Raw genomic sequence first — 144,179 nt, 5'->3', positions numbered from 1 at the left:
TGATAATTAAATTATTGATTTCCAACTAATTTTTTTCTTCAACCTAATTACCAACAAACACGTTTTGCCAACCCTTCTTCTTCCTAACAATCATAGATATAATAATTTAAGGAACCAAAAAACACATATACAATTTGTTCATCCAACAATTATATTATGCCAATATTTTATCTAACCAATATTCATATCTACAATGTATGAAACTAACAAACACTTCCACAAACCACCCTTCTTCTCTACCTAAACTTTACATCTACAATTCTATCCTCTGTCAAACACATTCATTCCACCATGCACAATATCCAGCATTCATATCCATAATTCTTCAAACCAACTTGTAGATGTAGCTAATCGTCCTTCTTTTGCCAAGATTTCTAGATGTAGCTAATAGTCTTGGATTAAGCCCTATAAATATATCCATCCTTTAACTACTTCCCACTCATCAAAAATCAATATTTCTTCTTCCAATTCTTCGCATTTTTTTCTCTTAGTTCCCTATGGATCCCTTTCTAAATACTCTTTATAACTTAGATGAAGATTATTTTGATCATGAGGATCTTATGATAGAAGCAATGGCCCTACATAGACAATGACATGCAGCCAAGGGAGCATCTTCTTCACGTCATCCTAATTCTCAACCTCGTATGTTCATCCGACGCAATCCATTAGTAGGGCTGAGCAGAAATCCGAAAATCCGACTCTGACTCCGGCTCCGCTCCGACTCCAACAAGTCGGAGTCGGAGTCGGAGTCGGAGTTTTTTTCCCCCTGGAAGTCAGAGTCGGGGTCGGAGTCGGAGGTAGAGGTGTCCCGACTCCGATCCGATCTGACTCCGACTCCGACACACCGACTCCGACTTACAATCCGACTCCGACTCCGACTCCGATTCCGACTTCTACTCCGACTCCGACTCCGATATTGTGCATATTTTATAAAAATATTTGTTATCAATATATTAACATCTAATAAATAATAATCTATAAACATTATAATGAATAATATAAGTTAATATAGTTACTATAAGTTAATTTACATTACTAATTTACTATAAGTTAGTAAGTTACTATAAGTTAATATAGTTATTAGTTACACTATAAGTTACTAATTACTATACCTTATATAGTTAATTTACATTACTAATTTACTATAAGTTACTATAAGTTAATATAGTTACTATATAAGTTACCATACCTTATATAGTTAATTTACATTACTAATTTACTATAAGTTACTATATAAGTTACTATACCTTATATAGTTAATTTACGTTACTAATTTACTATAAGTTACTATATAAGTTACTATAGCTTATTTTATATTTTACATTACTAGTTTACTATAAGTCAATATATAATATATAGTTATATATATACTATATATATTAAAGGCTTGTATAGTATATAGTTACTATACTATGTATAGTAATTAACTATACTTATATAATATATATAGTTATACTTATATAATATAATATATATAGTTATATATTAACTTACTAATTAACTATATTTATATAATATATATAGTTATAACTGTTGGCAACAAACGGCGCCGTTTAAGGTTAAAATAACCCCAAACGGCGCCGTTTGGGTGCAACAGTTATAAACATTTCACTTCCCCCCCAACAAACGGCGCCGTTTGGGGTTAAAATAACCCCAAAAAGCACCGTTTCTGTGCAACCCATTAGGGTTCCCCCCCCCCCCCTCGCTGTCACTTATCACTTTCCTTCCTCTGCCGTTTCCTCTCATCACTTTCCTTCCTCTGCCGTTTCCTCTCAAGCTCTCATCTGAGTGCCGGAGCTCCTCCGCCGTTTCTGTGCAACCCATTAGGGTTCCCCCCCCCCATTAGGGTTCCCTCCCCCCCGCCCAAACGGCGCCCCCCCCCCCCCCCCCGAGGCCCGAATTCCCTCTGAAGATTCTTTTCTTCCTCAGTGGGTTTTCACTTTCCTCTCATCTGAGTCATCCCAGATTCCCAACCTTCATCGACCCCAGCCCGTACCTCTCATCTGAAGATTCTGAAGCTGTGCCGTGCCGGAGCTCCTCCGTCGTCCCTCCGTGAACCCGTATGCCGTATATCCCAATCCCATTTTGAGTTGTAAGTTGTAACCGAGGTGCCTCTCTCACCTCTCATCTCAGATTCTCTCTCCCCCCCGATTCCCTCTCCTCCCCGGCTCCCCCTGCGCCGGAATCCCATTTTGATTTGTTTTTTTGTTTTTTGGTTTTGATTCCCTCCCCTCCCCCTGCGCCGAATCCGTCGTTTGGGTAAGTTACCCTACTGGTTTTGTTTACTGGGTTTGTTTTTTAACTGGGTAAGTTACCCCCTGCGCCGAATCCGCCAAATCCCTCCCCTCCCCCTGCGCCGAAACCATACCTTACTGGGTTTGTTTTTTTGAAGATTTCTCACCGGCTCCATCCCGACTCCGCTCCGACAAGTCGGAGCCAGAGCCGGAGCAGAGCATATACCCTTCGGAGCCGGAGTCGGAGGTCGCACTCGGCCTCCGACAAAGTCGGAGTCGGAGTCGGACGACCCAGATACCGACTCCGGTTGTGTCGGTGCTCAGCCCTGTCCATTAGAAGGTCATGAACGCCTTTAGAAGGATTACTTTGCTCAACCGCCAATATATCCACCAAATGTATTTAGGAGGTGATTTTGAATGAATCGTGATCTTTTTTTACGCATACATTCTATAGTTGAGACTCATGATGATTATTTTGTCCAAAAGAGAGACGTCAGTGGTAGGCTTGGATTGTCTTCCCTTCAAAAAATGACCGCGGCAATTAGGATACTCGCATGTGGGGTAACAATAGATCTTATGGATGAGTAGGTAAGAATTGGAGAAAGCACTGCACGGTTGAATATGAAGAAATTTGTAAAGGTGATCGTGTCAATCTTTGGGGATGAGTACTTGAGGTCTCCAACCAGTAATGATATAGCGAGGTTACTAGAAGTTGGACAAAGGCGTGGGTTTCCAGAAATGTTGGGTAGCATTGATTGCATGCACTGGAAATAGAAAAATTGTCCTAGTGCACGTGCTTGGAAATGTATGTACTCTAGTCACGTGAATGAACTAACTATTATTTTGGAAGTTGTTGCCTCTTACGATCTTTGGATATGGCATGCTTTTTTTGGTTTGCCTGGGTCTCGTAACGACATCAACGTACTCGATCGATCTTTTGTTTTTGCTGCGTTGGCCAAAGGTCGTGCTCCTCCCTACAACTATACTAGTAATGGTCACGAATACAGAATGAGATATTATCTTGTTGATGGTATATATCCTTCTTGGCAACATTAGTAAAAGCAATTCCTGATCCACATGGAAAAAAGAAAAAACATTTTGTTGCTTGCCAGGAGTCTGCAAGGAAAGATGTGGAACATGCCTTCGGAGTACTCCAAGCTAGATTTACAGTTGTGCGTGGACCTGCAAGGTATTTCCAACCTGAAGTTCTAAAAGATATTATGTACGTATGCATTATCTTGCACAATATGATCGTTGAAGATGAACGTCCTCTATATCTCGAGGCTGACCAATTCAATTATGAAGCCAATGATGATACTCCATCTGAGCCAATTCACGTGATAATATACCTGAATTCATGGAGTTCATTGCCCAACATCATCGTATTGGAGATAGAGGCACTCATTCTCAACTCCAAGCCGACCTTATCGAGCACTTATAGAATATGCATGGCCGATCATAATTTACTTTCTTGAATATGGAAACACCTTGTGGTGTATTGTAGTACTCATTAAAATGTGGTTATATTTATGATTTCCTTTTTATTGTTTTAATGTTGAGAACCTATCACTAGTGGTGATTTAATAGCCAACAGTTTCATTCTAAACACGGTATAACATTGTGGAATATTATATGTTTTAATTGAAGGCAGCTAGAAAACCAAACAAATATATATATTTTTGTCTTTTATTAACTTATATATATATATATATATTTATTTATTTATTTATATTGAGCTCGTTGCTCTAGAATTTGATCTCAAATACTTGATCTGTGAATAAACTAGACAAATGCAAGCTCCTGTATGACAATACAAGGACGTATACATCATAATAAATCCAAGCTCCTGTATGACAATGCAAGTTCCTGGAAGCTAGAATGGAGAAACAACTAAAATAAATCCACAAATTCAGCTTTAATAAACCCAACATTTGGAGTTAAGAAATGAATAACAAATCCAGAATCTTAAGTTAATAAATTCAGCCTCAAGTCATAAATCAATTGAATAACAAAGATACTAATTCAGCCTTAATAAATGATACAAAAAGTTGATTCCATTCAGATTTTCCTTTCCACTAACAGATCCAAAATACAAGTTTAATAAATAGTTCACAAACATTTCCAAAATACAAGCTACTTCACAAATTTTCTAACCACAAACACTTCCAAAATACAAACTACCATTCAGATTTTCCAACCACAAATACTTCCAAAGAGTTCCATTCTATAAACAAAAAAATTTTCCATTCATAGTGGCTGTCCAGCCACATGCTTTATAAGAAAGTCTTGTGGCTAGGCAGCCACTAGAAGCTAGAAATGCATGGTTCATTCAGATGATACATTCAATCCTAAGCATGATACATAGTTTAAGTAAAAATCAAAAACCTATGATACCACTATATTGCATAGGACTGAATGTATTAAGATGAAACACAAAATGTTCACAGGAATTCCAACCACAACCATGGACACTGGGATTGCTTGAAATACAAATAGATGCAAAATAGCAATATACCAACCAAAGAAACGAGTCCATATAACAGTCAACATATAAATTATCTCACACACAGCCACTAAAATCTACAAATATGCCAACAATACATTACGGATCCAAAAAATACAACACCAGAATCAGTGTGGTTGCTTGAGCCGAAGGCAAGACTGAGTGCACCTTAGAAAATCAGCAAAAAAATCACAAAATAAATAAAACCAAAGTCAATCCTATACAAAAAGAGTTCCATAAATTTTTCCCAGCCAAAAATCGAGAGCAAAAGTCGGGGCTAACCATAAATCCAAAACTGAAATGAAACTAGGGTTGCAGGAGAAAAAAAATCCAACGAACCTGAAATCTGACCCAATGCGCAAATCTGATCTGAGCCAACCTAGACAAAAGCCAAGAATGATTCTGTGTAAAGAATCGAAGGAAGGAAGAATCAGTGCAGAGCTTGAAAACGAGAGAAAGAGAGAAAGGGGGAGAGAAAACATACGGGTTGCCTTTGAAGAAGAAGCTCGCGTGAAAATCCGAGGTCCAGACACCAGTGTTCTCTGATGAAATGGGTTTCTACGGGAAGAATCTGATAGTATTGTTTTGGTGGATTGCGAAAAATGAAAAGGAGAGAAAGGGGGAGAGAAAACGCGGGGAGGAAAAATGAGAGAGGGAAAATAAAAGTACAACGATTGGGGATTAAAATGTAGTAAAATAACCGGTATAAATCTGAGGTACGGTAGAGCTCGATTGAGAAAAAAATAAATAAAATATGGGCGGGTCTTTTAACGGTATTTTAGGGAGTGCAACGGTTGGGAAAAAGAAACATTTGGCAACTGTGGAGTGTTCAAAATATTAACGGAAAAAAATAATCTTATTTGAAACTTTTTACACTATACATTATTCAAGTGCATAATTAGACGAGAAATGATAGGTTTACAATCAATTCACAATTTATGTATAATTTAAAATATAATATATTTTTTTAATTAAATTTAAACCTATCAAATAAAAAATAAAAATAAAATTATTTTATTACACACACACACATATATATATATATATATTTTTATAAAGGGATAAACAGTTTCAAACCTAGATTCTTCATTTGGAGAATTGGATCATCATGTGCTATCAAGTTATTAGACTTTTGACTATTACATAATTATAAATAAGTTGTCGTGTAATAGTAATTCTATCATTTTTCAATATTTTAGATTGGGAATAGAATGCATTAAGAAAAAACTTTGCACAAAGTAGGATTTCAATACTTCGTACATGAAATCCGGAGACGTACGTACGTTACTTGTCTCTAACCGAAAAATGATGTTTCGTCTCTTGTGCTACGTACTTTCGTTGGTTAGAGAAAAATGGAAAGTAAATCTTGAAGTGGGGGCAATAATTTTGGTACTATTTGGAGTTTTTTTGTTTTTTTATTTCTTTAAACATAATTAATTATTTTTTTTTTAAGTAGAAATACTTGTAATATATTAGAAAAAATATAGTTGCAAGCATAATTGTGCACTAATCTGTGCACCAATGTGATGTGATTGGTCAAAAAGTAGATTTTATTGAAAACAATGTTAATTTAAATTTTAAGTATGAATAAATCAGTATTAGTACATAAATTAGTGCGCGACTATGCTTGTATGTAGCAAAACTCAATATATTAAGGATAGAGTTTTGCTATATACAAGCAAAGTCACGTACTAATCTGCGTACTAATACTGATTTCTTCATACTCAAAATTTAAATTAATACTGTTCTTAATAAAATCTACTTTTTGACTAATTACATTAAATTGGTGCACAGATTAGTATACAATTGTTCTTGCAATTAGATTTTTCCTTAAGGATAATGTTGGCATTCAGCCATTACAAGATCTAAAATACAAGGAATAACAAGATTCATGTCAATCCTTTCGTCTCGTCATCTAACAACACTTCTTCTCTTGTAAGCCCGTGTGCAACTCGATTTGCATCCCTTTCGACATGTCTTAACCTCTAGTCAATTCCATGCAGTAACTGTTTGATGTCAACAATAATAGGATTATAAAGGTTCACTTTACTTTCCTGAGTATGTATGGCAGTCACAACATGTGAAGAGTCACCTTCAAACATGCAGTTAAGTAGTCCAAGATCTTTGCATAACTTTACAGCTTCAAATAAGCCCATTACTTCAGCCATATCAGCATATGAACAAAAATGCATGGATTTCATCAAACTCATTAATTAACACAACCTCTTCCCAATCTTGAAACACAATGCTAATTCCAATCTTGTTTGCTTGTTTCTGTATGACAATATCTCAATTGATCTTAATGAAACCATTTGGTGGAAACTCCCAATTAACTATAGCATTTGGAACTAAATTCTGTTGATGAGCAATGGCCTCCATAGCTTGCTTATATGAGTTATATTCATTGACAACATGTTGAAATAAAAATAAGGGATGAGTAAACTTATGTTTAGGAATTAAGGAATTCCTTTTGTGCCATAAAAGATCGAGCCAAATAAGCAAAACAAACTAACTCCCTTCTTTGCAACCTATCAACCATTTGTTTAAAAATCTAAACAAAATCAAAATTAGTAATTGCCATTTTTTGCATATTCTTATCTCTATAATCCAAACATCCATGGCAATAGGATATGACCATGGCATATGCCCAGTAGATTTAGGTTCCATCAAACAGATAGGACATAAAGCATCATCAGTCACCTTTCTCTTGTAAAGATTCAATTTAGTTGGGAGTGAATCTGAACATACTCTCCACATAAAATTCTTCACAGAGTTAGCAATAGGTGGAGCCCATAATTCTTTCTAACATGAATCATACTCGGCTCTTGTAGATGTCTCACCATTATGACTCCAAATAGTCTCCATATAGATGTGATAGGCACTCTTAACAAAGAAGATGCCATTGTGAGTTCCTTTCCAGACCAGTTTATCAGAATTTCCCAATACACTAACAATTATCTGTAATATTGTAGCAGAGTTAGCTTCATTGAAAAAAGTTTGAACCAATTGGACATTTCACCAAGTAGTCCGTTTATCAATTAATTCCACAACCAAAGCATTAGGCCCCAAAGTCTGCATTGGAGATTGAATCATACATGAACTCTCTCTTGGGATCCATCTATCTTACCAGATATGAATCTATCTACCATTAGCCACTTTCCAAATAAGTCCAACTTTAAGAAGCCTTACAGCTTGCCATATAGTTCTCCATACATAAGATAATCTTGACCCCAAGTTGGCTTGCATCACAGAGGATGAAGGAAAGTACTTAGCCTTAAAAATCCTGCTAGGTAGGGAATTTGGGGCTATAAGAAATCTCCATGCCTGTTTAGCTAATAAAACCATATTAAAACCAGTCAGGTCCTTGAATCCACACCCTCATTTCTGTTTACCAGTACATAATACATGCCAATATTTCCAATGCATTTTATTCTTATCTTCCATACCACTCCACTAGAAATTTGAAATTAAGGAGTTTAACTTTTGACATAAGGTTTTAGGCAAAAGAAACACACTCATGCAGTATGTTGGGACTAATTGGAGCACTGCCTTAATAAGAACTTCCCTTCTAGTTTGAGATAGAAATCTGTTTTTCAAATTTCCAATCTTGCCTTGCACTTTGCTCACAATATTTTGAATACCTATGTTGAGCCAGTCCCCATGACGAGGTTAGCAAGTGGGAAAGGTCAGGGACCACTCAACCTCCCAAGCACCCAAGGAATGAGCATCTTGGCCACATCCTCACACATTCAAAGTGCTAAGTTAGCCAATAGTGGGGGTACTTCACCAGTCTGGGGACAAGAAAGGAGGGATTGGCTCAAGGCATTCTAGTCTCTCTCCCCATGAAGATGAAGGCCCAATCACCATTGAGCACCTAGGGTACGTGTGTGTGGAGCACGAGCAAAGGAAAAGGAAGAAAACAAGCTTGTAAAGGAGCTATGTCCTGCCAGGCCGGCCAGTGAGGAAGCAAAGGAAAACAACAAAAGCAAAAATAAAGCGAATGCGGGACAAAATAGCAAAACAGAGTGTTTGTGAATTAATAATCGAGGTCTTTACAAAAGAGAAGAAAATTGCTGCATATAAACTTTATACAAGACTTTACAAAGGAGGAAGGAAAAACAATTAGTTGGTGGGTTCATCCAAGAGCACCCTTGGAATCAAGTCCTTCCCTATGAGGGTGCCTTTCTTTAGGGCTGCCGGGTAAGGAGCAAGAGCTGAGAGGTCCAACAATCGCAAGCTACCCCCAAGGTCTAAAAGCACGTGGTCCTCCCTATGATGAACGTGTGACAACTCCTGACGCAACTTGAAGAGGGTTGCGTTGGCATTGTCGAGATGAGAGCACAAGTCCCAGTTGGTCTCCTCATGGGTAGCGATTGCTTGGCGGGCCTTAGCCTTCTCAAGCTCTAAGGCCTTTATGCTCTTGGCCCCCTCCTTTAGAGACTCCCTCTTCCTATTGTTGGACTTCACGTCTTCCTCGAATTTCTTTGTGAGCCACTTATAAGATTGAGCAGAGGAGTCGTTATGCTTGTTTAAGTCCACCTTCTCAGCCCGTAACTTTTCCAATTCCTTCTACGAATGATTAAAGGAGTTCTGAAGATTGTCTCTCACCTCTATCGAGAGTGCAACCTTGAGGCAATGTGAGCTGGCCTCCTCACGGGACCTCTCCAGGGTGGCCTTGAGTTAGGCCTTGCATTGGTGAAGGCAGAGAATCTTCTTTTGCCTTCTTCGCCTACTGAATTGCACTATGACGAGGGTGTTCTCTAGTTTCTCCTTCCACTCCCTCTTTGATTTGGGTCATATTTCGTGTATGATTTTCCCCATGTACACCGTAATTAGCTTATTTCAAATTAGTTGAAGAAGTTTTTTCTTTTGATAAGTGAGTCACAGTTCAATTGATCGGTGGTAGTTGACATTATTCTTTGAGTCAATGCCATTATAGTTGGGTGCTTTGTGCGTTCAATTGAGCTGAACACTTTCTGGTTGCTTTTGAAAGTAAGCACTCTAGGGAGAAACCAAAGTCTAAAATGATATTGAAAGCATTTCAAGGTCATTTAAAAACATGTTGGGTTATGATTTTCCAATTAACCCCAAGGGGTCGGCCGAAGTGGTGAAAGCCTTGGTATTGGGGTATCACTTCTCTCAAGGTCCAAGGTTCGACACCTCATGGGTGCAAACAATCATTTAGGGTCACACCCGCTGGTGAAAAGCAAGCAATTTACCTAGTTTGTTTTCAGAGATGAGATAAAATATTTTGATATATGTTGAGATGAGATGAGATGAGATAAAATAAAATTAGATGAAATATATGTTTGTTTTCAGAGATGAGATGAGATTAGTTTGACTTTGTTATAGTTAGTTATATGATGGGACCCATAAGTACTTGTAGTACTTTTTATATATTTTATTTATTTATTTATTTACCAATGCTGCAATTTTTTTTTATTTTTCTGCTCTTTTTTTTTTTTTTTTTTTTTTTTTTTTTTTGTTTTTTGCTGCTTCCTTTGTTTATTTATTTACCAATGGTGATTTTTTTTTCCTGATTCTTTTTTTTTTTTTAACCATTTGGTCTTTTTTTTTTTTGGCTACTTCCTTTATTTATTTATTTACTAATGGTGTAATTTTTTTTAGATGAAAACTTGAGAAGAAACTTGAGATCTTTTGAGATGAAAACTTGAGAAGAAACTTGAAATCTTTTGAGATGAAAACCTGATAAGAAACTTGAGATCTTTTGAGATGAAAAATGGTAGATCAAAATGTATGTTTGTTTTTGTAAAACGTCTGACAGTACGAAAACTTTGAGAAGTTTTCAAAGTTTTGATTTTTAGTCGCGAAAACAAACGAAACTAATTCCATGTAGGAAAACTTTCGAGGGTGCGGTGCATGGGACGGGAGTTTATTGTACAAGGATGGGTATGAAGGGCCCTGTTTTGAAAAGGTTCCCTGACATAAAAAAGAAAATAAAATGATTTTCCAATTTCTTAGGAAGCATTTCACCAATTACTTTTCTCAAGGTCCTCAACATATTTCTCTCATCTAGCCTTTTATAAATTTCTCTCATCTAGCCTTTTATGCCTTCTTTTAAAATACACGATGATACATGGGTTAATATCAAGGGATATTAATTGAACCAAAATTCTAACTAAACCATGGTTAGACTATTATTAGAACGCATTATCTACCTAACAAAAACTGAACTGTTATTTAATGTTTTTCCCAGCATAAATAAGTTAAAATCACATGTGCAATTAATGACCAATTCCACGGTTGAATTTTGGCTTTTCCATTTTAAGTTCTTTTTTATTTTAGATTTATATTTGCCTCGTTTTAACAATTGATAGATTTCAATGATTTTGCTCACCTTTTATTTGTAAGAGTATTAGCAAGTACAATGGAGAACATGAGTTCGAACCACCCCTCTCCCATTGTATATGAAAAAAATATATATATATTAGCAAGTACTTTCTGTGTCGGTGAGAGAGAGTGGTTACCGGTTTTTGGTTATTTGTGTCTCCTTTAATAATATTTCAATTATATTTACCTTTCTTTGTTGTGAGTTGAGACTCATGTTACTGGTTATTTCTCTTTCTATATTCAACCCATAATGGTGAAAATCAATTGGTTAAAGCTGCAAAAACAAAATGTCCGTTTCCATGAGACTTAAACTAATACCTAGTATTGTTGAGGTATGAAATGCCCAAATCTGTATGGTTTATATCACTTTTTCCCTTGATGGCATTGAGCAGCTAATAGTTTGTCAAAGGGTATAGGGATATTGGATGGTCAAGCGTGCAGCTGGAACAAAAGCTTGCTTACTGGGGAAACCTGTAACCTGCAAATTACATTTCAAATATGAATCTTGATGTTTCCATATCTTTCTTGTGATGATGAGTGATGCTTGGGATTTTCAAGATTGATGAACTACCTAACTTTCCTCTGTTCTGGTGCTCCGAATGTGGTTGTATCACTGGAATATGCTGATTTATTTATTTTGCCTATGTGGGCTATGGAGTTCTTTAAATAAAATGGTCTAGATGTTGTCATCTCAGTATGAATGACCTGGAGGATTCTAAACGTTTTCTAACTTATTTGTGTGTTGAGGCTGTAGAACATAAACTATTTAATTGAAAACAATGATTAGGACTTGGTGGGCTATGGAGTTCTTGAATTGATTTAGATCTCCTCTTCCTTTCATGTAGATTTTGCACCGTTGCCTACGTCCAGCAAACTTGGTGGCTTGAAAACATATGTTCTGTTTTGATTATGTACAGCCTTATGTTTTGGTTTCATGTTAACTTGCACAAGTAATATTTTTAGCAGAGAGCTTGAAATAAGGACTTTATAATTGTGCTCAACTTGCATCTGGTTTGAAGGCTTGCATGTGCTATTGTCTGATGATGAGAAACATCAATGTGAGTCTTTGTGTCTTTGTATGTACATTCTCTTTGTCAAGTGCTTTGTTTGACATTTCTGATGTTATGTTCTTTTGATTCTTTTAAAATTGCAGCCCTTTGAGTGAAAGTGCTAGAGCATTTGGGGCTGGTTTTGTTGTTCCGACAATTCAAGCTGGGTGTATGCCAATGACTGAGGTCTTCAAATCTGTATTGCCCTATTTTGCATGAATGGGTTATACACTTCGCAGTTTATGCACTTTATGCTTTTAGTTTTTGTTTAATATTTTCCACATATATGAAGCCAACATCTGCCTGCTATGAGATATGTTTAATATACTTCTTGAAATGATGTCTCCTTGATTCTGATCATGGCTTCCTTGTGTAATATTTTTCTTATCAGTAAATAAGATTTTATCATACTTGATTATGATCAGGAATCTCCTAAGGTACTGGTATACTTTTTAGAGCTTATTTTCTCTGAGAAATTGGTTCAAGAAAATGTCGGAGATCTCCTGAAGGTGAGTTTTCTTCCATGCTCCACATCATTGAGAGCATTTTCAAAAGCCAAATGCCGCTACACAAAAGAATGTAAGAGTTTTGTACATACTATCTTTTGTCATTTTTGTCACTTTATTCTAGATTTTATTTTATAGCATTTATTTTGTTTAAGTAGAATTTTAAAAAAAAAAATTGTAGAAGACGATATCTATTATCTTCTAGGTCAAATGCATGGATATGGACCCCAAATCCTTGTTGGAAATTTATGAATGATCTCGTGAACTACATAGGAGGCCTATAATATGAATGGATAATGTATTTTTCATGTATCCTGTTTAATGATATTTAAAAAATAAATAAATTGTAAGGGACCTTTTTCGGCAATACTATTTCCCTCTAAAGATATCACCGGAAAAGTAATCGTGGCGACATTTAACATGGTTATGATCTACTTTTTTTTGGTGAGGTTTCTAACTTTTTTTGGAGAAGAAAAAGTTCAAAAAAAAAACAAAAAACATTAGCTCCAAGTTGATTCATTCTAAAGTAACGTAATAATAATACAAAGTTAAATTGAAGGAGTGAAAAGCATTGAGGTAATTAGTAGGGCTCTTGTTTACTAATTTATAACTGAATTTGAAAGACAGAGAGAAAGAACAAAATTAATTAAAGGAAAATCTCGTATGAAAATCCCGTACATTGAAAGTGCACCCACTACATGAAAAATGACTTTTTCCAGCTTTTTAATTTAGTAAATTTCGAATAAAGGCAGCAAGTGTTGTAACAGCCCGCTAGAAATTCAATTGTGGAATTTCTTTTGACCTTAAGAACCTCGTGAAAATTCCGTAAGTTTACACAAATCGACTAATCGCATAGGTTTTAGCCTGTCAACATAGTTAGTGTTATCACTCACTATGGTGCCAGAAATGCGATTTTAATTATTTGAGATAGTTAGAAGTGTCAAAATGTATTATGGTTTGTGTCATTAGACTCGGAGGGTTATTTAAAGTCTTATGGCGCAATAACATTTTTTCATATTTTCGGACAAAACGTCTGTTCAAAACTGTAGATATTATTAGATAAAAAGAAATATCTTGAGGTAATTTTCGTGAATATTATTGGGTAAAAATATTTTGAGTTGATAGATATTATTATTTAAAAATATCTTAAGTTGATTTTTTTTAGATATTATTGGATAGAATATTATAAGATAATCATTTATAGATTTTTTTTGGGTAGGAGAAAACTACACTTAACTCTCACTCCAGCCTCATCTCTTCCATATCTTATCCACAAGTATCTCCAGCCACCCCTCCCCACGAAATTATCTTCATTTATGCTTTCCATTGAAAGAATATCAAACACTCTCTCTCGGACAGCTTTTAGGAGTTCTTTTGCACACCCATTTCGAAGCTTTTGTAAGTGTTTTATCATAAAGTCTTCTTCATATAAGTTGTTCCTCTTTGAGTCTAGTTTCCGTAGATGTATTTTTCGTATCATTCCATGGTCATTTGGTCGGTCAAAAGTATTTTTAACCATGGAAAGGTCATTCTGGGCGTGAATCTGGAGAGTATGTTATAGTTTGGAGTTTTTGACCAAGCTAATGGATAGATATTGGTCCGAAATTTTTATGGAGTATTGTTAACATGTATATATGACTATTTGTTGAGGATTTTTGCATGATTAAAGGTTTTGATGAAAGATTTTCTTAGATTTAGAAACTTAGAAACTGGAAGAGGAAAAACAGTTTCTGTTTTGAGAAAGTTTAACTCTTTGGTGGTCTAAACCTATTCTAATGACTTTAATAATTTTATTGGAGGATACTAAGTATCTTATATACATGTTATATTATTATTTTGAAGATATTTGATGTTAGTTTCAAAGATATGAAATTTTATGCAAAGAGATATTCAAATAAGCCAAAGTGTGGATATTCTTGGCTAAATTTATGTTTTGGTTAATTTCTAACCATGTGATCTTGAATTAGAAGCTTATATATATTTTAGGACATCTTTTTAAACCATGTGATGGTTTGGTTTGAAGATCATATAATTATAAGTCATAGATCAAGAGATTTATCAAAACTAGTTGAGGAAAAAGTTTATGTTTTTGGACTAAGTGTAAAACCAAAAACTCCAAATGTTATTTTGTGATTTTGGTGACTTTATTTCGATGATTTAAAGCATGGTTGATGTTAGGATGATATTATTAATATGTTAGAAGTAAGATTTGATTTTTGAAATTCTTGGAGATGTTTTGATTTAAGGTCAAAACTTGTGATTCAAGTGCTTGGATCTTTTTACAAAAAGTTTGGTGTTAATTATTAGCTTTTTCTAAATGGATGTTTTAAGTATGGTTTTGAACTTAGGATTGGAAGATGTTTGTTGCAAAATTTTGGTTTAAGCATGAATTTTGAAGTTGGAAGGAATTGCAACAAAAATAAAGGGAAATGGCCTATGGATGTTTCGACCATAGTGTGTTCTTCATAGTTGTGTTTTGTTTTAAATTTTTCTGAGTTGATATTTAAGTTTAGGACAAGATTTACATGAGGAATGTAAATTTTGGAAACTTTTGGAGTTAGTATGCAAAATCCTTAAGTGATGGGTAAAACGGTCATTTTCCCACATGTAGAGAGTAGAAAATTTTACTCTTTAAGTTAGTATTTTCCATATTTCAAATTATTAGTGATTTAGTTCTAACTTTTAGAATCACTAATTACAGTTCCTCGTGATCGCACTTGAAGTTTTATAAGAAACGCGGAGATCGAGGTAAGTTAGCTTTTAACTTACTAGCAGTCTACTGTGTATGTGTGCTAAGTAAAGGAACTACAGTATATGTATATGTGTTATTATATATGTCATGCCATGCTAAGTTATCACGTAATTGTCTGTTATACAGAATTTATTCAGTCATCAGTTTTTATCTGTTACATAATATATTCTGTCATATATTATTGTACGTTACAAGTACGTCATGCTAAGTATGCCATCTATTACATGTATGTCAAGTCATGTAATATTCATTGTTGCAAGTATGTCATGTTAAATATGTTGTTTATTATATGTTATGCCATGTTACGAAATGTTTCTCTCTCAAGTTGGTCATGTATTTCAAGTTATGTTCAAGTCAACTTTATGTAGAATACATGGGGCCACAACAACTGTGGAGTATGTATTTAACTGCATTGAGTTTGTGTAGAATACATGGGGCCACAACAACTGTGGAGTATGTATTTACACGTAGAATACATGGGGCCACAACAACTGTGGAGTATGTATTTTTCATGTTAAGTCAAGTTTATGTAGAATACATGGGGCCACAACAACTGTGGAGTATGTATTTAACTGCATAGTGATGTGTAGAATACATGGGGCCACAACAACTGTGGAGTATGTATTTTTAATGTTAAGTCAAGTTTGTGTAGAATACATGGGACCACAACAACTGTGGAGTATGTATTTACACGTATAATACATGGGGCCACAACAACTGTGGAGTATGTATTTTTTTTATGTTAATTCAAGTTTCAGAGCAAGTTCATGCTAAGTCAAGTTCAGTTCATGATTCAATTTAAGCTATGTCAATTATGCTATGTTGTACGCTAAGTTATGCTTTAATTACTTATAAATTTGATTATGCATTTATGCTTTTACTGTCATACATGCATCATTAGTCTGTATGGAAGTTTTTTGTTAACTTGCTGAGATTTGTAATCAAATCTCACTGTGTAGTCCCAACTACCATTCCCCCCGAATGGTAGATCTTGTTACAGGACCTGAAGGAAGATCAGGAGCTGACCAACTAGACACAGTCGACTGAAGGACGGTGCGTCGTTAATGTTAATATAGTAGTTAAATTACTACTTGTACGATGGAGTTGCATCTCCAGTACTTTGGGATATTTTCAGTTTGGTGCATAGTATTGCTAAAGAAAAAAAATTATCCGCTGCGAATATTGCATAATGTTAGATGCATGTTAGGATTATTGCATCTTATATGTCATGAACGGGAGCAGGTAACCTTGTGTTGCATGTCTCGACGCTTCAAATGTCCGTCCAATCCCAAACGGAATTTGGGGGTGTCACAAGTGTGCCTTATAATATTGTACTGTTAATATTTAGTTTTTTTGGTGTTAACAGATTGGCAGCTCTATGTTGTTTCCCACATAGAATTGTGCTCTAGTTTTGTTTTTTTGTGTTTCATGTTTAATTTTCACCGGGTATTGTCATTGCAAAATAAGCCCAACAGAGAACTACTACGAACTAACCATACGGCTGGGAGGAAATCTCTTGCAAGACTATTAGAAGAAAATGTAATAAATGGCCTTGATGTTTCCATGCTAGTGTATATGACATCACCCATATACACGGTTTTAAGCTTTTGAAGTATGTGCATATGACATCACCCATGAAATCATCCATGCCTTAGGTTAATTATATTTTCCATGTGAACTTTAGAGGCTGGGGTTCTTTTGGATTCTTCTCTCAAGTCTCCATTGAAAAGCACAATCAAACATGGCGAGTAAATCACGGAGGATGGATTGGTTAAAGAAGAGAGTATATTAACTTAAATGAAGCTGCATGAGAAGTTTCCAAGTAAGTCTACTTGCATCCGTTGCATGTGGGATTAAACAGAAATAAATTAAAAACACATTTTGGTGGGAGAACGGTAACACACCAAATATGAAGAGACGGTGGGTTTTACTTTCGCTCAAAATTTCTCACTTATCCCTTTGGTTAGTCCAATACAACTGTGTTAGGAAGAAATTAGTATCTAATGAAACTAATTTCATTATAGCTAAATGTAATATATATTGTTGCCCAGATGACTAACACAAGAGGGGGGGTGAATTGAGTTGTATTAAAAAAAATAACAATTATAAATCAAATATATAATATAAAATATAAACAAAATATGAAATAACAATAAATATAAAGAGTAAGGGTAAGAGAGAAGCAAACTCAGTATGTTAACGAGGTTCGACCCCACTGCCTACGTGCTCGCCTCAAGCTACCCCTTGAGGATTCCCAAATTCACTATTCAACCTCCTTCAGGTGGAGATAGAAACCTATTACACCTTTGAACAACACCGCTACAAAGGATCCGTGTAGAACACCCTCTACACTTGCAATCACCTTACACGTGGTGATTCAACTATTCCCCGTGTAGAATACTTTCTACACACAAGGGTTATACACACCCTTTTTCTGATACAAGAGCTGATAGTGGATAGGTTATCAGAAAACACTCCTCAATGAGTGAAATAAGAACAATACAGCGCAAACTATATCTCTCAAAATGAACAAGGATGAAGGCTCAATGCTTAGAGAAGAGAGAATGAAAGTTTTGAATGAATGTTATATGCTCTTGGTGTTGTGAATATGAAACTCTCAAATGATCTGTTTAGAGGCATATGAGACTTCATATTCAAATTTAAAAAAATTCACATGTCAAAGACAACATCATTCACTTTTTCAAAAAATTCAAATAAAAGGTTCTTCTTTTTCAATTGTCAAAGACAACATCATTCACTTTTTAAAAAAATTAAACTTAATCTTTTACTTTTGGCATATGACAAAATGAGCACACTTTCCTTTTCAAAAAATTCAAATCTAATCTTTTACTTTTTGCATATGACAAAATGAGCACACTTTACTTTTCAAAATTTTCAAACAAAATCATCTACCTTTTGTATAAGTCCAAAAAAGTATCAATCACTTTTGAAAATATTCAAATAAAACATGCACATGTGAAAGATGACAATCAATCATCTTTAATATTTTCAAAGTTCAACCCTTTAATCAAGGCATGCACATGTAAAAGATGACAATCAATCATCTTTCAAAATTTTCAAATTTAATTTTCAAAAAATATTCATGCACATGTGGAAAATGTATTTTAATACTTTATGATAAAATATTAATTTTGAGCATTAATCCTAATTTCGAATTTTGAAGAGATTTACAACATTACTCTATAATTTTAATGTGAACTTGTTCCCTTCTTGCTCATGCTTGTTTTCTTGATGTGCTTGACTCCATTATGTAGACAACTTGAACTTGAGACTTCTTTATTCTTTGAATTCATTTGTTATCATTAAAATCCATGTGTAAATATATAATTACACAAAATTTAAAATCTTGAGTTCAACATATATATATATGATCCATAATGATTCAAATAAAGACAATCAATCACGCGCTGAAAGCTAGCCATTAAAAGTGTCTAATTAGCTAATTATTTAGCAAATTAAAAAAAAAATACAAAAAATTAAAAAAGAAGGTCTATCGGTTTCGAGGAGGTAGCTCCTTAGAATACAAAATGGAAAAAAATACACGTGGACTTCCACTTCAGCACGCCGTTCCATTAAAATACATGCAGTTCCAGTCAAAAGTAATAAAAAGAAAGAGAATTGCTTATCTCACACACTACAACAAAAAACATTTTTTGGGACGAAAATTTTCATCCCAAAATATATAGATTTCGTTCCGAAAGATTTTTTGGGACGAAAAAATTTTGTCCCAAGGTCGTCCCAACATCACTGTCCCAGAAGATATATTGGGACGAAAATCAGAATTTCGTCCCAAAATATATCTTTTGGAACGATTTTGAAATTGATCGTTCGATACCGTTCGAACGGTGGATGTTTTTGTCACGGTTTAAATTCGTTCCAGAATAGCGTTCGAATGCTTCTCATATAACGTTCGAACGTTAACGTCTCTTTTGAACGGTTATCAAGATATGTTCAAACGCTCAGTAGAAATACGTTCGAACGTTAAATGAGACGATCGAACGGTATAAGAGTTCGAACGGTGTTGATCAACGTTCGAACGATATTGTAATGTCATGCGTTTGAACGGTTTTTTGAGCATCTGGTATCGTTTGAACGGTTTGCGCATTGTTGTTTGAACGGTACATTATCGTTTGAACGGCATGCCCATTAATGTTCGAACGTGACTCGGTCGTTCGAACGGATATTATTTTTATTAAAACCAATAATTATAAAAAAACTAAATACACATCCATATTATTTGAAAAACATAAATTAGGAACTGTTTAATTACTCACAAAAGTTTTATAATAAGTGCGAAGAAATAAATAACCATAAAACTAGCATTGTTCATACATAATTAGATAATGTCATAAGCTAGACGTAAAAAACCATCAGTTGGTTGGAGGCCTGTACTGTTGCATAAGCTGTTGCATTTGGAGTTGCATATCTCTCCTGAACTGTGCTTGTTCTTCTTCATGTTGTTTGAGGCGCATCTCCATGTCTCCTTGTCTCGCCAATTGAGCCTCTAACTCTTGTTGTTTTGCAACCAATTCTTCAATTCTACGATTCGCATTCTCTTGAGCTATAGAGGCAGACCCGGAAGAAGAGGAAGAGGGAGAAGGTTTTACACAGTGACCCAAACCCCTCAAATATCCTGAACGTTCACCCAGAACTTGTGTAAAAATCTCAACATCTGTATTTGAGGAATTTTGATCTGACGCAGATTCAGCACGCAGGGCAACCATTTTATCCTACACATAAGATAAAGAGTTAATATCATCATAAATATTCAAATATATTTATTTAAAACAAATTATAATACTTACATAATTTTCACGGGCATCAGGATGACTCCACTCTCCATTACGATTAGTATGTGATGCAGCATATAATTTTGTCAGATCATAATTGGCATCTGAATCTTGCTATAATAAAGATTTGTTAAGATATAAAGTCATTATGATTGATATATTCAGTTAACTATATACAAATGAAAGAATAGCAATACCAAATTTTTAGAGAGGCGGTGGAAAGATCTTGAGCCTGCATGATGAGTAATCTTCAATTTTGATCTATTTGTTTTGTTTATAGAACTTCGCTACTACATAAGAATTCAAAATATTAGAAAGCGAAATTAAAAATAGGACTAAAATAATTAAATTAATTATACCTTATATGATGGATCCTCAAACATGTCACAAAGTTTTTCCCAATCAGAAGGTTGCACATCTTGAAAAGGATGTTGGCGTGCTTCTTCACTATTCTCAAACTTATTATAATGCTCATGACACCTCGCCTTATACTTGCGGAATGCATTACTCATAAGCTCTTCCACAGTTTTACGCTCCTCTCTCCGACCAAAATTTAATTCGAAATCATCCTTACAGAAAAAAGTTTGGACAAAAATATTATCATTTATAATATTCTAACTTTAAAGTAAAATAAAATTATAAGTCCAATTAAATTTCATTTATTAAACATTACCAAACAACGCTTCTTGATAAGGTCCTTAACATCTTGGGGGACTTTCTTCCATGAACTTGTTGCCAAAGGTGCATAAGTTCGTGTAAGAGCACTCACATGCGATGCAAGCCAAGCTGCTGGTTGTCCTTCGCCTCCGGTATGTTCATCAAGAATGTTAACTTTGATCTTACCCACCTTACGATATTTTTCCAACGTCACGCCTCTCGTAGTGCCTCGACCTTGACGAGATTGTACTGTGAAGTCATCATGATATATAACATTATAATCAATTTTCTATTATAATCTTAATTAATAACTTTTATGACTATTAGAATTTTACCTTGTTCTGTAGAGTCAATCTCTAATGGTGAGTCTGAAGGAGAGCTAGGAACAGGTGGAGATGGGTTGCGCACTTCCTTTCTCTTCGGAGGCATAATTTCAAAAGACTGATACAATATTCATTAAGTAAAATAGTGTTCATCATCACGTAATGTGAAAATATAATTCGTCAATCACTATCTGTATCAGTATCATTTGACAATTCAGTCTCATCTTCTGTAGATACTTCAGATGAATCAACACTTTGCTCAAGTGTCGCATCAACAATTTCAGCCTCAATATCTTCTCTATTCAATGGAATCATCTCATACTGGCTCAAATCCACAAACAAATTAAAGACGGGCTGACTCTCTTGGTATGCTTCTTGAGTAGAGGCATCATCTTCTTCTTCATCTCGCCCTTCTGCCTGAGGGATAACATCATATATATTTCTTGGAGCATATTTTTGTACTACTCGCCATTGAGTTCCCAACTTCGGGTCATCTAAGTAGAATACTTGAGATGCTTGAGAAGCTAAAATAAATGGATCATCCTCGTACCATTTTCTTGATGTATTAATACTCAAGAAATATTCATCATCACGGACTCCAGTTCGAGGATTGCTTAAATCCCACCAATCACACTTAAACAGATACACTGCAAGCTCCCCCAAATATTTCATTCCAATTATATCAACAATCACTCCATAGAAATCAATATTTTCTCCATCATGACTTCCCTCAACTAGTACACCACTATTTTGTGTTTTCCTATAATGATCTCGATCTATTGTGTGATACCTACTACCACGAGAAATACATGCAGAATATCTTGTAGCCCGTCTCGATGGGCCACGCGCTAATGCATACAATTCATCTGATATATCGTTTGGATTATTGGCATGCATTTGTACAACCTACATATTAAGTAAAACGTCTATTATATCAATAAAAAAAACAATCAATATTTTCTATTTGTATTAAATGAAGTGTCGCATATGTAATGTCATTACCTGTTGTTCAAACCATCTTGGAAACTCCTCTTCATGTTTCCGGTCTATATCATTTACTCCTAGTTCCTTGAGCATGTTAATATGATCACTGAAATTGATGATTACCACATGTATTTTATATTATTAGAATTTTGCGAAAGTAAATGAGCGAATACTAAATTAAGAAAAGATTAATACTTACTTCAAGTAAATCTCTATTTCAGGGCAATTGTTCAGCACGTACCACTGAGCTTTCTCAAACTCTCTTCCACATAAGTCATAACCACACACTGCACCAAGTGGACGTACTTGTTGGGAAAACACGGAAAACACATTTCGTTGTCTTGCTCTGTCAACGTCAAAGTTTCTTTCTGGCCGATCAAACCTAGTGTCAACTCCGTGGAAATATTTGGAACAGAAGGTATGCCACTCATCATCAATATATGCTTCTGCAATTGATCCTTCTGGGCGAGCTTTATTACCAACTGTTCGTTTCAACTTCCCAAGAAATCGTTCAATGGGATACATCCATCTATACTGAACTGGTCCTGCAAGTCGAGCCTCACGTGGCAAATGGACGGCCAGGTGAACCATGACATCGAAAAATGGCGGTGGGTAAATACTTTCTAGCTTACACAATATGATGGGAATTTCCCGTTCCATTCGATCCAAAGCTTCTACATTTAATGTCCGTGCACATAAGTCTTTGAAAAATAAACCCAACTCAGTCAAAGCCACGCGCACGTCTTTAGTCAAGTACCCACGTATACCAATAGGCAAGATACGCTGCAAAAGGACATGACAATCATGACTTTTTAACCCAGTTATTTTCCAGTCATTTGTTCGCACACACCTTGTCAAATTCGAGGCATAACCATCCGGTAATTTAATTTTCATTATCCACTCACAAAAAGTAGCCCTTTCATTCCTTGACAATGTATACCACCCAATTGGCATGTAAACGGACGAACCATTTTCTTGCAACTGCATTTCCGGTCTTATTCCCAACCGCTTCAAATCCTTCCTTGAGTTTAATGTATCCTTCGTTTTTCCTTCGATTGACATCAATGTTCCCAATACGGATTCGCATATATTTTTTTCAATATGCATAACATCAAGACTGTGCCGTAATTTTAACTTTGACCAGTATGGAAGATCAAAAAATATACTCTTCTTAGTCCAATTCAACTCAGATGTAGCTCGTTTTCTCTTTCGTTGTTTTTTACCAAATTCATTACAACCGACATCTACAAATTGTGCAAGTAAATCTTCACCAGACAAATATGGTGGAGGTTGGCCCCATTCAACAGTACCATCAAACATTTGTGAATTTCCCCGCCATCTATGATCACCAGGTAGAAATCGACGATGACCCATGAAACATAATTTTCTCCCGTAAGTGAGCCATTCAGATTTAGTATGTTTGTTACAAGTTGGACATGCCATTTTCCCCTTAGTACTCCAACCTGACAAGTTTCCATATGCTGGAAAATCATTTATTGTCCATAAAACGGCAGCATGCATCTTGAACGACTTGCCTGTTGATGAATCAAATGTGACAACCCCATTCTCCCACAAATCTTTCAATTCTGCAATCAATGGCTGTAAGTGTATGTCTATATCATTTCCCGGCGATCTCGGACCTGGAATGAGCAAACTCATCATGAAATATGGATCTTTCATACACTTCCACGGTGGTAGATTATACGGCATAAGTACGACTGGCCAAGTACTGTGACTAGTACTCATGTTCCCAAACGGATTAAATCCATCTGTTGCCAACCCAAGTCTCACATTACGTGGTTCTTCTGCAAACCATGTATGCTCCTTATCAAATTCCTTCCACACCTGAGAGTCCGCAGGATGTGATAAAATATCATCGTTTCTAACTCTGGCTGATGAGTGCCATATCATGTCTGCAGCCGTTGCACGTGACATATATAATCGTTGTAATCTAGGTGTCAATGGAAAGTGGCGTACTACCTTTTGCGGCACAGTTTGTTTGTCAGATGTCCATCTTGACTCGTGGCATATGGGACATTCGTTCAACTGCTCATTCTCTTGCCAAAATAATATGCAGTCATTCTTACATGCATGTATTACGTTGTAATCAAATCCAAGTCCTCGTTTCAATTTTTTTGCTTCATAGAAGTTACGAGGAAGTGTATTATCTGATGGCAGTGCCTCCTTAAACAACTCGAGTAACATATTGACAGCCTTAATTGATAATCGGCACATTGATTTTATGTGTAGCAGTCTTACGGTAAATGACAACTTACTGTGTCTTCTGCATCCTGGATATAGCTCACGTTGTGACTCATTCCACAATCGTGCAAAAGTATTATGACCCCCATCATTTGAACTTGATGTGTCCGTGCCACCTTCATTCATAAACATTCCCGCACCAATGTAACCTAACATTTCTTCCATATCCTCATCATACTCATCTCCAACAACATCTGGTTGTACATCTTCATCAATAGCTTCTTCTTCATGTGGAGCATCGAATGAAGTTGGATATGGTTCCCCGTGTAAGACCCAATCAGTATAACCCTTGTCAATACCTTTTACAAACAGATGCTCTCTCACCAAGTCTATCTTATGAGAGCGCAAATTCCTACATTCTTTACATGGGCATCTAATACGTCCATCACTATCACATGTACCCAATGCAAACTCTAAGAATTTCTTAACACCTTCAGCATATACGTTGTAATTCTGACCCAAACGATCGCTAACTCGCATCCAACTCTTATCCATGCTGACTATCTTCATTATAAACAATCACGTGTGCATCAACAAACAAGCAAGCGCAAATTCAATCAAGGAGTATGCCACCTTACACCGGGTAGTTGGTCCTATCCCATTCGGAATTATAAGATCATAGTCGCAAACCTATCCTCTATAATCTGTCACGCCCAACAAAATTTCGGTAGCATCTCCCCATAGTTCTCCAAATATGCTCGTCTGGTTGTGTGCACCGACTTATCCATCGTCGATACAACATCACCGAAACTGCATATCCGGAGAACAAGGGATAAATCTGCCAAAATCTTAATGCTGGACGTATAACAGATATAGATCAATAGTTTACGAGAATGATCTTACAATTCCAAACTGTCCACTCTGGACAATTCAAGAGTTATCAATCTTTCAATTAAGGCGGATTGATAACTCTCGAACGGGTCTAAAGCTAATATTGATGAACAAGCAATATAAGATATACCAATATTTAACATGTATCAAACAAATAATTCAACATCATAAATAATTAAGTTTTGTAACAAATGTTAGATGATTTGTAATTTAATTCATTCTCATTTGATTATTTGAATCTTTTAAGTATTTAAGTATTATTAAATGTAGATTATAATTAATTAATTTTTAATTACACTCCTGCATTTAAAATGATAATTATTTTAACACTGCCCAAGAAATCGTTCAAACGGTGCTCGTCACCGTTCGATCTAATATATTACGTTCGAACAGAACACGAATATCGTTCGAAACATTCGGAATACCGTTCGAACGGAACACGAATACCGTTCGAACGGATTACTTCCAGAAATCACTCGTCTTCAACCTCCGAAAACCCCAAAATTTACAGTCCATATTACATCAAAAGATAGCAAACTATATGACGAACTCATGTAAGCAAACGAAAACATTTATATAAAAACTAAAATGAGGTCAAATTTAAGGAGAATACCTGATTTGGAGAGAAAAAACGGAAAATCCACCAAACGGTAAAAACTCTTCACCAAACGGTAAAAACAACCTCTTAATCCGAAAATATAAGAGATTGATAGGAGTTAGTAATATTTGAGGGCTATATTAAAGAATAATGGCGTTGGTTGGAACAAAATGAGCGTGGGAGTGATGCTCGGTCGACTGGAACGAGTGCGAGATTGTGAGGTTCTGTTGTGTAAATGTAGAACAAAAACGTTCGAACGGTGTTTAATGAATGTTCGAACGTCAAATCGACTAGCGGGAAAAATTCCCCCGCTAATTTAACGTTCGAACGTTTTTGTTAAACGTTGGAACGGTTATATTAGACCGTTCAAACGTCAAATCGACTAGCGGAAAAAATTTTCCCCCCCTAATTTAACGTTCGAACGTTAATATATACGTTCGAACGTATTATTAAACGTTTGAACGCCAATAGTAAACCGTTCAAACGTTTAGGTTATATTGTTGCATAAAGTATTTTTTTTGCACTATACCTTGAAATATAATAATTTCTAAATGTACTATAGTTTAGAGCCATAGTAATATAACTATATAATATATAATCAAACATATATTATATAGTTTAGTAACATATATAGTATAAAATATCATATTACATCTAATATTATAGTCAAGTACTACATATATTAACCTATTATATATAACATATATATGGTATCATAGCATAGGGTTATATGTATCACATGCATATATATATAATGTTTATTTCTATAATATTAATAGTAGATATTTAATAATAGAATATCTACTATTAATATATATAGTGTCATCTATACTAGTATATATATGTGATACTAGTTAATATCACATATAATATATATGTTATATAAATACATGAACATAGCTTCATGTATATAGTAGTCTATATTATATTAATTATATTATATAATATAACTTATACTATATACTATATAATATTCAATAGTATAATATATTTTAGTACTAAATATAATATAATATATACTATATATATAACAAATTATATATATAATACATAGTGTTTAATAATATATAAGTGCATTAAATATATTGCATTTAATATATTTAACAATTAAAATATATTATAATTGAATTAATTATTATATTTAATATAATTAATACCGAATATTGCATTTAAATATTATTTATTATCATGAAAACCGATATTCAGTTAATGCGTTCGAACGGAATAACTTACCGTTCGAACGGCACTGCATATATAAGCCATCCCGACGTCATTTTCACGCATTTCCTCCGTTCTAAGCCTCCAAACCGTCGATCTCCGCCGTTGAACGCCGTCTTCGCCGCCGTCAACAGTGCCCACTCGAAGCCCCTACCTCTAACAACCGGTATTTTTCATTTTTAAAGCATTTTACCGTTTAGATTTAGGTTTTTGATAGATTAATTGTTTAAGTTAGGGTAAACCGATTTATACATCAAAATAATCGGTAGATTTGCATAAATTCATGTTAGGAACGTTTATTTAGGTTTCTATTGCATTTATTTTGGTGTAAAATCCAGGGAATCGAAGGATTCCATGGATTTCAATGGCCGAGTCGACTCGGCCTGGAATCCCGATCGACACGAAGATCGTTCGAACGCTACGCGTAGCGTTCGAACGATCTAACTTAACGGTCGAACGGTTTGTCTGAAACCGTTCGACCGTTACAGTAAACGTTCGAACATTTTAGCTTAACGGTCGAACGGTTTGTCTTTAACCGTTCGACCGTTACAGTAAACGTTTGAACGGTAATTAATATTATATTTATATTATTAATATTGATATTGAGAAATATATTTATTGTTGATAATGTTGTTCAGAATATCAAATATTATTAAATTGCTGTTTGTTTCAAACTACTGTAAATTGTTCTTTATTGTATTTTTCTTGTTAATGTTATATATCTAGTTTGTAATTATAAATTTCAGGTTGATTATAATGTCTACTTCTAGACCGGCACGTAAGCGACGCAATCTTGGTGAGAGTAGTAGTGGTCCAGTTCGGGAGAGGACAGTTTCACTGGAGCGACCAGTGAAGATTTCTGATTTCCAGAGTCTTCTTTGGGAGGGTCATTCATTGCCCTCAATATTCAGTGATCGTGGTTGGGGACCTATCTTGGATGAACGGGAGGAAGCATGGGAGCCAGTCTCCTACATTGACATTGTTGCTGAGTTCTATAGAGAACTCAGCAGTGCCAGCGTAGATGATTCTGGGGCCTACAGTATCACTGTCCGAGGAGTACCCGTTGTATTTTCACGAGATGGACTTGCTGAGCATCTCGGTATTCCTAGGCTGCCAGATGCATATCCGAATGTGGTGCCTAGAGAGACTGATCCTTCAGTTGAGGCGGAGACAGCTGAGGAGGAGGCATCAGTTTATACTGATGAGGTCGATACCCTTGCTGATCACGAGGTGAGGGATTTGGTTGTCGGTCCAGATGCTCCATCGTATGACGGGACGAAGAGCATCAAACAGGCAGATTTATCTTCTTTCTTTAAGATATTAAATTTGATAATTGCCAATAACATTGACCCTCGGCAGCACAAGACAGAAGTTGGCATTGATCGGACGAAATTTATGATACGGGTCGCTCGTGGCATTCCTATCGACTTGGTGGGGTATATATTCGATAGGATCCGATCAGAATCTCGGTACATTTCGATGGATATACTACCATTCGGAGTCCTGATCACCCGATATCTACTATGTGCTGGTGTTGTGCCAGATGTTGCTGAGCGTAAACGGGAGCCGATGGGACCGATAAACAGCACCACCCTCTCACGCAGCACGGGACACTCGAGACTGCGTTTTCGTGCACATGTTCCAGAACCAGTTGATCCTCACGGAGATGCACAGTCGGGAGATCATGGAGTCTCAGCTGCAGCTGCAGAGACATCTACACGGGCCGTGGCATCAGTCCACAGTGTTACTCGTGAGGAGATGGCTGACATAGTGCGTGCAGCGATCAGCGAGCAGACATCAGCAGTGATAACTTTTATTTATTTATTTCCTGTTTTTTGTATGGACAATATTTTGTGTTTTGTAAATTCAGTATTTAAGTTATATGAAATAGTATTGTTTTATATTTTCTAAACTAATTCTTAATTTAGATTATTCATATTATTTAATTAACCAATTTTTTATAATTACTAGTTAATCTAAATATAATTTGGCAAAAAACTTAAAAAATTAAAACTCTGTCACCGTTCGACCGATTAAAATAACGTTTGAACGGTTAATAAGCATCGTTCGAACGGTTAATATTAACCGTTCGAACGGTTTATCTATTTCCCTCCAAAATATTTTTGCCTATCGCGCCAATATTACGTTCAAACGGTAAAAATTAAACGTTCGAAGGGTTAATCATTAACGGTCGAACGGTTAACTTATTTGGGATAAAAATTTTCGTCCCTAAGAATACCGTTCGAACGCGTTCGAACGGTCTGGCATAACCATCGTCATTTTGGAACGAAATTCAAATTTCGTTCCAAAATCCCACTTTTTGGGACGATTTCCAATTCGTCCCAAATTAATTTCGTCCCAAAAAATGTTTTTTGTTGTAGTGACATATGGTGGCCATTTTTTTTTTTTACACTTAATTGTAATATTTTTTAATAAATTTATAATTTTTATTTATTTTTTAATAAATTTAAGAAAATATTTAAAAATTAAAACATAAAAATAAAAAATAAAAAACTGATCATTTACCCATTTGGTGATGTTTTGGTGAGCTCCTTCTATTGGGATTACGGCAGGAGTTTTAAAATTTTTTAATAAAAAAATTATATTGTTGGAGTGTTATTAAAGCACTTTTAATTTTAAATAAACTAAAAAGTATGTTTAATCTCAAAAATTATAATCTTTACGTGATACTATGCTATTAGACTCCGATAAAGAGAGTTTAAAGGAAGCATCGGTCTAAAGTTTTTCTCTTCTTAATATATATACACTCCAAAGAGAGCGTAGTGAAAGGAAAGGGAGGAGGGGCAGAGAGTCTAGTGTACTTTGAGCCATGATGTAACTGTGTTTCCATCCATTATTTCCATCACTCACGTACATATTTTAAATGAATTTATTACCTTTTTTAGAATGAATGATGATATATTTATTACATTTTTTATTATTTTTTAATCTATTTAAATTTTTATTATTTTTTAATTATTTTTTAAAATATTAAAAAAATATTTAATTTCATTAATAGTTATTTTCTTAATCATTAAGTAAATAAAAAAATTTAAAAATAAATTAAAAAAATAATAAAATGATAAGAAGATAATAAATTTATGATTATTCTTTTTCAATTCTTTAAAAAACAATTATGGATAGAAGGAAAAAAAATACCCTCATAGATTAATTAAAACATGTGTAATCATAAATATAAATTATAAAGAAAAATCTAGTTACAAGTACAACTGCGTATTAATATGTGTAATAATTTAATATGATTAGTTAAAAAATAAATTTTATTAAAAAAATACTAATTTAAATTTTAAATATAAATAAATTAATATTAATATAAATTATAAATCCATAATGTGTTGAGTACCTGTCGAAAGCCCGCGTCGTGAAAATGAAGGCTTTTAAAAAAAAAAGAAAAAAAAGAAAAAAAAATCTGAAAACAACCCCACAAGGACTGCTGGCTGTTGCTCTGTCAAAGACCAAGAATAGAGCAAAATGTCACCACCTAGATTTTTTTAGAGAATTTCCTAACCTTCTAGAAGCCTCCTAGTCCTTTGTAATCTTGTGGAATTGTGTAGAGTCATCTAGAATAGGCGTTATATACAATTCTAGAGTAGTGTTCTAGAAAGGGCATTATAGACAATTCTAGAGTAGGAATCTAGAAAGTTCTTTACCCTTGGATTGATGACACTTGTCATCAATCCTAACCATTCTTTGTACCAAGAGCTCCCTATAAATAGAGGGGCTCTCATTTGTGTAAATCACCAAGCAATAAGATAAACAAGTTCTCTAGAGCATCTCTCTCTATCTTCTCTCTCTAATTTGTTCTCTATTGTCTTGAGTCCTTTAGAAGGCTTACTTAGGAGCTTTGTGGGAGAGAAAGCCTCCTAAGGCCGCACGGGTCGAGTGAAGAAATTCTAAGTCCGTGACAAAAAGCTGCTGCTCTTTCAACTGGGCATACGTGCCTCAAGCACGTAACAATGAAATTTTGTCAGACAGCCCCCTAAATTGTTTCTGTAATTTGAAATTTTCCCAGCATTTATAATTAAATTTCATATTATATTGTCACCTATAATTTCCTTCACTTGAAAAAATGCGCTAATTCATTTCTTAACTACCGTTCTTCACGCTTTTTTCTTTTTCTATTTTTAGGACCATAGTTTAGCTTATCAATAATAATAAACTCTGGCTTATGATTACAAAAATAAAAAAATAAAAAATTCACGTGCAATAATTGCAAAAATATGAGCATCTCACAGACACAATAAGCATTTTATCTAATCATTTTACATAATCACTTCTAACATGATAAATATAATATAATAATTGTTAAAATTAGACAATAATAATATTCCCATTAATATTAGCTGTCAAGTTTATCTAAAAGTAGTAGACAATACTAGATATATAGGGGTTGTTGTCTTCAATCTAATAGTAGAATAAATACCGAATCATATAACTGTTGATCTCTTTGAACGGAGACGAGATAAAATGTATTTTCATAAATTTATTTAAAACAATTTAATGTATTATGTCTTTATATTTTCCTATTAGCAAATATCGCAAGTACAGTTTTAGAAAATGAATGGGTTATGTATTTGCGCACAAAAACAAATCAATATTAACAACTGCGCCAGAATATATAAACTCAACGTGTTCTCCGTCCATCCTATAAATCGAGCTACATAAAAAACACTAAAAATCTCCTCTTGTTAAACTTCTCACTGTTATAATTATATACTTAAATAAGACATTGATTTGTATGTAGAGTCTATATTTCTTTCTTCACTCTTTATTATGTTTTCCTAAATTTTTGTTTAAATTTCTTCTCACCTTTTTATTTACTATTTTATACTATTTTTATTTTTCTCGTTATATTTATCAACTGAGCATACGTGCAGCTCTTTTGTATTTTATGTAACAGCATATTATTACAAATAATTTACATTTTATTTTATTTTATTTTTATTGGTAAGCCAACTATAGCTACGATTCATATACACGGTTTTGAGCTTTTGAAGTATGTGCATATGAGATCACCCATGAAATCAGCCATACATTAGGTTAATTATATTTTCCCAATGAACTTTATGGGGGTTCTTTAATTTGGATTCTTCTCGCAAGTCTCCATTGAAAAGCACAATCGACCATGGCGAGTTAATCACGGAGGATGGATTGGTTAAAGAAGAGTATATTAATTTAAATAAAGTTGCATTTGTTTGAACTGATCAAATCCTTTTGCGTAAAACAAGCGTCCAAATCTAACAACCATTAGGATTATTCTAATAAATTTATCGTACGAATTTAAGACTTTAGGGATTTCTTGAAATGGGAGCATTGAAAATTTATCACAGCTGTTTTAACATCTTTCGATCTTTCCACAGACATAAAAATATCGTTTCAAGATATGATCCAGACTTCTTCCTTTAAACAATACTTTTATTTAAAAATAAATAAATAAAAATTTAGGCTTTGTGACCTTTTTTTAGCTAAATATATAGATTAATAATACTAGTGGGCTAGTGGCAGTTTCTTTCTGGCTTTTTAGCAATTGCATGCCACAGCCGACCAAACTCCATCTCTTTTAATTAATTAATCCCCATAATCCCTTTGAATGGAGTACTAGTGGTATGATTGACCTAGCCAGCTAGCATGCAGGACGTTGTTGCATCCAAGAAGTTGCCGAGAAGTTTCTCTTCTTTCTTTAATCCACTTCTGATTATCTAGAATTATTTATTTTGTGTTAATTACTGGCCTATAATTGTACCTCTTGGTGAATGGTAATCACGCATCAGAGAGCTCAGAGGATGACTTCTTCCATGGCCTTTCAAGGACCTTCTTCCTCTTCCTTACACTTTCCTTCTTCTCCTATCCGACCATGGAATCATGATGTGTTCTTGAGTTTTAGAGGTGAAGATGTTCGTCAAAACTTTATATCCCATCTATACCAAGCTTTGTATCAAAAGGGAATCAATACTTACATAGACAACAATCTTAAAAGAGGAGAGGAAATTTGGCCAGAACTTTCTAATGCTATTGAAGGGTCAATGATTTCGATCATTATATTCTCTAAAAACTATGCAGAATCTAAATGGTGCTTAAACGAGCTATTGAAGATTCTTGACTGCAAGGAAAAGATGAAGCAATTTGTTCTCCCAATATTTTATAACGTAGATCCATCAGAAGTGCGGCATCAAAAAGAAGATTTTGGAAAAGCATTCACCGAACTTTCAGAGAAAATCAAGGATAATGTGAAGGTGCTGGAGTGGAAGGTAGCTTTGGAAAAGGTAGCCGATTTTTCTGGGTTCCCATTAGCGAGCTTCCGGTAAGTTTTGTCCATACATATGCATGTATTGTTTGGTATGTGTATATGCGCATATGATGCTATATTGAGATATTTATGGAGAAAATTGAGATAAATCCACGATTTGATATGGGGAACTGGTGAAGATAAAATACGATACAAGAGGAAAACTATTTGATATTTATGATTATTTTTGGCATTGAATTTTATGCAAAACATACTGAAGTTAGAAATCTTTCCTAATTAAGAGATTTATTGGGAAAATAGAAGAGAATCAAAGAAATAAAAATCTGTATCTTTTTTTTTTCTTCGTTTGGGAGATCTTTTGATCATAAATTGCAAGCAAAAACATTGGAATATATAGAGCAATTAATATATGGAATTTCGTCCATAAAATAACTTCCTAATAGTTGGAAAGAAAGAATATTTAAGAAAAAAAATGGAATTGTTCATTTTTTGGGTTATATAAAAAATAATATCATTTGGAATCATACCATGACACAAAAAATAAATAAATATATAAATAAATAAAACCTACTCTGAATAGGTAGTGATTTTTTAGTTTTAATTTGTTTCTAGATATAAAATCTGATAAATACTCTTATAAGGGAGGAATAGATTTGAGCATGGGAAAAAATAAATAAAAATAAAAAGTTCATAATACAATATATATATATATATATATATATGTACAAACAATGAAAATATGCAAATACACAACCTATTGAAACATTCGGATTAAGGAAGGAGAAAGGCAACCTTTGACATCGTAATCTAATGCTGTCATTTCGTAACAGAGAAAAAAAAAGAAAAACAATATTATAAATATATCGTATTCATATGTCATTTAACGTGAAAATTCTAACTTTTTTCATTTCTTTTATATTGATAGGGATGAATCAGAACTTATCCATACAATAATCGAATGGGTGGACTTGAGAATAGTAAACCATACATCTTTACACGTAGCCAAGTATCCAGTTGGACTAGAGTCTCGTGCACAGGATGTTTATCAGCATTTAAGTATTGGAAGGAAAGATATTACATGCATGATAGGGATAGTTGGAATTGGTGGAATCGGTAAGACAACTATTTCAAAAAAGATCTACAACATGATTTCTTCACAATTTGAAGGAAGTTGTTTCTTGAAAGATGTTAGAGAAACTTCACAGCGACCGAGTGGTCTAATTCAGTTGCAAAACAAACTTCTTTATGAAATCTTAAGAATAAATATGGATGTTCGTGATATTGATAGAGGAGTCAATGTGATTTGGCATAGACTTCGCTCTAAAAGGGTTCTCCTCATTCTTGATGATGTGGATGAATTAGTCCAACTAGAAAATTTAGCTGGTGATCGTGATTGGTTTGGTTTAGGAAGTAGGATCATCATCACAACAAGAGATCGACATTTACTAAATAACCTTAAAGCCGATTCAGTATACGAGGTGAAGATATTGGACAACAATGAAGCTCTTCGACTCTTTAGTTGGCATGCTTTCGAGAAAGAAGAACCGATTGAAAATTATGTGGAACTCTCTAAACAAGTATTGCAATATGCTAAAGGCCTTCCACTAGTTTTAACAATTCTAGGTTCGGATCTAAAAGGTCGAAGTTTACGTCAATGGGAAAGTGCATTGGATAAGTATGGAAAAACTCCCAACGGAAATATTCAGAAAGTACTTCAAACAAGTTATGATGGGTTGGATAATAATGAGAAGGATATGTTCCTGGATATTGCATTTTTCTTCAACGGAGGACTCTTGGCTGATGTCATAAAAGTATTTGACAGTTGTAGTTTTTCACCAGATGATGGTATCAACAGGCTTATAGACAAGTGTCTTATTACTGTTGATAGCGATGCATTGTGGATGCATGACGTGCTACAAGATATGGGTCGGGAAATTGTTAGACTACAATCACCCAAAGAACTTGGTAAACGCAGTAGATTGTGGTTTCATGAGGATGTTCGTCATGTGTTAGAAGAATGTACGGTAAGTGTCACAAAAAAATGTAGTTTTACATTTATTTCCCTCTTTTTTAAGTGAAACCTAGTGGAAAATATATATACAAAATCTCCATTATCTCAAGATGAGTTTTTTTGGTTATAAATGGATTTCACTTAATTAATTAAGATGAATCAATAAAAATGTCTTATCTAAATGTCATTTTTCGTCTCAAAAATTCTACTACATATATATTTATATATGTATATTACATTTACTCTAGTAATCACTTGTTTTGTGAAAAGTTAAGAGTGATACATAATTGTTGGAAACCTTTTTAAAATACCAAAACAATAGAGTATGTAAAGATAGTAAAGATAGAACAGAGTACCATTTTTTGAGAACTAATATTACACCGTCAACAAAAAGGTTATGATTTTAGCAAGTTGTAATAAGAGAAACTTTATGCACCAACTTTACTGACACTTTCTTGTGTTCTCTTACTAGGGAATAAACAAAGTTGAAGGCATGGTAATAGATTTGCCTGATAGTGAAGACATGATAAACTTGGGTCCTGATGCATTTGTATCAATGAAAGGACTTAGAGTTTTTATAAATCGTAATGCACGTTTTTCTGAAGGGCCTAATTACCTTTCCAATGAGTTAAGAGTACTCGATTGGTCTGAATATCCTATGCAATCTTTACCACCCAATTTCAATGGAAAGAAACTCATTGTCTTTCGAATGCGTGATAGCTTGATCATGGAGTTAGGCCAGAGATTCAAGGTATGTACAATTATAATCTTCAATTTCTTTCTTTGAGCTATGTAGTAAGGTTGCTAGCTTCAAAATTTTTCTTTTTTTCTTTAACAGAATTTGAGGACTGTGGAACTCATTAATTGTAAATTCTTAACGAAGATTCCAGATCTTTCAAGTGCTTCAAATTTGGTGGAATTGAACGTTAAATATTGTGCAAGTCTAGTTGAGGTGCATGATTATGTTGGATTCCTGGATAATCTTTCTTATTTGTCTTTTGAAGAATGTCCTAACCTCTCGATATTTCCAAGAAGCCTCAAGCTGAGATCTTTGCATCAGCTTAAACTTATTGGTTGCGCAAGCCTTCGTAATTTTCCTGAAATCGAGAGTAAAATGGAAAAACTCCGTAATTTATATGTAGAGGGCATTGGAATTGAAGAATTCCCTTTATCCATAAGGAATCTGGTTGGCCTTCATCTTTTATATATAACGAGTTGCAAAAAACTTGTTTGTTTCCCAACTTGCACTCTTGAGTTGAAGCATCTAAGAAGTCTTTCCATCGATGGTTGTCAAAATATTGTAAATTTTGGAAAGAGGGGTGATAAGAGACAATCCATTCTGGCTATTGAGTCTACAGCAATAGAAGACGAGATATCGTCAAGTGAAGAACAACTCCATGAATTGCCACCTCCAGCAAATTCAAGCCATGGGTGCACTACATTACAAGTGTTGAATCTTCCAAATTGTTCCCAATCAGAATCAAATTTCTTTACCATATTTAATTCCTCGGCCAGTTTGACTTTCTTGGATCTATCAAAAAGTGAAATTGTTAGCCTTCCTCCTAGCATAAAAGGTTTTGTCGGATTGGTTGTACTTAAGATGACCGATTGTAAGAAACTTGTAGAAATACCAGGGCTTCCACCAAATATAGAAGAAGTACATCTTAATAAATGCAAGTCATTAGAAAGATTTCCAGAAGTATCAAAAATATTGCAATCCCATAGAAGCCACATCAGATCGTTAGCATGGATTAACTTGTCCTACTGCGACAAAATTAATGTGAATATATGGAATCGTCACGGGCCAAATCCTTTATTGCAGAAGGTATCTCTCTCTCTCTCTCTCTCTCTCTCTCACTCTCATACATGCTTGTGGGCACCTCTAAATATTATAGTTTGCATGACTAAAAATTGATGGCAATCATTTCACAGGGACATTATCATAAAGTGTCGTCATATAGTGGGCGTTTTGCGAGGCCTAATGATGTCAAACTGAGTGGAACAAAAGCATGGGTTATAGATATTGAGGGGCCACACTATTTGGAGAATATTAGTGGGATAGCTTTATATTGTGTTGTGTTTTTTAAACGACGTGACTGGCTTTGGGATAAGATAAGGGCTGCGATAACCTGCGATGTCTCAAACCATGTATGCTACATTAACAGAGGGGTTGAATTGCATAAATTTGATTTTCATTCAACGTCATATAAAGTATGGGTGGCATACTCATCAATAGAATCTTTTAAGCTTAAGGTTTTGGACAATCTTAGAGTTCATTTCTATGTCGAGAGAGATCATATAACGAAGTTTTATAAAAGTTGCGGAGCCAATGTGGTATACAAGGATGAAAGGAGAGCAAGGGAAGAAAAAGAAACAAGGAATCATTTCGTTAGGGGTTTTGTTTAAGGCATGCAGGCTACAGCCAGACAATTTGTTGGTCACTGCTTTAAAAAATGGATGAATTAATGATATCCCAAGTCGCCTCTATTGGTCACTGATGATTGAGAATTGACTGCCCTTTCATCTGCAACCAACATCGGATGACCTTTGACCTCAGTAAGTTTTTCCATTAATATGGTCCATTCCTTTAGTTCGAGTTCTTACTTGGGTTCAATTTTCAATCAGATAGGAAAAGATATTGAAGTTTTATGTTGCAGTGAGAGAACATACATTGATACAAGCACAAGTGCAACAGTGGGAATTAGAAACAACTCCTTTGGGGCGATCATATTTGCCACAACCTATCAACTCCATTCAATACATCCAAATCAGGGTCAAGAATCACCAACTCTCCTGGCAATCACTGAAGCAGTCAACAGAAAACTGGATAAGGTGATCATTGAAGGAGATTTTATACTGATAACCACAACATTTCAAAATCTGCACATCTCATAGATTTTGTAAATTCATCGTATCACTGACCACATATCATCTGTACCCAAAAATAAAAAATAAAAAATAAAAATACATTGGTTCCCAAACCTATTTGAATTAATGGTAACCCAAGTAAGTCGGTCGCGCCTGTTCGTACTATGTCTTTAGCGAATCGCCTGGCCTTCCATCTCCTACCACCAACGTTGGACGACCTTGGATTCTCAGGAAATTGTTTCCTTTAATATTTGTTATCTCTCTCACGTATTATATTGTTTTCCCCTTTATCTCTAAATACCTGTAACAGATGACGGCGCAGCTATATAAAAGTGAGAGTTTGGGAGGCTGCCGTTGCTAGGAATCGAGATCTGAAGGTGGTTCGAGAGGGAAAGGAAGTACAAGGGTAACACGTGAAGAAGGGACTTCTGTTGAGAAAGTACTTTGTTGCCGTGTACTTGTTCCGAGGTGGACCTCAAGAAATCCTGATGGGTTAAGGCTCCAGCGCCCTATGCCCATACTTATCTTTTCTTACTTACATTTATAGTTCACAGAAGTCTAAATGGGCCTTTTTTCCTATTTTAAGAAGACTGGTTATAACAAGGCCGTATCCTTTAAACTATTTCCTTGTTTTTATTTCTCTGTAAGTGTTAGTCGTCAGGCCCATGGCCTCATCCTAGTCTAATTTCCAGAGGCGCTCCTCTCGAAGAGAGTTACTATCTCTTACATTTCACTTTATTTTTTTATGAAAAATGTTAATGTGTCTCATAAATTTATCTTCTCATTTTAATCATTTATATATTTTAATTTATTTTTTACTTAATAATTAAGAAAGTAAATATTAATGTATTGATGTATTTTTATTTTATTTTGAGTAATGCTATATATATACAATCATTTTTACGTATTTTTTGCATACTCTATTAATGTGATTAGTTGTATTAATTTTTTTAATACACAATCAATCACATCAGTAGATTACATAAAATTAATTATACATAAAATTTTTATTTAGACGATATGGCACGCCCACTATTTTTCTGTTGTGCTACAATACCACAGAAAAGAAACAGCCAACCCATTCAGGTGTGGCTCCAGCCACATGTGGTGGCATTGCCAAAATTAAATTTTTGTAGGCATGTTCCAAAATAGCTTGTATCCATCTCTGTGGCTTTTTTTTGGAAGCGGCTACTATGCCGCCTTAAGTATACCGCTAAGTGTACTGTCTAGTTGTTATTGTTTTTTTTTTTTTCATTTCTTTAATCACTAAATAAAAAAAAATGCATCAATACACTTAAAATATACCGCTGGGCATACTGTCCAGTTGTTGTTTTTTTTTCATATTTTTTTAATCACTTTCTTAATCATTAAGTAAAAACAAATATACCAATACACTTAAAATCACTTCCTTAATCACTAAGTTAAAAAAAAAAAAAAAAACCAACTGTACACTGTAGTTGTACAAATGGGGCGGCACAATAGCATTTTCCTTTATGTTTTAGCCACCATCAATTTCTTGTGGTTTGATTTTGGATGTGATGCTATGTTTGAGGTTGTACTAGAAGTCTTAAAAAGTGTTCAAATAGCCTTAAAACTTATTTAATGGAAAAAATTAGGTTCTTTGAGTGTTACATATTAAAGTACTTGTTAATCTCATATAAACTAAAAAATACGTCTGACAAAAAGTATCATTTTTTATGTTTTTCCTCAATAAGCAAAAATAATCATATGATTTTTTGATAATTACAATTTTTAAACTTTCAAATATATGGTCAATTTTTTTCAAAATCAAATAATCATCATTAATATTTATGCCTCATAAAGCACTTTTTTAATTGAGCTGGAAGGCCTTTTTGCTAGCTGGAAGACTCAGATCATGGAACAAAAGATGATTGAGTGCATCTCTTTTGGAAGATCTCGCGGCTGTATGATCCATAAATGAACAAAAGATGTTTTAGTTAGGAAAAATTTTTGTAAAGATAAACTTATAAATTGATATAAGTTGATATGGTACTTTTGATTCTAAAACTAATTTTATTGTAAAACAGATCTAACGTATGTATTATATGAATTTATGTCAGTTTATGACTTTATTTTTGTGGAATCCCTTTATCAATATCTAATATTCTTGTTCTTATCTTGTTCAAGCACAAACATGCATTACAAGTATGTTTGTGAGCCAACTTGCAGTATCCACTAATTAATTCCCGGAATGAGCTTTAAGACTTTTGGGATTTCTATAAACTTAATTACAAATAGATTTTGTTTTCAGTTTATCTATAAACTTCCTTTTGTTTTCAAAGTTAGTACTGAATCTCACTAGTGTCGTCACTTCCTTTCGAAAGCACAATCAAACAAGCGGGTGAATTAATCAAGGAGCATGGATAGGCTAGTTTAAGAAGAGAATATAGTAAATAAAAATCAGCATTAATCTTTTAATTTTTGAAACGCGTTTCTTTTAAATAGAAAAATAAACCTAATAAAATATATAAAGATATAATTAACTTCATTAATAGTCACTTTCTTAACCATTAAATAAAAAAACTAAAAAAATAAAATACATGAGTGGTCAAATCGAGGGTTAAACTTAGACGGCATAATATCATTTTCATTCTTTTATTGTAAAGTAGATTTAACGTATTATATGAAAGTATATTAGTTTGTATGTTTATTTTTGTAAAAATATTTTGTGGCTCTAGCACTAGAGAACACAAAAGTTATTAGTTTTAACATGCTGTAATTAATGAAGAACTTTATGTTAGCTCTAATTTTGCTGACACTCTTATGTATTCACTTACAAGGGAACAAACAAAATCAAAAGCATACTACTAGCAGATATTCCTGAAGGCGAGAACGAGATAAGCTTGCATCCAGAAGCATTCATATAGATGAAAACACTTAGTGTGTTTATAAATCGTAGTGCACGTTTTTCTTGTGGACTTACTTATCTCTTAAACGAGTTAAGAGTATTTGATTGGCCTGAATATCCTCTACAATTTTTTCCATTCAATTTTAATGGAAATAAACTCATTGTCTTTAGAATGCATGGTAGCTTCATCAAGTAGCTAGCATACGCGAGATTCAAACCCAAGGTACAATTATAGTCTGCAATAATTATTTTATTTTATTTATGCAATAAACTTCCCTCATTTTTTTTTTCTTTTGCTTTTACAGAATTTGGCGACTATGGATGTCTCTAATAGCAAATTCTTAGCAAAAATCTCAAATGTTTCAAGCACCCCCAATCTTGATTGTATTGAAGGCCAGCTGGTGTAAAAGTTTAGTTGAGGTGCATGATTCCGTTGGATCCTTGGACAATCTTTCATATTTATGCTTTTTGCATTGTTCTAACCTCCGAAATTTGGGGAATTTTCTAACAAGGACTCAAGTTCTTTTAACCTCTTCTCAAGCTCTGTTTTGGAATTCATAGCTTCTCTTTACAATTTTTGCCATTCAATTTTAATGGAAATAAACTCATTGTCTTTAGAATGCGTGGTAGCTTCATCAAGGAGCTACTAGACGAGAGATTCAAGCCCAATGTCATGGGTGCTTGGGGCCAGGATCGTGAAGAAGAGAAGTGTGACTGTGTGCAGATCAACAACAGAAGGAGTGAAAAGTCCTGTAACAGATTTAACTGTCAAATGGTTGCACGACTTGTAGTTGTACTTTAGTAATACGTTGCATTTTGTTGTGAGAAGTGTGAATGCATCGTTTAGTTCTTTTAAGCTGTGTTAGTGATACGGTGCGTTTCATTTTCAGGGATTATGAGTGCATTTAATGTTTGTAGCCTTGCGTTTTGAATTCTTTCATGTGCTACGTGTATAAAAGCAGTGCATGGTCTGTGTAAATATCATCCTGAATCATTGAGTTTAATATGAGTTGGAGGTTGGGAATTCCTCGAAAATTCCTTGTCAAGATTCACGAAGGGAATCTTGCATTCGAGCCATTCTTGGTTCTTGTTTTCTGCATTCTCGGTTATCTGGAGTTTCTGTGTTTGCATTCTTGGTGTCTCTGGAGTTCTTATATTCAAGGGTTGCAGTAAGTTCTTGGTTATTGCAAGATCAAGAACGTTACAAGTGATATCAGTAAGAGTCGATCCTTACAGTTAGTGTCAATGGCAGAAGGCACACGTGCAGCGTTGAAATTTCAACAAGAAAGACCTCAAAAACAGCAAGAAGTGGTTCAGAAGCAATTGGATCAACATCATCAAGCAATCTCCTGCATGACTGAAAGGTTAGATCATATGTCGAATATGTTGAGTTCTTTAGTTGAATCTCTCAATGTTAATTCTTTTAGAGAAAGTGAAGTGTCTAGTGAACTAAGGATTAATGGTGATAGAACTGTTTTTCAGAGAAGTGTTAGACTCGAATTTTCACATTTTAGTGGAAATGACCTTGCTGGTTGGATCTTTAAGGCCAACCAGTACTTTGATTGTTTCCAAATTCTCTTCCATCAAAAGTTGATGGTGGCATCACACCACATGGAAGGAGAGGCATTGGTGTAGTATCAAAATGCCTTAAAATTCAGGTCTCTTTAATTCTTGGGAGTCGTTAGTAGTGTCTTTACAAGCAAGATTTGGACCATCAGCTTTTGATGACCCAATGGAAGCTTTAACAAGGTTAAAACAGACTACACAGTTTGTATACAACTCAGTTTGAGGCATTGTCAAATAGGTTGAAGGGTTTATCCGAGAGGCACAAGATGAGTTGTTTCATCAGTGGGTTGAGGGATGAAATCAGAAATCCTGTGAAGATGTTCAATCCCTTGAATCTTGGGGCTGCTTTTGGCCTGACAAAATTGCAAGAAGAATATGTTTTGTCCACAAGAAAGTCTTGGAGGCAAAATAGTTACTTTGCTGATAAATGGCCAATTACTAGTGAAAGGCCTATCGAGGGGGTTAATAAAGATCAGAAGGGTTGGGTTCCTTTTAGGAAGGTCAATTCTACCCACATAGATGAAAAAAGAAAGAAAGGGTTGTGCTTTCATTGTGAGGAGAAATGGAATCCCAGTCATGTTTGTAAAAAACCTAAGGTGTACTTTCTACATGGTGAAATTGGTGAGGATCAGGAAATGTTTAAAACTCTAATAATTATAGTCTACAATAATTATTTTATTCTCTCTCTCTCTCTCTCTCTCTCTCTCTCTCTCTCTCTCTCTGTTTTTCTTGATGATATTAGAAGTGCATGTTGTCTACTCAATATTGATGGTAGAGTTTAAAACATTTTATTTTTAAAATCATGACCTGAGGACTCCTCATATGTTTCTATGCATTGCTCAGAACGTCCTGGTTGCAAATTAATATATTTCTGTTTTAAGAATTCTTGGGAACTTGGGGTTTGATCATATCTTATTTCTTAGGTTAGGTTTGAGGGTGGTGTCAATATGTTGGGATCGTCCATTTGCATTTTTCTGATCCCTTCCTAACAAGTGTAAACCCTTAGAACTTTTATTTTTGGAATAACTCACCACACACATGCTAGAACCTTTTAGAGATTGACTAATAACATCCTCAATTATGTTCCTAAAATTGACAAATGACTGAAAGTTCCTAAAATTAACATCATCATATTTTGATGTTTCCATGTCTTTCTTGTGATGATGAGTGATGCTTGGGATTTTCAAGATTGAAGAACTACCTAACTTTCCTCTGTTCTGGTGCTCCAAATGCAGTTGTATCATTGGAATATGCTGCTTTATTTATTTTGCCTATGTGGGCTATGGAGTTCTTTAAATAAAATGGTTTAGATTTTGTCATCTCAGTATGAATGACCTGGAGGATCCTAAACATTTTCTAACTTATTTGTATGTTGAGGCTGTAGAACATAAACTATTTAATTGAAAACAATGATTAGGATTTTAAGATTGTTATCATAGAAATATCCTAAGAAGTAAGTTTTAGATTTGACTACTTATTTATATGAGTAGAAGATTTGACTTTATACATTAATATTAAGCATTAGAAATGAAAGTCTTACCAACCTTGCCTACCAAGTCATTGCTCTACATATAGATATATCGTGTACATGTATGTCATGTTAGAAGTAGTTGGAAATGTGGGAATTAATATATATGAGCAGTATAACATAAAACCTTGGGTGTAAATGTGGGAGATGGAGTTCTTGAATTAATTTAGATCTCCTCTTCCTTTCATGTAGATTTTGCACTATTGCCTACCTCCAACAAACTTGGTGGCTTGAAAACATATGTTCTGTTTTGATTATGTGCAGCCTTATGTTTTGGTTTGATGTTAACTTGCAGAAGTAATATTTTCAGCAAAGAGCTTGAAATAAGGACTTTATACTTGTGCTCAACTTGCATCTGGTTTGAAGGCTTGCATGTGCTATTGTCTGATGCATTCTTAAGATGAGAAACATCAATGTGGGTCTTTAGAAATTTGTATCTTTTTGTGTTAGTTGTATATCACACCTCAAAAGATTTAGCTATTTTTCTTTGATAGAAAACAATTATATCTTTTTGTGTTAGACTTCTAATTAGTCTAAGTCTAACACATTGCGGAGCTTACCAAACAAAATACCAATTTCTTTCTCTTTGTTATGACAAGTTTGGATGAGATGTCTGATCTTGGCACTTGATAATTGAGATTCTGACATGCTTTTGCTTATAAGTACCTTTACTAAATGGTAAATAGAATGTTATCGAATTTGATATAGTTGCTGGTTTTCTCCTTCCAGTTTCATAACATAACTTGTGTCTTTGTATCTATAGACTCTTTGTCAAGTGCTTTGTTTGACATTTCTGATGTTATGTTCTTTTGATTCTTTTAAAATTGCAACCCTTTGAGTAAAAGTGCTAGAGCAGTTGGGGCTGGTTTATTTGTTCTGACAACTAAAACAGGGTGTATGCCAATGACTGAGGTCTTCAAATCTGTTGCCCTGTTTTGCATGAATGGGTTATACACTTAACAGTTTATGCACTTTATGCTTTTAGTTTTTGTTTAATATTTTCCAATATATGAAGCCACCATCTGCCTGCTATGAGATATGTTTAATATACTTCTTGATGTTATATCTCCTTGATTCTGATCACGGCTTCCTTGTGTAATATTTTTCTTATTAGTAAATAAGATTTTATTGTACTTGATTATGATCAGGAATCTCCTAAGGTACTTGTATACTTTTTAGAGCTTATTTTCTCTAAGAAATTGGTTCAAGAAACTGTTGTAGATCTTCTGAAGGTGAGTTTTCTTACATGCTCCGCATCGTTGAGAGCATTTTCAAAAGCTAAATACCGGTGTCTCAAGATTCAATTAAATTGAGAGACAAGACAACAGAGAAGCCACCCTATAATCCTCAATTTACGACACTCCAGTTCATCTCCTTGGAAACGTAACTACCATATTTGGAAAGACAGTGCCCACATGCCATTCTCCTTGATTTACTCTATGCTTCTTTTAGATAACTTGTATAGGATTATTAGCTAGTTTATTTAGTCTTTCTTGACCTATATAAATGATCCTCTTGGGTTCCTTTGTATATTGACTTACACAGAATACTTGAATATACATAAACTCTCAATCTCCATGTTGTCTTGTTTCACGTTATTTTCCTCTCAACAGAATGATGGCAAATCTTCCTCATTCTTCACTCAATTCTAACATGGTATCAGAGCAGGATCTTTGATCTGTTCTTTTGCTCACCTTCCTCGTTCTGATTTTCTTCTGCTACTATCAACTCTCATTCAAGTTTCGTCATGTCTACAGAGGAAACTGTTGTTAATCCTTTTGCCAGAAATCTCTCACCATCCGAAGACCCCAACAACCCATATTTCCTACATCATTCTGATGGCATCAATACTGTTGTCATTACTCCACCTCTATTTGGCCCCAACTACCTATCATGGAGCCGATCCTTTACTCTTACTCTTTCTGTCAAGAATAAATTAGGCTTCCTTGATGGAAGCATCACCACTCTTGCTGGAACTAGCAATCTTTATGGATTGTGGGTCAGATGTAATAATCTCATCCTCTCTTGGATCCATCACTCCATATCCCAGGAGATATCATCAAATGTCTGCTTCATAGGTGATGTTAAGAAAGTATGGGACAAACTCAAAGACAGGTTTGCACAACCTGACAATGCTCATATTTATCAACTTCAGCATCAACTTGGGACCATCATACAAGGAACTTAGTCTGTAAATGAGTATTTTACCCAACTAAACGCAGTATGGGAAGAGATACACAGCTATCGACCATCACCAAACTACTCATGTGGTCTATGCACTTGTGATGAACTTGGTTCTGTTGGAGAAAGGGAACAAACAGACTATGTCCTTAAGCTCCTTATGGGCTTAAATGAGACATATGATGGCATTCAAGGTCAAATCATCATCATGAGCCCCATGCCCCCACTTGACAAGGCCTTCTCGCTGGTGCTTCAAGAGGAAAGACAGATGCAAGCTCGGGTTGCCATTCTTCCTGCTGCAGAATCTTGTGCTTTGGCAGCATTTGACCATCAAACCAAGAAGAGAGATAAGTTTGACCTCACTTGTTACAATTGTGGAAAAATTGGACAAACCAAGGATAAGTGTTACCGGTTGATTAGATTCCCTCCTAATTTCAAGTTTACAAAGAACAAACAAGGAAACAATCACTTTGCAAATTAGACCACCAGTCAACCCTCTTATGGCAATGCAGCAGAACCTACCCAACTAGCTTTGAGTCAGACTCAGATACGGCAACTCATGCTATTGGCCAATTCTCAGACATCACAACTCAGCATAAAAGACTCAGGCAAAGGAAAGAATGCCTCACAGCCTGACCCTACCACTCACATCTCCCACATGGCAGGTATGATGACTTACCATTCACCCTTCATTATTTCCTTTGAACATGATCACCATCTTGCATCCATGACCACCTGCATTTCACACAAACCAAAACACATCATATGGATAGTGGATAATGGAGCCACAGACCACATGGTCTGTTCCACCACCCTTCTCTCCTCCATCACTTCAACTTCTCAAGCTTATGTACAAATGCCAAATGGAGAAAAAGCACAAGTCACTCATATAGGCACTGTTCAGATCAGTAACACCTTAACCCTCCACGGAGTACTATGTATACCATCTTTTTCTTTTAATCTTCTCCTAGTTAGCAAGTTAACTCAAAACTCTTCTCTGTGTCTTATTTTCTCTCAAAAACAATGTCTCATTTGGGACCTAACTACATGGACAATGATTGGAGTTGCTAGAGTACGAGAGGGACTCTACTTCCTTGATTCCAATTCACTAGGAAGTCCTTTTGTCAATCAAAGTCCAGCAACAACCAATTCTGATCTCAACCATTTATCTCGAGTCCAACAAGTCAAGATTTTCATTCATGGCATTTTAGACTAGGGCATGTATCAAATCAGAGGTTAAATTTGATTTCTTCTCATGCCTCAGATGTAAGATGTACTTATTTCAATCAATCTAATGTTTTCCATTTTGCAAAATAGAAAAGAAATCCCTTTCATAGCAGTGTTTCTTTCACCTCTTCTCATTTTAAGTTAATCCATTGTGACATTTGGGGACCATATTTACAAGCCACACCTCAAGGACATCAATATTTCCTTACTATAGTAGATGACTATAGCCGAATGACATGGATTTTTTTTTATGAAGTTTAAATCTGAAACTCAAAGTCTCTTGTAGTCCTTCATCCAAATGATTCAAACTCAATACAATCTTAAGGTAAAATAAATCAGATAATGGAGCAGAGTTTTTAATGCAAGAATTCTATAATAAATATGGAATCCTTCATCAAAAGACATGCTGTTCTATTCCGGGCCTCTCTCCCCACCAAGTTTTGGGGAGATGCTGTCCAAGATGAACACACTTTATCTATGCGTCCACCTTGAAGGGGAGTCTCAAGATTCAATTAAATTGAGAGACAAGATAACAGAGAAGCTACCCTATAATCCTCAATCTACAGCACTCCAGTTCAGCTCCTTGGAAACATAACTACGATATTTGGAAAGATAGTGCCCACATGCCATCCTCTTTGATTTACTCTATGCTTCTTTTAGATAACTTGTATAGGATTATTAGCTAGTTTATTTAGTCTTTCTTGTCCTATATAAATGACCCTTCTCGGGTTCCTCTGTATATTGACTTACATAGAATACTTGAATATACTGAAACTCTCAATCTCCTTGTTGTCTTGTTTCACGTTATTTTCCTCTCAATAGAATGATGGCAAATCTTCCTCATTCTTCACTCAATTCTAACACGGTGCACAAAAGAATGTAAGAGTTTTGTACATACTATCTTTTGTCATTTTTGTCACTTTATTCTAGATTTTATTTTATAGCATTTATTTAGTTTAAGTAGAAAGGATTTTTTTTTTTTTTTTAAGAAGACGATATCTATTATCTTGTAGGTCAAATGCATGCACATGGACCACAAATCCTTCTTGGAAATTTATGAATGATCTCGCGAGCAATATAGGAAGCCTATAATATGAATGGATAATCACTACAAGAAAATAGGCCTAAAGCAGCGATTTTGAAACTGCTGCAAATTAAACCGCTGCAAATAATGGTTATAAGTAGCGATTACAAACACGCCGGTGTTATTTTACATTAAGCTCACGCGTGGCCCTAATGTCAATATTTGCGCCGATTATTAAACTAAAAGCAACGATTTACGTCACTGCAATTAGAAAAATAATGTCCCGGTGTGGGTCCCTACTTCGCAACAAGCCCGCGCGCGAAAATTAGGCAAGTTTTATTTATCCCCCTCTTCTATTTTCCTCCTTCACCGTCCCGACTCCCACAGTACCCAAGCCGATTTTCATTTTCCTTCCTTTGCCATTTTTGGCTACCTGCAAATCCACCCACCCGAACTCAACGCCATTTTCGCCTACCTACGAATCCACCCACCCGAACCATTTAATCCACTCAAAATTTGAGAGTGTGTGGTTTGGCCTTCCGCTATTCGTATGACCCATTATCGTTCCCGAGAGCATACGAAACCCATTTGGTCTGCCTCCATCTTAGGTTAGCTTGTGACTGGGCACGGGCATTCCACCATCGTCATCGGAAAATCTCTGGGTTCAAAGCTTGGGACTCTGTTTCGTGAACCACAGGTATTTCATTGGGAAATATCCCCACTCGTTGGTTTCGAAAAAATGTGCATTTTTGGCTTGTAGAACAAATTTTTGGGATACTGATTGTGAAAGCTTGTCCGGCGTTGACGTATACTGCAGAGTTTTACTGATTTTTGGGGTTAAGGGCGAAAGGGATGCTTCCTGATTGACACCAGTTTTCATTTTCCCCCTCTGAGAGAAATATATATATATATATATAAAAATGGTTGTAGGCGTCGAGTAACTTGCCCTGTATACGTCCTTAGTTGCTCTGGTTGTCTTCCTCAGCTACATTAAATTAATCAACTTCTAGTTACATCACTAATATTGACTACGATTATTTGCTGAAAATAATAAATTGGAAGCTACCCGAGGCAGGTATTGTGGATAGATAGTGGTACTTTTTTTTTAATCCAAACATGTTGATGGATGATTGAATCAATGGATGTTAGTATGATTAGTTTATTTCTTTTCCAATGATTAAGTTGCCTACCATCGAAAGAAACTTGCCCAAAATCTCTGCTTATTGGGAAAATTATTACATTAAAAGAGGATTAACTCCTAAAAAATTATGCTATTAACAATAACATAATAGGCAAGTAAGTTAACTGGTTGGGTTTCTCTCTCTCTCCTCACATGACCATGGAGATTTCTTTAGGCCCTCATAACCATCATTAGTTAATTTAACCTGCTGTTGGGTTGATTTTATGCATAGGACGTGACATGCTGTTGATTTTATGATTTTATTACTTCTGTATGAAACATTGCTATTATTAGTTAATTTAACCTAATATGTTTTTATAATTATATCCTTGTTTAACTAATAATAAATATTATGATGCAGTATTAAGTTAAAAATTTGAACTGAACAAGGATGAAAATTATTAAATGTTTATTTTTATAACATATTAGATCAGCTTCATTATCAACTTACTTCATCAAAAGACAGATTGTATGCTTCTTTTCACTACTACAGTCTTTTGGTGTCTTCGATTGGGTTATGAGTGTAATGGATCAAATTGACAATTTGATTCCAATGTTTCCAGTATATATTAGAGGAGTCATATTTATTTATTGGTCGTTAATGTTGTTTTGATGGAGATTCTATTTAATTGGTGATTCATATCATATTTATTTATTTTAAAGCTTATTGAATTTGATTCATATCATGTTTTTCATTATCTTAATAATTGAAGTTTGAATGATTAATCATTAGGTGATCTCAAAATGCATATCATGGTGTAAATACATTCAGCCAAATGATAGAATAAAAGAACTAATAGTTTTGAATTCCAAAACTGCTTAATGATTAAACATTTAAGTCTCAATTATAATGCCACTAAAAGGTCATAAAACCTATAAATCTCAAACTATTTCACTATTATTTATAAATTATTCACTATTATTCTCGTTACTATTTACAATTAATTGAAGATACTCTGTATCAGAATGAAGCCTATAAATGTAAAGGTATTGAACAAACTGCTGAGTTTTAGGCCGAGTCGAGATGTTTGTATGACGTGGAAAGCCATATGCAAGTGGTTGGATTAAGATAGGAGCATTGCTTTTTCTGGCTTCCCTTTTGATTCTTAGGAGTTGACAAGGCCATGAACCTGAACCCATTCTGGTGCTCAAAACTGCCAAAGGGGTCCCAGAGATGGAAACTAAGCATAGAAATGTTAATCCCCACTTTATACATTTTTAATTCTTGAAGCTTAGGGCACATTTTCTGATAGAAAGTGTTGAAAACTTGGGCTCTTCTTATGTGTCACCTAGGATTTTTATCCAAGTTTTCAGACTCAAAGGGGAAGGGAAATACATACATAATGTGGGAATTACAAGAATAAACCTAAACTAAATGATGAAAAATTTCATCACTAGGGGTGCAGGAAGTTGTTTGACCACTCCCATTCTCCTATCAGTGAATCATTTCTGCTGTGCAAACAGTTTTGGTTCACTAAAGACTGTTAGGCAATCTTATGATTGTGTTTTCTTATATTTAGTTCTGAATATTTTCTCATCCATCCCCCAACAAGGCCTGTTTCTCCAATAAATATTAGAGGCCATATCAACCATTCTCCAACTATGGTTTTTAATTGCCGTATTTTAGCAGAAGTTGAGAAAGAACAGGTGTGGCAATAGGGTTTTTGAACTGTGTGATGATGCATCATATATGACAGAACCTTTGCTCCCAATGGTTACCAAAGAGTCAAAGACAACCATGCGCTGTAATATGGCTTGAATTCTTGACCTTCTACACAAGAATAGACATGTATGACATATACAGATAATCCGGTTGCTCTTTTCACCTAGCCTATTTAGCGCAGTAACTGGCTCTGGAATAAATTGATGGCCTCCGGCTGCGTTCATGCAAAATCTCTACTGATAGGCCGTGTTATGCCCATATGAATGGAGTCATATATGCGCCCTGGATTAGGAAGAAATTAGCTAATTAAGTCTCCAACACTTTCAATTGATAGTGATCATGATAATGATTATGGTATCCATTTTATTCCCCTAAAATAAAGAAAGCAAGGAAAAGTTGCAGCATCTTATCCTTGGGAATATTCTGATCCCATAAAGTACTGTCCCCACTAAAAAATACAAAGGCTGCAGGCCAAATTCTAATCCCATAAGTTTCAAAATAAATCATTAGAGAATAATAATAAATCATACAATTAATTTATTTTGTAATTGGTTGATATATAGTTTCAATATTTCATTAATAATATATATTTTTTATTCACATGATTCCACTGAAAAGTCTGAAGATAACAAAAAACTTTCGGTCAGTACGTACTAGGTATTTATTCTTTCATCTACTTGCATGGGGTGCATGTGGCTCCTTGTGTCACTAATATAAGTCATTGAATCTGTCACGAACTTTTAGACAGATTTGTGGATTCTTATTAATTAATTGAGATCTTCTCTAATTTCTTGACTGAATTAGAAGGTCCAATGCAACGAGAAATAGATACAACATTAAATGCTCATGTGGGATTCACGCTTTTATTCCCACAGCGCTAAACATTGTAAGGTCCACATGTTATGTCTATTTCTCTCCACAATTTAATCATTCAATTTGATCGGACAAGTGAAGAGGATTTTATATGAATCCCTTCGAATGTGAAAAAACTCATAACCCTGCGTATGGAGTGGAAAGGATTGATTTATTGACATCAAGACATTCTTCCTTCATTCTTGATATATAACAACATGTTCTTCTAGTGGTGGAAGTAAGTCTGGTTCATTGAATGAGAGCCCCATAGACAAAGATATCCTACTCGGGGTCCTAGGATAGTATGCTGAGATCCTTTTTCCCTTGCCATCATAAATAACAGCATCTTCCTCGTCTGGTACTTTACATTGTTCCCCTAATATAATTGTCTTCATCCAAACAGAGTCTTCGATCTTCAACTGCTCTTTCCTCTGACGATTTTCCTCCCTTCTTGCCAATGACAAGCTTTCTGTTGATGTTGAGCATGCAAAATCTGAGATTTGCTTAAATATATGGCATGATGTTGTTACTGTTGCTCATTTTTTCATAACTTGTGGTCTGTAACTTACTTTACTTATTATGGCATTTTTGCTTAGCTGCCGTCCTTATGGCTTTTTTTATTTTCTATCTAAAGATTCCTGTTGAAGTTGTTAGTTGTTATTTTCAGCAATGGGTGCTTCTCAGAGTGGTTAAGGAGATCTCAAGAGAAGCATTCAAGTGTACTCTGTCAACAGTGTTCAGCATTTGTACAATTTGATTTGAAGAAACCACTTTCTCACAATATTGGGGAGGTAGGCATAAGAGCTTTGGGTTATATGGATAAGATGTTTTGTCTAGCAAATGTGCATTGGAGTTATTATAAACGTGTTATTTTGGTCGAATAGCATCCTTTTGTTGTTTACTCTCTTTATGCATTTGTCAGTGGAATAGCATCCATTTGTGGAGAGATACAAGAATAGTGACGCTCTACAAGGACTTTAATGGTAATTACAAAACAAAGTTGATCTGGGTTAATTTACTGTTTATAAATTGAAGAACTTCTCACTTCTTAGTAAAAAACATGAAATGTGTGTTTGGTTTGATATATGTTTATATAGTAGCATTTAGGGAAACCTCCCTCACTGATATTTTCCTAGGGTCCAGAGTTCTCACACAGGATGGAGGGAATTGGGAAAGCAAAATATAATATACTTTATTACAGTTTGGTTTAACCAATCACATATAAGTATAGTAGTACCCGTTTATTTGAGGTAGTACTTGTTTATAGAGTATAGTTTAAATTTAGTACACGTGTATGCTGAGCAGTATCTGTTTGGTAAAAGTTGGAAGTCTCATCTTTGGTCTCACTTTCCCTCCAAACAAGTAGCTAGATCAAGTTTAGGGGCTTTTGCCTTTTGGAGCTTTTTGCTAAAAAAGAAAATGAAAGGATAGCCTAACATTTAACTAAATTCACTCCAATGAGTATACAATGCCATTGAGAGCAAGGGGATTACTTCATTGCTTCAGTAGCCCGAGTAGTTGGTCATGGCTGTAAATCCAAGAGTTTTCAAGGCTTTGGAAGCTATGAGTACCGAAGGAATTTCTAAATTAATTGGTCATAACAGATCTAAAGCTACTATAGAAACTGTATGATAAAAATTGAGAAATATTTGAAGAAAGTAATTATCAGACACTTGTAGATTCTGTAATGGAGCCTAACAGAAAAATAGTAAACTGAACTAATATGGGATTGACATGCAGTAATTAATTGCATGTCATGTAAAACTCTGATAATTATGAAAAGAAGGCTCTCAAGATTTCAGGTCATGGAATCTTCATGGAGCAATATAGAACCATGTGGTTCTATGGGCAGAAGTGTGTCTAGTTGCCAAATGACCCAGCACTCATTCCCCACAAAGGGAAGGACCCTGTTTCATATGTAGTCTATAGAAATGTCACTCTCCTCTTGGGCAACCTAATTTATAATTAGGTTGCATGAATAATTATATAAATTAATGGGAATAAGTCTCATTTCCAGTGGATTACATAAGAATGTTTCGTCTGATCCAGAATTAATTGTTATTAGTGTTCTTTGTTTTGCTTTGAATTGATGCAATGAGCTACTTAGACCGTGTCTATGATAGAGGCAGGACATACAGCTTCGGAATGTCGTATGTAAGAGAGGTTGACATGTAGGATGCCACATGTCAACCTCTCCTTCTTGTGCCATTCCATCTCACCATTTTGTATTATATTGTTATCATCTATATTGACCACCTAGCCATCATCAACTTCACCAATATCATTCTAGTTAGCTAGATTGACTATCTAGCTATCAACATCCCTGTTCAACACCACTACCCTTTTCCAATCACACCTTGCACATTCTCATGCAACCAGGGTCAGAATTTAGTTAAATTGGAAAATTTAAGTTAAACCCAGTTTTAGTTGCTGCTGCTAGAGATCAACATTGAGTTACTTGTCAGCGATTGTGATATCTTGCTAATTACTTTTATGGAAAAAACTGAGCCCACCAAGGACCCCCCCAAAACCATTTCTTAATTCTGAAAATAGGGGAAGATTATGCTATTGAAACGGTGTCCAAGTGAATCAAGTGAGGTCTATTAACTTTTTCTGTATCTTTTTGCCCAAATGAAATTAAAAACTTAAAAATATGTTTTGTCTGTCTTAATCTTCCCCTGCCTTTTCGCTCTGCTGCTATATGTGGTTTTAAGCACTTGCAAAGGAAAACTCATAACTAATTATTACCCTTCTATGAATCTCTTACAAGTGTGATAATGAACTGGCTAGAAAACTGATTTGTTGTGCACTTTTTACACCTTAGCGTCTCCCCATTAATCCATCCGAGTTCACCATGATAACTTAAGAAGCGGTTCAGCACTGTGAAGAGTACAATACTTGATCCTAACATCAGAACACTAAATGGCTGAACAGAAATTGTCTAAGTAACTCATTAAAAGTGAACTGGTATCACCCTAACTTCTTCAATGGCTTTGATAAAACTTTGGATTAGTCTTTTTTTGCATTAAGCATGTAATTTTATTAAGTCACCAATCACCAGGGAGCAAATTTCTACATCATTCCTCCAGTGAAGAAGTATAATTTTTTTCCTAAACTGATTCATTTTCAGTGATTGTATGAAGCTGTACAATGATTGTTACATATATATGGCAGATACCATCATTGAAGTTTCAGTTTCTCTAGGCATTAAGCTTTTTTTTTTTTGTGTTACATTCAAGGAATTATGTTGACTGTATTCTATTTCCCCCAGTTATCTCTATTTTTTTACCGACTGGCCTTAGGATCATGTCAATTTAGGCCACATGAGTTACAGTTGATCTGCTTTGAAAATTTTTACCAACCTTGAATGTTTATAGAAGACTTTTGTTACCTGCCATACCTACGTTAGCAAGCATAAACTGGATTATCCTTAACCATCATGTTTGAAATTAATGGCCTTGCTAGAACGACCCATATCTCTTTTATATGAACTTGAGGAAAATTAAGAATAAATTGTGGGTTTCTAGGACTACATCATGGAAGATGGGATCTTCTTTACAAGATTGTAGTGGCCACCGTAATCCCAAGTAGATACCATTCTTGTTTGTTCAGTAACTTTGCATCAATTGACAAACAGTTCTTATTAGATAAAAACTGATGCATTCTATCATTTTTCAGCGAGATACACTCGATTTAACGTGTAATATTTATGATAAAAAGAGGTTATAATTCCTAGATATGTATAGAAAAGAACCTGGCATCCTAACCAAGTCATGGAGGCCAAAGCAGCAATGACTTTTTTTGATTTGCTTTGTACACCATTAATCAGTAGTAACTCTATTGAAACACACACATCAATAAATTTCAGATTATACAAGGTTTCTTACTTTTTACATAATTATACGTAGCAAGATTCAACAACCATGAGAAAACATAGTGCCAGAGAAACCTTCCCATCAACAACCTTCCCATAAAACCTACCTAGCAGAACTTGCTACTGTATCTCGCAGCCATTTGGTACACCAAATGGGCACTTTTGTTCATAAAGGTGCATTCGAAAAATATATATAAAATTCAAATATCTTGCTGCACATTACATCATCATGATTCAGCACCATCATCATGCAATCACAGCCCATGAATAGTCAAAACATTTCACTGGCTGATTCTTTATTAGTTTGGGGAGATGCAAACATGACCTATGCCAAATATTAATTATAAATGGGAAATTACCATTTATAAGTAATTGACATTTGAAAACATACCAAGTTTGAAATATTCTATAAGCATCAGCTATCCAACAAAAGGTATTATGAGTGCTCCAAATGGGTACTACCATCTCAACTGTAATACACCATATTAAGCATTGAAAAATGTGGTATTTTCCCCCTGTGTAATCTTCCTCGTGCTCCACATGCCTGTTACTTCTTCACCCTACCTTGTGTTTATTATAACTTCAATATCAAAACCACTCATGGAGTTTTCTTTTTATTAGATGGACAAAAGTTGGATGAGTTTGGGTGATAGACTTCTATCACCTGCTTACGCTGAAGGGGTTAACAGTTTCCTTACAATGGCACGAACTCATTCCATAGGAAGTGATCGCATTCGATGTCCGTGCCGTATATGCTGTAATAACCTCTTCTTGCCTATATTTGAGGTGGAGTCGCACTTGTTCATTAAAGGGATAGATCCAACTTACACTCGATATTTCATGGGGAGGAGGAAACACTCCCCATCATTGACGATGATGTTGATCCCAGAGTTGAAAGTGGAGACGTGTACATTGATGACATGGACCGTATGTTCGATGACATACGGGCAGCCACATTCGAAGATGCTCCTGAAGACAACACAACGTCACCAACTCACTCAGCAATACCACAGTCCTCCCCATCCACTACTATCGACCAACTATTAGAGGATGCCCAACGTCCTCTTTTTGACGGCTGCACAAAATTCTCAAAGCTCTCGTTCGTAGTGAAGTTGTTACACATTAAAATACTTGGTGGGTGGTCAATCAAGTCTTTTGATATGCTTCTAAGCCTTTTGCGGTCAGCCTTTCCTAATGCTGAATTGCCACAATCATATGAGGAGGCAAGGACATTAGAGCGCGGTTTGGGTTTCACGTACCACAAAATTCATGCATGCCCTAATGACTGCATCTTATTTTGGAAGGAAAATGCTAATCTTAATGAGTGCCCTATCTGTAAGGCTTCACAATGGATGCCAAATACACACGGCTCACGAGTAATCCCTCAAAAAGTGCTTCGGCATTTTCCTTTGAAGCCAAGATTGCAGCGTCTCTTTGTGTCAAGCAAGATAGCAGGTGACATGAGATGGCATAAGGAGCAGTGGGTCACCGATGATACTAGTATGAGACATCCTGCTGACTCTGAAACCTGGAAGACATTTGATCAAGCTAACCCCAGATTTGCTAGGGATGCTCGCAATGTTAGGCTCGGGTTGGCAAGCGACGGATTTAATCCCTTCAACAATCTGGCTAAACCTTATAGCATTTGGCCAGCGATTCTTGTCCCGTATAACTTACCACCGTGGTTATGCATGAAAGACATGTTCTTCATGACATCTCTCATTATCCCTGGCCCAAAATCACCAGGGAATGACATTGATGTTTATTTGCAACCGTTAATTGATGAGTTATTTGAACTTTGGGAACATGGGGTACCTACATTTGATGCATCTACTAAGGAAATGTTCATGTTACATGCTGCCTTATTGTGGACAATCAACGACTTTCCCGCATATGGAAATCTATCTGGGTGGTCAACAAAAGGGAAACTGGCATGTCCGTCTTGCAATGAAAGTACAGATTCCAACTGGCTGAAATATGGCAGAAAACATTGTTATATGGGACATCGACGTCTCTTACCGACAGATCACATGTGGCGAACGAGAAAAGCCTTGTTCAATGGTAAAGAAGATCTTCGTATGCCACCAACTATGGTTGAAGGAGTGGATCTTTTAACTCAATTACAAATGCTTGGAGATATTCACTTTGGAAAATCTCGTAGGAAGAGAAAACGCACTGCGGAAGAGTTGAACTGGACAAAGAAAAGCATCTTTTTCAAACTACCTTATTGGTCAACTTTGCGGCTTAGACATAATCTAGATATTATGCATATTGAGAAGAATATTTCCGAGAACATATTGGGCACTCTTATGAACATTCCCAGCAAGACAAAAGATAATGCTAATTCTCGGCGTGACTTAGAGATCTTGGGCTTCAGAAAGGAATTGCATTTGAAACGTGAAGGTGAACGTGTTACAATGCCACATGCATCATACACATTACATGGAGATGAAAGGAATAAATTCTGTGAGTGGCTTGCTGAGGTTAAATTTCCAGATGGGTTCGCTGCCAATATCACGCATTGTGTATCTATACGTGATTCCAAAATCTCTGGGCTAAAAAGCCATGACCATCATGTTTTTTTGCAAACACTACTTCCTATTGCTGTGGGGGGGGGGGGGGTTCTTAAAGAGGGATATTGCATTGGCTTTGACTGAACTTAGTAGTTTCTTCAAAGAGTTGTGCGCCCGAACATTAGATGTGAATCGCCTATAAAAACTTCAAGTTGATATTGTCACCATTTTATGCAAACTGGAGATGATATTCCCTCCATCTTTTTTCGATGTTATGGTCCACCTAGTTGTACACTTACCCCTTGAGGCCATTCTTGGAGGTCCAGTTCAATATCGATGGATGTACCCGTTTGAAAGGTACCTGGGCAAATTCAAGCGGTATGTTAAGAATAAAGCAAGTCCAGAAGGTTCAATAGTGGAAGCTTGGGTTCACATCGAGTGTTTGACATTTTGCTCCATGTATCTCCAAGATGTTGAGACGAAGTTTAATCGAGCAGATCGCAACATTGATAGTGTAGAAGAGGAGACTATAGATGGGTTCAAAATTTTCAACCAGAAACTTCGTCCCTTGGGTATGGCTAATAATGTGCAATTCGAAGTTGAACTCCATACAACAGCCATTTGGTACGTGCTAAACAACTGTATTGAGATTGGACCGTATTTAGAGTAAGCAATCATTACTTCCTTCGTGCTTTCTCCAAACAACCTACTACCATTCGATTTATAAAATTACGTCACTGACAATTTCTTATTTGCCATCATTTTCTTCCTCAACAAATGCAGGGAACACTACGACAAATGCAGGGTGTCAAACCCAAATTCTGTAGATCGCATGCACCAAACCAAGTTTCCAATTTGGTTCAAGCAACGTGTAAGTTAACTTGCTAGTTATCTACTTTGTGTAATTATACCCGACCCTGATATGACAATATCACTGACACTATAAGTTCATGATAACCATCCTGATATTCATGTAGGTTCTGGACCAGCGTAACAACAATCCACTTGATGTGTCTCAAGATTTGTATGTGTTAGCTTGTGGTCCTGACCGTTGGGTTGCATTATATGCTGCCTGCATTATAAATGGTAAACGGTTCCATACGAAGTCTCGTGAAATTCGCTGGCGTTCACAAAATTCTGGGGTATTGGTAACTGGTGACGAAGCTACTGATAATGTAGACTTCTATGGTGTTATCAATGATGTAGTGGAGCTACACTACATGGGAGGTCGTAGAGTGTACTTGTTCAGCTGTGATTGGTTTGATGTTGGTGATAAGAAACGGGGGGTACGAGTAGACGATCATTTAACTAGTGTCAATATGAATAGGACGTGGTATAAGGACGAACCATATGTGTTGGCATGCCAGGCTTCCCAGTGTTTTTACATTAGGGATATCAGGGCGAAAGGGAACTGGTATGTTGTGCAGAAGTACAATAATAGGAATGTGTATGACATTCCTCCAGTGCAGAGGGTTTTAGATAGTAATGATGGCGAATCAAGTGACGATGATGCCTATCAAGAGAATGAGTCCCCATATGACTATCCACTTTTGCATTGTGATGCATGTCCAGTGTCAACTCCACTTAGTAGGAATGATATAGAACCTACCCATATTGATGCACGAGACTGCGTGGACCCAGGTGGTCCACGCAGAAATTCACCAGATTTTATTGATGATGGCATGGTTCCATCTGGTTTTGGAGATGCTTATGGTGATTGGGAAGACTCAGATGAGGAGGACCCATCCACCGAGGAAGAGTCTGACTCAGAATAATCAACTGCCAACATATTGATATTAGGTGAATTCTCAATGTTTTACCATATGAATACCCTAATATTTTGAATTCTCAAGGTTGTTCCATCGGCCGCCAATTTGTTATAAGCATGCACTTGCATTTGACTTGATTTATTTAAACCCGAGCAACAACAATAAATTTAATGTTAGGGTACTGAATTTTCGATACTCGACAAGTCTTATTAGTTTAATGAGGTTATATTATTGGAGTGTGAGATTATATTTGTTCACTACACTTGACTAGATTGATAATTTTTTTCTATTATTCCATCTCAGGTCGGGCGAATGAGTGACAACTGGGGATAGTGTTCTTAAAAAAACTAACGCAATCCCATCTCAACATTAGGCGTTAACGAGGAGCATGAACGGCCGAGGTACATATTCTGACATGCTTTGGCAATTAAAATATGCTCTAGATATGATCCTAACACAAATGAAATGTTGCTTAAATGCAGGTGAGGTAGTGGGAGCTAGTGGCTGCGGTCGGTCCAAAGGCCGAGCATTCCGTGGTAGAAGATTGGTGCCTTATTCATGCCGAGCCCGGCGGCCTCGGGGTGCTCGGATTAGTTCATACCATACACCAGGAGACGTGTACGAGGCCAGCTCAGATGACTCTACCCAACCCCCAAGCCATCCATGGTTGCCACCGTGTGCGGCCACAACACTGGTGGCCGAGCCTGACAGTGTCACCTCACCCATTATAAGGCCGGAGCCTGATAGAGTTCAAATCGGTATAGAAAAAATAGTGTCTATTTTATATTACCATTTGAAATAAACATATTTTGGTCTTGGCATATATTTGTAAATTCCATCAGAACCTCACTTCCCTAATACTGTTATTATGTCATACAGGTGTGAATGCCTCCACGGAGCCTAACAGAGTGCCGTCACCCAATCTAGAGGCAGAGCCTGCTAGAGTTCAAACTAGTATAGTCCACATTCAAGCATCTTTTTTTCACATATTGAATATACATATCATGGTGGTTACAATAGGAATGCTGCATTAATTTATAAGTAACTAGATTGACATATTGTTATTATGTCATATAGGTGTGGACATCCCCACAGAGCCTAACTTAGTGACCTCACCCAATATAGAGGCAGAGCCTACTAGTTGCCAAATCGGTATGGTTCATATATGTGTGACATAAAAAATATAAAATATATATACGTTACATGGTGTTACAATAAAGTTAATAATAATACATTAGCCTCCTAACCATATATTATTTTTTATTATGTATATACAGGTGAGGACATCCCCACGGAGCCTGTAGTGAATCAGGCGCAAAGGAGAAGTGGACGTGGGCCAGCCAAGTGTATTGAATTTGAGAAATTGCGAAAACATTGAAAGGTGCTGTTGAAGATAAACAATGGAGAAATAGCACCATGTTGTTCAAACGCCAACATGTTTACTACACGATTAACATGGATAGTCAAACATCATTGTGATATGAGTTATCCAAGATGGAGTGATGTTCCCCAAGCACATAAGGATGAGTTAATCGATTGTGTTCGGGTAAGACTTTTCCACTTCCATTTTGGTGGGTTTTCCGTGGTTGTAGTTTAATTGATTTGGTCTATACTTTTGATTACATATGTAGGGTGATTTTGAACTTGATTGGGAATTGGAGAACCATCGATTGACAGTAACGAAACAGCTTCGGAAGCGCTTTAATGCATTCCACCATGAATTGCATAGGATATATTTATCATATGCTAGCCACGATGAAGCATTGGCTAATGGCACTGTTCTAGTCAGCCCCCTTGTTTGGGTGAAGCTATGTGGTAGATGGGGTAGCGAAACATTCAAGGTATGTGTCAAGGGTGGTCAATAACCCATTAAATCCAGTTGGTTAATGTATCACTTAATTTCTTGGATGTTTGTCTTTGTTATATTGTAATGCTTACATTTAATGGGTTTTTCATGGTAGAAAATTTCTACAAAAAATCGGGAGAATAGGAAGAGGCTGGTTATTAACCACACAGCCGGTCGCAAATCTTTTGTGTGGATTCTTGAAGAGAAGGTATGGGATTTAGGCTGTTTAACTTGACATTATCAAATTTCCCACAGTTCTTTTTCATTTAGCGTTATAACATTTAGTACACGTATGGTATAGCATTTACTCGTTACGCTAATAAATACCAGGATTAAGCTACCAATCCCGGTGCTGAAATATGTTGTGCTAGATTTCCTGACTGTGTGTTATATATACACATTCCACACACATGTAGAGGGCTGAATCGGGGAATTTGGTAGACTTTTTCAAGGAAACCCACTGGTCCAAGAAGAATTCAAAATTTTTATCACTTGCCACTGAAGACAAATATGTGAGTAAATTCCTAGATAACCAAAATTTGTTAACTGCAATGCATGCTGAATTTATTTATGTGAATAAATAAATTAACTATAACTTTTGACCTCAAGATATTTAATCGATTTACTATGGTGTATTTTAGAAGGATATGGTAGGAAGGCTGGATAATCTAGAACCAGAGCAACGGACTGACGAAACGGCAGCGGGTGTGTTCAGAGAAGTGCTTGGTCATAGACCAGGTTATTCAAGAGGACTGGGAGAGATGGTAATCCCAGAGTCTACGAGACAACGTTCACTGGCATGAGAGAAAGAGTACTTAGCTTTAATTGAGAAACATAAGAAAGACGATGAATCTTCCAAGAGTGAGATGGAGGCAATGAAGGCGAACATGCAACTCTTGTTGGAGAGACAAGCGGAAACTGACCGCCTATTGAGGGCCTTCTTCGCTGCTAACCCGTCGGCCAGTGAGTCTCATCGAGAGACTCAATGAGCGGGTATTGTGATAAAAAATTGGGAAGGTTTTTTGTGGCATTTTGGATGCATTTTTTTGTTGTCTCAATGGTGGATTGAGAATATATATATATATCCAATGGAAGGCTATATGTATATGTTTTGTGGGAGGAAGCTGGCAGCGGGTAAAGTTTGAGTTTTTTGGGCCCTATGATTTATAACTAAATATATATGTAGTTCGGGCTACCTACATGAGGGGAAGATTATGCTAAGTGGTAATATCACACAGGTAAACATACCCTTTCCACTAACTTTATACTTATGGCTGTATGTAGTGGCATGCTTATGGACCTTACTACTTATTGTATTCATTAAAACATTGGGATAAACTTACGGATTGACAACTTCTTGTTCAGGATACGTAATACGGTGTATGTACGAATCAGCGATTGGAACGGGTCACTTTTTGCAACTGCACTCCAACTTTCCTTGGCATGCTCGTATGTTCGATGAGAGTTGGGACTGTGTGATGATGTACAAACTAGCGTATGTGTCATCATGCAGAAATCCACAGGAGGCTGAACGAACAGGTGATGTCTTCAAACCATTTCTTAAGTTTGATTTTGGAGATTCTACATCCAAGACGTGAACTTGAGAAAATATAATTTTAATAGGAAGATCTATTGATTTAGGGTGATTATTATTGTTAGGAAAGGGTATGGGTGATTATTGTCTATAACATGATATATAAATGGTGGAACAACTCATATTTGTTCATAAAGGTATATTCAGCATCTTAGTACTAACAATTTACTGAAGCTGTACATCTTAGACCGTGTCTCTTTCTCCCAATATTTAGGTATGCAAACTGTCCAAATTTGTGGTTAAACCTAATGCGGGTTTCAGATTTTTGGTAAACGTTTGGGTACAATTCAGGTAATACTTTTTTAACTTTTGCTTATAGGACATTGGAGCAACGGTTCAGATGTTTCAGAAGCGGGTTATTGGGTTTGGGGCGCAGCTGTCAATTACCTCGAGTGATTACGCTGGTAAATACCATTTACGGCATTGTGTTATTTTTAATATGTTCGTTCAGATTTATGCTATGTATCCCCTATTCAATCATAACACTACTAATAGGCTGGAGAACTGTGTGGAGGCAGAAATTATACGTAAACTTTCCCAGATAACTAATCCAGTTATCTGGGAAAGTCCAAGGGAATCATAATGAGAACTTTTATATTGGATACCTATTGCAAAGAATTTTAAAATAAATAAATACCATTAATGACAAGTACTGTAATTATCAGTAGTATTCTTCAGTTTTATACAAACATATGAATGTTTTGTCTGAGCGTGGAAAACATGCACATAAGACAGGACAACCAGATAAAAACCCAGTTTATATGCTCTACCGGCCTAGAACATTCCATTCGATGCCCATTCTAGACATGCAGTAAAGGCCTTATCTTGAATATATTTGCTTATACAAAATCATACATGTCATAGTAAGCACCTCCAAACATGTCTACACTGCATTATCTTCAACTTCTATATTTATACAATTTCTCTAATGTCTAATATGAGGTGGATATTGAGATAAGTACCATTGTATTAATTACATGAGCTTGATCACTTGTTTACTTCACCATTTTAATGTTTGGTGTAATAAGTTATATATAAACTTATAGTTTGGTAAGTAGAAATTGCGTTTGTAGACAACTGCGACAAATTCTCAGGCGCAGTAGAAATCGCACCGAGTAATGATATTTGGATTCATTTTTGGGTTTTTTGCGAATGAAAATTGAGGCAATGGTACCATTCAATGGTTTCATGCACGGGAATTTAAAATGTAGGGAGCTAGAGATGTTGATGGATGGGTGCTTGTGATCTTCATCAAAGAGAGGGGATTGGGACTTAAGAAAATAATATTCATATATAACAGGAGGGTTAGAGACTTCAGAACGTTTCGCAAAGCCCTTAGCTAGTACATGAATATGTGAGAGAGAGAGAGAGAGTAGATGATCTGAAACTGAATTGCCAGACTGATAGAATATCCACAACTACAAGAAAACGATTAATGGATAGAAATAGTACTAGTTATTCATGGATGATGATAATGAGAGATCTATGACGTTGGTCATTGATGAATTATAATGAAATAACATCTACTGTAGTACCTTTAGCGCAGAAAACTGGACTAGAATATATAGGCTTGGAATTGTGGATTCCATTTTTATTCTCTCTTCAATTTATACAAAGGTATATATAGATTAGTTTAAATTATGCAGTACTGTACGTTTAAGTGCTTTAGGAAAAAAAAGAAGAGTGTATATATAAACGGGTCTCAAGTAGGAGAGATATATACACATTAATATACCCAATTCTAAGGTTCCTTATTCCTACAGTAAAGCAAAAGAAGAGAGCAAGTGGCCACAGCCCCACCAGCAGCTCTATAATAGCTTAATGGAAGGCTCAAAGTACATAATATTATGCTAGCATTTGATAGCTTGGTGTAATGTTTATATAAGTAACTTATAGGCAAGTAAGTAGACATAAGTGATCTTCCCACAAGACTTTTGGTTTAATGCTGTATACAATGTAACAATAACATTTTCCAAATGCTGACAGTAAATATGCAGAGGCTGTGTACAAAAAAAAATTATAATATGTATATAATGTGCTTTTTGTGCCATTACAAAGTTTCATGTACTGAAAATTGAATTTTTATGTTCCAAACAGATTTGTCTTTGTTTGCAGGATGCAGAAGATAGTGGAAGGGGTATAGATCTGATTTGGACAGTTTTCAGTGCAGCAAAGTTGTGGATGTTCCAGCCACCAAGGTGTCTTCAATAATGATCTAAGCTTCCATAGCATCTGAACCTGCTGACAATGTTGTTTATTGAGAGTGTGAGAAAGATATATACTATCCATATGTAACCATGCAGTGACATGTCATATTAATTGCTCCTCTTTATAGTTCACTACCTTCCATTAATGTCCTATGGCCAATGTATCTATTTGGTAAAAGATTCAGTACAATGTTGTATTGGATGAGTATGGTTGTTAAATTATAGAACAATGTTGTATTGGATGATTAGTATGGTTGTCAAATGCTAAGTTATATTTGGATGAATGTATGTTTTTAGTTATGATAGATATGCACTATTGTAGTATTTGAGAAAAGTGTGAGTGAGTGGAGCAGCCTATTCAATTAGGTACCCAAAAATACATGTGAAGCAAACGTACGGTGCAGTACTCATCCAAGATTATTTGCAGCGCTTCCATACGCTGGTAACAAAATATGAGGCTGAAAATTATTTCCAGCGCTACATAACCGCTGGTTTTAATCGCAACAGTAGTTAGTATTTTACTTGCAGCGTAACACACACCGCTGGGTTTACTACGGGAAGTTCAGCAATTTTATTCCCAGCGCAACATAGACTGCTGCAAAATCTCTCCTCAAGCTTTTTTGCAGCGCTGTATCACGCTGCGAATAAGATAGTTTTCAGCGTCCTTCCCAAACGCTGTAAGAAATCATACCTATACACAGCGTTATTTAGGATCGCTGTAAATAATTATTATTTATTCTAGCGATTTTTATCTTATTTACGGCAATTTTATGATGCTGTAAATTTTTTTAATCAGCAATTGTTTGGCGTGGACGGAAGGATAATAATGGCGAATTTTTTGGTAATTGCAGCGCTTAAAATCGCTGTAAATAGTAGTTTATTTACAGCGAATTTTCTATATCGCTAAAAAAATTTATAAGTGAGTATACAATTGCGACTACTCTTCGGCGCAGTAGAAATCGTTGGGAATAAATATTTCTAGCGATATATGATAGTTTTTGCGACTATTTTGAGCGTTGTAAATGGCCCTTTTTCTTGTAGTGAATATATTTTTCATGTATCTTGTTTAATGCATTTTTTTTTTTTAATTTTGGAAGGGACCTTTTATGGCAATACTCAATCGCCACTAATAGTTATTTGCGTCACCCAAAATTGAGGCATAAACTTATTTTCGGTGCTTGTTAGAGTGGCAAATATCTATTTCCCTCTAAAGATATCGCCATAAAAGTAATCGTGGCGACACTAAACCATGGATATCCTACTTTTTTTTTTTTGTTTTTTTGGCGAGGTTTCTAACTTTTTCCACTTCGCTGGAAAACTCAATTATTTCTGAATATTCCACAATCTCACCGAAAATAGAAAGTTTGCGCTCAACAATATTTGCAGCTACGATGTGGCGAGCATTTATAGCCACAAATGTTCTTTTGGGCTAATTTTATGCTTTTTCCAGCTACTTATTATCATTGGAAAAAGTTATTTTTCTTGTAGTGAATATACGGGATTTTCAAATGAGATTTTCCTTTAATTAATTTTGTTCTTTCTCTCTATCTTTCAAATTCAGTTATAAATTAGAGTTAGTAAACAAGAGCCCAACTAATTAGCTCAATGCTTTTCACTCATTTAATTAATTTAACTTTGTATTATTATTACGTTATTTTAGACTGAATCAACTTGGGGCTAATTTTGTTACTTTAAAACATGTGCACTGATATTGTAGCATGCATGTCTTTATTTTCTCAAACAGATTTCTTTTGCTTTCTAGTTTTCTTTTCGTAGGAAGATTATTTAGACTTTGATCTAGAAAAATTCGTAACCTGACTCTCAATGATGTCATTATATTAAGTCCCTACATTTAAAAAAGAGAGATCTAGCATAAAAAAACAGATTTTTTTCATATGGATGTCACTTTCATTAAAAGGATTTACATGAAACGTGTTTATACTAAAGAGAAATGTTGTGTGTACGCATGACGTTTTACTTACGAATTGACTTGTGCCCATCTTATTATATAAGTACCTTTTAAAAAAAAAAAGTAAGGCCAAATATAATCTTAGGTCAGTATGTAAATTTCATACATTCATTTTAAAAAAAGTGGGATTTATTATTAAAAATATGATCTTTTAATGTGGATTTCAGACTTAGTCACTTTTTCAAAAGAAATATGTAGGACTTCATGCCTTAGAACGAAAGGAAGAAGAAGGAAGGAAGGAAGGGGGAAAATAAAGGGAGATGGGGAATACAGATACAAATTAAACAAACCATTTAAAGAAGGGAGAAAAAGAAAACAAATGAAATGATCCGTTTCATTTTTCCACATGGATGCCAAATTGCACAGCGCTTCTTTCATTCGACTGCAACAACCATTTTTCAAAGTATTTTGTATGTAAATTTAAAAAAATTGTAATTATTAAATTAAATGAGATGAGATAAGTTAAAATACTTCTTGAAACTATCATTCATTGTAAAGTTACTCCACATCATAACAGTTGGCAGTTAGAGGGTAAAGTCCTTTGACACGCTTATTAAAGTTTGTCTACTTGGATCTGTTTATGTGATTTTGAACTGAAATCTTTTCGCGTAAAAAAAGCGTCCAAATCTAACAACCATTAGGATTATTCTAATAAATTTATCGTACGAATTTATGACTTTTGGGATTTCTTGAAGTGGGGAGCATTGAAAATTTATCACATTTAAATCTTTTGATTTTTCCACAGTAATAATATCGTTACAAGATATGATCCAGACTTCTTCCTTTAAACAATATTTTTATTTAAAAATAAATAAAAGAATTTAGGTTTTGTGACATTTTTTAAGCTAACTATATAGATTAATAACTCTAGTGGGCTAGCGGCAGTTTCTTTCTGGCTTTTGATAGGGTGGCTTCCATTCACCAGCGAATATGAAAAACTGGATCGAATGGGTGAGTTTTATAGCGTATTTTCCTTCCATTTTATAAAAATATAATAAGCGATCAAACTCCATGATAGACGTGCAGCTGGATATATAGCTAGCATCGTGCATAGGAAGTTGCTGAGAAGTTTCTGATCTTCTTTCCTTCACCCACTTCTCACCTATAATTGGACCTCCTGGTGATCAATAGTAATCACGCATGCAGAGAGGATGACTTCATCCATGGCCTTCCAAGGACCTTCTCCCTCTTCCCTACACTTTTCTTCTTCTTCCAACCAAACTTGGAATCATGATGTATTCTTGAGTTTTAGAGGTGAAGATGATCGCCAAAACTTTATTTCCCATCTATACCAAGCTTTTTATCAAAGGGGAATCAACACTTACATAGACAATAATCTTGAAAGAGGAGAGAAAATTTCTCCAGCACTTTTCAAATCTATTGAAGGGTCAATGATTTCTATCATTATTCTATCTAAAAACTATGCAGAATCCAGATGGTGCTTAGATGAGTTATTGAAGATTCTTGACTGCAAGAAAACAATGAAACAAATTGTTCTCCCAGTATTCTATGGCGTAAAGCCATCAGAAGTACGATGTCAAAAAGAAGATTTTGGAAAAGCATTCACCAAACTTTCAAAGAGAATCAAGGATAACATAAAGGTGCTGGAGTAGAAGGCAGCGCTATGAAAAAAATTAGCTGATTTGTCTGGTTCTCATTAGCGAACTTCCGGTAAGCATTGTCTATATGCATGTACTGTGTGGTGTATATGCACATATGATGTTATTGAGATATTTATGGAGAAAATTGAGACAAATCCACATGATCTGACATCATGGGGAACGGCTGAAGATAAAACACCAAACAAAAGGAAAACTATTTGATATATATATGATTATTTTTGGATTGAATTTTATGCGAAACACACTCAAGTTAGAAACCTTTTCTAATTAAGAAATTTATTGGAGAAATAGAAGAGAATCAAAGAAATAAAAATCTGCATCAATAGGAATATATAGAGGAAAAAAACATAGGAATATATAGAGCAATTATATGTGGAATTTTGTCCATAAAATAAATTATTTAAGCAAAAAAAAGGGAATTGTTCATTTTTTGGGTTATATAAAAGATAAGATTTGGAACAACAAGTACCGTGACAAGAAAAAAAAAACTACGCTGAATACGTAGTGATTTTTAGTTTTAATCTGTTTCTAGATATAAAAACTAAGAAATACTCTTATAAGGGAGGGATAGATTTGAGAATGGGAAAAAATAAATAAAAATAAAAAGTTCATAATATATGTGTGTGTGTGTGTGTATACAAACAATGCAAATATACAAATACACAATCTATTGAAACATTCGGATTAAGGAAGGGGAACGGCTAACTTTGACATCGTAATTTAATGCTGTGATTTCATAACAGAGAAAAAAAACGAAAGACAATATTATAGCTATACCATATTCATATGTCTTTTAATGTGAACATTCTAACTTTTTTTCATTTCTTTTATATTGATAGGAATGAATCAGAACTTATCTACACAATAATTCAATGGGTGGACTTAAGAATGGTACACCATACATCTTTACATGTAGCCAAGTATCCAGTTGGAATAGAGTCTCGTGTACGAGATGTTTATCAGCATTTAAGTATTGGAAGGAATGATATTACATGCATGATAGGGATATTTGGAGCTGGTGGAATCAGTAAGACAACTATTTCAAAAGAGATCTATAACATGATTTCTTCTCAATTTGAAGGGAGTTGTTTTTTGAAAGACATTAGAGAAACTTCAAAGCAAGCAAGTGGTCTAATTCAGTTGCAAAACAAACTTCTTTATGCAATCTTAAGAAAAAATATGGATGTTTGTGATATTGATAGAGGAGTCAATGTGATTCGACATAGACTTCGCTCTAAAAGAGTTCTCCTCATTCTTGATGATGTGGATGAGTTAGTCCAACTAGAAAATTTAGCTGGTGATCGTAATTGGTTTGGTTTGGGAAGTAGGATCATCATAACAACAAGAAATCGAAACCCTAAAGCTGATTCAGTATATGAGGTGGAGATATTGGACGACAATGAAGCTCTTCGACTCTTTAGTAGGCATGCTTTTGAGGAAGAAGAACCGATTGAAAATTATGCAGAACTCTCTAAAAAAAGTATTGCAATATGCTCAAGGCCTTCCACTAGTTCTATCAATTTTAGGTTCGGATCTCAAAGGTCGAAGTTTACATGAATGGGAAAGTGCATTGGATAAGTATAGAAAAACTCCCAATGGAAATATTCAGAAAGTACTTGAAACAAGTTATGATGGGTTGGACAATAATGAGAAGGATATGTTCCTTGATATTGCATTTTTCTTCAAAGGAGAACTCTTGGCTAATGTCATAAAAATATTTGATAGTTGTGGTTTTTCACCAGATGATGGTATCAACAGGCTTATAGACAAGTGTCTTATTACTGTTGATAGCAATGCATTGTGGATGCATGACGTGCTACAAGATATGGGTCGGGAAATTGTTAGACTACAATCACCCAAAGAACTTGGTAAACCTAGTAGATTGTGGTTTCATGAGGATGTTCGTCATGTGTTAGAAGAGAGTACGGTAAGAGCCACAAAAAAATGTAGTTTTACATTTATTTCTATTTTTTTAAGTGAAACATAGTAGAAAATATATATACAAAATCTCCTTTATCTCAAAATGAGTTTTTAGTTATAAATATATTTCGTGTAATTAATTAAGATGAATCAATAAAAGTGTCATATCTAAATGTCTTTTTTTCATTTCAAAAATTCTAATATATATATATTTATATATGTATATTATGATCACTCTCTAGCAATCAATTGTTTTGTGAAAAGTTGGAGTGATACATAATTGTTGGAAACCTTTTTGAAATACCTAAAAAATAGAGCATGTGAAGATGGTAAGGATAGAACAGAGTACCATTTTTCAAGAACTAATATTGCAGCATCAACAACAAAATTATGATTTTAGCAAGTTGTAATAAGAGAAACTTTATGCACTAATTTTGCTGACACTTTCTTGTGTTCTCTTACTAGGGAACAAACAAAGTTGAAGGCATAGTAATAGATTTGCCCGATGGCGAAGACATGATAAACTTGGGTTCAGATGCGTTTGTACCAATGAAAGGACTTAGAGTTTTTATAAATCATAATGCACATTTTTTTGAAGGGCCTAATTATCTCTCTAATGAGTTAAGAGTACTTGATTGGTCTAAATATCCTATGCAATCTTTACCACCCAATTTCAATGGAAAGAAACTCGTTGTCTTTCGAATGTGTGATAGCTTGGTCATGGAGTTAGGCCAGAGATTCAAGGTTTGTACAATTATAATCTTCAATTTCTTTCTTTGAACTATTTAGTAAGGTCACTAACTTCAAACTTTCTTTCTTTTCTTTTTCTTTTTTGTGTTTTTACAGAACTTGAGAACTATGGATCTCATTGATTGTAAATTCTTAACGAGGATTCCAGATCTTTCAAGTGCTTCAAATTTGGTGGAATTGAAAGTTGAATATTGTGCAAGTCTAGTTGAAGTGCATGATTCTGTTGGATTCCTGGATAATCTCTCTCTTTTGTCTTTTGTAGATTGCCCTAACCTCTCAATATTTCCAAGAAGTCTCAAGTTGAGATCTCTACATAAGCTTAATTTTAACGGTTGCACAAGCTTTCGCAATTTTCCTGAAATCGAGGGTAACATGGAAAATTTACGTACATTACATGTAGAGGGCACTGCATTTGAAGAACTTCCTTTACGGAATCTAGTTGGGCTTTCTGTTTTAAATCTAACAAGATGCAAAAAACTTGTTGGTCTCCCAACTTGCATTCTTGTTTTACAAAATATTTTAAATTTTGGAAGGATGGGTGATAACAGACAATCTGTCGTGGCTATTGAGCATACAACAATGGAAGATCAGATTATATCATCAAGTGAAGAACAACTCCGGCCATGAATTGCAGCCTCCAGCAAATTCAAGCACTAGGAGCACTTCATTACAAGTGTTGAATCATCCAAATTGTTGCCAATCAGAATCAAATTTGTGTCCATTGTCAAATTTGTTTACAATGTTTAATTCCAAGGCCATTTTGTATCAATTAATTATGTTTAATAGTACAATTGTTAGCCTTCCCACTTGCATTAAAGGATTTGTCAAACTGACTTTTCTTGATTTGAGCCATTGCAAGAAACTTGAAGAAATACCAGAACTTCCACCAAATATAAAGAAAGTTAGTACTTCAGAATGCAAGTCATTGAAAAGATTTCCAGAAGTATCAAAAATATTGCAATTCCATAGAAGCCACATCAGATCGTTAGCATCGATTAACTTGTCCGGTTGCGACAAAATTCATGTGAATGTATGGAATCTTCATGGGCCAAATCCTTTATTGCTGAAGGTATCTCTCTCTCTCTCTCTCTCTCTCTCTCTCTCTCTCTCTCTCTCTCTCTCTCTCATACACGCCTGTGGGTGCCTCTGAATATTATAGTTTGCATGATTAAAATTGATAGCAATCATTTCACAGGGACATTATCATAAAGTGTCATCAGATAGTGGGTGTTTTATGAGGCCTGATGATGTACAACTGAGTGGAACAAAAGCGTGGGTTATAGATATTGAGGGGCCACACTCTTTGGAGAATATTAGTGGGATAGGATTATATTGTGTTGTGTTTTTTAAACCTGATGACATAGAAGTTTGGGATCGGATATGGGCTGAGATAACCTGTGATGTCTCAAATCATGTATGCTACATTGAAAGAGGGGTTCAATTGCTTAAATTTGATTTTCCTTCAATGGCATATAAAGTATGGGTGGCATACTCATCAATAGAATCTTTCCAGCTTAAGGTTTTAAACAATCTTAGAGTTCATTTCTATATCGAGAATGATCATACAAGGAAGTTTTATAAAAGTTGTGGAGCCAACGTGGTATACAAGAATGAAAGAAGAGCAATTGAAGAAAAAGAAACAAGGATGTAACCAATCCTCAACGAAGATGAAAGTTTCAAAGGGAGAGACCTTGACTTGGATGACCGAGGTGATATATTTCTTGAATTTTTGTTGTTTCTCTCTCTGTCTTTTTCTGCTTTGTTTTCCTTTCTTTCTGAATAGCAAAAGAAGAAAAGGCCCCCAGAAAGAGACCGTGGGTGGCATTTTCCCAAATTTGGTGTCTGATGTTCCACTCTATGTATTGATCACTTCTAGATATCAGCTATGACCTTTGCTCAACCAATATTGACTTATTGTTTGAGATGTCTCACACCATGTTGATTACAATTTATATTTTAAAATACTACGACACTGTCTGCATAAACAAATTTCCTTTTGTTTTCAAACTTGCTGATACTGAGTAGCTAAGGATCTTTGCCATTGTGGAAATCTAATAGGCATTGTGGGGTTTTGTTAGGGGTATGCAGGCTACAACCAAACAAATTGTTGGATGAACTAGCTTTGAAACGGATGAATTAAAGATATCCCAAGTCACCCCTATTGGTCACTGATGATTGCGAATTGCCTACCCTTTCATCTGCAACTAACGTTGGATGACCTTTGATCAGGTAAGATTTTCCATTAATATGGTCCGTTCCTTTACTTCGAGTTCTTACCCGGGGTTCAATTTTCAATTAGATAGGAAAAGATATTGAAGTTTTATGTAGCTGTGAGAGAGCAAACAAGCACAAGTGCAGTAGTGGGAATTAGAAACAACTGAACTCTGGGGCGCCATCATATTTGCCACAACCTGCAAACTACATTCAATACATCCAAGTCAGGGGGAAGAATCACCAACTCTCTTGGCAATCACTGAAGTAGTCAACAGAAAACTGGATAAGGTGATCATTGAAGGAGATTTTATACTGATATCCACAGCATTTCAAAATCTGCACATTTCATAGATTTTGCAAATTCATCGTATTAGTGACCACATATCCTCTATGCCAAAAAAAAATTACATTGGTTCCCAAACCGATTTTGAATTAATGGCTTTCAGCCTATGGGGGCACGCACACTATTTTTCTATTGTGCTAAAATACAAAAGAAAAGAAATAGCTAACCCATTCAAGTGTGGCTCCAGCCACATGTGGTGGCATTGCCAAAATTAAATTTTTGTAGGCATAAAATTTGCTTGTATCCATCTCTGTGTCTTTTTTATCCCCCGATTTTGCCATGTTTTGCCACCATCAATTTCTTGTGGTCTGATTTTGGACGTGAGACTTATGCTTGATTTGAGCTTGCGTTAGTATCTGAACACTTTTTAAAACTTCTTTAATGGAAAAAAATTAAGTTGTTTGAGTGTTACATATATTAAAGAACTTGTTAATCTTATAGAAGCTAACAAATACATATGATGAAAAGCATCATTTTTTATGTTTTTCCTCAATAGGAGAAAATAACCATATGATTTTTAGATAATTACAACTTTTAAACTTTCAAATATATAATCAAATTTTTTTAAAATCAAATAATTATCATTTATGCTTCACAAAACACTTTTTTAATTGAGCGATGGTACTCTACCGCTTGAGTAGCATCGCCCTTCCTTACCGCTAGGCCAAAATCAACCTCTCATTTTTTTTTTCAATTTTCTAATTCACAATTTTTTTTTGATCATTTTAAAATTATTTTAAAAATATTAATACACTAATAATCATTTGCTTAACCATTAAGTAAAATATATATATATAAATTAAAATGCATGAGGTGTCAAAATGAGTCGACAAAATAGCATTTCTCTCTTTAATTTTTTTCCAAACAAATTATAACATGTTTGAAAATACTTTAAACATATGGTTACTAAATAGTAAGTAATTTTTAATAATAAAACTTATTAATTAAACAATAAGTTATAAATCCTAAAATTATCACCTATATTTTCTATCGCAATTCTAAACATGTACTTAGCTCCTTGCTCTCCACGTAGTCACTTCTATTGCCTTTGCTTTAAGCATTATTGACTCATAATTTATTGGAAACGTCTGGGACATTGTTGATACCATAGCTTGCATAGTGACTTTATCGTAGAACTGTATGTAAGAGTTTTATTCAAATTAGATGTCCCGCGTGCATGCCATGTCTCAATTGGTTTGTACAAGCTAAAATTAAGTCAGTCAGTTAATGAGTAGGGACACAAATACCTTTGGTTTCCATGATAGTGAAAACTTATTTAAATATAGAGAGGAATAATGATTATCGTTTACAACATAATTGTGTTTCTAGTTATTGGGAGATACTCAGAGATCAAATTGTCAATGTTAGGGTGACCCTTCTTTTGTAATTAGATAAGTTCTTCGTCAAATTACCAAATTACAAGAGATATACATTTTCTATCTCATAAAATTGTTGAAGATCATTTTATAAATTAAAGTTTCATGTTAATATATTTTACATGTGGTATGAGAGCTTATGGTTAAAGACAATCTATGTTCTCCATAAGTCTTGAATGAGAATATGATTTGAGATTGACTTAATTTGAATGTACTAATGTTTTGTTCATCTCGCAGGACTTCTTTAGTTCTACCTTTGTTCTTATATCGTATTTTTTTTCTTTTTTAAAAATTCTATACATCATATTACCATCCCACTTTCATTTCACGCTATAAGGTGTAGTATATTTATTGCCATTATATAATCTTTTATTGGATGATTATTTATTATCCAATGATCCATTTAAATTAGTACATCAATATAGTGAGATGAAAGTGTGATGTGAGAGTAGTTATAGCATTACTCTTAAGCATATTTATTACTCTTGCCCGTGTTTTGATAAATTCGTATAAATGTTGTGGGTTTTGGGCATGGACCATGGCCGATTGAGAGAGCTATAGCTATAGGGACGTTCCTTTTGTCATTATCGGTGTTTGGAGGAAGAAAAACAAATCTGATGATGATCATAGTCCGACTCAAGAATTGACCTGTTTTGGAACCAGGTTGCACAGTGAAATCTGGACACACGGGTTGACCAATTGGATTTGGTTTTTTTCTCAGATCCGACTAGACGATTATAATATTATTTTTATATTTTTTAATATTTATTTTTAGGGGTGTAACCGGACCGGTTCAGTCCGGTTTTGGACAAAATCTAGGACTGAACTGGTAGACAGCGGTTTTGCATTTTTCAAAACCGATTACGCATCGATTTTCCTCCTAAACCAGTATTTCGGTCCGGTTTGGTTCGGTTTTAATAAAAAACAAATTTGTCATAAAAATTCTGTTTTCTTAAAAATCTATTACCATTAACAAAAATCTGTTTTACAAAAAAATTCTGCTATGTAAAAAAATTCTGCTATAAAAATCTGCTTTATAAAAAAAAATTTACTATGTAAAAAAATTCTGATATAAAAAATCTGCTTTATAAAAAAATTTTGGTTATATAAACAAAATTCTGCTATATAAAAAACTGATATAAAACAAAAATTAAAATAAGAAATCTAGTGTAAAAAAAAATCTGCTATAATCCTATATTAGACGATTAGTATTAGTATATATATATTAGTATTAGTTATAGCTATATAATATATTAGACAATATAATTGTATTAATATTAGACTATTAGTATAACTATATTAGTATGAGTATAGTTATAGTCTTTATTAGAATATTAGTATTAGTATTAGTATATATGTGATTATTTTTTATGTGATTAAAAATTATATATAATATAAAACATATTATATGTAATATTAATATATAAACAGTACCAGTCCGGTTTGGTCCAAAACTAACCGGAACCGAAACCGGACCGGATCAAGCCGGTTTTTCATTTATGGAAACAGGTTCCGGACCGAACCAGTCCAAAACCAGCACAACCGGTCTGGTCCGGCTCGGTCGGCCGGTTTTCCGGTTTGCTGGATTTTTTTTACACCCCTATTTATTTTTGAGAAGAAATTAAAAAGATAGAATTTTAATTTCTCTTTCAAAGCAGTTTCTTTATTGTTTAATAAATATATGAATTATTTGGAGTTGACCTATGACTTTTAATTATAAAATTCTTAATTACTATTCGTTATGAATTTTATTCATGTATTTTTTTTTTTTAACGAAGAGATGAAGGTCACATGTCCACGAGTGACCTCCTCCCAAATTTATTAATAGCCTTCACTTATGGCGGAGGAAAACCGTGGTTACAACCTGATGCCTGGGGGTTACAGAAGACCAAAACCCAGGCATCAAAAACAAAGGACACCTAAACAAAAACAAAGGATAAAATGAATCCTAGACCCAAGACCAGACTTAAGAAAAAAACACCTGCAAAAGAAACCACCAACAAAGTAAGGATAAAGCAATCCAAACCAGAACAAAAGCATACCTGGAAAAGCCACTATGAAGTACGAAGATAGGGAATGCCAAGTCTATCCATACGGAGAAGACCCCTAAGGTTACTTGGCAAACCTTGATCCCCTGCCCACTCCGTGTTCAAACCTCCAGCTCCTTGCTTGGCAAGAGAGTCTGCCACAGCGTTACCTTCACGATAAATATGTTTCATCGTATACTCCATGCATGAAAGGTAGCCATGTAATTCATCCCAAAAATCCTCTAAGTACTAAATATTACAAGTTCCTTTAGTGACCCAAATGACAAGGAGTTGAGAATCAGTGTCAATGTGAATCCTAACAAACCCAAGCTAATAACAACGACGAACCCCTTCCACTAAGCTTCTCATTTCAGCAAAATTATTGGACCCCTGTCCCAGAAAAACAAAATAAGCAGCCAGAAGCTTACCACCTGCATCTCGAATCACACCCCCTGCACCTGCCATCCCCGGGTTTCCCAAACTACTTCCATCAATATTAAGCTTCACCCAATCCTAAGGGGGTCGAGTCCACCGCACCACTCGGACCTTCTTCGGGATCATTGGTAAAACTGGGATATCCAGGCGACTAAGAATATTTATATCCTTGTTAGAAATCTTGGAAACTCTCATAGTCAACTGCATAATATTCCTAATCCAATATTTAATAGCCTGCCAGACCTCCTCAGCCGTGTAATACTTCTCTTCATATCTAGCTTTACATCTCCTATCCCAAATCTTCCAAGAAATAATAGAGGGGATGAGCCCAAAAATAATCCCTAGCTGTGAAGACTTGCTAGCGCGTCGGAACCAAAAATTTATTTGCTCTTTCCAAGTTTGGAAAACCCCCATATAAACACCTAAGTGAGTCGCAGCCATACGCCAAATTTTCCTAGCAAAATTACTAGAACAAAGAACATGATTCAGATCCTCTATATGACCCCGAGAACAGCAGTTGCATTTAGAAACTATGGGGACACCAGCCATTCTGATCTTATCGTCCACACTCAAGCAATTTTGAATAGCCTTCCACATCATAATGGAGATTTTCTTAGGGAAATTATTATGCCAAATCCAAGTAGCCCAAGGTAAGGAAGGCGCGTGAACCCTTATACAATCCCAAGCATTTTTTGTAGTAAATTTTCCATCATCTGCTTTCAACCAGATTAAAACATCCTTACCATCCTTTCTTTTAGCCAAAAACTGATACAAATCAATAGCTTTTTGATGACCCACCAACCTTTCTAAAAGAGAGATATCCCACCCATTTTCCAGACGACACTCTTTAATTTTCAACTCAGGATTTGTCAAAACAGGGTGATTGCAATGAAAAGGACCCCCCTCCTCCCAATTATCATACCAGAACGAAATATTTCCTTCTCTCACCATCCATTTAGATCTATTTAAAACCTCCGGAATGCATCTGGCAATCGACTTCCAAAAACGAGTTCCCTTATTGGGCTCCAATAGGGATAAATGGTTACCCCTAGCATACTTTTCTATAAAGAAATGAGCCCATAAAGAGTTATCTTTAATGAGGCGCCAGGCCAATTTCCAATGTAAAGCCTCTTGAATATCGCTAAAATCCCTGATGCCCAAGCCTCCTTCACCAGGAGGTCTACAAATATGAGTCCAAGAAATCCATTTCTTTTTTCCTTTACCATCAGAGTCACCCCAAAAGAAGGAACTCAAAAGTCTATTAAGAGCTTTGATCACAACCTTTGGAACATGTAAAACAGCAAAAAGGTGAATGGCCATACTGGACAAAACATGACGGAGAAGAATAAGACGACCACCTGCAGAAAGCAGTTTCATTTTCCAACCTGCGATTTTCTTTTTTACTTTCCCAAGAAGCTCACCAAAATCAGAAACCCTCAATTTACCCACCACAATAGGCACACCCAGGTACTTAAAAGGAAAAGAACCTTCCGAAAAGTCGGAGAGACGAAGAAGAGAATTCTTTCTGTAGGTCGGGATCTTTTTAGAGAAATAAATAGCACTCTTCTCGATATTGAGAACTTGGCCAATCCAATTCTCATAAAGCTGCAAAACCTTCATCAGATTCCTTAAAGACCTCCGACCACCATTAGCAAAAATGACTATATCATCAGCATACATAAGATGAGAAATAATAGGGGTACCTCTGGCTTGAGTAAATTGACCAATTTTTCCATGCTCAAAAGATTGCTTAAGAAGACGAGATAGCACCTCTTGCATAATGACAAACAAGTATGGAGAGAGAGGGTCTCATTGTCTCAGACCACGACCAGATTTAAAAAAACCCATGGAAGTACCATTCATATTAATGGAAAACCAAGGAGTGGTAATGCACTCCTTAATCAACTCACAGAACTGAGGAGAGAAACCAAAAGAACCCAAGGCATGTAAAAGAAAGTTCCAGTTCACTCTATCATATGCTTTTGACATATCAAGTTTAACCATAATATTACCACCATTTGATTTTTTGTGAATAGAGTGAACCATCTCCTGGGTTAAACTAATGTTCTCAAAGATACTACGTCCGGGAAGAAAAGCCCCTTGCTCCTGGGAAATCATCTTAGAAAGAAGCTTAGTCATGCGACCCACTATAATTTTTGCACAAATCTTGTAAACCACCGTGCAAAGACTGATAGGCCTAAACTTGTCAAAACTAGTGGGTTTATCCATTTTAGGAATAAGAACAATAGAAGAGGACGTATAAAACCTAGGAAGCGACTTATTATGAAAAAAATCCAAAACAGCTTCCAACAGGTCTACATTGACAATATCCCAGCATACTCGAAAGAAACCAGAGCCAAAACCATCCGGGCCAAGACTACTATCATTAGGAATACTAAAAAGCGCAAGCTTAATATCCTCCATAGAAGGAGAACTACACAACTCCATATTCTCCTCCTCAGTAATCACAAGGTGAATCAAATCACTTAAGTTGGGAAGCTCACGAGGGTCACTATGACCTAGAAACAAATTAAAGTAATCCACAGCAGCTTTATGAATATCAAAAGGAGTATTAAAAGAAGTGCCATCAGCTATGCACATGGTACTCACCCTTTGTTGAGTTTTAGCATTCAGATAAGCATGAAAAAATTTAGAATTATTATCACCATTAGATAACCAACTTTTCTTGGCTATATGAGCAAGACGAGTGTTTTCCCTATTCATCCAAATATCTAATTCCAATTTAGAAGTCAAGAGATCATTTTCATCTTCCTCATTAAACCGAGCTTGGAGACGATTATCCAGATTTTCAATACGTTTCTCTAAATCAGAAATATTCTCCTTAGTCCTACCAAAATCCCGTTTATTCCAATCTCTAAGAGCCACCTTGAGCCTTTTTAATTTAATAGAGAGATTATTAAGCCCAGAACCATGCCCCTCTTGATTCCAAACCCCCTTCACCAAACGAAAAAAATCAATATGATCCGTCCACATATACTGAAATTTGAAAGAACTAGGACCATACCTGAAGGGGTCCTCCCCCATTTTAATAATAAGAGGAGAATGATCCGACGTAGTACGAGCCAAAACCTGATAAAACACATTAGGAAAACAATTAAGTAAGTTAGAATCAATAAAACAATGATCTAACCTTGCCCAACTGCGAGCCAAGCCGCTTTGATTGTTGCACCAAGTCATTCTCGGGCCTTTAAAGCACATATCCAACAACCCACAAGTTTGAAGACAAAGATTGAAATCCTCCATCGCTGCAAAAAGACGGGGATGACCACCTCTTCTTTCTGAATCGTCTTTGATGATATTAAAGTCACCACAAAGAATCCACGGAAGATTTCCAGTATTCAAAGCTTCCAAATTCTCCCATAGCATCTTTCTTTCTAGCTAACTACACTTAGCATAAACCACCATAAGGATGAAATGGAACCCGTGCTCCTCAACTCTTACCATCATAAATTGATTTGAAGCTCCCAAAAATTGAACTATAACGTTCGAATTCCACAACAACCAAATTTTACCATTCTGTGCTTTATTAGTAGCAAAGAACTCATACCTCCATTGACCCAAAAAGGAAGGGATTTTTTCCTCACGCATAAACGGTTCAGCCAAAGCAAAAATACTAGGCTTATAAGTTTTGATAATATTCTTAATGCGAGTTTTAGAGGTTCCGACCCCTCTAATATTCCAAAATAAAATAAGACTGATCATAGATTAAGTTTTGAAGGACGAATTACCGTCTTATTGGAGTTCCTTTTTTGAAACTTGCCCATGGACTTTCGCGGTCGTTGTTCTGAGTCAGTGCAATACTCTTTTCTCATATCCTCCTTAAAGCTGTCTTTCTCGATTTCCTGATCTGATTGGACTTCATTATTTAGCTCCTGCACTCTCGTTTTAATAGCTTCCTCCTCATCATTTACATCTTCTATATAAACCGCATGCATGCTATGCCCAACCGTATTTTCAATGATCAAAGGACACGTCCCTTCATACCTCTTCACCTCGGAATGACCCCTAGGCAAATCCACTTCAGTGATAGTCTCATGAACCTCCAAACACTGGTCCATTTCCTCATCAGGTCGCTTCTCACCTTGGTCTATAAGTGGCATCTCTTCATGCAACCTCTGAGTCGCATCTCTATTCAATGATTGTCCCTCATACGGTGCCATATAACATGTAAGACCAATATTTGCATTAGCATCCTCTACTTGAATTTCCCCTGCATCCTTTAAATTCTGCTCCACCATAATCAACTGCATGTCATGTGAAACCTGGATTTCTGAAGGATTTTCCCGAGCCATCATCAAATCACCTGCATTTTTTTCCAAGACCGAATCCACCTGCATAAGCGACTGCACCCGAAACTCTTCCTGAGCCTTCTCGCTTTGAGCCGAAACCCGGACTTGAGAAGAAGACCCCTCTTGGTTAATCACACCCTTCTCTAAATTTTCCGGTTCCTTTAGAGATTCCAAAGTTTGCTTATCCGCTTGTTTTGCCACACCATCCTCATGCTTCCCAACTTGTTTAACCCACTGTTTCTCTCCCTTTATCTTCTTCTGCGGCTCCCCCATCTTACGGCATGTTTTAGAATTGTGTCCCTGACACTTACAGAAATTACAATAAGCCAGCAAGGTCTCAAACACAACCTCCTGCCGCCGACTACGTGGAATCCCAGGTTTGCCAATCCAGGAAAAGGATATTGGTTCCTTAGATGAATCAACCTCAAGGAAAACCCGAGCCCCATCTATTCTCGTCGCACAAAGAGTAGAATTATCGCATCGTATGAATTTGCCAATGGGTGCAGTGAGCATTTTCAATACTGAAGGTTGGTAGAAATTCGGTGGTAAACCCGGTAAAAAGACCCAGACCGGAACACATGTAGGCTCAAAGTTTTCATCGAAATCCAGAGACCAGGCGAATGGTCTATACAAAACTCCATTAATATCGCATGATTCCCTGGACAAAGCCTTGTTATAATCTGTCTCGTTAGTCAGCCGAATGAAAACATGTCTCGGACGTTGCATTACAGAAACCATAGGCATAGAAGACAACCCCCAGCGACTGCATATGAAGGATCGCACCGCATCTAAAGATGGTCTCTGCCTGAGAAACTTTAAGACTATTGAAAATTGAAAAGGCTGGGCCATTCTCTCGATCTCCTCTGCCGAGAAGGTGAAAACCAGTTCACCATCTAAAGTTTTTGGCTGTCGGAAGGGAACCTCCATCTCTGGAAGTGGCTGTGGCACCGCCGAAACCAGGTAGGCGAAAGATCTGGGCTAGGCTACTAGAGGCGGTGAGCCATCAGGGGCTGCCATGCAGTCGGCATAACGTAGCCTTCGTTCGTAACCTTCGAACCCTAGCAGAGCTTTTTTCAGATATGGAAAGTTTTCAGAGAGCATTTTTCATCTATCGATGCAAACCATAGTTCCCTTTTATTCATGTATTGATTTGCTATATATAATCAGATTGGTCGAGAGGCCATGGAATTTGGAGGTGAGAAAGCAATGTAATTAACTGGAAGGATTTTTCGCTAGCTGGAAGACTCAGATCATAGAACAAAAGATGATTGAGTGCATCTCAATTTTTTGGAAGATCGCGCGGCTGTATCCATAAATGAACAATTTTGCCTAGACTTGTAACCTTTGCCAGTATAGGAGCCTTTTTTATATGAGAATTGCTATAGATATAAAGAGATTATATAAAATAAACTCATAAATTGATGTGATTTTATAGTATCCGTTAGATCTATTTTGTAATAAAAGTAACTTTACAATCTGACGTATCATATCAAGGCACATCAATATGTGAGTTTACTTGTGTGTAATCCCTTTATGGTTAAAATATTTTCCTTTTTATATCTTTTTAGAATTTTATTGTAAAATAGATCTAAAGTACGTATTATATGAACTTATGTCAGCTTATAAATTTATTTTTGTGGAATCCCTTTATCAATATCTAATCTTGTTTTTATCTTGTTCGAGCACAAACATGCATTACAAGTATGTTTGTGAACCAACTTGCAGTACCCACTAATTAATTCCCGGAATGAGCTTTAAGACTTTTGGGATTTCTATAAACTTAATTACAAATAGATTTTGTTTTCAATTTATCTATAAAATTCCTTTTGTTTTCAAAGTGAATACTGAATCTCACTAGTGTCATCACTTCCTTTTGAAAGCACAATCAAACAAGCGGGTGAATTAATCAAGGAGCATGGATAGGCTTAAGAAGAGAATACAGTAATGAAAAATCAGCATTAATCTTTTAATTTTTGAAACGTGTTTCTTTTAATGACAAAAAGAAACCTAATAAAATGTATAAAGATATAATTAACTTCATCAATGAACTAATAGTCACTTTCTTAACCATTAAGTAAAAAAATTAAAAAATAATTTACATGAGAGGTCAAATTGAGGGGTAAACTTAGACGGCATAGTATCATTTTTCTTCTTTTATTGTAAAGTAAATCTAAAGTATCATATGGAGGTATATCAATTTGTAGGTTTATTTTTATAAAAATATTTTGTAGCTCTAACACTAGAGAACACAAAAGTTATTACTTTTAACATGATGTAATTAATGAAGAACTTTATGTTAGCTCTAATTTTGCTGACACTCTTACGTATTCTCTTACAAGAGAACAAACAAAATCAAAGGCATACTACTAGCAAATTTGCCTGAAGGCGAGAAAGAGATAAGCTTGCATCCGGAAGCATTTATACAGATGAAAAACACCTAGTGTGTTTATAAATCATAGTGCATGTTTTTCTTGTACGGACCTACTTATCTATCAAACGAGCTAAGAGTACTTGATTGGCCTGAATATTCTCTATAATATTTGCCATCCAATTTTAATGGAAATAAACTCATTGTCTTTAGAATGCATGGTAGCTTCATCAAGGAGCTAGCAGACGAGAGATTCAAGCCCAAGGTACAATTATAGTCTACAATAATTATTTTATTTTATTTATGCAATAAATTTCCTTCAATTTTCTTTTTCTTTTTCTTTCACAGAATTTGACGACTATGGATTTCTCTAATAGCAAATTTTGAACAAAAATCCCAAATGCTTCAAGCACCCCAAACTAGTTGATTGTATTGAAGGCTGACCAGCTGGTGTGAAAGTTTAGTTGAGGTGCATGATTTCTTTGGATTCCTGGATAATCTTTCATATTTATGCTTTTCAAATTGTTCTAACATCCGATTTATTTGGAATTGTCTAACAAGCACTAAAGCTCTTTTAACCTCTTCTCAAGCTCTATTTTGGAATTCGTAGCTTCTCTTTCCACATGCATGCATCGCATTCCACTTGTCTTTTTGGTAATTTCCAGTTCCTGCTTCAATGCTGAAAGTTCAAGATTGTTGTGATCCGTTTCTTTCATCAGTTCAATTATAAAATCATCCTCATCAAATTTCTTCCTTTCCTCCATTTTGGTTTGCTCCGTCTGCAGAAATCTCTTCTATGAAGTTATTCGCAAGATATTCTTTTCTACATGTTTTTGCAAATAAACTACTAAAGCCTCTTATTTGTGGATAAGTTAGAAATTTGTACAACAAAGGATATAGACATTCTTTCTTTCAGTGCTTTCATCCAAAATTCCATTCACAACAATTAATAGGGATTGAGTTGGGGCATTCTGCAATGGAGAGATTGATCATGAAAAGAGATTTAAGACCTGACCAAATGTCAAGGTTTCTGAAGATTTGTCTTCATCATCTCTGAAGATTTAGAGAGGGAAAGGTCTTAGAATCGCCCTGGTTTGAGTTGAAACACTTCATGCTACTTCTGCCCAGCCTGATTCTTTAATGCAACTGATGGCTCTATGCAAGAGTAGAAAACATGCAACATTAACTAAGTGGATAAACAAAAAAGAATGCAGAATGTAGTCAGCTTTAACAAACGAAAGAAAATCAGCCTTATGGCTAATTTTAAACATTGGGAAATAAGGATCATAGCATACAATTCTTAAAAGACCTCATGAACACAAGCACACAGAGCAACAACTATACCTGACATGAAAGGATTGCTCCAACCATGTTGAAAATCAGAGTTAGATACAAGTTTCTACCTCTCTTCTCCAGATAATTGAGATAAATGTCCACTGGAGGATGCATCCCCATGAGGGCTTCCACAATTAGTTATCAGACTGGTAAGAGAAAAATTGTCTACAACAACATTTGGCATAAATTGTGCTATAAGGGTTGCAAGGCATTCAATAACACTATTCATAAATCCCTGCATAAAACTCACTAGTGAGAGAGAGAGAGAGAGAGAGAGAGAGAGAGAGAGAGAGAGAAAGGAACATTTCGAAGCAAAGGCCAACTAGGAGAAGCAGACATGCATAAGAAAAAGAAAATCGCTATATACTATACCTTCATCCCACTATGATGAAATGACATTGTTCATCAACTTTTGAAATTTCTTTTATAAAAGATATAAAGATGACGCAAGAGTGATCAAAAGAGTCACATTTATGTAGTGAGATAAAAGTGGAATAAAAGTGTCGCATATAGCAAATTATCAAAGGCTCACTCCCGCATGTAAATCACATTAACTTGAGCATGTACGTCAGGAGCTGTTAATCCATTACCAAGAACCGTCTTGTGTGTATATATGATATCACAAAGTGGCCATAGGTCACTATTAGATGATTGCATGGGACTTGCAAAAATCATTGAAAAATATATTAGTACCTTCACTATGTCTGACATCTCGAATCTGGGCATCAGCAAATCGTCCATTGCAAACAGAAAGCTTTTAATATTTTCTGCGGAAACTGAAGAACAACTAGAATCACCTTCCTGGAATGGAAAATGAAAGTTAGGATTGAGAATCCAGCATCCATAATAAATCTCAATAAAAAGAGAATAATGAAAAGAAAAATAACATTTCGACAACCTCACTCACAGAGCCAGGTCTGAGCTTATTCAATATCTGGCACAAAATAGTACCATCAATCAAACATATTGAAAATAAAATAAAAAACATAGTAAACAAAATAGTAAAAGATTTGTGAATATATTAAAAAACAGAGTAAGCAAAACCATATTATTTTTAGTTTCTTTTAAACACATTCTCAAGTTTCATCTGATGCATTCGATGGTAAGATAACATCAGGGAGAGTGTTATTCAACCACTCCACCAACATTGCTCGCTGTTTGGCTGGCAAAAGGAAAATCAGTAGGAAAAAAGTCAGCTTACAAAATAAAAAGCATGCAAATGAAGCAATCGGAGAGGGGGAAAATCAGCTCCCTTTAGAGCATCCACATTGGCTTCATCAAAATCATCTTCAAAATTTGATGAAAAGTACATGTTTTCCATAAATCTAAAACCTTCCTATCCATAATCCCACATTAGATTAGCCATTAGATTCATCAAAATAATAATATAATATAATTGTTTTTTTCATATTTTGCAATTAAACTAACTATATGTACATTAATAATTTAATTGGATACTTAAATTATTGATTTCCAACTAATTTTTTTCCTCAACCTAATTACCAACAAACACATACAATTTTTAGATGTAGATGTAGCTAACCGTCCTTCTTTTGCCAAGATTTTTAGATGTAGCTAATAGTCTTGGATTAAGGCCTATAAATATATCCATCCGTTAACTACTTCTCACTCATCAAAAATCAATATTTCTTCTTCCAATTCTTCACATTTTTTTCTCCTAGTTCCCTATGGATCCCTTTCTAAATACTCTTTATAACTTAGATGAAGATTATTTTGATCATGAGGATCTTATGATAGAAGCAATGGCCCTCCATAGACAACGACATTCAGCCGAGGGAGCATCTTCTTCATGTCGTCCTAATTCTCAACCTCGTATGTTCATCCAACGCAATCCATTGGAAGGTCATGAACGCCTTTGGAATGATTACTTTGCTCAACCGCCAATATATCCGCCAAACGTTTTTAGGAGGCGATTTCGAATGAATCGTGTTCTTTTTTTATGCATACATTCTGCAGTTGAGACTCATGGTGATTATTTTGTCCAAAAGAGAGATGCCAATGGTAGGCTTGGATTGTCTTCCCTTCAAAAGATGACCGCGGCAATTAGGATGCTCGCATATGAGGTAACAACAGATCTTATGAATGAGTAGGTAAGAATTGGAGAAAGCACTGCATGGTTGAGTATAAAGAAATTTGTAAAGGCGATCGTGTCAATCTCTGGAGGTGAGTACTTGAGGTCTCCAACCAGCAATGATATAGCAAGGTTACTAGAAGTTGGATAAAGGCGTGGGTTTCCAGGAATGTTGGGTAGCATTGATTGTATGCACTGAAAATGGAAGAATTGTCCTAATGCTTGGAAAGGTATATACTCTGGTCACGTAAATGAACCAACTATTATTTTGAAAGCTGTTGCCTCTTACGATCTTTGGATATGGCATGCTTTTTTTGGTTTGCCTGAGTCTCACAACGACATCAACGTACTCGATCGATTTTCTGTTTTTGCTGCGTTGGCTAAAGGTCGTGCTCCTCCATGCAGCTATACTATTAATGGTCACAAATACACAATGGGATATTATCTTGCTGATGGTATATATCCTTCATGGGTAACATTAGTAAAAACAATTCCTACTCCACATAGAAAAAAGAAACAACATTTTGCTACTTACCATGAGTCTGCCAGGAAAGATGTGGAACATGCCTTCGGAGTACTCCAAGCTAGATTTACAATTGTGCGTAGACCTGCAAGGTATTTCCAACCTGAATTTCTAAAAGATATTATGTACGCATGTATTATCTTGCACAATATGATCGTTGAAGGTGAACGTCATCTATATTTTGGGGCTGACCAATTCAATTATGAAGCCAATGATGATACTCCATCTGAGCCTATTTCTCGCGATAATATACCTGAATTCATAGAGTTCACTGCCCAACATCATCGTATTAGAGATAAAGGCACTCATTCACAACTCCAAGCTGACCTTATCGAGCACTTATGGAATATGCATGGCCAAGCATAATTTACTTTCTTGAATATGGAAACACCTTGTGGTGTATTGTAGTACTCATTAAGATGTGGTTATATTTATAATTTCCTTTTTATTTTTTTAATGTTGAGAACCTATCACTAGTGGTGATTTAATAGCCAACAGTTTCATTCTAAACACGATATAACATTGTGGGATATTATATGTTTTAATTGAAGGCAGCTAGAAAACCAAACAAATATATATATATATATATATATATATTATGTTTGCCTTTTATTAACTTATATAAATATATTTATGTGTATATATATATTTATATTGAGCTCGTTGCTCTAGAATTTTGAATAAACTAGACAAATGCAAGCTCTTGTATGACAATACAAGGACATATACATCATAATAAATCCAAGCTCCTGTATGACAATGCAAGTTCCTGGAAGCTAGAATGGAGAAACAACTAAAATAAATCTATAAATTCAGCTTTAATAAATCCAACATCTGGAGTTAATAAATGAATAACAAATCCAGAATCTTAAGTTAATAAATTCAGCCTCAAGTCATAAATCCAGTGAATAACAAAGACACTAATTCAGCCTTAATAAATGACACAAAAAGTTGATTCCATTCGATTTTCCTTTCCACAAACAGATCCAAAAAACAAGTTTAATAAATAGCCCACAAATACTTCCAAAATACAAGCTACTTCACAAATTTGCTAACCACAAACACTTCCAAAATACAAACTGCCATTCAGATTTTCCAACCACAAATACTTCCAAAGAGTTCCATTCAATAAACAAAAAAAATTTCCATTCATAGTGGTTGCCCAGCCACATGCTTTATAAGGAAGTCTTGTGGCTATGTAGCCACTAGAAGCTGGAAATGCACGGTTCATTTGGATGATACATTCAATCCTAAGCATGATACGTAGTTTAAGCAAAAACCAAAAACCTATGATACCACTACATTGTATAGGACTGAATGTATTGTGGTCACTACATTCAGTCCTATGCAAAAAAAAAGTAACTCTATTCCATGAACACAAAGTCACAGACTATGAAAACTAAAAACCTATGATACCAACCAATAGATGCAAAATAGCATGATACCAACCAATAGACAGCAGACCACAAACAAATTAAGATGAAACACAGAATGTTCACAGGAATTCCAACCACAACCATGAACACTGGGATTGCTTGGAACACAAATAGATGCAAAATAGCAATATACCAACCAAAGAAACGAGTCCATGTAATAGTCAGCATATAAATTATCTCACACACAGCCAATAAAATCTACAAATATGCTAACAATACATTACGGATCCAAAAAATACAATACCAGAATCAATGTGGTTGCTTGAGCCGAAGGCAAGACTGAGTGCACCTTAGAAAATCAGCAAAAATATCACAAAATAAATAAAACCAAAGTCAGTCCTATGCAAAAAGAGTTCCATAAATTTTTTCCAGCCAAAAATCGAGAGCAAAAGCGTTAATCGGGGCTTACCATAAATCCAAAACTGAAATGAAACTAGGGTTGTAGGAGAAAAAAATTCCAACAAACCTGAAATCTGACCCAACGCGTGAATCTGATCTGAGCCAACCTAGACAAAAGCCAAGAATGATTCTGCATGAAGAATCGAAGGAAGGAAGAATCAATGCAGAGCTTGAAAATGAGAGAAAGAGAGAAAGGGGGAGAGAAAACATACGGGTTGCCTTTGGAGAAGAAGCTCGTGTGAAAATCCGAGGTCCAGACACCAGTGTTCTCTGATGAAATGGGTTTCTGCATGAAGAATCTGAGAGTATTGTTTCGGTGGATTGCAAAAAATGAAAAAGAGAGAAAGGGGGAGAGAAAACGCGGGGAGGAAAAATGAGAGAGGGAAAATAAAAGTACAACAGTTGGGAATTAAAATGTAGTAAAATAACTGGTTGATGAGTGTACAGTAGCCCTTCAAGTTTGAAGGAAAACTAAGAAACACTGTAGCTCAAAACTCCCCATTGTTTCATTTGACTAATCCAATGCAGCTCTGATTTACACAGATTCAACATTTTATGCATTTGGCTTGGCTTTTGATGAAGCCAATGCCAATGCTCTTACCTTCCCCCTTGCCATTATTGTTTGTCATTTTTTAAAAAACAATGCTACTAGCAACTACATTTCTACTTGTAAATCCTTCATACTCTTTCGTAGAATGCTCCGATACAGAACTCATCGTCATGAAATGCTTGAAAACACAGCAAAAACTTAGAATTTCCAGTGATTGACTAAAGCAGTATCCCGAAGCATGCAAACATCATGGATTTCTATCTCAAACATCGCAGCCAAATCAAGATTTTCATTTGCCACAACAAGCATAGGGATTTCTCAAATTTCGAAAAACAAATCTTTATTTGGGTTGTGGTGTAATATGGTCATCTTGTTTGGGTTGTGGCAGTGAAATAAGAACCAGTAGCTTTAGCGGATTTTGAGATATAAATCCGAGGTAGACCTCAATTGAGAAAAAAATGAAAAAATATGGGCGGGTCTCTTAACGGTCTTTTAGGGAGTGCAACGGTTGTGAAAAAGAAACATTTGGCAACTGTGGAGTGTTCAAAATATTAACGGAAAAAAAGAATCTTATTTGAAACTTTTTACACTATACATTATTCAAGTGCATGATTAGACGAGAAATGATAGGCTTACTATCAATTCACAATTTATGTATAATTTAAAATATAATATTTTTTTATTAAATTTAAACCCATCAAATAAAAAATAAAAATAAAATTATTTTATTACATATATATATATATATATATATTTATAAAGGGGTAAAGAGTTTCAAACCCAAATTCTTCATTTGGAGAATTGGATCATCATGTGCTTTCAAGCTATTAGATTCTTGACTATTACATAATTGTAAATAAGTTGTCATGTAATAGTAATTCTATCATTTCTCAATATTTTAGATTGGGAATAGAATGCATTAAGAAAAAATTGTGCACAAAGTAGGAGTTCAATACTCTGTACATGAAAGCCGGACACGTACGTACGTTACTTGTCTCTAACCGGAAAATGATGCTTCGTCTCTTGTGCTAATTTCGTTGGTTAGAGAAAAATGGAAAGTAAATCTTGAAGTGGGGGCAATAATTTTGGTACTATTTGGAGTTTTTGTTTTATTTCTTTAAACATAATTAATTTTTTTTTGAAGTAGAAATACTTGTAATATATTAAAGATAATGTTGGCATTCAGCTATTACAACATCTAAAATACAAGGAATAACAAGATTGATGTCAGTCCTCTCATCTCTGAAGAAATTCATGGGCCTAACTCATCTCTTAAAACCAGTTCAAAGAGAGATGTTTGCTCCAATCTTATAAACATGTCCAAGATCTTGTCCACAGGCAATGTGAGATTATTCCTCAACACCCTCCCTCACGTGCAGGCCAGTATTTTTTCTGGTCCTTGTCACGGGGTAAGTAGTGTAGGCCCCATTCATCCTGTGCCAGACTCTGATACCATGAAGAAATTTATGGGTTTAACTCATCTCTTAAAACCAGTTCAAAGAGAGATGTTTGCTCCAATCTTATAAACATGTCCAAGATCTTGTCCACAGGCAATGTGAGATTATTCCTCAACAATCTCATCATCTAACAACACTGCTTCCCTTGCAAGCCTGTGTGCAACTTGATTTGCATCCCTTTTGACATGTCTCAACCTCCAGTCAATTCCATGCATTAACTGTTTGACGTCTACAATAATAGGATTATAAAGGTTCACTTTGCTTCCCTGAGTATGTATGGCAGTCACAACATGTGAAGAGTCACCTTCAAATATGCAGTTAAGTAGGCCAAGATCTTTGCATAACTTTACAGCTTCAAATAAGCCCATTACTTCAGCCATATCAGCATATGAACAAAAATGCATGGGTTTCATCAAACTCATTAACACAACCTCTTCCCAATCTTGAAACACAATGCTAATTCCAATCCTATTTGCTTGTTTATGTACAACAATATCTCAATTGATCTTAATAAAACCATCTGGTGGAAACTCCCAATTAACTGCAGCATTTGAAACTAAATTCTGTTGATGAGCAATGGCCTCCATAGCTTGCTTATATGAGTTATATTCATTGACAACATGTTGAAATAAAAATAAGGGATGAGTAAACTTATGTTTATGAATTAAGGAATTCCTTCTATGCCATAAAAGATCGAGCCAAATAAGCAAAACAAGCTAACTCCCTTCTTTGCAACCTATCAACCATCTGTTTAAAAATCTGAGCAAAATCAAAATTAGTAATTGCCATTTTTTGCATATTCTTATCTCTATCATCCAAACATCCATGGCAACAGGACATGACCATGGCATATGCCCAGTAGATTTAGGTTCCATCAAACAGATAGGACATAAAGCATCATCAGTCACCTTTCTCTTGCAAAGATTCAATTTAGTTAGGAGTGAATCTGAACATACTCTCCACATAAAATTCTTCACAGAGTTAGCAATAGATAGAGCCCATAATTCTTTTCAACAGGTAGTTTTTTTGTCAATTAATTCCTCAACCAAAGCATTAGGCCCCAAAGTCCACATTGGAGATTGAATCATATATGAACTCTCCCTTGGGATCCATCTATCTTACTAGATATGAATCTATCTACCATTCACCACTTTCCAAATAAGTCCATCTTTAAGAAGCCTTACAGCTTGCCATATAGTTCTCCACACATAAGATAATCTTGACCCCAAGTTGGCTTGCATCACAGAGGATGAAGGAAAGTACTTACCCTTAAAAATCCTGCTAGGTAGGGAATTTGGGGGTATAAGAAATCTCCATGCCTATTTAGCTAATAAAGCCATTTTAAAACTAGTCAAGTCCTTGAATCCACACCCTCCTTTTTGTTTACTAGTACATAATACATGCCAAGATGTCCAATGCATTTTATTCCTATCTTCCATACCACTCCATTAGAAATTTGAAATTAAGGAGTTTAACTTTTGACATAAGGTTTTAGGCAAAAGAAACACACTCATGCAATATGTTGGGACTAATTGGAGCACTGCCTTAATAAGAACTTCCCTTCTAGTTTGAGATAGAAATATGTTTTTCCAATTCCCAATCTTGTCTTGCACTTTGCTCACAATATTTTGAATACTTATGTCGAGCCACGCCCCATGAAGAGGTTAGCAAGTGGGAAAGGTCAGGGACCACTCAACCTCTCAAGCACCCAAGGAATGAGCATCTTAGTCACATCCTCACACAATCAAAGTGCTAAGTTAGCCAACAGTGGGGGTACTTCACCAGTTTGGGGACAAGAAAGGAGGGATTGGCTCGAGGCATTCTAGTCTCTCTCCCTGTGAAGATGAAGGCCCAATCACCGTTGAGCACCTAGGGTACGTGTGTGTGGAGCATGAGCAAAGGAAAAGGAAGAAAACAAGCTTGTAAAGGAGCTGTGTCTTACCAGGCTGGCCAGTAAGGAAGCAAAGGAAAACAACAAAAGCAAAAATAAAGCGAATGCGTGACAAAATAGCATAAAAGAGTGTTTATACATTAATAATCGAGGTCCTTACAAAAGAGAAGAAAATTGTTGCGTATAAACTTTATACAAGACTTTACAAAGGAGGAAGGAAAAACAATTAGTTGGTGGGGTCATCCGAGAGCACCCTTGGAATCAAGTCCTTCCCTATGAGGGTGCCTTTCTTCAGGGCTGCCAGGTCAGGAGCAAGAGCTAAGAGGTCCAACGATTGCAAGCTTCCCCCAAGGTCTAAAAGCACATGGTCCTTCATCCTCTCTAGGCCCTCCAAATAGCCGCTGCACCACGCTTCGTCGTGAACCTGATGAACATGTGACAACTCCTGACACAACTGGAAGAGGGCTGTGTTGGCGTTGTCTAGATGAGAGCACAAGTCCTGGTTGGTCTCCTCATGGGTAGCGATTGCCTAGCGGGCCTTAGCCTTCTCAAGCTCTAAAGCCTCTATGCTCTTGGCCCCCTCCTTTAGAGACTCCCTCTTCCTATTGTTGGACTTCACGTCTTCTTCGAACTTCTTCATGAGCCACTTATAAGATTGAGCAGAGAAGTCATTCTGCTTGTTTAACTCCACCTTCTCGGCCCGTAACTTTTCCAGTTCCTTTTACTGGCGATTGAAGGAGTTCTGAAGATTGTCTCTCACCTCTGCCGAGAGTGCAACCTTGAGGCAATGTGAGCTGGCCTCCTCACGGGACCTCTCCAGGGTGGCCTTGAGTTAGGCCTTGCATTGGTGAAGGCAGAGAATCCTCTTTTGCCTTCTCTGCCTACTGAATTGCACTTTGACAAGGGTGTTCTCTAGTTTCTCCTTGCACTCCCTCTTTGATTTGGGTCGTATAGAGGGTTTTCATGTCTGATTTTCCCCATGTACACCGTAGTTAGCTTATTTCAAATTAGCTAAAGAAGTTTTTTCTTTTGATGAGTGAGTCACAGTTCAGTTGATGGGTGGTAGTTGGCATTATTCTTTGAGTCAATGTCGTGATAGTGCTTTTGGATTAGTAAAATCTAAAAGGTGAAATGTAGCTATTATAGTTGGTTGCTTTGTGCGTTCAGCTAAGCTGAACACTTTCTAGTTGCTTTTGAAAGTAAGCACTCTAGGAAGAAACCAAAGTCTGAAATGATATTGAAAGCATTTCAAGGTCATTTAAAAACATGTTGGGTTATGATTTTCCAATTAACCCCAAGGGGTTGGCCCAAGTGGTGAAAGCCTTGGTCTTGGGGTATCACTTCCCTCAAGGTCCAAGGTTCGACACCTCATGGGTGCAAACAGGTCACACCCATTGGTGAAAAGCAAGCGATTTAACTATTTCCATGTAGGGAAACTTCTAAAGGTTCGGTGCATGGAACCAGAGTTTATTCTATAGGGATGGGTCTGAAGGGCCCTGTTTTGGAAAGGTTCCCTGACATAAAAAGTAAAATAAATTGATTTTCCAATTTCTTGGGAAGCATTTCACCAATTACTTTTCTCAAGGTCCTCAACAAATTTCTGTCATCCAGCCTTTTATGCTTTCTTTGAAAATACATGATGATACATGGGTTAATATCAAGGGATATTAATTGAACCAAAATTCTAACTAAACCATGGTTAGACTATTATTAGGACACACTATCTACCTAACAAAAACTGAACTGTTATTTAATTTTTTTCCGAGCATAAATAAGTTAAAATCACATGTGCAATGACCAATTCCGCAGTTGGATTTTGGCTTTTCCATTTTAAGTTCTTTTTTCTTTTAGGTTTATATTTGCCTCGTTTTAACAATTGATAGATTTCAATGATTTTGCTCACCTTGTCTTTGTAAGAGTATTAGCAAGTACAATGGAGAACATGAGTTCGAACCCCCCCCTCTCCCATTGCATGTAAAAAAAAAAATATATTAGCAAGTACTTTCTGTGTTGGTGAGAGTCAGTAGTTACCGGTTTTTGGTTATTTGTGTCTCCTTTAATAATATTTCAATTATATTTACCTTTCTTTATTGTGAGTTGAGATTCATGTTAGTGGTTATTTCTCTTTCCATATTCAACCCATAATGGTGAAAATCAATTGGTTAAAGCTGCAAAAACAGAATGTCCGTTTCCATGAGACTTGAACTAATACCTAGTATTGTTGAGGTATGAAATGCCCAAATCTGTATGGTTTATATCACTTTTTCCCTTGATGGCATTGAGCAGCTAATAGTGTGTCAAAGGGTACACGGATATTGGATGGTCAAGCGTGCAGCTGGAACAAAAGCTTGCTTACTGGGGAAACCTGTAACCTGCAAATTACATGTCAAATAAGACAACTTTCCATAGTGTTTATTCCATTCTTTTGCCTCTGTGTTAGGCATATTGATGTGATGCTACACAGCCTCTCTCTCTCTCTCTCTCTCTCTCTCTCTCTCTCTCTCTCTCTCTCTCTCTCTCTCTCTCTGTTTTTCTTGATAATATCAGAAGCGCATGTTGTCAACTCAGTATTGATGGCAGAGTTTAAAACATTTTATTTTTAAAATCACGACCTGAGGACTCCTCATATGTTTCTATGTATCGCTTAGAACGTCCCGTTTGCAAGTTAATATATTTCTGTTTTAAGAATTCTTGGGAACTTGGGGTTTGGTCATATCTTATTTCTTACTTAGGTTAGGTTTGAGGGTGGGTGTGAATATGTTGGGATCGTCCATCTTCATTTCTCTGACCCCTTCCTAACAAGTGTAAACCCTTAGAACTTTTATTTTATGAATAACTCACCACACATGCTAGAACCTTTTAGAGACTGACTAATAACATCATCAATTATGTTCCTAAAATTGACAAATGACCGAAAGTTCCTAAAATTAACATCATCATATTTTCGCCTAGACTAGGAATGTTTCCATGTCTTTCTTGTGATGATGAGTGATGCTTGGGATTTTCAAGATTGAAGAACTACCTAACTTTCCTGTGTTCTGGTGCTCCGAATGCGGTTGCATCACTGGAATATGCTACTTTATTTATTTTGCCTATGTGGGCTATGGAGTTCTTTAAATAAAATGGTTTAGATGTTGTCATCTCTGTATGAACGACTTGGAGGATCCTAAACGTTTTCTAACTTATTTGTATGTTGAGGCTGTAGAACATAAACTATTTAATTGAAAGCAATGATTAGGATTTTAAGAATGTTATCATAGAAATATCCTGAGAAGTCAGTTTTAGATTAGACTATTTGAGCAGAAGATTTGACTTTATACATTAATATTAAGCATTAGACATGAAACTCTTACCAGCCCTGCCTACCAAGTCATTGCTCTACATATAGATATATCGTGTACATGTATGTCATGTTAGAAGTAGTTGGAAGTAGTTGGGAATTTTTTTTTTTGTGTGGAAGGCATTAATATATATGAGCAGTATAACATAAAACCTTGGGTGTAAATGTGGGCTATGGAGTTCTTGAATTGATTTAGATCTCTTCCTTTCATGTAGATTTTGCACTGTTGGCTACCTCTAGCAAAATTGGTGGCTTGAAAACATATGTTCTGTTTTGATTATGTGCAGCCTTATGTTTTGGTTTGATGTTAACTTGCACAAGTAATATTTTTAGCAGAGAGCTTGAAATAAGGACTTTATAATTGTGCTCACCTTGCATCTGGTTTGAAGGCTTGCATGTGCCATTGTCTGACGCATCCTTAAGATGACAAAATTCAATGTGTCTTTAGAAATTTGTATCTTTTTGTGTTATGACAAGTTTGGATGAGAAGTCTGATCTTGGCACTTGATAATTGAGATTCTGACATGCTTTTGCTTATAGTACCTTTACTAAATGGTAGCAAGAATGTTATCAAACTTGATATAGTTGCTGGTTTTCTCCTTCCAGTTTCATAACATAAGTTGTGTCTTTGTATGTACAGACTCTTTGTCAAGTGCTTTGTTTGACATTTCTGATGTTATGTTCTTTTGATTCTTTTAAAATTGCAGCCCTTTAAGTGAAAGTGCTAGAGCAGTTGGGGCTGGTTTTGTAATTCCGACAACTCAAGCTGGGTGTATGCCAATGACTGTTGCCCTTAATTTGCATGAATGGGTTATACACTTTACAGTTTATGCACTTTATGCTTTTAATTTTTGTTTAATATTTTCCACATATATGAAGCCACCATCTGCATGCCTGCCATGAGATATGTTTAATATACTTCTTGATGTTATGTCTCCTTGATTCTGATCACAGCTACCTTGTGTAATATTTTTCTTATCAGTAAATAAGATTTTATCATACTTGATTATGATTAGGAATCTCCTAAGGTACTTGTATACTTTTTGGAGCTTATTTTCTCTGAGAAATCGGTTTAAGAAAATGTCGGAGATCTTCTGAAGGTGAGCTTTCTTACATGCTCTACATCTTTGAGAGCATTTTCAAAAGTTAAATGCGGGTGCACAAAAGAATGTTAGAGTTTTATACATACTATCTTTTGTCATTTTTGTCATTTTTCTCACTTTATTCTAGATTTTATTTTATAGCATTTATTTTGTTTAAGTAGAAAGGTTTTAAAAAAAAAAACAATTTGTAGAAGACGATATCTATTATCTTCAAGGTCAAATACATGCATATGGACCACAAATCCTTTTTGGAAATTTATGAATGATCTCGTGAACAACATAGGAAGCCTATAATATGAATGGATAATGTATTTTTCATTTAACTTGTTTAATGCAATTTTAAAAAAAAAAAAAATTTGTAAGGGACCTTTTTCAGCAATACTAAATTGCCTCTAGTAGTTATTTGCGTCACCCAAAATCGGGGCAAAAACTTATTTTCGACACTTGCCAGAGTGGCAAATATCTATTTCCCTCTAAAGATACCGCCATAAAAGTAATCGTGGCGATACTAAACCGTGGCTATCTACCTTTTTTATTTTTATTTATATTTATTTATTTATTATTATTTTTTTTTTTTTAATTTTTGGCGAGGTTTCTAACTTTTTCCCGTGATGAACTTCGCTGTAAAACTCAATTATTTCTGAATATTCCACCACCGGTAATAGAAAGTTTGCGCGCAACAATATTTGCAGCTACGATGCAGCGAGCATTTATAGCCCACAAATGTTCTTTTGGGCTAATTTTATGCTTTTTCCAGCTATTTATTATCATTAGAAAAAGTTATTGTTTTTGTAGCGGTGGTTTTGAACTGAAATCTTTTTGCGTAAAAAAAGCGTCCAAATCTAACAACCATTAGGATTATTCTAATAAATTTATCGTACGAATTTATGACTTTTGGGATTTCTTCAAGTGGGAGCATTGAAAATTTAACATCTTTTGATCTTTCTACAGTAATAATATCGTTTCAAGATATGATCCAGACTTCTTCCCTTAAGCAATATTTTTATTTAAAAATAAATAAAAGAATTTAGGTTTTGTGACATTTTTTAAGCTAAATATATAGATTAATAACTCTAGTAGGCTAGCGGCAGTTTCTTTCTGGCTTTTAATAGGGTGGCTTCCATTCACCAGCGAATATGAAAAATTGGATCGAATGGGTGAGTTTTATAGTATTTTCCTTCCATTTTATAAAAATATAATAAGCGATCAAACTCCATGATTGACGTGCAGCTGGATAGCTAGCATCATGCATAGGTAGTTGGAAGTTTCTGATCTTCTTTCCTTCACCCACTTCTCAGTGAGTGAAGGAAAGAATTGTTGGTGATCAATAGTAATCACGCATGTAGAGAGGATGACTTCTTCCATGGCCTTCCTTCTCCCTCTTCCTGGCACTTTTCTTCTTTCTTCCATCCAACCTTGGAATCATGATGTATTCTTGAGTTTTAGAGGTGAAGATGTTCGCCAAAACTTTATTTCCCATCTATACCAAGCTTTTTATCAAAGGGGAATCAACACTTACATATATAGACAATAATCTTGAAAGATAAGAGGAAATTTCCCCAACACTTTTCAAATCTATTGAAGGGTCAATGATTTCTATCATTATTCTCTCTAAAAACTATGCAGAATCCAGATGGTGCTTAGACGAATTATTGAAAATTCTTGACTGTAAGGAAACAATTAAACAAATTATTCTCCCAGTATTCTATGGCGTAAAGCCATCAGTAGTACGACATCAAAAAGAAGATTTTGGAAAAGCATTCACCAAACTTTCAAAGAGAATCAAGGATAACATAAAGGTGCTGGAGTGGAAGGCAGCTATGAAAAAATTAGCCGATTTGTTTGGGTTCTCATTAGCAAACTTCCGGTAAGCATTGTCTATATGCATGTACTGTGTGGTGTATATGCACATATGATGTTATTGAGATATTTATGGAGAAAATTGAGACAAATCCACACGATCTGACATCATGGGGAACGGCTGAAGATAAAATACCAAACCAAAGGAAAACTATTTGATGTATATATGATTATTTTTGGATTGAATTTTATGCGAAACATACTCAAGTTAGAAACCTTTTCTAATTAAGAAATTTATTGGAGAAATAGAAGAGAATCAAAGAAATAAAAATCTGCATCAATAGGAATATATAGAGGAAAAAAGCATAGGAATATATAGAGCAATTATATGTGGAATTTTGTCCATAAAATAAATTATTTAAGAAAAAAAAAGGGAATTGTTCGTTTTTTGGGTTATATAAAAGATAAGATTTGGAACAACACGTACAGTGACAAGAAAAAAAAAACTATGCTGAATACGTAGTGATTTTAAGTTTTAATCTGTTTCTAGATATAAAAACTAAGAAATACTCTTATAAGGGAAGGATAGATTTGAGAATGGGAAAAAATAAATAAAAATAAAAAGTTCATAATATATATATGTGTGTGTGTGTGTACAAACAATGCAAATATACAAATACACAACCTATTGAAACATTCGGATTAAGGAAGGGGAACAGCTAACTTCGACATCGTAATTTAATGCTGTGATTTCATAATAGAGAAAAAAAAAAACGAAAGACAATATTATAGCTATACCATATTCATGTCTTTTAATGTGAACATTCTAACTTTTTTTTCATTTCTTTTATATTGATAGGAATGAATCAGAACTTATCCACACAATAATTCAATGGGTGGACTTAAGAATGGTACACCATACATCTTTACATGTAGTCAAGTATCCAGTTAGAATAGAGTCTCGTATACGGGATGTTTATCAGCATTTAGGTATTGGAAGGAATGATATTACATGCATGATAGGGATATTTGGAGCTGGTGGAATCGGTAAGACAACTATTTCAAAAGAGATCTATAACATGATTTCTTCTCAATTTGAAGGGAGTTGTTTTTTGAAAGACTTTAGAGAAACTTCAAAGCAAGCAAGTGGTCTAATTCAATTGCAAAACAAACTTCTTTATGAAATCTTAAGAATAAATATGGATGTTCGTGATATTGATAGAGGAATCAATGTGATTCGGCATAGATTTCGCTCTAAAAGAGTTCTCCTCGTTCTTGACGATGTGGATGAGTTAGTCCAACTAGAAAATTTAACTAGTGATCGTAATTGGGTTGGGTTGGGAAGTAGGATTATCATAACAACAAGAAATCGACATTTACTAAATAACCCTAAATCTGATTCAGTATATGAGGTGGAGATATTGGACGACAATGAAGCTCTTCGACTCTTTAGTAGGCGTGCTTTTGAGGAAGAAGAACCGATTGAAAATTATGTAGAACTCTCTAAAAAAGTATTGCAATATGCTCAAGGCCTTCCACTAGTTCTATCAATTTTAGGTTCGGATCTAAAAAGTCAAAGTTTACATCAATGGGAAAGTGCATTGGATAAGTATAGAAAAACTTCCAACGGAAATATTCAAAAAGTACTTGAAACAAGTTATGATGGGTTGGACAATAATGAGAAGAATATGTTCCTTGATATTGCATTTTTCTTCAAAGGAGAACTCTTGGCTAATGTCATAAAAATATTTGACAGTTGTGGTTTTTCACAAGATGATGGTATCAACAGGCTTATAGACAAGTGTCTTATTACTGTTGATAGCGATGCATTGTGGATGCATGACGTACTGCAAGATATGGGTCAGGAAATTGTTAGACTACAATCACCCAAAGAACTTGGTAAACGCAGTAGATTGTGGTTTCATGAGGATGTTCATCATGTGTTAGAAGAAAGTACGGTAAGAGTCACAAAAAAATGTAGTTTTACATTTATTTCTATTTTTTTAAGTGAAACATAGTAGAAAATATATATACAAAATCTCCTTTATCTCAAAATGAGTTTTTAGTTATAAATATATTTCGTTTAATTAATTAAGATGAATCAATAAAAGTCTCATGTCTAAATGTCTTTTTTTCATTTCAAAAATTCTAATATATATATAGATATATTTATATATGTATATTATGATCACTCTCTAGCAATCAATTGTTTTGTGAAAAGTTGGAGTGATACATAATTGTTGGAAACCTTTTTGAAATACCTAAAAAATAGAGCATGTGAGGATAGCAAGGATAGAACAGAGTACGATTTTTTGAGAACTAATATTGCAGCATCAACAACAAAATTTTGATTTTAGCAAGTTGTAATAAGAGAAACTTTATGCACTAATTTTGTTGACACTTTCTTGTGTTCTCTTACTAGGGAACAAACAAAGTTGAAGGCATAGTAATAGATTTGCCCGATGGCAAAGACATGATAAACTTGGGTTCAGATGCATTTTTACCAATGAAAGGACTTAGAGTTTTTATAAATCGTAATGCACATTTTTTTGAAGGGCCTAATTATCTCTCTAATGAGTTAAGAGTACTTGATTGGTTTGAATATCCTATGCAATCTTTACCACCCAATTTCAATGGAAAGAAACTAGTCATCTTTCGAATGTGTGATAGCTTGGTCATGGAGTTAGGCCAGAGATTTAAGGTTTGTACAATTATAATCTTCAATTTCTTTCTTTGAACTATTTAGTAAGGTCACTAACTTCAAACTTTCTTTCTTTTCTTTTTCTTTTTTGTGTTTTTACAGAACTTGAGAACTATGGATCTCATTGATTGTAAATTCTTAACGAAGATTCTAGATCTTTCAAGTGCTTCAAATTTGGTGGAATTGAAAGTTGAATATTGTGCAAGTCTAGTTGAGGTGCATGATTCTGTTGGATTCCTGATAATCTCTCTTTTTTGTCTTTTGTAGATTGCTCTAACCTCTCAATATTTCCAAGAAGCCTCAAGTTGAGATCTCTACATAAGCTTAATTTTAACGGTTGCACAAGTTTTCGTAATTTTCCTGAAATCGAGGGTAACATGGAAAATTTACGTACATTACATGTAGAGGGCACTGCAATTGAAGAACTTCCTTTACGAAATCTAGTCGAGCTTTCTGTTTTAAAGCTAACAAGATGCAAAAAACTTGTTGGTCTCCCAGCTTGCATTCTTGTTTTTCAAAATATTTTAAATTTTGGAAGGATGGATAACAGACAATCTGTTGTGGCTATTGAGCATACAACAATGGAAGATGAGATCATATCATCAAGTGAAGAACAGCTCCATGAATTGCAACCTCCAGCAAATTCAAGCAATGGGAGCACTTCATTACAAGTGTTGAATCTTCCAAATTGTTGCCAATCAGAATCAAATTTGTGTCCATTGTCAAATTTGTTTACAATGTTTAATTCCAAGGCCATTTTGTATCAATTAATTGTGTTTAATTGTACAATTGTTAGCCTTCCCACTCGCATCAAAGGATTTGTCAAACTGACTTTTCTTGATTTGCGCCATTGCAAGAAACTTGAAGAAATATTAGAACTTCCACCAAATATAAAGAAAGTTTGTGCTTCGAAATGCAAGTCATTGAAAAGATTTCTAGAAGTATCACAAATATTGCAATTCCATAGAAGCCAGATCGTTAGCATCGATTAACTTGTCTGGTTGCGACAAAATTCATGTGAATGTATGGAATCATCATGGGCCAAATCCTTTATTGCTGAAGGTATCTCTCTCTCTCTCTCTCTCTCTCTCTCTCTCTCTCTCTCTCATACACGCTTGTGGGTGCCTCTGAATATTATAGTTTGCATGATTAAAATTGATAGCAATCATTTCACAGGGACATTATCATAAAGTGTCATCAGATACTGGGCGTTTTATGAGGCCTGATGATGTACAACTAAGTGGAACAAAAGCGTGGGTTATAGATGTCAACAAGGAATATTAGGCACCGTATTAGGCAAGAGAATTACGGAGGAATGTTAGGCACCGTTTGTTGTATATAGTTGACTCTTGTGTATTGTATAGTTTTCGGTGGCATAGTTTATATAATAAAGGAAAATCTCAAGGCCAGGGATCATTCGGACCAAGAAACTGTCATGGTATCAGAGCTTTCTTAAAATTTTTTCTTGTGTTTCGGTCTATCTTAGTAGTGTGATCCTACAGAAATTTTTTTTCTTACAGAAATTTTCGACCACGCTGCTCTGTTCTGTTCCCAGTTCTGTTCTGTGTCTTTCAGCACTCTGTGAGTTGGCTTCGTGGTTCACGGCATATTGATCTGTCCCTCTCGGCATCATCATCTCGGTAGGTTCTGCAGATTCTCGGCACCATCATCTTGTTGGCTTCATTCTCTCGGCGCTGTTAGTGTATTTTTTTTTCCTCTCCTCTCGGTTTCTCTCGGTGTTTTTCAGCATCCCCTATTTGAACTCTGGGTATTTCCTTCTTTCTCCAAATATTTTTTGTTTGGGCGTTTCTTCCTGGAGTGGGTGATTTCGGCACATTTATTTATTTTTTTCTTTGGTCTTCACGTGTTGAGCAATAATTCTTCGTGGGTTGAAAGTTCACGTGTTATGCAGTAATTCTTCACGTGTTGAGAGTTTTGGGCAGCTCAAGGAAAAAAAAAAAATTGAGAGTTTTGGGCAGCTCAAGTAAAAATAAATAAAAAAATAAAAAATAAAAAATTTCCTCCTTCACGTGGGTCTCTTTCTTCATGGGTTGGCTCTAATTTTTTTTCTATGGATTCTACACATATGTGTATCAAGTTTACGGGCAACAATTATTCTACATGGGCATTTCAGTTTGAATTTTTTCTCAAGGGCAAAGACCTTTGGGGTCATATTGATGGCACGGATGTCGCCAAACCCTTCGCTTCTGAAAAATCTCAGGATGTCGGATCTTCTCCGTCATGGGCTGTGCTTGATGCACGCATCATGTCTTGGCTTCTTGGTTCAGTGGAGCCCGATATTGTCACCAACTTGCGACCCCATCGCTCCGCTCAATCCATGTGGGCTTACTTGAAGAGGGTTTATCATCAGGACAATGATGCTCGTCGCTTTCAATTAGAACATGCGATTGCCATGTTTCAACAGGGTAGTCTTTCTATCCAGGACTACTACTCAGCCTTTCTGACTCTTTGGCATGAATATGCTGATTTGGTTACCGCGGATGTTCCTGTTGACGATCTTTCAACTATTCAGACTCTTTATGCGACTAGCCGACGTGATCAGTTTCTTATGAAGCTACGTTTGGAATATGAATCTATTCGCTCCGCTTTACTGAACAGATCTCCTGTTCCCTCTCTTGATATTTGTTTTGGAGAGTTTCTTCGTGAAGAACAACGTCTTAGTACTCAAGCTATTCTGGAGCAATCTTATGGCAGTTCTGGGATGTCAACTGTAGCTTATGTTGCACACAGACGAGGACCTTCTATCAATTCTAAAAACTTGCAATGTTTCTGCTACAAGGAATATGGGCATATTGCTGCCAATTGTTCTAAGAAATTCTGCTCTTATTGCAAGAAGAAGGGTCACATTATCAAAGAGTGTCGTACTCGCCCTCAGCATCATCAGGCCCAAGCATTTCAGACTTCGGTTACTGTTTCGCCCGCAGCAACCTCTAATCCTGCACCTCTTGCATTGAATTACTGCACCCCCGACATGGTGCAACAGATGCTCATTTCGGCATTATCAGCAATGGGGTTCCAAGGTAACAATTCTACTAAACTCTAGTACGTGGACTCGAGGGCCTCCAATCACATGACTAATAATCCCACTGCTTTATGCCATGTCCAGCCCTACGCTGGTCAATCTGCTATTCAGACTGCTAATCGCAGCTCTTTGCCCATAGCTGCTGTCGGAGATGTTTCTTTGAAGCTCACTGATGTGTTTCTTGCTCCTCAGCTTTCTACGAATCTTATTTATGTGGGCCAATTAGTTGATAATAATTGTGCTATTAATTTTTCTAGTGATGGTTGTATTGTGTAGGACTAGGTAACGGGGGAGCCGATCGCGAAGGGACCTAAAGTGGGGCGCTTGTTTCCACTATTTTTGTCTGTTCCCAATTTTTCTCCAGTTTTTCTATTAAGTCTTTTGCTTGTAATAATGTTTCAAATCTTAGTATGGTATGGCATCGTCGTTTAGGTCATCCCCATACTCAAATCTTATCTCATGTATTGAACTCTAGTTTGCTTGGTAATAAAAATCGTTCTCCTTTATCTCTTGAATGTGATTCCTGCAAACTTGGTAAAAGCAAAACTCTTCCATTCCCTTTGCATGCTAGTAGAGCATCTCACTGCTTTGATCTTATCCATAGTGATATTTGGGGACCTTCTCCTGTTTCTTCACATGAAAAGTTTAAATACTATGTGACTTTTATTGATGATCATAGCAGATTTACTTGGGTTTACTTTCTTCGCTCTAAATCTGAGGTCTTTCGTATTTTTACTGAATTTTTAGCGTATGTTGACAATCAATTTTCTGCTTCTATTAAAACATTACGCACAGATTCCGGTGGTAAATATTTGTCAACTGAGTTTCAAACGTTCTTGGATTCTAAGGGTATTATTCATCAACGTTCACGTCCCTCTACTCCTCAAAAAAATGGAGTAGCCGAACGTAAAAATCGTCATCTCCTTGATGTGGTACGTACTCTCTTGTTAGAATCTTCTGTTCCATCCATGTTTTGGGTCGAGGCTCTGAAAACAGCTACTTATTTGATTAATCGTTTGCCTTCTCAAGTCTTAAATATGGAGTCTCCCTATTTCCGCTTATTTTCTACGCAATCTAGTTATGATAACCTTCGTACATTTGGTTGTGTATGTTTTGTGCATTTAACTCCTCATGAGCAACATAAATTATCTGTTCAATCTGTCCGCTGTGCTTTCTTGGGATATAATGTGTGTCAAAAGGGATTTGTGTGTTATGATCATACTTTACATCGTACACGTGCTATTCAGATGCCGACAATACAAGTGCTATTTAGATCACGGCCAATCCTGTCTATCATGAGCGCACGAAGCATATTGAAGTCAATTGTCACTCTATCCGTGAAGCATTTGACGCTCGTGTTATCACTCTTCCACATATTTCTACTGAACTTCAAATCGCTGATATCTTCACCAAGGCTCTCACTCGTCATCGACATTGCTTCCTAAGTAACAAATTGATGCTTGTTGATTTAAGGGCATCAATTCGAGGGGGGCTGTCAACAAGGAATATTAGGCACCGTATTAGGCAAGAGAATTACGGAGGAATGTTAGGCACCATTTGTTGTATATAGTTGACTCTTGTGTATTGTATAGTTTTCGGTGGCATAGTTTATATAATAAAGGAAAATCTCAAGGCCAGGGATCATTCGGACCAAGAAACTGTCAATAGATATTGAGGGGCCACACTATTTGGAGAATATTAGTGGGATAGGATTATATTGTGTTGTGTTTTTTAAACCTGATGACATAGAAGTTTGGAATTGGATATGGGCTGAGATAACATGTGATGTCTCAAATCATGTATGCTACATTGAAAGAGGGGTTCAATTGCTTAAATTTGATTTTCCTTCAATCGCATATAAAGTATGGGTGGCATGCTCATCAATAGAATCTTTCAAGCTTGCATTAGAATATGAACACTTTTTAAAACTTTTTTAATGGAAAAAATTAAGTTGTTTAAGTGTTACATATATTAAAGAACTTGTTAATCTTATAGAAGCTAAAAAATACGTATGACAAAAAGTATCATATTTTATGTCTTTCCTCAATAAGAGAAAATAACCATATGATTTTTAGATAATTACAACTTTTAAATTTTCAAATATATAATCAATTTTTTTAAAAATCAAATAATTATCATTTATGCCTCACAAAACACTTTTTTAATTGAGCGATGGTACTCTACCACTTGAGTAGCATAGCCCTTCCTTACCGTTAGGCCAAAATCAACCTCTCATTTTTTTTTTTCAATTTTCTAATTCACAATTTTTTTTATCATTTTAATTTTTTTAAAAAAAATATAAAAAAACATTAATACACTAATAATCATTTGCTTAACAATTAAGTAAAATTTAAAAAAAAAAATTAAAATGCATGAGGTGTCAAAATGAGTCGACAAAATAGCATCTTTCTCTTTAATTTTTTTTCCAAACAAATTATAACATGTTTGAAAATACTTTAAACATATGGTTACAAAATAGCAAATAATTTTTAATAATAAAACTTATTAATTAAAAAATAAGTTGTAAATCTTAAAATTATCACCTATATTTCCCATCACAATCCCAAATATGCACTTAGCTCCTTGTTCTCCACGTAGTCACTTCTATTGCCTTTGCTTTAAGCATTATTGACTCATAATTTATTGGAAACGTCTTGGACATTGTTGATACCATAACTTGCATAGTGACTTTATCGTAGAACTGTATGTAAGAGTTTTATTCAAACTAGATGTCCCGCGCGCATGCCCATGTCTCAATTGGTTTGTACAAGCTAAAATTAAGTCAGTCAGTTAATGAGTAGGGACACAAATACCTTTAGGGTTTCCATGATAGTGAAAACTTATTTAAATATAGAGAGGAATGATGATTATCATTTACAACATAATTGTGTTTCTAGTCATTGTGAAATACTCAAAGATCAAATTGTCAACGTTAGGGTGACCCTTCTTTTGTAATCAGATAAGTTCTTCATCAAATTACAAGAGATATAAATTTTCTATTTCATAAATTGTCGAAGATCATTTTATAAATTAAAGTTTCATGTTAATATATTTTACATGTGGTATGAGAGCTTATGGTTAAAGACAATCTATGTTCTCCATAAGTCTTGAATGAGAATATGATTTGAGATTGACTTAATTTGAATGTACTAATATTTTGTTCATCTCGCAGGACTTTTTTAGTTTTACCTTTGTTCTTATATCGTATTTTTTTCTATTTTGAAAATTCTATACATCATACTACCATACCACTTTCATTTCACGTTATAAGGTGTACTATATTTATCGCCATTATATAATCCTTTATTGGATGATTATTTATCATCCAATGATCCATTTAAATGAGTCACATCTAATATAGTGATATAAAAGTGTGATGTGAGAGTGGTTATAGCATTACTCTTAAGCAGATTTATCACTCTTGCTCGTGTTTTGATAAATTCGTATAAATGTTGTGGGTTTTGGGCATGGACCATGGCCGATTGAGAGAGCTATAGCTATAGGGACGTTCCTTTTGTCATTATCGGCGTTTGGAGGAAGAAAAACAAATCTGATGATGATCATAGTCCGACTCAAGAATTGACCTGTTTTGGAACCAGGTTGTACAGTGAAATCTGGACACGGGTTGACCAATTGGATCTGGTTTTTTTCTCAGATCCGACTAGACGATTATAACATTATTTTTATATTTTTTAATATTTATTTTTGAGAAGAAATTAAAAAGGTAGAATTTTAATTTCTCTTTGAAAGCAGTTTCTTTATTGTTTAATAAATATATGAATTATTTGGAATTGACCTATGACTTTTAATTATAAAATTCTTAATTACTATTCTTTATGAATTTTATTCATGTATTGATTTATATTGAAGAGCATTTCCTTTCCTCCATATCAAAGCTACACAGCAAATGACATCCACCTCAATTGCTAATAATCCAGAAGAATCGGGTGTTACATAGACTAGGCTATGTGTTGTACCTTCTGTGTGAATATACTGCCTTTGTAAAATGTAGTGCTCTGGCATGTACTGCCTCTGAAAAATGTAGTGCTCTAGCAAGATTCCTTTTGTAACAAACTCTGCCAATTGCCTCTCCACAGCAGCGCATGATAGCTGCTTGTCATATTGTCCATACGACTCTGTTAAGTCTGAAAGTGTATATATATTAGCTTGTATTGCTCTACTATTCAATCAATGAGAATTGGAAATTCTTCCTTCTAAATATTTCTCTTACATAGTACCAGAGCTGGAATACGACTAACGTCCTCCATGGCTGGTGATCACTCCTCACAAAAATATAACCCTTCCCCCACCCTTCAGCTTCCCAGTAATTTTTCTCACATCGTCTCAGTCAAACTAGGTTCCGATAACTATCTTCTTTGGTGTGCGCAGATTATCCCATATCTCCATGGCCAGGAACTCTACCATTTTATTGATGGTTCTACTCCTCCTCCCCCTCCACATCTACCTATCACATCTCCTTCTCCATCTCTTTCTCCCCCACCCAATCTAGCTTATCTCCAATGGTGTCGCACAGATCAATTATTTCTCAGCACTCTTCTCTCCTCACTTATTGAACCTATCCTTGCTCAAGCCTAGGACTGTAATCGACCCGAGTCGAGCCATTTTTTGGCATACTGAGCTTGGCTTGACTCAAAATACTCGAGCTCGAGATTTTTTGTAAATATTTGTTTGAGCTCGAGTTGAGATTTGACTCGATAAGTTAAAATCTCAACTCGAGCTCAAGCTCAAGCTTGAATTGTGTTTTTTAATAAGATTTAATAATTAATAAATTAAATAAGTAAAAAAAGAACTAATATCGAATTTATACACCTAACAAGTAGAACCTCTATTAAATTATAAAATTTTAAAAAATTTATAAATAATTAATATCTAACTAGTTAATATTTATCCAAAATAACAATATATTATATGCATATATATATTATAAATACATACACTTAATATGATATCGTATATCTATTTCATATATGGTTCACGCATACTAGTATATGAAATTATTAAATTTTATCGATTAATTATTATACAAATTATAAAATATACCTATGGAGTATATTCACCATATAGACATAAGTAATTAGAACATATAGATATAAGCATCGTACCTTCTTAATGGCCTCAACTCAGAGTTTGAGACTTTTGTTACTTCAATCAACACACGTTCCACACTTATAACTTCTGCAAAACTCTTTAATCTTCTCCTTACCTTTGAAAGTCGTCTCTCCCTCATCTCCCCTTAGCAAATGTTACCACTACTTCTTCTCCTCATGGTGGTCGAGGTGTTTTTCGAAACAATCGGAATGGCTATCGAGGTGGTCGTACTTGAGGTGGATGCTTCTCCTCTTTTTATCAGCCATCTTCACAAGCTGCTAACAAACCAACTTGTCAGGTTTGCCAAAACATTGGTCATGTTGCCTTGCAATGCTACCACAGATTCGATAAAGCCTATCAATATGATCCTCCTTGAACTCTGTCCACCCACTACACTAGTGCTCAATCTCTCTCTGAAAAACAGTAGTATCCTAACTCAGCTGCTACGAACCACCTTACTTCAATATGAATAACCTCAACCTTTCTGTTGAGCCATACTCAGGACCTGAGCAAATTAAAGTTGGTGATGGCACTGGTCTTCCTGTAACTCATTTTGGTGATTCTTCTTTTTCCACTTCATACTCTAAATTTTTACTGCGTAACCTGCTTTACGATCCTCAAATTACAAAGGATCTTGTCTTAGTCAATCAATTTTGCTGTAATAACTCAGTCTTTTTTGAATTTCATGACTCTCATTTCCTTGTGAGGACAAGCGGACATGAATCCCTTTGCTCAAAGGTCCAACACATAATGGACTATATGTTTTTCCCTCTTCCAACACTCCCAAGACAGATTGGGTTGCTTTAGTTGGAGAATGGACCACTGTTGCTCAATGGCATCATCGCCTTGGCCATCCATCTCTTCGGCTTGTTTACCATATCTTACACAGCAAATGTCTGCCCTTTGTTCATTCTCAATCTAACTTTTTTTGTACTAGTTGTCCTCTTACCAAATGTCAGCAATTATCTTTCAAGAATTCTGTTAATCGCTCTCTTGCATCTTTACATTTGATTTATGTTGATGTTTGGGGTCCATCCCCTCATTTATCAAGAGATGGTTTTCGGTATTATATTTCTTTTGTCGATGACTATAGTCGTTATACATGGTTTTACCCTCTTGCTTCTAAAGGCGATGCTACCTCTACCTTTCTTCTCTTTCAAAAATATGTTGAGAGACTCTTAAATGCTAAAATTAAAATTATTCAAAGTGATTGGGGTGGCGAATTTCTCCCCCTTACCCAAGTTCTTCAATCTCAAGGAATTGTGCACTATCTCTCTTGTCCTCATACTCACTAACAAAATGGTGTAGTAAAGAGAAAACACCAGCATATAGTCTAAACAAGATTGGCACCTTTAGCAACGGCTTCTCTACCTTACAAATTTTGGTTAGATGCTTTTCATACCGCTGCTCATCTCATTAATTTTCTTCCATCTCACTCCCTTAAAAATAAATCTCCCAATCTTCTTTTTAAAAAAGAACCAGATTACTCTTTTTTTAAAATTTTTGGTTCCGAATGTTGGCCAAATTTGCATTCTTACAACAATCAAAAAATGCATTTTCGTTCTCTCTCTTGCATCTTTCTTGGATATAGCCCCATGCACAAAGGATATAAATGCTTTCATGTATCGACCAGTCATATGTATATATCCCGAGATGTATTCTTCAATGAAAATTCCTTTCCATATCCCACACTTTCTTTGTCGGGCTCCAGTTCTTCTCAGCAAATACATACCACTCTTCCCATTTATCCTCCTTCAATTCTCGGGCCCAGGCCTTCTCTCTTATCTCAGAACCGACATTCCACTTCGGGCCCATCCTTTCCTACAAGCCCATCTCTCATTCCCTCATCCCCTTCCACGAATACGACTCCAGAATCTTCTTCAGCAGCTTTACCCTCTCCTCCAAACCCCCCCCCCCCCCACCTCCCCCACCTCCTCAGTCTCCCATTGTCACCCGATCAAAAATAGACTCCTCCCGTCCCAAAAACTTCACCGATGGCTCCATCCCTTACCCTCCACCTCGACAATGTCTCATCACTTCACTTGCCATTCTAGAGGGGCCATCTTCATGCTCTGTTGCTTCCCAATTTCAAGAATGGCGTGACGCCATGACTACTGAGTTTCAGGCCCTCATTCATAATCACACCTGGACTCTAGTTTCCCCTCCCCCCTCCTCTAACATTGTTGGTTGCAGGTGGGTTTTTCGCACAAAGCATAATGCAAATGGGACCATTGAACGCTGTAAAACACGTCTCGTTGCGAAAGGTTTTCATCAACTGAAAGGTATATATTACATTGAAACTTTTAGCCCTGTTGTGAAACCTACAACCATTCAGATTGTGTTATCTTTAGCTATCTCAAATGGTTGGCCTCTTCAGCAATTAGATATTCAGAACGCCTTTCTCCATGGCGATCTTACTGAATCTGTTTACATGACCCAACCCATCGGCTTCACTCATCTTGAACATCTTGAATATGTTTGTTGTTTAAAGAAAGCCATCTATGGCCTAAAGCAAGCTCCAAGAGCTTGGTTCGCACAACTCAGCTCCTGTTTATGCGAATATGGCTTTCTTCCCTCAAAATTTGATCCATCATTATTCGTTTATTCTTCAAAATCCATCACAATTTTTATTTTAGTGTATGTTGATGATATTGTGGTCACCAGTTCTCATCCATCATAGATTGATCATCTTGTTAGTTTCCTTGGTTCTATTCTTCCTATCAAAGACTTGGGCAAGTTGTCATTTTTTCTTGGGCTAGAAATTTCATATATGTCCGATGGTCTCCACATTTCACAACGGAAATATATTCATGATCTCCTATCCAAAACTAACATGCTTTCGGCCAAAGGAGTAACTTCTCCAATGGCTGCCTCTACTAAACTTTCCATTTCAGACACTCCCTCCTTTTCTAACCCAATCCTCTACAGGAGTGTTGTTGGGAGTCTTCAACACCTTTCCTTGACCCGCCCTGACATTGCCTTTGCAGTAAATAAAATTTGCCAATTTATGCACAACCCCAAACATTCTCATCGGCAAGCTGTCAAACGCTTGTTAAGGTATTTGAAGCACACAATCAATTTCGGTCTTCTCATAAAAAAATCCTTCAGTCTCCAACTTCAAGCCTTCTTTGATGCGGATTGGGTAGGTTGCCCCAATGACCGTTGCTCTACCGGTGGATTTTGCATTTTTCTTGGTCAAAATCTTGTCTCTTGGAGCTCTCGCAAGCAACGCACCGTTGCTCGCTTAAGTATTGAGGCTGAATAGAAATCCCTTGCAAATACCACTGCTGAACTCTTGTGGATTCAGTCACTCCTTAAAGAACTTCATGTTTTTCTCCCAAAAACTCCATTGCTTTGGTGTGATAATCTCGATGCAACCTACCTTTCTGTCAATCCCATACTTCATTCCCGCACCAAACATATGGAAATTGACTTTCATTTTGTTCGAGATCGTGTTGTTGCAAAGACACTTCAGGTTGCTTTTCTTCCATCCAAAGACCAAGTGGCGGATGTTCTCACCAAACCTATAGCATCCTCTCGTTTTCATCTGCTCAGATCAAGCCTCACAGTTGTTGATACACCGATCGGCTCGAGGGGGCTTATTGAAGAGCATTCTCTTTCCTCCATATCAGAAGCTACACAGTAAATGGCATCCACCTCAATTGCTAATAATCTAGAAGAATCGGGTGTTACATAGACTAGGTTGTGTGCTGTACCTTCTATGTAAATATACTGCCTCTGTAAAATGTAGTGCTCTGGCATGTACTGCCTCTGTAAAATGTAGTGCTCTGGCAAGATTCCTTTTGTAACAAACTCTGCCAATTACCTCTCCACAGCAGCGCATGACAACTACTCGTCATATTGTCCATACGACTCTGTTAAGTCTAAAAGTGTATATATATTAGCTTGTATTGCTCTACTATTCAATCAATGAGAATTGGAAATTCTTCCTTCTAAATATTTCTCTTACAATTTGCTATATATAATCAAACTGGTGAGGCCATGGAATTTGGAGGTGAGAAAGCAATGTAATCAACTGGAAGGCTTTTTCCCTAGTTGGAAGACTCAGATCATGGAACAAAAGATGATTGAGTGCATCTCAATCTTTCGGAAGATCGCGCGGCTGTATCCATAAATGAAAAATTTTGCCTAGACTTGTAACCTTTGCCAGTATAGGGGCATTTTCTATATGAGAATTGCTATATACTTAAAGAGATTATATAAAATAAACTCATAAATTGATGTGATTTATAGTATCCATTAGATCTGCTTTGTAATAAAAGTAACTTTACAATCTGACGAATCATATCAAGTCACATTAATTTATGAGTTTACTTGTATGTAATCCCTTTATGGTTAAAATATTTTCCTTTTTATATCTTTTTGGAATTTTTATTGTAAAATAGATCTAAAGTACATATTATATGAATTTATGTCAGTTTATAAATTTATTTTTGTGGAATCCCTTTATCAATATCTAATCTTGTTTTTATCTTGTTCAAGCACAAACACGCATTACAAGTATGTTTGTGAGCCAACTTGCAGTACCCACTAATTAATTCCCGGAATGAGCTTTAAGACTTTTGGGATTTCTATAAACTTAATTACAAATAGATTTTGTTTTCAATTTATCTATAAAATTCCTTTTGTTTTTAAAGTGAATACTGAATCTCACTAGTGTCGTCACTTCCTTTTGAAAGCACGATCAAACAAGCGGGTGAATTAATCAAGGAGCATGGATAGGCTTAAGAAGAGAATATAGTAATGAAAAATCAGCATTAATCTTTTAATTTTTGAAATGCGTTTCTTTTAATGACAAAAAGAAACCTAATAAAATGTATAAAGATATAATTAACTTCATCAATGAACTAATAGTCACTTTCTTAACCATTAAATAAAAAAATTAAAAAATAATTTACATGAGAGGTCAAATCGAGGGATAAACTTAGACGGCATAGTATTATTTTTCTTCTTTTATTGTAAAGTAAATCTAACGTATCATATGGAGGTATATCAATTTGTAGGTTTATTTTTATAAAAATATTTTGTGGCTCTAACACTAGAGAACACAAAAGTCATTACTTTTAACATGATGTAATTAATGAAGAACTTTATGTTAGCTCTAATTCTGCTGACACTCTTACGTATTCTCTTACAAGAGAACAAACAAAATCAAAGGCATACTACTAGCAAATTTGCCTGAAGGCGAGAAAGAGATAAGCTTGCATCCGGAAGCATTTATATAGATGAAAAACACCTAGTGTGTTTATAAATCATAATGCATGTTTTTCTTGTACGGACCTTCTTATCTATCAAATGAGTTAAGAGTACTTGATTGGCCTGAATATTCTCTACAATTTTTGCCATCCAATTTTAATGGAAATAAACTCATTGTCTTTAGAATGCATGGTAGCTTCATCAAGGAGCTAGCAGACAAGAGATTCAAGCCCAAGGTACAATTATAGTCTACAATAATTATTTTATTTTATTTATGCAATAAATTTCCTTCAATTTTCTTTTTCTTTTTCTTTCACAGAATTTGACGACTATGGATTTCTCTAATAGCAAATTTTTAACAAAAATCCCAAATGCTTCAAGCACCCCAAACTAGTTAATTGTATTGAAGGCTGACCAGCTGGTGTGAAAGTTTAGTTGAGGTGCATGATTTCGTTGGATTCCTGGATAATCTTTCATATTTATGCTTTTCAAATTGTTCTAACATCCGATTTTTTTGGAATTGTCTAACAAGCGCTAAAGTTCTTTTAACCTCTTCTCAAGCTGTATTTTGGGATTCGTAGCTTCTCTTTCCACATGCATGCATCGCATTCCACATGTCTTTTTGGTAATTTCCAGTTCCTGCTTCAATGCTGAAAGTTCAAGATTGTTGTGATCCGTTTTTTTCGTCAGTTCAATTATAAAATCATCCTCATCAAATTTATTCCTTTCCTCCATTTTGGTTTGCTCCGTTTGCAGAAATCTCTTCTATGAAGTTATTCGCAAGATATTATTTTCTACATGTTTTTGCAAATAAACTACTAAAGCCTCTTATTTGTGGATAAGTTAGAAATTTGTACAACAAAGGATATAGACATTCTTTCTTTCAGTGCTTTCATCCAAAATTCCATTCACAACAATTAATAGGGATTGAGTTGGGGCATTCTGCAATGAGAGAGATTGATCATGAAAAGAGATTTAAGACCTGACCAAATGTTAAGGGTTCTTGGGAAGAAAAGAGGTCTCAAGAAGTTACATCCAAACAGTTTGTCTTCATCATCTCTGAAGATTTAGAGAGGGAAAGGTCTTAGAATCGCCCTGGTTTGAGTTGAAACACTTCATGCTACTTCTGCCCAGCCTGATTCTTTAATGCAACTGATGGCTTTATGCAAGACTAGAAAACATGCAACATTAACTAAGTGGATAAACAAAAAAGAATGCAGAATGTAGTCAGCTTTAACAAACGAAAGAAAATCAGCCTTATGGCTAATTTTAAACATTGAGAAATAAGGATCATAGCATACAACTCCTAAAAGACCTCATGAACACAAGCACACAGAGCAACAACTATACCTGACATGAAAGGATTGCTCCAACCATGTTGAAAATCAGAGTTAGATACAAGTTTCTGCCTCTCTTCTCCAGATAATTGAGATAAATGTCCACTGGAGGATGCATCCCCATGAGGGCTTCCACAATTAGTTATCAGACTGGTAAGAGAAAAATTGTCTACAACAACATTTGGCATAAATTGTGCTATAAGGGTTGCAAGGCATTCAATAACACTCTTCATAGATCCCTGCATAAAACTCACTAATGTGTGAGAGAGAGAAAGGAACATTTAGAAGCAAAGGCCAACTAGGAGAAGCAGACACGCATAAGAAAAAGAAAATTGCTATATACTATACCTTCATCCCACTATGATGAAATGACATTGTTCATCAACTTTTGAACTTTCTTTTACAAAAGATATAAAGATGACGCAAGAGTGATGAAAAGTGTCACATTTACGTAGTGAGATGAAAGGGGAATAGAAGTGTCGTATATAGCAAATTATCAAAGGCTCACTCCCGCATGTAAATCACATTATCTTGAGCATGTACGTTAAGAGTTGTTAATCCATTACCAAGAACCATCTTGTGTGTATATATGATATCGCAAAGTGGCCATAAGTCACTATTAGATGATTGCATGGGACTTGCAAAAATCATTGAAAAATATATTAGTACCTTCACTAAGTCTGACATCTTGAATCTGGTCATCAGCAAATCGTCCATTGAAGATAGAAAGCTTTTAATATTTTCTGCGGAAACTGAAGAACAACTAGAATCACCTTCCTGGAATGGAAAATGAAAGTTAGGATTGAGAATCCAGCATCCATAATAAATCTCAATAAAAAGAGAAGAATGAAAAAAAAAAAAGAACAATTCAACAACCTCACTCACAGAGCCGAGTCTGAGCTTATTCAATATCTGGCACAAAATAGTATTATCAATCAAACATATTGAAAATAAAATAAAAAACATAGTAAACAAAATAATAAAAGATTTGTGAATATATTTAAAAACAAAGCAAGCAAAACCATATTATTTTTAGTTTCTTTTAAACACATTCTCAAGTCTTCATGTCATCTGATGCATTCGATAGTAAGATAACATCAGGGAGAGTGTTATTCAACCACTCCACCAATGTTGCTCGCTATTTGGCTGGCGAAAGGAAAATCAGTAGGAAAAAAGTTAGCTTACGAAATAAAAAGCATGCAAATGAAGCAATCGGAGAGGGGAAAATCAGCTCCCTTTAGAGCATCCACATTGGCTTCATTAAAGCCATCTTCAAAATTTGATGAAAAGTATAAGTTTTCCATAAATCTAAAACCTTTCTATCCATAATCCCACATTGGATTAGCCATTGGATTCATCAAAATAATAATATAATATTATTTTTTTAATAATAATATTTTTTTTTCATATTTTGCTATCAAACTAACTATATGTACATTAATAATTTAATTTGATACTTAAATTATTGATATCCAATTAATTTTTTTCCTCAACCTAATTACTAACAAACACATTTTGTCAACCCTTCTTCTACATAACAATCATACATATAATAATTTAAGGAACCAACAAACACATATACAATCTGTTCATCCAACAATTATATTATGCCAATATTTTATCTAACCAATATTCATATCTACAATGTTTGAAACTAACAAACACTTCCACAAACCACCCTTCTTTTCTACATAAACTTTACATCTACAATTCTATCCTTGGTCAAACACATTCATTCCACCATACACAATACCCAACATTCATATCCATAATTCTTCAAGCCAACTTGTAGATGTAGCTAACCGTCCTTCTTTTGCCAAGATTTTTAGATGTAGCTAATAGTTTTGGATTAAGCCCTATAAATATATCCATCCTTTAACTACTTCCCACTTATCAAAAACCAATATTTCTTCTTCCAATTCTTTGCATTTTTTTTTTCCTCTTAGTTCCCTATGGATCTCTTTCTAAATACTCTTTATAACTTAGATGAAGATTATTTTGATAATGAGGATCTTATGATAGAAGCAACGACCCGACATAGACAACGACATGCAGCCGAGGGAGCATTTTCTTCATGTCTTCCTAATTCTCAACCTCGTATGTTCATCCAACGCAATCCATTGGAAGGTCATGAGCGCCTTTGGAAGGATTACTTTGCTCAACCACCAATATATCTGCCAAACATTTTTAGGAGGCAATTTCAAATGAATTGTGATCTTTTTTTAAGCATACATTCTGCAGTTGAGACTCATAATGATTATTTTGTCTAAAAGAGAGATGCTAGTGGTAGGCTTGGATTGTCTTCCCTTCAAAAGATGACCGCGACAATTAGGATGCTCGCATATAGGGTAACAGCAGATCTTACCGATGAGTATGTAAGAATTGGAGAAAGCACTGCACGGTTGAGTATGAAGAAATTTGTAAAGGCGATTGTGTCAATCTTTGGAGGTGAGTACTTGAGGTATCCAACCAGCAATGATATAGCGAGGTTACTAGAAGTTGAACAAAGGCGTGGGTTTCTAGGAATGTTGGATAGCATTGATTGCATGCATTGGAAATGGAAAAATTGTCCTAGTGCTTGGAAATGTATGTACGCTGGTCACGTAAATAAACCAACTATCATTTTGGAAGTTGTTGCCTCTTATGATCTTTGGATATGGCATGCTTTTTTTGGTTTGCCTGGGTCTCATAATGACATCAACGTACTCGATCGATCTTCTGTTTTTGCTGCGGTGGCCGAAGGTCGTGCTCCTCCGTGCAACTATACTATTAATGGTCACGAATACACAATGAGATATTATCTTGCTGATGGTATATATCCTTCGTGGGCAATATTAGTAAAAACAATTCCTGCTCCACATGGAAAAAGGAAAAAACATTTTGCTGCTTGCCAGGAGTCTGCAAGGAAAGATGTGGAACGTGCCTTCGGAGTACTCCAAGCTAGATTTGTAATTGTGCGTGGACCTGCAAGGTATTTCCAACCTAAAGTTCTAAAAGATATTATATACACATGCATTATCTTGCACAATATGATTATTGAAGATGAACGTCATCTATATCTTGGGGCTGACCAATTCAATTATGAGGTCAATGATGATACTCCATTTGAGCCTATTTCACGAGATAATATACCTGACTTCATGGAGTTCATTGCCCACCATTATCGTATTAGAGATAGAGGCACCCATTCTCAACTCCAAGCCGACCTTATTGAGCACTTATGGAATATGCATGGCCGAGCATAATTTACTTTCTTGAATATGGAAACACCTTGTGGTGTATTGTAGTACTCATTAAAATGTGGTTATATTTATGATTTCCTTTTTATTGTTTTAATGTTGAGAACCTATCAATAGTGGTGATTTAATAGCCAACAGTTTCATTCTAAACACGGTATAACATTGTGGGATATTATATATTTTAATTGAAGGCAACTAGAAAACCAAACAAATTAACTCCAGTTCCTTGACTTAATTGAAGGCAGCTAGAAAACCAAACAAATATATATATCTGCCTTTTATTAACTTATATAAATATATATATTTATTTATATTGAGCTTGTTGCTCTAGAATTTGATCTCAAATACTTGATTTGTGAATAAACAAGACAAATGCAGGCTCATGTATGACAATGCAAGGACGTACACATCATAATAAATCCAAGCTCCTGTATGACAATGCAAGTTCCTGAAAGCTAGAATGGAGAAACAACTAAAATAAATCCATCAATTCAGCTTTAATAAATCCAACATCTGGAGTTAATAAATGAATAACAAATCCAGAATCTTAAGTTAATAAATTCAGCCTCAAGTCATAAATCCAGTGAATAACAAAGATACTAATTCAGCCTTAATAAATGACACAAAAAGTTGATTCCATTTAGATTTTCCTTTCCACAAACTCATCCAAAATACAAGTTTAATAAATAGCCCACAAAAACTTCCAAAATACAAGTTACTTCACAAATTTTCTAACCACAAACACTTCCAAAATACAAACTACCATTCAGATTTTCCAACCACAAATACTTCCAAAGAGTTCCATTCAATAAACAAAAAAATTTTCCATTCGTAGTGGCTGCCTAGCCACATGTTTTATAAGGAAGTCTTGTGGCTAGGCAGCCACTAAAAGTTGGAAATGCACGGTTCATTCAGATGATACATTCAATCCTAAGCATGATATGTAGTTTAAGCAAAAACCAAAAACCTATGATACCACTACATTGCATAGGACTGAATGTATTGTGGTCACTACATTCAGTCCTATGCAAAAAAAAAAAAAGAAAACTTAACACTGCTCCATGATCACAATGTCACAGACTATGAAAACCAAAAACCTATGATACCAACCAATAGATGCAAAATAGCATGATACCAACCAATAGACAGTAGACCACAAACAAATTAAGATGAAACACAGAATGTTCACAGGAATTCCAACCACAACCATGAACACTGGGATTGCTTGGAACACAAATAGATGCAAAATAGCAATATACCAACCTAAGAAACGAGTCCATATAACAGTCACCATATAAATTATCTCACACACAACCACTAAAATCTACAAGTATGCCAACAATACATTACGGATCCAAAAAATACAATACCAAAATTAGTGTGGTTGCTTGAGCCAAAGGCAAGACTGAGTGCACCTTAGAAAATCAACAAAAAAAATTAAAAAATAAATAAAACCAAAGTCAGTCCTACGCAAAAGGAGTTCTATAAATTTTTCCCAGCCAAAAGCCGAGAGGAAAAACCCCAATTGGAGCTGACCATAAATCCAAAACTGAAATGAAACTAGGGTTGCAGGAGAAAAAAATCCAACGAACCTGAAATCTGATCGAACATGCGAATCTGATCTGAGCCAACCTAAACAAAAACCAAGAATGATTCTACATGAAGAATCGAAGGAAGGAAGAATCAGTGCAGAGCTTGAAAACGAGAGAAAGAGAGAAAGGGGGAGAGAACACATACGGGTTGCCTTTGGAGAAGAAGCTCGCTTGAAAATCTGAGGTCCAGACACCAGTGTTCTCTGATGAAATGGGTTTCTGCATGAAGACTTCGAGAGTATTATTCCGGTGGATTGCAAAAAATGAAAAAGAGAGAAATGGGGAGAGAAAACGCAGGGAGGAAAAATGAGAGAGGGAAAATAAAAGTACAGCTATTAGGAATTAAAATGTAGTAAAATAATCGGTTGATGAGTGTATAGTAGTCCTTCAAATTTGAAGGAAAACTGAGAAATACTGTAGCTCAAAACTCCCCATTGTTTTGTTTGACTAATCCAATGCAGCTTTGATATACACATTCATCATTTTATGCATTTGGCTTGGCTTTCGATGAAGCCAATGCCAATGCTCTTACCTTCCCCCTTGCCATTATTATTTGTCATTTTTTAGAAAACAATCCTACTAGCAACTACATTTCTACTTGTAAATCCTTCATACTCTTTCGTAGAATGCTCTGATACGGAACTCATCTTCATGAAATGCTTGAAAACACAGCAAAAACATAGAATTTCCAGTCATTCACTAAAGCAGTATCCCGAAACATGCAAACATCATGGATTTCTATGTCAAACATCGCAGCCAAATCAAGATTTTCATCTGCCACAACAAACATAGGGTTTTCTCAAATTTTGAAAAATCAATCTTTATTTGGGTTGTGGTTTAATATGCTCGTCTTGTTTGGGTTGTGGCAGTGAAATAAGAACCAGCAGCTTTAGCAGATTTTGAGGTATAAATCTGAGGTAGAGCTCAATTGAGAAAAAACGAAAAAAAAATATGGGCGGGTCTCTTAACAGTATTTTAGGGAGTGCAACGGTTGGGAAAAAGAAACATTTGGCAACTGTGGAGTAGGGGTGTGCATATGACCCGCACATCCGAGAGACCCAATTATGATGATCTGAACCGACCCAGATTTTATTGGGTTATCAATTGAATAGGTCTCCAACCGACTAAATAACAGGTTTGTAAATTGGTGTCAACCCATCCGACTAAATAACTCAGCCTCAAGCACTCCGGCGACCAACTTCACGTCCTTCTAGCCAACATGGATGCCAACGGTATGCAGAGAAAAAATTCACAAAAATGAAAAGCAACAAAATAGAAAATAGTGAAAAAAAAGTAACAAAGAGAACCGGTTGTGGCGCACGAAACGTGAAAAATTTGACAAACTGGGGGGAAGGGACATGCTAGGGTGGGTCCAGATACACACGTGTCAGCAGATCTCAAGTCGTGGTCCCACGCTGCGGAAGACGATGAAGCACTCTAGTAGCTCCCCCAGATCGGCGTAGAGCGACTCGTCCTCCTCCCTCATTCGGAAAAACTCAACACGTCAGCGTTGCCTGAACTCCTCTCATCAAAAATGGGGCTCTCGAGCATTGTCGAAGATGTCATCTCCGCCGAACCAACTGAACTCGTATGACGACTCGTCCCCTAGATCCGCGAACTTCTCCTCTGGCTCGGGCTTGGCGCTTGCAATGGTTTCGAGCTTTACGGGTTTGTTCGTCGAGTGGTGGTTTCTGGAAGCCGGCCACAGATGGTTGTGCTCGTAGGAGTAGGTCTCTTCGTCTCCCATGGTTTGTGAATAATTTCTGTTTCTGTGGAAAACACCCTTGTTTTTAAAGTCAGGTCATACGGATTCGACCCGGTTTAGTTTTTTTTAGGTCGAGTTATCTTGGTTTAGCACCTAAAATGAAGTCTTGTGGGTCAGGTCGGGTGCAAAACCGGCTATACAAGGCCAGGTTGTAGGCCTATTGTGGAGTGTTCAAAATATTAACGGAAAAAAATAATCTTATTTGAAACTTTTTACACTATACATTATTCAAGTGCATAATTAGACGAGAAATGATAGGCTTACTATCAATTCACACAATTTATGTATAATTTAAAATATAATATATATTTTTTATTAAATTTAAACCCATCAAATAAAAAATAAAAATAAAATTATTTTATTACATATATTTTTTTTTAATAAATGGGTAAAGAGTTTCGAACCCAGATTCTTCATTTGGAGAATTGGACCATCACATGCTATCAAGCTATTAGATTCTTGACTATTACATAATTGTAAATAAGTTGTCATGTAATAGTAATTCTATCATTTCTCAATATTTTAGATTGGGAATAGAATGCATTAAGAAAAAATTGTGCACAAAGTAGGAGTTCAATACTCTGTACATGAAAGCCGGACACGTACGTACGTTAATTGTCTCTAACCGGAAAATGATGCTTTGTCTCTGGTGCTAATTTCATTGGTTAGAGAAAAATGGAATGGAAATCTTGAAGCGGGGCCAATAATTTTGGTACTATTTGGAGTTTTTGTTTTATTTCTTTAAACATAATTAATTTTTCTTTTGAAGTAGAAATACTTGTAATATATTAAGGATAATGTTGGCATTCAGCCATTATAAGATCTAAAATACAAGGAATACCAAGATTGATGTCAATCCTCTCATCTCATCATCTAACAACACTGCTTCTCTTACAAGCCCATGTGCAACTCGATTTGCATCCCTTTTGACATGTCTCAACCTCCAATCAATTCCATACATCAACTGTTTGATGTCTACAATAATAGGATTATAAAGTTTCACTTTGCTTCCCTGAGTATGTATGGCAGTCATAACATGTGAAGAGTCACCTTCAAACATGTAGTTAAGTAGGCCAAGATCTTTTCATAACTTTACAGCTTCAAATAAGCCCATTACTTCAGCCATATCAGCATATGAACAAAAATGCATGGGTTTCATCAAACTCATTAACACAACCTCTTCCCAATCTTGAAACACAATGCTAATTCCAATCATGTTTGCTTGTTTCTGTACAACAATATCTCAATTGATCTTAATAAAACCATCTGGTGGAAACTCCCAATTAACTGCAGCATTTAGAACTAAATTCTATTGATGAGCAATGGCCTCCATAGCTTGCTTATATGAGTTATATTCATTGACAACATGTTGAAATAAAAATAAGGGAGGAGTAAACTTATGTTTATGAATTAAGGAATTCCTTCTGTGCCATAAAAGATCGAGCCAAATAAGCAAAACAAGCTAACTCCCTTCTTTGCAACCTATCAACCATCTGTTTAAAAATCTAAGCAAAATCAAAATTAGTAATTGCCATTTTTTGCATATTCTTATCTCTATCATCCAAACATCCATGGCAACAGGACATGACCATGGCATATGCCCAGTAGATTTAGGTTCCATCAAACAGATAGGACATAAAGCATCATCAGTCACCTTTCTCTTGTAAAGATTAAATTTAGTTGGGAGTGAATTTGAACATACTCTCAGCATAAAATTCTTCACAGAGTTAGCAATAGGTAGAGCCCATAATTCTTTCCAACAGGAATCATACTCAGCTCTTGTAGATGTCTCACCACTATGACTCCAAATAATCTCCATATACATGTGATAAGCACTCTTAACAGAGAAGATGCCATTGTGAGTTCCTTTCCAGACCAATTTATCAGAATTTCCCAATACACTAAAAGTTATCTGTAATATTGTAGTAGATTTAGCTTCATTAAAAACAGTTTGAACCAACTGGACATTCCACCAAGTAGTTTGTTTATCAATTAATTCCTCAACCAAAGCATTAGGCCCCAAAGTCTGCATGGGAGATTGAATCATACATGAACTCTCCCTTGGGATCCATCTATCTTACCAAATATGAATCTATCTACCATTAGCCACTTTCCAAATAAGTCCATCTTTAAGAAGCCTTATAGCTTGCCATATAGTTGTCCACACATAAGATAATCTTGACCCCAAGTTGGCTTGCATCATAGAGGATGAAGAAAAGTACTTAGCCTTAAAAATCCTACAAGGTAGGGAATTTGGGGCTATAAGAAATCTCCATGCCTGTTTAGCTAATAAAGCCATATTAAAACCAGTTAGGTCCTTGAATCCACACCCTCCTTTCTGTTTACCAGTACATAATACATGCCAAGATTTCCAATGCATTTTATTCCTATCTTCCATACCACTCCACTAGAAATTAGAAATTAAGGAGTTTAACTTTCGACATAAGGTTTTAGGCAAAAGAAACACACTCATGCAGTATGTTGGGACTAATTGGAGCACTGCCTTAATAAGAACTTCCTTTCTAGTTCAAGATAGAAATATGTTTTTCCAATTCCCAATCTTGCCTTGCACTTTGCTCACAATATTTTGAATACCTATGTCGAGCCACGCCCCATGACGAGGTTAGCAAGTGGGAAAGGTCAGGGACCACTCGATCTCCCAAGCACCCGAGGAATGAGCATCTTAGTCACATCCTCACACAATCAAAGTGCTAAGTTAGCCAACAGTGGTGGTACTTCACCAGTCTGGGGACAAGAAAGGAGGGATTTGCTCGAGGCATTCTAGTCTCTCTCCCCGTGAAGATGAAGGCCCAATCACCGTTGAGTGCCTAGGGTACGTGTGTGTGGAGCGCAAGCAAAGGAAAAGGAAGAAAACAAGCTTGTAAAGGAGCTATGTCTTACCAGGCTGGCCAGTGAGGAAGCAAAGGAAAACAACAAAAGCAAAAATAAAGCGAATGCATGACAAAACAACAAAAAAGAGTGTTTGTGCATTTATAATCGAGGTCTTTACAAAAGAGAAGAAAATTGCTACATATAAACTTTATACAAGACTTTACAAAGGAGGAAGGAAAAATAATTAGTTTGTGGGGTCATCCGAGAGCACCCTTGGAATCAAGTCCTTCCCTATGAGGGTGCCTTTCTTCCCCTATGCCAAGTTAGGAGCAAGAGCTGAGAGGTCCAACGATCGCAAGCTACCCCCAAGGTCTAAAAGCACATGGTCCTTCATCCTCTCTAGGCCCTCCAAATAGCCGCTACACCACGCGTCATCGTGAACCTGTTGAACGTGGACAACTCCTGATGCAATTGGAAAAGGGCTGCGTTGGCGTTGTCGAGATGAGAGCACAAGTCCCGGTTGGTCTCCTCATGGGTAGCGATTGCTTGGCGGGCCTTAGCCTTCTGAAGCTCTAAGGCCTCTATGCTCTTGGCCCCCTCCTTTAGAGACTCCCTCTTCCTATTGTTGGACTTCATGTCTTCCTTGAACTTCTTCAGGAGCCACTTATAAGACTAAGCAGAGGAGTTGTTCTGCTTGTTTAACTCCACCTTCTCGGCCCGTAACTTTTCCAGCTCCTTCTACTGGCGATTGAACGAGTTCTGAAGATTGTTTCTCGTCTCTGACGAGAGTGCAACGTTGAGGCAATGTGAGCTGGCCTCCTCACGGGACCTCTCTCGGGTTGCCTTGAGTTAGGCCTTGCGTTGGTGAAGGTAGAGAATCCTCTTTGGTGAAGGTAGAGAATCCTCTTTTGCCTTCTCCACCTACTGAATTGCACTCTGACGAGGGTGTTCTCTAGTTTCTCCTTGCACTCCCTCTTTGATTTGGGTTGTATAGAGGGTTTTCATGTCTGATTTTCTCCATGTACACCGTAGTTAGCTTATTTCAAATTAGCTGAAGAAGTTTTTTCTTTTGATAAGTGAGTCACAGTTCAGTTGATGGGTGGTAGTTGGCATTATTCTTTGAGTCAATGTCATGATAGTGCCTTTGGACTAGTAAAATCTAAAAGGTGAACTGTAGCTATTATAGTTGGTTGCTTTGTGCATGCAGCTAAGCTGACCACTTTATGGTTGCTTTTGAAAGTAAGCACTCTAGGGAGAAACCAAAGTCTGAAATGATATTGAAAGCATTCCAAGGTCATTTAAAAACTGAAATGATATTGAAAGCATTCCAAGGTCATTTAAAAACATGTTGGGTTATGATTTTCCAATTAACCCAAGGGGTTGGCCCAAGTGGTGAAGGCCTTGGTCTTGGGGTATCACTCCTCTCAAAGTCCAAGGTTTGACACCTCATGGGTGCAAACAATCTTTTGGGATCACACCCGCTAATGAAAAGCAAGCGATTTAATTAGTTCCATATAGGGAAACTTCCAAGGGTGCGGTGCATGGGACCAAAGTTTATTCTACATTGATGGGTCTGAAGGGCCCTATTTTGGAAAGGTTCCCTGACATAAAAAAGAAAAGAAAATGATTTTCCAATTTCTTGGGAAGCATTTCACCAATTACTTTTCTCAAGGTCCTCAACAAATTTCTTTCATCTAGCCTTTTATGCTTTCTTTGAAAATACACGATGATACATAGGTTAATATCAAGGGATATTAATTGATCCAAAATTCTAACTAAACCATGGCCAGACTATTATTAGAACGCACTATCTACCTAACAAAAACTAAACTGTTATTTAATTTTTTTTCCCAGCATAAATAAGTTAAAATCACATGTGCAATGACCAATTCCACGGTTGGATTTTGGCTTTTCCATTTTAAGTTCTTTTTTCTTTTAGATTTATATTTGCCTTGTTTTAACAATTGATAGATTTCAATGATTTTGCTCACCTTTTCTTTGTAAGAGTATTTGCAAGTACAATGGAGAACATGAGTTCGAACCACCCCTCTCCCATTGTATGTATAAAAAAATATTAGCAAGTACTTTCTATGTTGGTAAGAGTGAGTAGTTATCGGTTTTTGGTTATTTGTGTCTCCTTTAATAATATTTCAATTATATTTACCTTTCTTTGTTGTGAGTTGAGACTCATGTTACTGGTTATTTCTCTTTCTATATTCAACCCATAATGGTGAAAATCAATTGGTTAAAGCTGCAAAAACAGAATGTCTGTTTCCATGAGACTTAAACTAATACCTAGTATTGTTGAGGTATGAAATGCCCAAATCTGTATGGTTTATATCACTTTTTCCCTTGATGGCATTGAGCAGCTAATAGTTTGTCAAAGGGTACAGGGATATTGGATGGTCAAGCGTGCAGCTGGAACAAAAGCTTGCTTACTGGGGGGAAACCTGTAACCTGCAAATTACATGTCAATAAGACAACTTTCTAGAGGTAAGACTTCCAAAGTGTTTTATTCCAATCTTTTGCCTTTGTGTTAGGCATATTGATGTGATGCTACACTGCCTCTCTCTCTCTCTCCTCTCTCTCTCTCTCTCTCTCTCTCTCTCTCTCTCTCCTCTCTCTCTCTCTCTCTCTATCTCTCTCTCTCTCTCTCTCTCTCTCTCTCTCTCCTCTCTCTCTCTCTCTCTCTCTCTCTCATCTCTCTCTCTCTCTCTCTCTCTCTCTCTCTCTCTCTCTCATCTCTCTCTCTCTCTCTCTCTATTTTTCTTGATGATATCATAAGTGCATGTTGTCAACTCAGTATTGATGGTAGAGTTTAAAACATTTTATTTTTAAAATCATGACCTGAGGACTCCTCATATGTTTCTATGTATCGCTTAGAACGTCCCATTTGCAAGTTAATATATTTCTGTTTTAAGAATTCGTGGGAACTTGGGGTTTGGTCATATCTTATTTCTTACTTAGGTTAGGTTTGAGGGTGGGTGTGAATAAGTTGGGATCGTCCATCTGCATTTCTCTAACCCCTTCCTAACAAGTGTAAACCCTTAGAACTGTTAGTTTATGAATAACTCACCACACACATGCTAGAACCTTTTAGAGATTGACTAATAACATCATCAATTATGTTCCTAAAATTGACAGATGACTGAAAGTTCCTAAAATTAACATCATCACATTTTCGCCTAGACTAGGAATCTTGATGTTTCCATATATTTTTTGTGATGATGAGTGATGCTTGGGATTTTCAAGATTGAAGAACTACCTAACTTTCCTCTGTTCTGGTGCTCCGAATGCGGTTGTATCACTGGAATATGGTGCTTTATTTATTTTCCATATGTGGGATATGGAGTTCTTTAAATAAAATGGTTTAGATGTTGTCATCTTAGTATGAATGACCTGGGAAATTCCAAATGTTTTCTAACTTATTTGTATGTTGAGGCTGTAGAACATAAACTATTTAATTGAAAACAATGATTAGGACTTGGTGGGCTCTGGAATTCTTGAATTGATTTAGATCTCCTCTTCCTTTCATGTAGATTTTGCACCGTTGCCTACCTCTAGCAACTTGGTGGCTTGAAAACATATGTTCTGTTTTGATTATGTGCAGCCTTATGTTTTGGTTTGATGTTAACTTGCACAAGTAATATTTTTAGCAGAGAGCTTGAAATAAGAACTTTATAATTGTGCTCAACTTGCATCTGATTTGAAGGCTTGCATGTGCTATTGTCTAATGCATCCTTAAGATGAGAAACATCAATGTGAGTCTCTGTGTCTTTGTATGTACAGACACTTTGTCAAGTGCTTTGTTTGACATTTCTGATGTTATGTTCTTTTGATTCTTTTAAAATTGCAGCCCTTTTTTTTTTTTTTTTTTTGAAAGGTGAAACATTGTTCCATTCATTAATAAAGCAGACAATTACAACTTTTGACCTGTAAAATACAAATCAAATTCTAACATTTTCTCGCCCTCCAGCCCATAAATTTCTTTGCGGCTGACAGGGTCTTGTCCAATGCTTTCAGACTAACCGTCTGAGAGACAGGCCTCCAGACTAACTGTTTGAGAGACTTAACTATGTCTTAGACTACCTTCTAAGATAGTCCACACAACTCCCCCTCCCATGGAGTGGAGTACAAACTCTACGGACCCTCGGTCCTAGAGACTGTTTCCTATTACTACCTAAAACAAACTAAATGAACGCAAAATACAAGAAAACCCTTCAAAAACATGTGATACACTGAGAAAACTAAAAATACATGGGCTGAAGAAAACATCTTGCACCTAACCTAATAAAAACCCAGCCCAGCCCAAACAAAAGCCCAGCCTATTAGGAGAGCCACTTAGGGTTTCATCTCTTTTTCCTGCTGCTCCCTCTCCGTGTCGCGTCCTCCCTCCAAGTAGGTGCAGAGACCACCAAGTGCAGAGTTCTCCTCCAAGCTCATGGCTCCAAACACAACATTATACATTAAAGCATTAAAGCTGAAGGAGCACAAAGCCCTCATCCTTTCTTTTCTACTGTTGTGCAGTACATGAGCTGTTGTGCTGACAACCACGGAGCCTTTCTGACATGACCCAGAGTTGCTGCTCGTACCACCAACTCTATGTTCTTTCAAAACAGAGCTGCACTCCACTCATCGACAAGCAGCCGCACCTCGCCTTAGTCCATCGCTATCAACCTTGCGCCATCAAAACAGGGTAGCCAGCCTCTCACCCCTCGGCGAGACCACCATGCCTTTGTCTTTTTTGGCTATAGATGTTCCTCTTCTCGAGACGGCGCCATAGCTAGAGAGCAAGAACATGTCACCCTTAAGCCACCATAACCCCAAGCACTGACTGGAACTAAACCAAAACAAATAAACAAAAAAAAAAAAAAAACAGACAAAATAACTGGAAGAAATGGGAAAAGCATGAAAAACTAAAGGGGGGAGGGAGAGAGGAGCCGAGGCTCCCACCTCCCTCTGGGATAGTTTTCTAATAAGCTTTCTAGAGAGAAGGGAGAGGTTCTCTCTCTAAGGTTTTCGATCATGAGATTTTTTTTTTCCTTAAAATTGCAGCCCTTTGAGTGAAAGTGCTAGAGCAGTTGAGGCTGGTTTTGTTGTTCCGACAACTCAAGCTGGGTGTATGCCAATGACTGAGGTCTTCAAATCTATTATTGCCCTATTTTGCATGAATGGGTTATACACTTCACAGTTTATGCACTTTATGCTTTTAGTTTTTGTTTAATATTTTCCACATATATGAAGCCACCATCTGCTTGCTATGAGATATGTTTAATATACTTCTTGAAATTATGTCTCCTTGATTCTGATCATAGCTTCCTTGTGTAATATTTTTCTTATCAATAAATAAGATTTTATCATACTTGATTATGATCAGGAATCTCCTAAGGTACTTGTACTTTTTAGAGCTGATTTTCTCTGAGAAATTGGTTCAAGAAAATGTTGGTGATCTTTTGAAGGTAAGTTTTCTTCCATGCTCCACATCATTGAGAGCATTTTCAAAAGCTAAATGCCGGTGCACAAAAGAATGTAAGAGTTTTGTACATACTATCTTTTGTCATTTTTATCACTTTATTCTAGATTTTATTTTATAGCATTTATTTTGTTTTAAGTAGAAATTAAAAAAAAAAAATTGTAGAAGATGATATCTATTATCTTCTAGGTCAAATGCATGCATATTGACCACAAATCCTTGTTGAAAATTTATGAATGATCTCGTGAAATACATAGGAAGCCTATAATATGAATGGATAATGTATTTTTGATGTATCCTTTTTAATGATATTTAAAAAAAAATGTAAGGGACCTTTTTGGCAATACCAAATCGCCGCTAATAGTTATTTGCTTCACCCAAAAAGCCAAAAACTTATTTTCGGCGCTTGCCAAAGTGGCAAATATCTATTTCCCTCTAAAGATATCACTGGAAAAGTAATCGTGGCGACATTTAACATGGTTATCTACTTTTTTTTTGTGAGGTTTCTAACTTTTTTTGGCGAAGAAAAAGTTAAAAAAACAAACATTAGCCCCAAGTTGATTCGTTCTAAAATAACGTAATAATAATACAAAGTTAAATTGAAGGAGTGAAAAGCATTGAGCTAATTAGTTGGGCTCTTGTTTACTAATTTATAACTGAATTTGAAAGAGAAAGAGAAAGAACAAAATTAATTAAAGGAAAATCTCATCTAAAAATCCCGTACATTGAAAGTGCACCCACTACATGAAAAATGACTTTTTCCAGCTTTTTAACTTAGCAAATTTCGAATAAAGGCAGCACGTGTGCCTTATAATATTGTACTGTTAATATTTAGTTTTTTTGGTGTTAACAGATTGGCAGCTCTATGTTGTTTCCCACATAGAATTGTACTCTAGTTTTGTTTTTTTGTGTTTCATGTTTAATTTCCACCGGTTATTGTCATTGCAAAATAAGCCCAATAGGGAACTACTACGAACTAACCATACGACTGGAAGGAAATCTCTTGCAAGACTATTAGAAGAAAATGTAATAAATGGCCTTGCTGTTTCCATGCTAGTGTATATGCTTTCACCTAGTTGATATAATCACATTTGTTTTGCATGTTACAGCATGAGAGTGTGTACAAGGTAATATGCTTTCACCTTGTTGGTATGGTTGACATTTTTCTACAATTTACTAGCATTTGCGACATGAAGGTAATATGCGCCACAAAAACTAATTTATTTATGGCATGAGCATTATCTGCGACAATATTTTCTGTCAGAAAAACTGTTTTCCTATAAATCTTTTTATATTTGCAGCACTAATAGTTAGTTGTAAATATATTTGTGGGATTTTTGCGTCAATTTCATACGACGCAAAAGGCCGTTTATATGTTGTAGTGTAATTTATATATGTGTACAAATGTGTTTACATGGGAATGATACATAACTTAGGTATATAACATTAAAAATAGGGCCACCATTCGGTATTTTATGTGACAGCATATTATTACAAATAATTTAACATTTTATTTTATTTTATTTTTGTTGATAAGCCAACTATAGCTAGGACCCATATACTCGGTTTTGAGCTTTTGATGTGCATATGAGATCACACGGTTTTTTCGGATTATTCTCTCAAGTCTCCATTGAAAAGCACAATCAAACATGGCGAGTAAATCACGGAGAATGGATTGGTTAAAGAAGATTATATTAATTTAAATAAAGTTGCATTTGTTTTCGTGATTTTGAACAAAATCCTTTTGCTTCAATCAAGCGTCCAAATCTAACAACCATTAGGATTATTCTAATAAATTTATCTTACGAATTTAAGACTTTTGGGATTTCTTGAAGTGGAAGCATTGAAAATTTAACCTCTTTTGATCTTTCCACATAAATAATATCTTTTCAAGATACATATGATCCAGACTTCTTCCTTTAAACAATATTTTTATTTTAAAATAAATAAATAAAAAACTAGGTTTTGTGACCTTTTTTAGCTAAATATATAGATTAATAACACTAGTGGGCTAGTGGCAGTTTCTTTCTGGCTTTTGATAGCGTGGTTTCCATTCCCCATGGCTAGCATTAATTGCATGCCAACAACCGACCAAACTCCATCTCTTTTAATTAATTAATCCCCATAATCCCTTTGAATGGAGTACTAATTGACCTAAGCATGCAGGACGTTGTTGCCTAAAAGTTGCCGAGAAGTTTCTCTTCTTTCTATGATCCACTTTTGATTATCAAGAATTATTTATTTTGTGTTAATTACTGACCTATAATTGGACCTCTTGGTGAACGGTAATCACGCATCAGAGAGCTCAGAGCATGACTTCTTCCATGGCCTTTCAGGGACCTTCTTCCTCTTCCTTATACTTTTCTTCTTCTTCTATTCCACCATGGAGTCATGATGTGTTCTTGAGTTTTAGAGGTGAAGATGTTCGTCAAAACTTTATTTCCCATCTATACCAAGCTTTGTATCAAAGGGGAATCAATACTTACATAGACAACAATCTTGAAAGAGGAGAGGAAATTTGGCCAGAACTTTCCAAAGCTATCGAAAGGTCAATGATTTCAATCATTGTATTCTCTAAAAATTATGCAGAATCTAGATGGTGTTTAAACGAGCTATTGAAGATTCTTGACTGCAAGGAAAAGATGAAGCAATTTGTTCTCCCAATATTTTATAACGTACATCCATCAGAAGTACGACATCAAAAAGAAGATTTTGGAAAAGCATTCACCAAACTTTCAGAGAGAATCAAGGATAACGTAAAGGTGCTGGAGTGGAAGGCAGCTTTGAAAAAGGTAGCCGATTTGTCTGGGTTCCCATTAGCGAGCTTCCGGTAAGTTTTGTCTATACATATACATGTATTGTTTGGATGTGTATATGTGCATATGATACTATTGAGATATTTATGGAGAAAATTGAGGCAAATCCACGATTTGACATGGGGAACTGGTGAAGATAAAATACTATACAAGAGGAAAACTATTTGGCACTGAATTTTATGCAAAACATACTGAAGTTAGATATCTTTTCTGATTACGAAATTTATTGGGGAAATAGAAGAGAATCAAAGAAATAAAAATTTGTAAATTTATTTTTATTTTATTTTATTTTATTTTCCTTGTGTGATGATCTTTTTTTTTTCTTTTCTTTTGATAGGAAAAACGCTTTCATTAATAACCAAACTTCATTCCAACTATAAATCAGTCCATAGGACTTGCTGAATACTAGGAGGAACATACTCCCACCATACACTTGTATCACTAACATTTCTTGAATATCTTGCTAGTCTATGTGCTGATTCATTTGCTTCCCTATTAACATGCACAATTGTGCATTTTTGGAATCTGGTTTGTATATGCTTGATATCTGCCAACACATTCCCATACATAGAGTTCGACAGTTCAGATTTGGATAGCTCTTGAACTAGAATCAAAGAGTTTGTCTCATTGCTAAGGATTGTAGACCAAGAGGAATGCATAATTGCAAACCTCTCAGTATAGCTAGTAGTTCGATCTCTATAGGCTCCATCACTGCAGCCTCTCTTCTACTAACATCTAGTAGCACACTTCCTTCCCAATCTCTTAAAATGAGGCCTATCCCTGCATTGTTATCAGCATGAAAAGTTGCTCCATCAACATTGAGCTTTATCATTCCTTGTGGAGGTAACTACCACTTTATCCTTCTCTGAGCATTGCTATGATTAAGTCCTTTCACTGCCTTATAAGACTTGTGCAAACCAATAGCATGATTGATTACCTCTTCTGTTTTCAACTGTTTATCTTCAAACACCCATTGATTCCTTCTATACCTGTGATGCCCCCGACTCCCCACATACGGACACGTGGAAATCGAGCCGTCGGGATGATGACAATACGGGTCACACATCCCATCGCCAAGTGTCAAATCTGTGTATATGCAACATGTGTACATAAAAATAAAGCAGTGGTAATAAAAAGTCTTTCAACTAAGTACCAGAATTTTGTTTAAATACAAACTCGCTTAAAAACAAGCGTACTAAAAATATTACAAATAACTAGTAAAAATATAATACCAATCAAAAATAGGAAAATAAACCACAATCCACGAGTGATCCCCAATCACTTCTCCGGTGAAGCTGCCTTTTCGGGCTCAGCTTCCTCGTCCTTTGCATCAAAATCTATGATACCAAAGACGGTACCGTAGGTAAGTAACAATCCAACCAAACCTCAAGATAAAAATACATCTATGCAATAACCAAATACATAAACATAATGCCATATGCATATGTCCCGAAAATCCACATTTTCCACGCATGCCAAAATCCCATTTTGGCTCCAAAACATTTCATTTAAAACATTTCATTTAAAACATTTCCTCTCCATTATCCCAGATAATGGCCCAAAAGTCCAATCTTGCCATTTTTCCAGAAAATGACCCATTAACCAAACCATCAGAGCATTGTAGGCAGGAATCACAACTGTAGGCAGGAATCATAAGCGGGACTCTACCACCATCCCTACACGTGCACCGTGGGTGGGAATCATAGGTGGGACTCTACCATCGTCCCTTCTTGCTACCATCCCTACAAGTCCGTCTATGGGCGGAAATCGCAGGTGAGACTCTACCACCATCCCTACGCGAGTGCACCGTAGGCGGGAATCACATATGGAACTCTACCATCATCCTGCTTACCACCATCCCTACAGTACCTCTGACTTAAACCAGTCAATCCAATCATTCAAATATACCCAAATACATTTCTCGCTTGAAAACCCAGTTTTCAATTTTCAACACATGTACATGCATGCAATTACACGAAAACCCAGTTTTCCTTTTCAAACATGAACATGCATGCACTATGCAATGCTTATGACAATATACCAAAAATAATCAACAAATTCCAATATCAACCAATCACACAAATATCTCTATCCTCAAATCCAACCGACCCTGACTCCTCGAACTTAGTCTGGCACAAATAACCCATCAAAAATTATTATTAAAGCAAAAATATATTTAAATCTCAAAGAAAGTTTAGAAAATACTTACAGCGTTATAAAATAATTTTCAGAGGATCAACGAGCTATAAAAGACGGAGGAAAAGCAACGTAACAGTGCAAAAAGCACTGTGGCCGTAGGTTATAAAATACCCACTTTTGAATGGGGACAAACTAACACTTGGGAATGATAGGGAATGGCTTAGAGGTGTTTATGAAGCTAGTGGAAGTGAGGGTTGGCTATGGGTGGAGGAGAAAACGACAGTGGAAGTGAAAAATAGCCAAAACGGAGTTGAGCTCGTGGGGGTTGCTCCGACAATGGATTGGAGCTGGAAATGGGTGGTTTAGGTAGGCAAGAGGCAGTGATGAAGTGGTGGCTGGAGGTGGAATGACGACGATGCTGGAGCACTTGAATGCCAAGGCTTGGAGGAGCTCGTGCAGCTTAACGATGGCTCGGTTGGCACTGAGATTTGGTGGGGAGATTCACCAGTCGGAGAGAAGTCGAACGGTGAGGGTGGTGATGCCCACGCAGGTGAGCGGTGGTGGTCTGGGCAGATGAAGGAAAACGGGCGGGAGGGAAGAGAGAGAGGGTGTGCGCGGGGAGAGAAGAAACCGGGAGGAAAAGGAAAGAAAGAGAAGAAAGAAGGAAAATAAGAGAAAGGAAAGAGGAAAAAGAAAAAAGGAAAGGAGAAAAATAAATGATGGGGAAAATAAATGAGGTCCAATCCTCAAATCTTGGGTCAAGAAACTAATCTAACGAAAACTATTTTCAAAACAACAAGTTAAATAAAATAATTCAAACGCAGTGATTTAATAATATAAAATAATAAAATCTAAAACACAATAATTTTAAAGCCTAAAAATAAACTAATTTAAATTTAAAAAAATTATAATATAATATAATAATAAATAGCAAGAAAGTACGTTAAAATAATTTCACAACTTAAAAATCATAAAATAATATTGCAAAAATCACCTTTAATTTAAAATAATAAAATCACTAATTATAATAATTTAAATAAAATTACTCAATAAAAATACATGTAAAATGGGGATATCACAATACCAGCACACCCAAGCAATCATAAACAATTTTCCCAACTCCTCTTTACATTGACTTCCTTGTACTTGATCAGTCATCTCCCTGAATTCCTCTCGCGGACCTGCTAATCTGACTTGAGGGAACTACTGATTCCATGTTTAAGTTAGCATTTGACATTGTTGAAGTGCATGCGCTGTATTTTCCAACCCTGTAGAGCACAGTTGGCAAGTGCCATCTTCAATTACCTTTTTTCTTTTCAAATTGCATCTTGTGGGAAGGACTTCAATACAAGCTCTCCACGCGAAGATCTTAATCTTATGGGGAACTTGCATACTCCAAATGGCCTTCCATAGTTTCTTATTTGCTTCACTCCTAGAACTTTCCCCCTCTGTTGGTTCTGCATCCAGCTTTTTGAACAATTTATAAGCACTCTTTACACTATAACAACCATTCCTCTCCATATCCCATCATAATTTTCCTTCATGACTCTCTACATTGAGGATAATCTTCAAAATTGCATCAGCAGGTTCAGGGGGCAAAAGCTTCTGACTTTGTGGACATCCCACCAGCCAGAATTTTGATCAATCAGCTCCACAACTGTTTGGCCATCTCCTGTTAATACCACTCCAGACTGTTGTAGACATTTGAAGCCAAGCACCCAATGACCTTTCCATAATCGTATCATTCTTCCATTCTCAACTCTCCACCTGCATCCTTGAAAAAGTTTATCTTTCACTGACCATATGCCCCTCCATACATAAGATGGATTATGTCCAAGAGTTGAATTCTGAAAATTTGAAGTTGGGAAATCTCTTGCCTTGAAAATTTTATGAAGCGGGCTCTCCTCATTTTGCATTATCCCCCAACCTTGTTTTGCAAGTAAAGCCTCATTAAAAATCCTTAAATCTCTGAAACCCATTCCCTATCACCTTTAGTCTCACACATCCTTTTCCAACTAACCCAATGTATCTTCTTCTCTTCCTGTTTCCTCCCCCACCAAAACTTTGCCATCATCTATTCTAACTCATAACAAAGGAAGCTTGGCAATTTAAAACAAGACATAGCATATGTTGGAATTGCTAGTGCCATTGCCTTAATTAAAATTTCTTTGCCCCCTTGAGATAAAAGCTTTTCCTTCCATTGTTGTAGCTTGGACTAGACCTTGTGCTTTATATCAAAAAAAGCCCTCATTTTATCTCTTCCTACCATAGATGGTAGGCCTAGATATTTATCATAATTCTGGTAACCTTGAACTCCCCAAGAAGAAAGGATCTGTTGCTGAATTGATGAAGAGACATTATTGCTAAAAACCATTGCAGTCTTCTCTCGGTTGATTCTTTGGTCTGAAGTGTTCTCATAAGATTCAAGGATTCTTTGTACCTCCACATTTTCTTGAAGATTGGCTTTGCAAAATAGGATACTATTATCTGCAAAAAGCAATTGATTCACCACAGGAGCCCCTCTGCACACTCTAATGCTTGAAATCTTCTTCCTTATGGCAGCTTGAGTCAGTAGAGCTATAAGTCCCTCAATTCCCAATAAGAATAGATAGGGAGATAGGGGATCCCCTGTCTAATTCCACGAAATGGATAAATAGGGCCAACTGGTTCTCCATTAATAAGAATAGAAAAAGTGATAGATTTGACCCAAAGCATGACTAAATGAATCCACCTAGGAGTAAAACCCATATTTTGCATAACAGCCTCCAAGTAATGCCATTGAAGCCTATCATAGGCTTTGCTAATATCTAACTTAATAGACATGTAACCCTCTTTGCCATTCCTTTTTCTTCTTAATAGGCTACAAGTATTTATTAGATATGACACGACTAGGTACAAAAGCACTTTGAGAACTGGAAATAACTTGAGGTAACACAAGTTTTAGCCTATTGGACAGGACCTTAGAGATCAACTTATAAATGAAATTACACAAACTGATGGGTCTATACTGTGATACTGACTCAGGCTTTTTTGTTTTAGGCATAAGAACAATAAACGTATGATTTAATGCAACAGCAAATTGACCTTCATTGAGAGCATACAACACAGCCTTTGACACAGACTTTCCAACAATATGCCAATATTTTTGATAAAAAAAATGGGAGCCATACCATCAGGTCCAAGAGCTTTGGTAGGATTCATTTGTTGTAATGCAGTTTCTACTCAGCTTTAGTAAAGACATTGGTGAGATCTTCATTCATTGCTGCAGTAACCCTGCCTTGTAGAGATGTTAAGAAATCATTATTAGATGAAGTACCATTTGAGGTAAACATCTTTTCAAAGTATCTCATGATCAGCTCATCCCTATTCTCATCTTCTTGCCACTCACCATTCTCATCCTTCAGCCTTGTGATTGTATTCTTTTTTTTTTTTTTCGTTTGACTAGCTTTTCTATGAAAGTGCTTTGTATTTTGATCACCAGCTTTTAACCATAATGCTTTTGATCTCTGGTGCCATAATATCTCCTCCCTCTCAAGCCAAATTTGCACTTCCTCTCAGGCTTTCTGTACTGCTTCTCTATTTGGAAATCTAGCATTTTCAGCTTGAACCTTCTCTAAATGCAACCTTGCCTGTTTCAATCTCTTCTGTATTGCTCCAAAACAAACTTTGTTCCATCTTACTAGGCTTTCACTGCATCTCGATATCTTATGCATGACATCTCCAATGGGACCATTAGCACAATGAACCTGCCAAGCCTTCTCAATCAACTTCTCACACTCTTCACTTTCTGTCCAAACTGCTTCAAATCTGAATGGCTTGGGACCTCTAATTTTTTTTAATACACCCTCAGTTTGTAGCACAATCGGACTATGATTTGAGTATGCTGCACTAATATGTATGACCTTTGCATAAGGAAATTCTTGAGACCAATCATTGCTTGCTAAAGCTGTATCAAGTCTTTCATGAATGGAATCCACTCATTCCCTGCTGTTCAACTAGGTATGCTTAATACCTTCATAGCCCAAATCTAATAGAGCTAAGTCATCAATCATTCTTCTAAAACTCTCCATTTGAGACTCCAATCTATCTTTCCCTCCCTTCTAAAATCTCCCATCACCAGCCAACTCCCATGATCACCTCTATTTAAGAGTCTCATTAAGTCCCAAGTTTATGCCCTTCTACTGGTATCTGGATGCCCATTTAGACCTGTAAATTTAATGACCCCCATTTCTACTACTATCCTTCACCAAAGCATCAATGTGATGCTTAGAGAAGCTTCTAATGGTCAACTCAATCTGATTTCCCCATAACAAACTTAGACCTCCACTCCTACCCTCACAATCCACTGTCAAACAATTTTAGAATCCCACCTAATACTTAATCATGTCCATAGTCCTACAATTAACCTTTGTTTCTTGTAAAAACATAATGTCAGGATCTTCCTTCTTTACTAAATCTCGAAGGACTCGAATGCCACGTGGGTTCCAACTTAATATTTTCATAGCCAACACCGATCTTCGAGTTGAAATATTCTTAGCCAAACATAACCTTTCTCTACTTTGTTGCAGGTAAGGAAGCCGAGTCATAATCTTCCTCTCTACACACTTCCTCTTCATTAAAGTTTTCTGATTATGATAATTAGCACATTTCCCTGTCATTCTTCTTTTCCTCTGCCACTTGCCTCCAGACAACATTTCCATTCCAGCATCATGCTTAGATTGAATTTCCATATCATGGGCCAAACCTTCCCCTTTATGTTGGGCTTCAGCATCCTTATTTATTTCAAGGTCACCTTCCTTTGATGGGCTATCATTAGCTCGTTGAGATACCTGCTTTTCTCTAGATGGAAAGTCAACTTTATTGGCGCCCTCCCCTTATGGTTCCACCAATCCAGCATTAAACTCCCTATCGATTACATTATTTGATTCCTTCGCAAAAACTGCCCCTCCTCAATTTAAGCCATCACCATTACTGCATGTAACTGTCAGTTTTGAAACTGCACCATTAGCTTTCTGATTTCCTGCTTGATCTTTTGAATTCTGATATGAAACTGTTACAAATGAAACTCTGCCTTGCTCAACTTGCTCACAGTTGTTGTGAGCATTTCCAGGGAAACTAGATACATGCAGCCATGGACCAAAGGAAGATCATCATCTTTACAACCTTCTTGATCACTTTTCCAGATGCTACAATCCTTATGACTGTGTCCCAATCTACCACACACATAACACATAACAAAATGTATGTAATCTTTCATAGGAGAAACGAACCCGGCACACTCCATGAGTACCCAAGTTGATACATTTGCCCCGCAACACAGGCTTTGTAACATCCAAATTTATCCGAACTCTAATAAACTCCCCCCATGCACTTCATTCTTTTCAACATCAATCTCTTCCACCACACCCATACTGTTTCCAATCATTTTCACCACCTGCTCATTCATAGCACTCAATGGAAGATCATACATTCTAATCCAGAAAGCAGCTGTTGATATCTTAACTTTTGTCGCCTGTACTCCTCCTTCGTAATTTTTC

At 35.8% G+C, this 144,179-nt stretch overlaps 9 protein-coding genes and 3 long non-coding RNA genes across 12 annotated transcripts in view; 10 read left to right on the top strand and 2 right to left on the bottom strand.

Annotated features, from left to right (window-relative positions):
* Window positions 1-32,641: 32,641 nt before the first annotated feature.
* LOC122295946 (TMV resistance protein N-like) lies at window positions 32,642-37,912 on the top strand. The gene is made up of 5 exons (XM_043105232.1): window positions 32,642-33,401; window positions 34,273-35,371; window positions 35,831-36,109; window positions 36,197-37,183; window positions 37,291-37,912. Exons 1-5 carry the CDS (start codon window positions 32,854-32,856, stop codon window positions 37,762-37,764), a joined length of 3,387 nt encoding a protein of 1,128 aa, XP_042961166.1. The 5' UTR covers window positions 32,642-32,853; the 3' UTR covers window positions 37,765-37,912.
* Window positions 37,913-38,059: 147 nt separating this feature from the next.
* LOC122295956 lies at window positions 38,060-38,543 on the bottom strand. Its single transcript, XR_006238335.1, has 2 exons — window positions 38,341-38,543; window positions 38,060-38,161 (listed from the first exon to the last, which is right to left on the bottom strand). It is a non-coding gene; the product is annotated as an uncharacterized LOC122295956 (long non-coding RNA).
* Window positions 38,544-57,110: 18,567 nt separating this feature from the next.
* On the top strand, window positions 57,111-60,478 carry LOC122296863. The gene is made up of 6 exons (XM_043106660.1): window positions 57,111-57,413; window positions 57,495-58,725; window positions 58,991-59,327; window positions 59,487-59,574; window positions 59,681-60,260; window positions 60,345-60,478. Exons 1-6 carry the CDS (start codon window positions 57,111-57,113, stop codon window positions 60,476-60,478), a joined length of 2,673 nt encoding a protein of 890 aa, XP_042962594.1.
* Window positions 60,479-61,141: 663 nt separating this feature from the next.
* LOC122295955 lies at window positions 61,142-61,606 on the top strand. Its single transcript, XR_006238334.1, has 3 exons — window positions 61,142-61,230; window positions 61,352-61,426; window positions 61,550-61,606. It is a non-coding gene; the product is annotated as an uncharacterized LOC122295955 (long non-coding RNA).
* Window positions 61,607-61,885: 279 nt separating this feature from the next.
* On the top strand, window positions 61,886-63,287 carry LOC122295952. The gene is made up of 4 exons (XM_043105239.1): window positions 61,886-62,018; window positions 62,104-62,313; window positions 62,434-62,830; window positions 62,960-63,287. The coding sequence occupies exons 1-3, from the start codon at window positions 61,908-61,910 to the stop codon at window positions 62,551-62,553; spliced, it is 441 nt and encodes a 146-aa protein (XP_042961173.1). The 5' UTR covers window positions 61,886-61,907; the 3' UTR covers window positions 62,554-62,830; window positions 62,960-63,287.
* Window positions 63,288-63,562: 275 nt separating this feature from the next.
* On the top strand, window positions 63,563-66,180 carry LOC122295953. The gene is made up of 3 exons (XR_006238332.1): window positions 63,563-63,857; window positions 64,232-64,316; window positions 66,010-66,180. It is a non-coding gene; the product is annotated as an uncharacterized LOC122295953 (long non-coding RNA).
* A 4,418-nt stretch (window positions 66,181-70,598) lies between these two features.
* Window positions 70,599-73,007, top strand: LOC122296862 (disease resistance protein RUN1-like). Its single transcript, XM_043106659.1, has 4 exons — window positions 70,599-71,190; window positions 71,237-71,637; window positions 72,096-72,374; window positions 72,477-73,007. Exons 1-4 carry the CDS (start codon window positions 70,599-70,601, stop codon window positions 73,005-73,007), a joined length of 1,803 nt encoding a protein of 600 aa, XP_042962593.1.
* A 15,544-nt stretch (window positions 73,008-88,551) lies between these two features.
* Window positions 88,552-89,769, top strand: LOC122296860. The gene is made up of 2 exons (XM_043106658.1): window positions 88,552-88,872; window positions 89,089-89,769. The coding sequence occupies exons 1-2, from the start codon at window positions 88,552-88,554 to the stop codon at window positions 89,767-89,769; spliced, it is 1,002 nt and encodes a 333-aa protein (XP_042962592.1).
* Window positions 89,770-102,287: 12,518 nt separating this feature from the next.
* On the top strand, window positions 102,288-105,724 carry LOC122296859 (disease resistance protein RPV1-like). The gene is made up of 5 exons (XM_043106657.1): window positions 102,288-103,337; window positions 103,802-104,080; window positions 104,183-104,243; window positions 104,348-104,979; window positions 105,656-105,724. Exons 1-5 carry the CDS (start codon window positions 102,288-102,290, stop codon window positions 105,722-105,724), a joined length of 2,091 nt encoding a protein of 696 aa, XP_042962591.1.
* Window positions 105,725-118,755: 13,031 nt separating this feature from the next.
* LOC122296858 lies at window positions 118,756-124,715 on the bottom strand. The gene is made up of 6 exons (XM_043106656.1): window positions 124,233-124,715; window positions 123,763-123,836; window positions 123,618-123,657; window positions 119,663-119,698; window positions 119,456-119,563; window positions 118,756-119,025 (listed from the first exon to the last, which is right to left on the bottom strand). Exons 1-6 carry the CDS (start codon window positions 124,311-124,313, stop codon window positions 118,756-118,758), a joined length of 609 nt encoding a protein of 202 aa, XP_042962590.1. The 5' UTR covers window positions 124,314-124,715.
* On the top strand, window positions 120,697-122,084 carry LOC122295950. Its single transcript, XM_043105238.1, has one exon. The coding sequence runs from the start codon at window positions 121,102-121,104 to the stop codon at window positions 122,029-122,031; it is 930 nt and encodes a 309-aa protein (XP_042961172.1). The 5' UTR covers window positions 120,697-121,101; the 3' UTR covers window positions 122,032-122,084.
* Window positions 124,716-135,992: 11,277 nt separating the features above from the next.
* The window catches only part of LOC122296857 (disease resistance protein RUN1-like), a 12,139-nt gene continuing 3,952 nt past the window's right edge, over window positions 135,993-144,179 (top strand). The window contains exon 1 of the mRNA XM_043106655.1: window positions 135,993-136,517. Within this exon, the coding sequence (XP_042962589.1) occupies window positions 136,000-136,517 (518 nt within the window). The 5' untranslated portion in view covers window positions 135,993-135,999. The remainder of the gene's footprint in view (window positions 136,518-144,179) is intronic.

The sequence above is a fragment of the Carya illinoinensis genome, chromosome 15 (genome assembly GCF_018687715.1).
Source record: "Carya illinoinensis cultivar Pawnee chromosome 15, C.illinoinensisPawnee_v1, whole genome shotgun sequence".
Lineage (NCBI taxonomy): Eukaryota > Viridiplantae > Streptophyta > Magnoliopsida > Fagales > Juglandaceae > Carya > Carya illinoinensis.
The sequence above is the reverse complement of the archived record's forward strand: the minus strand, read 5'-3'. Positions and strand labels throughout refer to the sequence as shown.

Bases quoted from the DNA above. Each gene is read 5' to 3' on its own strand.
- LOC122295946 (XM_043105232.1), top strand. From the start codon at position 32,854: ATGGTAATCACGCATCAGAGAGCTCAGAGGATGACTTCTTCCATGGCC. The intron at 35,372-35,830 runs GTAAGTGTCACA...TTCTCTTACTAG, and splicing joins ATGTGTTAGAAGAATGTACG to GGAATAAACAAAGTTGAAGG. The intron at 37,184-37,290 runs GTATCTCTCTCT...ATCATTTCACAG, and splicing joins CAAATCCTTTATTGCAGAAG to GGACATTATCATAAAGTGTC.
- LOC122296863 (XM_043106660.1), top strand. From the start codon at position 57,111: ATGGACCGTATGTTCGATGACATACGGGCAGCCACATTCGAAGATGCT. The intron at 58,726-58,990 runs GTGATTCCAAAA...TGGTCCACCTAG, and splicing joins CACGCATTGTGTATCTATAC to TTGTACACTTACCCCTTGAG. The intron at 59,328-59,486 runs GTACGTGCTAAA...CAACAAATGCAG, and splicing joins CTCCATACAACAGCCATTTG to GGAACACTACGACAAATGCA.
- LOC122295952 (XM_043105239.1), top strand. From the start codon at position 61,908: ATGTTTACTACACGATTAACATGGATAGTCAAACATCATTGTGATATG. The intron at 62,019-62,103 runs GTAAGACTTTTC...TTACATATGTAG, and splicing joins AGTTAATCGATTGTGTTCGG to GGTGATTTTGAACTTGATTG. The intron at 62,314-62,433 runs GTATGTGTCAAG...TTTTCATGGTAG, and splicing joins GGGGTAGCGAAACATTCAAG to AAAATTTCTACAAAAAATCG.
- LOC122296862 (XM_043106659.1), top strand. From the start codon at position 70,599: ATGGTACACCATACATCTTTACATGTAGCCAAGTATCCAGTTGGAATA. The intron at 71,638-72,095 runs GTAAGAGCCACA...TTCTCTTACTAG, and splicing joins ATGTGTTAGAAGAGAGTACG to GGAACAAACAAAGTTGAAGG. The intron at 72,375-72,476 runs GTTTGTACAATT...GTGTTTTTACAG, and splicing joins AGTTAGGCCAGAGATTCAAG to AACTTGAGAACTATGGATCT.
- LOC122296860 (XM_043106658.1), top strand. From the start codon at position 88,552: ATGGCCCTCCATAGACAACGACATTCAGCCGAGGGAGCATCTTCTTCA. The intron at 88,873-89,088 runs GTAACAACAGAT...TGAAAATGGAAG, and splicing joins TTAGGATGCTCGCATATGAG to AATTGTCCTAATGCTTGGAA.
- LOC122296859 (XM_043106657.1), top strand. From the start codon at position 102,288: ATGGTACACCATACATCTTTACATGTAGTCAAGTATCCAGTTAGAATA. The intron at 103,338-103,801 runs GTAAGAGTCACA...TTCTCTTACTAG, and splicing joins ATGTGTTAGAAGAAAGTACG to GGAACAAACAAAGTTGAAGG. The intron at 104,980-105,655 runs GTTTGTGCTTCG...TGTGTCTTTCAG, and splicing joins TTCCACCAAATATAAAGAAA to CACTCTGTGAGTTGGCTTCG.
- LOC122295950 (XM_043105238.1), top strand. From the start codon at position 121,102: ATGACCGCGACAATTAGGATGCTCGCATATAGGGTAACAGCAGATCTT.
- LOC122296858 (XM_043106656.1), bottom strand. From the start codon at position 124,313: ATGACTGGAAATTCTATGTTTTTGCTGTGTTTTCAAGCATTTCATGAA. The intron at 123,837-124,232 runs GTATGAAGGATT...GTCTTCATGCAG, and splicing joins TCAGAGCATTCTACGAAAGA to AAACCCATTTCATCAGAGAA. The intron at 123,658-123,762 runs GTATGTGTTCTC...GTTTTTGTTTAG, and splicing joins TTCTTCTCCAAAGGCAACCC to GTTGGCTCAGATCAGATTCG.